General features: G+C 42.3%; 2 protein-coding genes and 1 long non-coding RNA gene across 3 annotated transcripts; 1 reads left to right on the top strand and 2 right to left on the bottom strand.

The window, feature by feature from the left end:
* Window positions 1-49,246: 49,246 nt before the first annotated feature.
* On the bottom strand, window positions 49,247-64,874 carry med10 (mediator complex subunit 10). The gene is made up of 4 exons (XM_039737429.1): window positions 64,604-64,874; window positions 58,577-58,660; window positions 50,476-50,578; window positions 49,247-49,426 (listed from the first exon to the last, which is right to left on the bottom strand). The coding sequence occupies exons 1-4, from the start codon at window positions 64,723-64,725 to the stop codon at window positions 49,331-49,333; spliced, it is 405 nt and encodes a 134-aa protein (XP_039593363.1). The 5' UTR covers window positions 64,726-64,874; the 3' UTR covers window positions 49,247-49,330.
* A 9,822-nt stretch (window positions 64,875-74,696) lies between these two features.
* On the bottom strand, window positions 74,697-95,528 carry LOC120515638. Its single transcript, XR_005630676.1, has 2 exons — window positions 95,447-95,528; window positions 74,697-74,929 (listed from the first exon to the last, which is right to left on the bottom strand). It is a non-coding gene; the product is annotated as an uncharacterized LOC120515638 (long non-coding RNA).
* On the top strand, window positions 94,101-141,574 carry ube2ql1 (ubiquitin-conjugating enzyme E2Q family-like 1). The gene is made up of 2 exons (XM_039736786.1): window positions 94,101-95,582; window positions 140,649-141,574. Exons 1-2 carry the CDS (start codon window positions 94,806-94,808, stop codon window positions 140,778-140,780), a joined length of 909 nt encoding a protein of 302 aa, XP_039592720.1. The 5' UTR covers window positions 94,101-94,805; the 3' UTR covers window positions 140,781-141,574.
* The last annotated feature ends 2,605 nt before the right edge of the window (window positions 141,575-144,179 follow it).

Raw genomic sequence — 144,179 nt, 5'->3', positions numbered from 1 at the left:
GTCTTCCTCGTTTCCCACGGGCACAACACAGTCTCAAGCACACACACCATCTCAATCACAATACCTTCGTTTTTCTTTCTCCTCCACTCCTCTCCGGCAAGCTTTGTCTCCCTCCTCCCGACTCTGGCTTCTTTTATAGCCCACCCGGAAGTGCTCCAGGTGTTTGACGGCCTGGTTGGACTTCTGGGTGTGGTGGAAGAGCGGCACACATGGGCTCAGGAACAACTGCAGTGCCCCCTAGTGGATCCCAGCAGGGTTGTAGAGAACTCCATTTCCCATGGAGCACTGCGGGAATCCGAGGCGCCACTGCCACCCTGCGTCCAGAGGGAGGTACTGTTCTGACCAGGCTTGCTCCCCCGGTTCATACAGTGAACAGGCGTCCCAGCCAGACAAGGACACCAGCCGTCTGTGACAACCCAAATACTTGTATTTTGTGACCTGCTCAGCTCTCTGTCTGTTAATACAAACTGAACTACGATCGCCAACAGACCTCGGATCAAAGACCATTTCTTTAGTTTCATTAACATTTAAAATCCAATTATGATCCCCACACCACCGCACAGCCTCCTGGATGTCCACGCTGTATATTGTAATATCATCAGAAAACCTAATAATATCATTGAGTACTGACGCCTACAGTTATTTGAATAGAGTGTGAAAAGAATAGGGGGTCTCACACAACCCTGAGGGGCTCCAGTGTTTATAACTCGTATGTCGGAGAGGGTTGAGTTAATTTCACCTGTCTGCACAAAATGCAAAGTACCATCTAATTATAGAAGGGTTCACCTTCATCTCTGTTTCCCATAATCTGCAGGCAATAACATATTAAATGCCAAACTAAAATCCACAAACAAAAGTCCAGCATAAGCAATGGGATTTTCAAAACGTTTCAAAATAAGACGTGTCGTATATTACTTATAGCGCCATCAGTGTCTTCACCCTACGGTGGGCTGAGGTCCTGTCCAGTGAGTCTTCCTGCCTTGCGTCTGATGATAAACTCCAGCAGCCTGCGACCCTGCCCTGGATTAGCAGGTAGGGAAGATGAAATAATGGCGACTGGCACAGAGGCGGGCACTAGTGGTAAAGTGTTCCACTCCAGTGTCCCAAGTGTCGAGTAATTCCGAAAATCTGTTAATGTTTGTGGCTAGGGAAACCCTAAACGACCCGCCCGACCCGCCGTTAACGCTGAGCAGATCGATGATGGCAGGTTTTGCCGGCGGTACCGGCAGAGTGAAGGTTGATTTAGGTCGCCGCCTTTGTTGTTCAGAGCCGACTATGAATAACAAAACTCAGCAGCTGGCCAGCTCGGCCATGAATATTTATTACCGCTTATAGCGCTCCTGCTCTGACCTCACTCTGATTTCTCTCATTGTTACCCGGCGGTATCCATGGCGACCAAGGTGGCAGAAGGCAAAGGGGGCTTGACAGGCGTGCGGTGAAGACTCGTCGCTACGATCGAGTGAAATTAAAAAAATGTAAAATAATAAAATTAAACAAAAACTCTGTGCCTTGTGCGCTTTTAAAGGGAAAAGCCCTCATTCTGTCTAATCGGGTTTATTTTCTGTAACAGGTCACGGAAGACTGACAATTAGCATGACAAAAGGGGAGAAATTAGTCAAATTAATGAAGCTGAAAAAGACGACTTTTGTGAAATAAAGCGAGCCACGGCAGGTCCTCTTGGTACATTTCCCCGTCTGTCATCTTTTAAGAGTAACTGATGGAAACTTATTTCAAGTATTCTTCTTTCACGGTAGTGGTCTTACAGAAGCTCAAGTATGTATTATTTACACAGTCAGTCATTTTTTAACCTGCTTATCCTGAACAGAGTTGCAGGGGTTTGCTGGAGCCTAACCCAGCTAGCACAGGGTGCAGGGCAGGAACAAACCTTGGACAGGGCGACACTGGCAGTGCCATCATAACAGCATCATAGGACTCTGGGCAAAGAAGTCCACTGGGGCCCCTGTTTTGTTAGCAACAGAAAAACATACACAGTGACCAGAAACATAATGGACCCCTGTGCTCCTGGGACCCCCGGCCAATGCCCTTTGTGCCCATATGTGGGCATCAGACCAGGGCAAACACGCATCACCAGTTCACCTAACCTGCATGTGTTTGGACTGTGAGTGGAAACCAGAGTACCCCAAGGAAACCCAAACAGATACGGGGACTTTCAGGGCCATCTTAAAGTATGGGCACTGGCTGGGGGTCCCAGGAGCACAGGGGCCCACGATGCTTCTGATGCCTATGTATGTTTCTGTTAGGACAGCCCAATGGGGAGAACATGCAAACTCCACGGAGGAAGACTAGGGATGCAAACCCTGGTCTCCTCCAATAGTACTTTCTTTCTCTTTAATTCATGATTGAGACCCTTGACATTCCAGCTGAGAAAGTTCACTATCTGGCCATGGCAATATTTCTTCTGAACTTTTGTTGACATTTTGTAATCTTAGTTTGAGGTAGTACATTGTACAGATGATAACTTTAACAAAGATTTCATATTATTGCCAACAGGAGAAAAGAAAGTAGGGTGAAATGACACCTTTTATTGGCTAACTAAGTAGATTACAAATGCAAGCTTTCGAGGCAGCAACGGCCCCTTCATCAGGCGAGGTGTAACAAAGGAACTGAAATATTATTGCCAAGTGATACAGCTAGGAAGCGTATTGTTATGTTGTCACTAACGGTTATTGGGCTATAAGGGATAAAATAGAAATGGCATTGTTCTTTTTTTCTCCACCCCCAAGCAGCAGGGTCTCCTTATTGCAAGGCAGCAATGCCCCCCACTGCATCACCCCTAGTTTCACAGTATGCTTTACTATTTGATATTTGAGGGGTGAAGCATCACTGGCAAATCATATCTTCAAGTAGATACGTGATGCACACTTTTCAGTTTTGAAATCTGAAGTCACCCTAGTCATCACCGGACTACCAAAGGAATTACAATATACGTCAAAAGTGTAAAGAATTGGCACAGCAGTTAGCTAACCAGGGATGTGGGTTCAATCCATGGCAGCAGGTACAGTCTATGCAGAATTGTGTTCAGACGCGTTTCCTCTGGACAATCTGGGTTAAGCCTACACCCCACAATTAACCTTCTAACTTTCTGCACTCTTTACTGTGTTGTACATTTAATCTGAAATGCATAACTTTGTCGTGGGTGGCACGGTGGCGCAATGGGTAGTGCTGCTGCCTCGCAGTTAGGAGATCCAGGTTCGCTTCCCGGGTCCTCCCTGAGTGGAGTTTGCATGTTCTCCCCATGTCTGCGTGGGTTTCCTCCCAAAGACATGCAGGTTAGGTGCGTTGGCAGTCCTAAATTGGGTGTGTGTGTGCCCTGTGGTGGGCTGGCGCCCTACCTTGGGTTTGTTTCCTGCCTTGCGCCCTGTGGTGGCTGGGATTGGCTCCTGTGACCCTGTAGTTCAGATATTGCAGGTTGGATAACTTTGTCATTTGTATTATTATTACACGATTCTATTCAACTTGCCCTCTCTGTTTGTATGGGTCAGATTTTGCAACCAATTTTTTCCACATTTACCAAACCGATTTTCTTCAAACTTTTCATGCATGCTAATCTCCGGTGACAATGAAATATTTCATCAGTTTTGACCCAGGACCTGAATGTTAATTATGTCAAATTTAAATTGTTCACTTCCTTATATTTATACTTTTAATGATTACACAGGGTGGCACGGTGGCACAGTGGTAGCGCTGCTGCCTCGCAGTTAGGAGACCCGGGTTCGCTTCCTGGGTCCTCACTGCATGGGGTTTGCATGTTCTCCCCGTGTCTGCATGGGCTTCCTCCCACAGTCCAAAGACATGCAGGTTAGGTGCACTGGCGATCCTAAATTGGGTTGTGTGTGTGCCCTGCGGTGGGCTGGTGCCCTACCCGAGGTTTGTTTCCTGCCTTGTGCCCTGTGGTGGCTGAGATTGGCTCCTGTAGTTCAGATATAGCAGGATGGATAACTTTGTCATTTGTATTATTATTACACGATTCTATTCAACTTGCCCTCTCTGTCTGTATGGGTCAGATTTTGCAACCGATTTTTTCCACATTTACCAAACCGATTTTCTTCAAACTTTTCATGCATGCTGATCTCCGGTGACAATGAAATATTTCATCAGTTTTGACCCAGGACCTGAATGTTAATTATGTCAAATTTTGTCGTGGGCGGCACGGTGGCACAGTAGTAGTGCTGCTGCCTCGCAGTTAGGAGACCCGGGTTCGCTTCCCGGGTCCTCCCTGCGTGGGTTTCCTCCCACAATCCAAAGACATGCAGGTTAGGTGGATTGGCGATTCTAAATTGGCCTGGGTGTGTTTGTGCGTGTCCTGTGGTGGGTTGGCACCCTGCCCAGAATTGGTTCCTGCCTTGTGCCCTGGGATTGGCTCCAGCAGACCCCCGTGACCCTGTATACGGATTCAGCGGGTTAGAGGATGGATGGATGATTATGCATATACATACTGCATAGTGGTTTTAGCCTACACACATATTGTAAATGCCACAGGGGTTGGACGGGCATCCTGACCAGAGAAGAGGATGGTTTCTTATTTGAATGAGAGGCTCCAAGCAGACAGATGGCAGAAAGGAAGGAGCCAGACTCTGAAGTGATGGCTGGAGTGGATGAACAGACAACCCACCAGAAGACGCTGCAAGGGGTGTGTTATTCCCCCAGAATGCTAGATGGCAGCAGCCCTCTATATTGGTGCCCATTTGGGAACCACCAAGGAATGCTGGGAGATGTAGTCCTAGTAGCACAGCTCTGCTGGGGACGATGGGTGCCTCAAGGGGGTGCTGCAGGGAGATCAGCTCCCTAATAACTGAGACTTCCCTTTGACCCGGAAGCATTTCCATCAAGCAATCACCCTGGCACTGGAATTCATCCCAGGTTCATACTTAAAAGGGAACACACTCCTCTATCCAGGTGAGTTGGAGCTGGGAAGACATAGAGCAACCCTCGACTGGAAGAGGGCAGTGCGGTGGCGAGAGGAATTGGGAAGAGGTATTGTGTTATGTGGAGAGAGATGACCTGTGTTTGTGCTTATGTTACTTTGTGGAGGAATCGGTGAATAAACCATCCTTTATTTGAACCCGGGACCTGGTTTTGGGGCTCACTGACGCTCGGTTTCCATCACAATATATATGATAAATTAGTAGTGTTTGTCAAGTTAGCATGCTGGACTTTTCAATCAAACAGTCGAAGGTTCGAGACCAATGTACACAAACTAATAATTTTCTTTGCGCCATCCCTCACCATAACCTATCGTCTGTGGGGGAGGGGTGTTAAGCTTTAGACGCATCAAAAATTTCACGGGAGGTTTTCGAGGGATTTTGACGTTTTGGGGTCTCCTGACACTGAAAACATTGATACCTTGATGAAGGGTGTCTTCATCTCTGATGGAGGAGCACTGGAATTGTTGGGTAGAAGGGTCCTTTCATCTGATTGGCCGGCCCAGCACTGACTCAGCTGTGGAATGGCCAATAGGGAGAGTCTTGATGGCCGAGGTCTCCAGGACTCTCAACAAATCTGAATCTTATTATGTGATATCATCTGCTGTTGAATTCTGCTCTGCTATTGTACTATTGTATTGTTTTGAGGATTACTTGTGTTCTTTTATGTATTGTGTTGTATTGACTCTTTTTTTTGACACCCACTGCACGGCCAATATTTCCTGGAAAGGGGTCTCTCTTTGAATTGCCCTTCCCAAGATTTCTTCCTTTTTTTTTTTCCTTACTAGGGTTTTGTTTTAGGGGGTTTCTTGTCTTCTTTGAGAGTCAAGGATGTGGGGGGGCTGTCAAAAGACAGACTTTCTTGCCCCAAGCAGAAAGCGAGCGGCAACATTCTGGACCAACTGTAACCTGCGTATCAGAGATTTGCTAATCCCACAATACAGCGAGTTGCAGTAATGGAGGCGAGAGAAGATGACATCATGAGTAGCTTTCTCAAGATCCCTAGAAGATAACAAAGGCTTGATCTTACCTAATAGACGAAGCTGGAAAAAGCAACTCTAGACTACAGAATTTACTTGTTTCTCAAAAGAGAGGTTACTGTCAAAAATAACACCAAGATTGTGGACTTGAGGTTTGCAAAAGACAGAGAAAGAGCCGAGAAATCCAAGACCAATTTGGGCTTTAGCTGATGGACCCGCTATAAGCACCTCCGTTTTATTTTGATTCAGAGCCATCCAGGATCTTAGTTCAGACAGTTAGTTGTGCAGTTGATTTATTGCTGAGTTGCAGAAGAGAATATAAACTTGAGTATCATCAGCATAGCAGTGAAAAGAAATGTTAAATTTCCTAAAAAGAGCTCCAATAGGGTGAAGATATATAGAGAATAAAATAGGACCCAAAATGGATCCCTGAGGAACACCACATTTAAGAGGAGCAGTAGATGAAAAGGAGGAATTTAAAGTCACTGAAACGTGTCTACCAGTTAGATATGACCTGAACCAGTTAAGAGCAGCCCCTTTAAGCCCAACAAGATGTTCAAGCTGCATCAGCAATATCTCATGGTCAATGGTGTCAAAGGCAGTGGACAGGTCAAGGAGGACAAGGACTGCAGCGTCACCTGAGCCAGTAATAATAGAGATGTCATTGAATACTTTCAGAAGGGCCGTCTCAACACCATGAAAACACCTAAAACCAGATTGGTAGATCTCAAATAAATTATTGGAGTTAAGGTGATCGACCAATTGATTATAAATAATTCTTTCTAGAATTTTGGCCAGAAATTGGGCAAAAATGTTTCTAGAACTTGACTGAAGACCACCTGGGGATAACCAAGTTGATTGCACTTTGTTTAGAAAGGCACATGTGTGTCCCAGTGTTATAGAAGGTCCCACCATCCACACTGCATGTCAGAATGAAAGCCAAGTCGTGAAGTCCAAGGAACTCGCCGAAGACCTCCATGATCAAAATCGCGGAGAGGCAGAGATCAGGAAAAGGAGATAAAGCCATTTCTAAAGCTTTGGGTGTCCCCAGGAGCACAGCGGCCTCAGATATTGAGAACCCTATAGGACCCTTCCTAGAGTTGTGTGTCCAACCAAACAGAGCCTTGGTCAGGGAGGTCCCAGGATGGTATTGCTTACCTCCTCAGAGCCAGGAAGGTGGTTGTCAGACGCACACGTGTGGTAATATATATTTGTCATAAATTCATCTTTAACTATCCTTATGTTATAAATAAATTGTATCATGTTGTTTGTTTCGACAAGAGCATCTGAAAGTGGAGTCGTGGGTCACCTCTGAACCAGAATGGAGAAAGTGAAAGGGTTCACGTAGACTTTCGCCGATTTATGAGCCTCATTCGTAAACCAGCATTGAATTATACGCCCCATCGCCCCATCCTACATTTGTGTTTCACTGAAGGTCAGTTAGTGCCATGTGCCCGCTGCTCTCAGGATAAGCTCCTCCACCTCCATGCCATTCTCTTGCCATAAAATCAGGTTAAGAAATGAGGAGGATGTTTCAGGATGGCACAGTGAATAGCACTTTGGCCTTACATTCTGGGCCGGCGCCACCATTAAGGCAAATTAGGGATTCGCCCTAATAAGGGGGGCAGAAAACCCAGCCATGTGGGTTAGCTACCAAACAGATGGTTGGCCCACTAATAAGCTTGGCCTAACCTGGCACTGCCACTGCTTACGTCACAAGCATACTGGGCTCAGATTCAGGGTTTGCATGTTCACCTCTGTTCTGTGTGAGGTTTTCCTCCTCCTGATGGGCAACACTAAACTATGGGTGAGTCCATCCATGGGTTGACCCTTCCTAACACCCACTAATGCTGGTGTGTTCTCCTAAACTGAATTAAGTGGGTCTGAAAATGGAGGAAGCAATGCACTTTTCTGTGTTTTTCATGCCCTTTTCAGTGTAGTGCCACGGGCATCCTGACTGAATGCCAATGGAAGTGGGCAGAAGAGAAGGACGAACAACGGACACAGAAGTATTTACTGCATACCAAGCTGCCAAATGATTTTTGTGAGCCATTTTGTTGTTTACTGAGAATAAAAAAAGTAAAACATGTTCTGCTCTCAAGGGACAAAGGCAACAAAAAAAGTCAATTATACAAAATTAAATAAATGCTCTGAGTGTATCTTAAATACGCAAAGTGTTTCAGATGTGATATTCATGTATGTGACGGCTTTCTTCCTTAAGTCGTTACCAGAGTGGGAGTTGAGAGTGCAGCGGCAGCTTAAGGTACATCCGCAAGAAAAATCTCATGGGGATTCACTCTGTCAGCCGTCCATGAATGAAAGCCCTTTGGAAATAACAAAATTAAGAAGACTTGGTGCTAAGATAATTATTTCATTATACCCTGATATCCATATCCGGAGCGGTGTGATCTCCGAATATTCAGAGCAGAATAACTCAAACGTTATTAGGAGAATTTCAATCAGATAAGCAAGGACAAAGTGCCCATCTATATATATATATATATATATATATATATATATATACTCAGCAAAAAAAGAAACGTCCTCTGACTTTCAACTGTTTTTACTTTCAGTAAACTTAATGTGTAAATATTTGTATGAACACTAAAAGAGTCAACACCATAAGACATAAACTAAAAATGTTTCACAATGTGTCCCTGAATGAAGGGAGGCTCAAAATCAGAAGTTCCAGTCAGTATGTGGTGTGGCCACCAGCTGCTTGAAGTACTGCAGTGCATCTCCTCCTCATGGACTGGACCAGATTTGTCAGTTCTTGCTGTGAGATGTTACCCCACTCTTCCACCAAGGCACCTGCAAGTTCCTGGACATTTCTGGGGAATGGCCCTAGCCCTCACCCTGCGATCCAACAGGTCCCAGACGTGCTCAATTCCTTTGACGATAAACACGAATCCGTCCATCACCCCTGGTGAGACAAAACCGTGACTAATCAGTGAAGAGCACTTTTTGCCACTCCTGTCTGGTCCAGCGAAGGTGGGTTTGTGCCCATAGGCGTTGTTGCTGGTGATGTCTGGTAAGGACCTGCCTTACAACAGGCCTACAAGCCCTCAGTCCAGCCTCTCTCAGCCTATTGCGGACAGTCTGAGCACTGATGGAGGGATTGTGTGTTCCTGGTGTGACTCGGGCAGTTGTTGTGGCCATCCTGTACCTGTCACGCAGGTGTGATATTCGGATGTACCGATCCTGTGCAGGTGTTGTTACACGTGGTCTTCCACTGCGAGGATGATCAGCTGTCCTTCCTGTCTCCCTGTAGCGCTGTCTTAGGCGTCTCACAGTGCGGACATGGCAATTTATTGCCCTAGCCACATCAGCAGTCCTCATGCCTCCCTGCAGCATGCCTAATGCACGTTCACGCAGATGAGCAGGGACCCTGGGCATCTTTCACAGTCGGTAGACGAGTCTCTTCAGTGTCCTGCGTTTTTAGAACTGTGACCTTAAATGTCTACTTTCTGTAAGCTGTTAAGGTCTTAACGACCATTCCACAGGTGCATGTTAATTCATTGATTAGGGTTAATTGAACATGCATGGAAAACATTGTTTAAACCCTTTACAATGAAGATCTGTAAAGTTATTTGGATTTTTAAAACATTATTGTTGAAATACACAGTCCTGAAAAAGGGACGTTTCTTTTTTTGCTGAGTTTATAAAATTCAACATCTGTCTGCCTGTCTGCACTTAGATCAGGTTTTTTTCTATAATTTGTTTCAATATTTGGCAACCTGTCTTATTTATTTGTGCAAATCCAAGAGAGATGCAGCGGTCCGAGGTGGAGGGGCAGGACCCTCATCACCCACGCGCCAGCCTCTGGGTATATCTTACATCTGCTTAGCCTGCGTGTGACGATGTGGGTTCTGGCTCCACACTCCCATTGCTGTTGGAAGCACTTGAACCCAACACCGTCGATAATGTAACCGAGTGAGCTAGTCAATGGAGGCAAATTACTGAGCAAGGGGAAGGTAGAAAGTGCAACAGTGCTTTTATTAAAAACCAACAAAAACAGTGTTCCATAAATAGTGCAGTTTTTCAATAAATAAATCCATAAAATAAAAAAAACGTGGAGGTTAAAACAATAGAAAAAAACAATCCTTTAAAACGAGAGGTTAAATCTTCTTATGGAAGCAGTCTTAAAACACTAACAAATCCGGTGCTTTTCTGTTAGCGTCTCACCTGCTAATCCCGTTTGGGCCAAGCAGCAGGCAAGACGCTCTCTGCAGCTGCCCTCCTCTACACACACACACACACGAGACTGGAGATCTCCCGATCCCTGGCTCCGGTATGGCACTCATCCCAGTCCCGGAGAACTTGGTTTCCACCAACGGCCAGGTCGCTCACGTTGGGGATTCCCACCACCAAGTCTCCCGACTTCCGCTGCCTTTCAATGGCCTCTCTGCGGCCAGTCGCCTTCCCTGGTCACTCCCGCTACCTGATCGCTCAGCGGGAGCGACATCAACACAAACACCTGGGTGTCGGCCTAACACCCAGCTTCCACGCAGCTGTCCACGAGCGCTCGATCGCGCGCTCACCACACTCACGCACCGCCTGCATCCTCGCTCCCTGTAACCTCCGTCCTCTTTCCTCATCTCCTTTTTCTTTACACCTCACCATTTTTTTTTCCCTTTAAAACCGACTCGCGCTTCTTTTTAAAATGACGAGGGCCACAGCAGCTGCAGCATTAGCCACGGGACAATCATGAATGTGGGCAGTTCCTCACCTGTGCACTAGGTGAGAAACGCCCACACCCTACGGATCGTCCCGCGGCCCACTATGGCCCAACGTCCCCTCACTAAGCCGCGAGCACATCGATTACTTATTTAAAAATGGCCTTTACTCAACGAGCTGTGGACCCATAACACCACACTGCGAACGAGAGAACTACGTAATGGATTTAGATCGGGTTATTTCTAGAATTTGCTTGAACATTCCGGTTGATTTTGCAACTTCTCTCACTGAGTTAAGAATCAGCGTTCACTTGCAGGAGTGATTTATTCGCGCTAATCCAAGACAGAGGCTGCGGGCCGAGGGGAGGGGGAGCCGGGCAGGGCCCTCCTCACTCACATGCCAGCCACCGTTCGAGTCGGTCTGCCTCTCACCACGTATTGGGGCATACCTTGCTTCTATTTAGCTAGCAATACCGTTTTATTGATTGATTTTTAAAGTTTGGCCTGTTTCACTACTACACAGGGACAGCTAGTATCCCCATATAGTGTGGGAACCAGGCCGGGCACAGACAGGCAGGTGTCCTTTGTCACCCAACACACGTTTATTTACAATTATATTTACAGTGAGAACACACACAACCCAGTGCCACAGCACCAATCAACCTCAAAGTCCAGGCCTTCTCTCTCAATGCCATTACACTTCTGGCCACCTCCACTCTAGGGAATTCATTCATGGGCTCTTGATTACTGGGAGCCCGGGATTCCCGGACATTTTTCATTCCCGTATTCCCGGGAATGAAACTGCTGTAATTCCCTGGAAACCGGGAACAGCCAAGCTCGCATATATGGCATGTAAAAGTGTACAAATCGATCAAGAAATAACAGAGTTATAGTTGAAAATAATTAAGTGGCACGGTTTTTTGGCTCACGGTGAAACAGTGTTGCAATTTCTGATGCGAGTGAATCCCCCTCAACATCTTCCCTAAATGGATAGCACTTGAATGTAGCGATTGGCTCAAGTAAAGCTGAGTCTTGAAACCGTCTGTCAAAGTCTGACAGACGATTTTCAATCAGCTCCGTGTAGCGAATGTTGTCAAGTTGCGCACACGCCATCCATTGCGTCTCCAGCTCTGACGCCAGGTTTTGGATGTTCCCCAAATCAAGGCGCTGCAGCTTTGAGGACAGATGTTGCATTTTTCGTTTGAAAGCATTAACTGAGCTAATCATATTGACCATATTGGTTTTCTCTTTTCCTTGCAGCTGTAAATTAAGCTCATTCAACATGTAGGTCAGATCGGAAAAAAATGCCAAGTCTAGCGGCCATTGATTGTCATTAAGTTGTTTGTATTCTGCATGTTTAATGACAACGAGAAACTCCTTTTTCTCCGGCCAGGGCTCTTGAAATCTCAGCAGGAATTTCTCCCTAGCCATCTGTCTCAGTGAAGGCATCTTTTACCATCTCTCCATCTTGGAAGGACTTCTTATGCTTAATGATCGAGTGACTCAGCCAGAACGATGCTTCAGTGTGTCTGCCTTTGCTTTTGAATTCAGCCGAGTGAAAAATGACGGCTGTCCGACTAACTGCTATTTGAGTTCCCTCTCCTTTCTGTTTCTCAGATCGCTGTGTGTGCGTGACTCGTGCGCGCCTGTGTGTGTGCGTGACTCGCGCGCGCCTGTGTGTGTGCGTGTGAGACTCGCGCGGGCATGTGTGTGTGTGTGTGTGTGTGTGTGTGAGACTCGCGCGGGCATGTGTGTGTGTGTGACGTGCACGCGCTTGTGTGTGTGCGTGACTCGTGCGCGCCTGCGTGTGTGCGTGACTCGCGCGCGCCTGTGTGTGTGCGTGTGTGACTCGCGCGCGTCTGTGTGTGTATCTGTCTCTCTCTCTCTGCACAGGGAATGCACAGGAAGAGACTGAACACGTGCTGTGTGGCCCCGCGCATGCGCACTTCACCAGAAGACACACGGACACTGGGCGCACACAAGGGTTTTATTAAAGAGGATGATTATCTTTATACCTTATTATTATAACGGAGCACATTACAAATATTGTCCAGAGGCACTGCCTCTGCCTATCCCAGTGAGCATATAGTAAAATGCAGAATTGTGACAACCTGAAGAATGAAGTTGTTTTATTGAAACCTGCAGGTCAAATGCAAATTCAATTTCCTAAGCATATACACGCATCAAAAATAATCTCTGAGTATGCGTCCGTGTTCAATTTGGATGGCCTGAAATTGTCAAGGCGGCTCTTAACACCACTAGAGCTGCACGGCCTTGGGCTCCTGTCGACCGCTGACGTCTTCAATATGTTGGATTTCTGAGCAGTTAGTGTCGCTCCCTCCATAATCCAGACACCCCAAGATTTAAACCCTGGACTGCAGTGCGTTCAGAAAGTATTCAGACCATATTACTTTCTACACACCTTACTGTGTTGTAGATTTTGTTTTAAATTGTTAAATTTGCCAGTCTTTATACTCAATAAGCCATAATGACAAAGTGAAAATACAGCTTTGGAAAGGTTTGCAAATTGATTTAAAATCGAAAACTGAAATCTCTCATTCTTAGAAGTAGTCAGACTCCACATGGTGCTCAGGGGCCTCCTTCTTCTTCTTCTTTCAGCTGCTCCTGTTAGGGGTCACCACAGCGGATCGTCTTCTTCCATATCTTTCTGTCCTCGTCGTCTTGCTCTGTCACACCCGTCACCTCCATGTCCTCTCTCATCACATCCATAAACCTTCTCTTAGACCTTCCTCTTCTCCTCTTACCTGTCAGCTCTATCCTTAGTATCCTTCTCCCAGTATACCCAGCATCTCTCCTCTGCACATGTCCAAACCAACGCAATCTCGCCTCTCTGACTTTGTCTCCCAACCGTCCAGCCTGAGCTGACCTTCTGATATTATTATTTACACTGTTATACAAGCTGTACACTGAGTACGTTACATTGTATCAAAGTGTCATATCTTCAGTGTTGTCCCATGAAAAGATATAATAAAATATTTACAAAAATGTGAGGGGTGGACTCACTTTTGTGAGATACTGTATATCTCTGTGGAAGCTCCATTGTTAAAGTGGGACGTCTTTACTCGGGATGTTGCTAACTGAGTCACCACTGTGAATAAAAAATGTGAAATGCTCCAACTTTTAAATCAGTTAAGTAAAGTCGCTGAGCGCACCTGAATGTTATGCCATGAGTATACATTTTCTAACTTGGTGATATTTAGGAGCGGCATATAGTTTGACAGGTGAAGAGGATGGAAGACTTTCAGAATCCAAGCAAAATGCGTCACATCTTTAATCTCATTCAAGGCTGTGGGGAGGGCGGAGTCTATCCTGGCAACACCGGGCACAAGGCTGGAAAAAAACTCTGGAGTGCCAGTGCCACCAGAGGGGGTCCCCTCACGCACACACAGACTGCTTCATTCAAGCCAGTACTCCAGTTCAGAACTGCTGTGTGCCAGATACTGGAAGCACTGGGCGCATGGCAGGAACCATTTCTGGACTGGATGCAGGTCCATGACAAAGCCTAACTTTGGGGAATAAATATGCTCTGAAATGTGTCCAGTAAGAACACAGAAGGTTCGAGGCAAGGCTGTTACACTCATAGTGGCAACGTATTGCACGTCATCTAGTAGATGTGACAATAATGACACTGTAATGGCGGGGGAAAACTGCAGCAACTGTAAGAAATCCCACATGGGCACGAATAGAACATGCAAGCTCCATGGGGGCATCATTAAGCACTACATCCCATTTTTAATTTGAGTTAATATTTTATAAAAATTGCTACTTTGGGGGTCTCAGAACTAATCCTCTGGCCATCAGTGTTATGGCCTCACCTGGCATTCTCTTCCTGTTGTTACCACCACAGATCCCCTTGAGGACTCCACGTCAAGAAAATGACTGATTCAAGGAATGTTTCAGCTTTATGAAGTACAAGATTAATTTGGCCTCACTAATTCATTTTGGGCTAAACATAGACGCATTAAGGGATTTGCCCGCTCTTTTAATTAGCCCTCTCAGTTCTCATTTCAGTTTGTTTGTCCCCAAGCGCAAACTCCGTTTTTCTTTTTGTTATGGAATTTTAGAGTTAATTTTATTGAAACAGAAACGTGCTTTGTGTTATCTCCAAAGGGCAGAAAGATAAGCGACTTGATCGGGTAAATAATGAAATTCACAATCTGAATAAAGGATGTTAAGTTTCAATTAGAATGTCATATAATACATGTGAAAAAGTAAGTGCACCCCATGGCGTGTTTGGCTTTTCTTTTTTAACCTGCGGTGCCCTGCAAAATGTTTGGACAAAGACATGATTTTGGTTTTTCTATTTGCCCTTCTGTTCTGCGATTTAAGATTATAAATCAAACCATTCAGACATTTTGATTAAAGTGCACTTCATATATATATATATATATATATATATATATATACTGCTAAAAAATTAAAGGAACACTTTTAATCAGAGTATAGCATAAAGTCAATGAAACTTCTGGGATATTAATCTGCTCAGTTAAGTAGCAGAGGGGTTGTTAATCAGTTTCAGCTGCTGTGGTGTTAATGAAATTAACAACAGATGCACTAGAGGGGCAACAATGAGATGACCCCCAAAACAGGAATGGTTTAACAGGTGGAGGCCACTGACATTTTTCCCTCCTCATCTTTTCTGACTGTTTCTTCACTAGTTTTGCATTTGGCTACAGTCAGTGTCACTACTGGTAGCATGAGGCGATACCTGGACCCTACAGAGGTTGCACAGGTAGTCCAACTTCTCCAGGATGGCACATCAATATGTGTCATTGCCAGAAGGTTTGCTGTGTCTCCCTGCACAGTCTCAAGGGCATGGAGGAGATTCTAGGAGACAAGCAGTTACTCTAGGAGAGCTGGAGAGGGCCATAGAAGGTCCATAACCCATCAGCAGGACCAGTATCTGCCCTTTGGGCAAGGAGGAACAGGATGAGCACTGCCAGAGCCCTACAAAATGACCTCCAGCAGGCCACTGGTGTGAATGTCTCTGACCAAACAACCAGAAAGACTTCATGAGGGTGACCCAAGGGCCCCATGTCCTCTAATGGGCCCTGAGCTCACTGCCCAGCAGCATGCAGCTCGATTGGCATTCGCCATAGAATACCAGAATTGGCAGATGCACCACTGGTGCCCTGTGCTTTTACAGATGAGAGCAGGTTCACCCTGAGCACGTGACAGAAGTGAAAGGGTCTGGAGAAGCCATGGAGAACATTATGCTGCCTGTAACATCATTCAGCATGAGCAGTTTGGTGGTGGGTTAATGATTGTCTGGGGAGGCATATCCATGGAGGGTCACACAGACCGCTACAGGCTTGACAAAGGCACCTTGGCTGCCATTAGGTATCAGGATGAAATCCTTGGACCCATTGTCAGACCCTATGCTGGTACAGTGGCTCCTGGTGCACGACAATTCCTGGCCTCATGTGGTGAGAGTATGCAGGCAGTTCCTGGAGGATGAAGGAATTGATACCATTGACTGGCCACCACACTTTTCTGACCTAAATCCAATAGAACACCTCTGGGACATTATGTTTTGGTCCATCCAATGCCACCAGGTTGCACCTCAGACTGTCCAGGAGCTCAGTGATGCCCTGGTCCAGATCTGGGAGGAGATCCCCCACAACACCATCTGTCATCTCATTAGAAGCATGCACCGATGTTGTCAGGCATGTATACGAGAACACAGGGGCCATACAAAGTGCTGCGTATAATTTGAGTTGCTGCAATTAAATTTTGGCAAAATGGACTAGCCTGCCACATCATTTTTTCACTCTGATTTTTGGGGCGTCTTTGAATTCAGGGCTCTGTAGGTTGATCATTTTCATTTCCATCAAACGATGTGGCATCCTTTCGTTCCTAACACATTACCCAGTCTATATCAGTATAGATATCCAGGAGGATTTCTTTTTCCCATTGAGATCTGATGTGTTTTCAAAGTGTTCCTTATATATATATATATATATACTGCTCAAAAAATTAAAGGCTCACTTTTAAATCCGAGTATAGCATCAAGTCAATGAACCTTCTGGGCTGTTGATCTGGTCAGTGAAGTAGCAGAGGGGCTTGTTCTTCAGTTTCAGCTACTTTGGTGCACTAGAGGGGCAACAATGAGACGACCCCCCAAAACAGGAATGAATGGTTTAACAGGTGGAGGGAGGCCACTGACATTTTCTCTTCCTCATCTGTTTTGTCACTCGTTTTGCATTTGTCTACAGTCAGCGTCACTACTGGTAGCATGAGGCCATACCTGGACCCTACAGAGGTGGCACAAGTAGTCCAACTTCTCCAGGATGGCCCATCAATACGTGCCTCCCATTGCCAGAAGGTTTGCTGTGTCTCCCAGCACAGTCTCAAGGGCATGGAGGAGATTCCAGGAGACAGACAGGCAGTTACTCCAGGAGAGCTGGACAGGGCCCCTCGTAGAAGGTCCTTAACCCATCAGCAGGACCCACCGGTATCTGCTCCTTTGGGGTAAGGAGGAACAGGATGAGCCTACAAAATGTCATCCAGCAGGCAGGCCACTGGTGTGAATGTCTCTGACCAAACAATCAGAAACAGACTTCATGAGGGTGGCCTGAGGGCTTGATGTCCTCTAGTGAACACTGTGCTCACTGCCTGCCCGGCATTGTGGAGCTCGATTGGCATTTGCCATAGAATACCAGAATTGGCATGTCCACCACTGGCGGGCGCCCTGTGCTTTTCACAGATGAGAGCAGGTTCACCCTGAGCACATGTGACAGACGTGGAAGAGTCTGGAGAAGCCGTGGAGAACATTATGTTGCCAGTAACATCGTTTGGTGGTGGCTCAGTGATGGTATATCTGGGGTGGCATATCCATGGAGGGACGCACAGACCTCTACAGGCTAGACAATGACATCTTGACTGGAATCGGGATGAAACCCTTGGACCCACTGTCAGACCCTATGCTGGTGCAGTAGGCCCTGGGTTCCTCCTGGTGCATGACAATGCCCGGCCTCATGTGGCGAGAGTATGCAGGCAGTTCCTGGAGGATGAAGGGATTGATACCATTGACTGGCCCCTACGCTCACTCGCCTGACCTCAATCTGATAGAACACCTCTGGGTGGGACATTAGGTTTCAGTCCATCCGACACCTCAGACTGTCCAGGAGCTCAGTGATGTCCTGGGGCCTCATGTATAAACGGTGCGTACGCACAGAAATGTTGTGTAAGAACGTTTCTATGTTCAAATCGCGATGTATAAAACCTAAACTTGGTATAAAGCCACGCACATTTCCACGGTACCTCATACCCTGTCGTATGCAAGTTCTCCGCTCGGTTTTGCAGACTGGCAGCACCCAGCGTCAAGCAGTGCTACTGTTCCTGTGTGGCTATCCTTTTTTTTTTCCTGACGCTGCTTTATAAATACACTGAAATTAACCACGTATTGTTTATTAGTGTAATGCATCTGATTGTAATTAACCTGTAACAATATAATGGTCCACGGAATGGCCAAACTATTCTAAATACCATAGCTGCTTTAGCGTTGTTACTCTCACTGCACCTTCTTCTTCTTTCAGCTGCTCCCGTTAGGGGTTGCCACAGCGGATCATCTTTTTCCATATTACTCTCACTGCACCACTCGGAGCAGCTGATCAGAAAGAGAATTATCGGTATACAGCATCAAGCACACACTGTCTCAGCCATGCTGTCTATTTGAACTGCTTCTCATACGGCAAACACTTCAGAGCCTTTCCTGTACGGACCTCGTGGTTCAGAAAGAGTTTCATCCCAAGAGCTCTAAACGCACTCCATCAGTCCATCAAGTGCTCCTTGTAGAACTGTCTGGACTTAGAAGTACTTGTGATAGAGTTATAATATTACACAACCTGCGGCACTTTATAAAGCGTGTATTTATATATGATGACGATATCATTTTTAAGATGAAATGCAGCAAAATATGTTTATTATATTATACAGATAAAACTTTAACTTAATTTAAATAATCTATATTGTTAATAATTAAAGGATACGGTGTTGCTACGCTAGCAAGGATCTGGCGCTCCGCTCACGGATTGTTCCTGCCTCGCACTGTATGCTTCACTGGGACTGGCATGAAGGACAGAATAATTAAACACGTACTACGAAGATATTTCAATGTTCCTTAAAAGTTTTGAAGAATCGGCGTTCTAAGCTTACAGATGGCTTAACGTCCATTACAGAGCTGATTGTGTGGCGATTGGTTACTTGGAGAAAGAAAAGGAAGGACAGGAATTGGAAGTTAGTACGTTTGAAAGAGACAGTACTGCAGGGGCGGCCTTAGGCATGTGCAAACTGTGCACCTGCACCGGGACACCAAATCCCAGGGGCCGCCACGCCAATATATATTGAATATAAAACAGAAAGAGAAAATAACGACACAGCTAAAAACGCAGCGGCAAATTTCGGCAAAAGTTAAACGCTTGTGTCATGAGCACGAGGCGGCAATGCAGTGTTCTCAACGGACGTGGCCATCCACCGTGCATAAGCTGCCTTACTGACATTGGCGGGCGAAGGGGCCACCGATTCTTCCTCTGCCCAGTGCCACCACAAGCCTAGAGCCGCCCCTGAGTACTGCTGCAATAAATTATTTCATCGAAGGTCGCGCACAATCACTGCGCCGTGAAACCCATGTTTAATAACGTGCTTTAACTCCTATCATCATGAAAATGATATCACGTATACATCTCAGTATTTTAGTTATTCAGAGAGCTGTAATATCACGAATGTCATGGACTCTGTGTCCTGTCGGAGGAAGAGAGCCGGTTTAAGAAGCAAGTAGTGATTCACACACATAGGCACATAGAAGATCACATACAAAACAAAGCATTTAATGTGCTACTTTAATTACGATGTCATTTGAGAAACTGGTTAATTAAACGATTTTAAGATGAAGTTTATAATGTTCTACATTAATGACAAAATAAACTAAGTAATTCAAGTGGAAATTCCGAGATTAAAGTTGACATTTTGTGCTTTTCCCCACTATGTGCCTATTTTTTTTTCTTTGTACCCTAATAAGCTTTCATATGACACTCAGAGGGCGGCACGGTGGCGCAGTGGTAGCGCTGCTGCCTCGCAGTTAAGAGACCCTGGTTCGCTTTCTGCGTGGAGTTTGCATGTTCTCCCCGTGTCTGCGTGGGTTTCCTCCCACAATCCAAAGACGTGCTGGTTAGGTGGATTGGCGATTCTAAATTGGCCCTAGTGTGTGCTTGGTGTGTGGGTGTGTTTGTGTGTATCCTGCGGTGGGTTGGCACCCTGCCCAGGATTGGTTCATGCCTTGTGCCCTGTGTTGGCTGGGATTGGCTCCGGCAGACCCCCGTGACCCTGAATTTGGAATCAGCGGGTTAGAAAATGGATGGATGGATGGATGACATTCAGACGGTGGGCTACGACTCGCCTTTTCACGGCGACTTTGATATCTGACAACTTCTTTTTCATTTCAGGCACTGTGCGACTTTGTGAACTTGAGTTTTCGAGTTTCTCCGACACGCTATGTCACTCGATCAGCTTCCTTTTGTTGATTATTTCACTGTTTAAACCAACAAATAGTACGTTTTCCTTTGCCTCCACTTGGTATTCGCTGAAATTCTTCCATTTTCCTCCATGCTTTTCCCATTGTCTTTTCACAGAAGGCTACGCTTAAGGGCTATTTATATTGATTTGCATATTCAAAGAGGCGTAATTCTGGGAGGAGACGGGGCGGGACAGCAGGCGCGTACACGTGTGTTACTTTTCACGCGGCCCGGGATTTATGTAGCGGAAGAACGTGGAAGTTGGCGAACGCACAGATTCCTGCATCTGGATTTTTCTGTGCGTAAGCACATTTCAGCCTTTGTACTTACGTCATGTTATAGTGCGAGTTCTACGCACGGCGTTATGCATGAGGCCCCTGGTCCAGATCTGGGAGGAGATCCCCCAGGACACCATCCGTCGTCTCATTAGGACGTTGTCAGGTATGCATACAAGCACGTGGTGGTGGGGGGGGCCATACAAACGACTGAGTACGATTTGGAGTTGCTGCAATGAGATTTCGGCCAAATGGACACGCCTGCCTGCCACTGCATCATTTTTTCCCTTTGATTTTCGGGGTGTCTTTGAAGTCAGTAGGTTGATCATTTTTCATTTCCGTCAAACGATGCGCCATCCTTTCGTTCCTAACACATTACCATACCAGTCCATATCAGTAGAGATATCCAGCAGGATTTTGTTTCCCATTGAGATCTGATGTGTTTTCAAAGTGTTCCTTTAATTTTTTTTTTGAGCAGTGTATATCGCGTGAGCCTGGGGACCCCCTTTCTGGTCTCTGATGAGGTAAGTGATGCCACTTTGGGACTAGAGGAGGCGCTGGTGCTAACTGTATCTTCTGTTTTCCCCTGTGGCTCTGAGAAGACACCCTATATGGAAGCCTAGCCCCGCCCACAGTGCCCTCAGATGACTCCACCCCATACAAAGATGAAGACCCATTTTGACTGAGCAGTCATCGAGGACAGAGCAGCCACCGCTACTACATTGTGTCTGAGGCTGACTTTTATTCTGTGTGACAAGCACACTTCTTTGTTAATTTTGTTTGTGCCTTTAAAATGGGGTATCTTGGCTGGCACCCCAACACTTCTACTGCCATTCCTTGTTCCACTCACCCGATCACAATATAGAAATAATCAGAAATATTATTTTTTTTAAATATTTTATTTTTTTAAAGGCTATACAGCCAGTCTCTAGTGGTCTTGATCTGGGAGTCCCAAAGCACATAAATCCCAATAATCTACAAAAAAATGTCAAAATGGCCACTAGAGGGGGCTATCACCATGAAACCCCAGCCAGTAATAAGGGCAAATGCAGGATCTTTATAAAGTAAATGAAATATTCTTAACACAGCACTCTGTAGCAAATGCAAGCTCTGTGGAGCACAAAAGGCAAAATGGAATTGGCTGAAACAAAGGCAATCAAAGTCGGGCAAAGTCCCAATACGGAATGCCAAGGTAAGGTCAAAAGCAAAGCAAAGAGGTCAAAAATGTATAAACAACCACATCAAAAAAAATAATAATAGTTAGGTGCATTGGCGATCCTAAATTGTCCATAGTGTGTGCTTGGTGTGTAGGTGTGGGTTTGTTTCCTGCCTTGTGTCCTTTGCTGGCTGGGACCCCATGTCCCTGTGTTAGGATACGGCGGGTTAGAGAATGGTATGGTGTGGTATGTAAAATTTGTTATAAAAAATTTTTAGTGGTAAAAAACTGCATCGTCAGAATATAACCAGTAGGGGTGTTTTAGTGTATCAACCTTGCTGTTTTAGATGTAGACTGGCAGTATTGTTCCCAAATATTAAAATTATTTACTTAGATTCAGAATTGAAATACAAAAATATCAGTAGGTTTCTCTAATAACTATGATGGAGGATGGTAATTGGCTTCACAAAATAAGCGTTTATGGAAGGGATCAGCTGCACCAGAGCATTGCCTTAAGGCACATCTCCCCTCCCCTACCCTACCCATAACCCCAACCTAATTTGGACTTTGTGAGGGACCCCCTGACCCTTACTAGTTTGATGTTATCTCTACATGATGGGGAAACACTTTATTCCTTTAACACTAGAATACCTGAAAGCTATGAAAAAAATTGTAATGCCAGGCCACCTTAATGCAATGTAGATTTCAAGGAAGACCAACCTTCCCCTAATTTATTCAATGAGATATGGACTTGATGATGTATTCCCCCCTTGCTTTAATGCAATTTAGACTTCGAGGGGACCCGTCCCCCTTTCTTGGTTTGATAAAAGCTGGACTTGACGGGGAATTCCCTCCTTATTCCCTTCATGGCTGGACCATATCCTAGCAGCGCTTATTGGTTCGATGAGGTTTGGACTTTATAGGGAATTCGCCTCTTATTGCTTTAATGCAATTTGGACTTCACGGGGATTCCACCCCTACTCTCACCGTATTGGTTTGATGAGATCTGGATTTTACAGGGAATTCCCCTTTATTGCTTTGACCCAATCTGGACTTCACCCCTTTATTGGTTCATTGGGATCAGGACTACACGCCAATCATGAACGAAGCGGTGCACATGGAGTGTGGCATGATGGCACAGCGCACCAAGGAGGCTCACGTAAGGCGAGAGGTTTTGGAGTTATTTGTTATTCACTTCGGGACAATTCTGGTACAAGTACTGAGGTCCAACAGTTGGTTTCAATAGTGAAGTCAAAATTTCAGTACCAATCCAGCTCTGGTCACAGGGAAGCTGGAGCCTATGCCAACAAGCACCGGGCACAAAGAATCTTCCATCAAAGTAATGCAGCATGCTGTCTGAATAACCTGGGAAATGAAAGAAGGCCCTGAAATCCAAGGAAAACAGAACTGCACGACGGTGGGCACCCAGCCATGAAGCTGAACCCAAAACAGCCAAGGCGTGGGCTGCTTGACTGTCGCACTCCCTCCACTAAATTGAAAGAATGAAGAGAGGATGGAAAAAATAAGAAGAAAATCTTTGTAATTATGCGGCGATCCTAATTAGTATTATGATAATCTTTGTAATTATTTCAGCCCCCGGCTCCCTGACACTCTCATCCCAGTCAAGTCGTCGTTCCCGACGCGTTTTGCACCCATCAGTTAACACCGCACGAGCAGCGTCACTTGCCGTGTGGGTGTTTGTGTCTTTCGGTGACATAAACTCACTCCTCTCCGCTTGTGGAGAGACAGATAAATAATGGATTATGTTGCCAACTGTGCTGAAACATGAACGCCTCATTTATAATAAAAGCTTTTTAGGTCTCTGCGTATTTAAAAAAAAAAAGCATTTTTAACACTACGCCTCTTTAAATCCTTTCACAAACAACCCGAAGGCTTTAACTAACAGGACATACTAATATGGTGCTGCAGATCCACCCAGTTGGTTTTGTTCCTCTTAAATAAGGATAAGGCAGTGGACTGGACTGTAATGGACGCTCAGCCTGCCTTACTCGAGGTGTGACCCCCAAGTGACGTACCTGGGGTCCAGCTGTACAAGATACGAAATGTGACCAGCTATTCTCCATGTCCCATAGTGCTTTGAGAAGGCGTCTGGTAACAGAGCAGGGAGTTCAGAAGGTCTGAGGACTTCTTCACATTTTGTTAGGTCGCAGCCTTGTCCTCACATCATTTCGATTCATTATTTTTTCCCCTCATCCACCAACAGAATGACATAGTGAAAACAGGAAGTTTCAGGTACGTTTGCAAATTTATTACTGTAACTATAAAAAATGGAAATATTCATTTATGTGTCTGGGTTCCAGTCCACCCAGGCCTCTGCCTCTAACTGGCGCCCAGGTCACACTGCCCCCGGCCCGTACCTTCACCTATGGCCATGAGCTTTGGGTAATAGCCGAAAGAATGAGATTGCGGGTACAAGTAGCCGAAGAGTGGCTGGGCTCTCCATTAGAGGTAGGGTGAGAAACGGCGACATCAGGGAGAGGCTCCGTATCGAGAGGAGCCAATTGAGGTGGTTTGGACATCTGATGCTGATGCCTCCCTGACGCTTCCTTGCGGTGGTTTTGTGGGCACAACCAGCTAGGAGGAGAACGCCAGGGAAGACCCAAGGCTCGATGGGAGGATTATATAATGATGGCCTGGGAACACCTTGGGAATCCCACAGTATGAGTTGGCTGAGAGTATAGCTGGGGAAAGGGACATTTGGGCCTCACTGCTAAGACTTTTGCCCCCCAATAGAAAACAAATGAACTAACAAACAAATGAATGAGTAAATAAATCCCATTGACACAAGTATGTAGACCCTTTACTCAGTACTTAGTTGAAGACTTTTTGGCAGCCATTCCAGCACTGGACTCTTCTTCTCTGTCAGACGCAACAAGCTTTACACTCCTAGATTTTTGGAAGTTCTTCCATTCTTCTCTGCAGATCCTCTCAAGCTCTGGCATGTTGGATGGAGACCACCAATGGATGACTGTTTGTAGGTCTCTCCAGAGATGTTCGATTGGGTTCAAGCACGGGTTATGCCTGGACCACTCAACGACATTACCAGAGTTGTCCAAAAACGACTCCTATGTTGTTGTTGCTTTGTGCGTAAAGTCACTGTCCTATTAGATGGTGAACCATTGGCCTGGTCTGAGGTCCTGAGTGCTCTACAGCAGATCTTCATTAGGGATACCTCTGTGTTTTGCTCCTTTCGCTGCTCCATCCATGACTGCAATGAGGTGCACGGTAAGATGTGTCATTGTGGACTTAGAGAAAGTGTATGACAGGGCGCCAAGAGAGGAGTTATGGTCCTGTATGAGGTATGAAGTTGGGAGTAGCAGAAAAGTATGTGAGGGTGGTACAAGATTTGTATGAGGACAGTATGACTGTGGTGAGGCGTGTGGTAGGAATGACAGCCTCATTCAAGGTGAGAGTGGGATTATATCGAGGATTGGCTCCGAGTCCTTTCCTGTTTGCAATGGTGATGGACAGGTTGACAGAGGAGGTCAGACAGCAGGCTCTGTGGACTGTGATGTTTATGGGTGACATTGTGATCTGAAGTGCGAGCAGACAGCAGGTTGAAGAAAACCTGGAGAGGTGTAGGTACTCACTGGAGAGGAAGGGAATTAACACTAGTAGAAGTAAGATGGAGGACATGTGTGAGAATGAGGGAGTGTGACTGCAAGGAGCAGTGGTGGTGAAGGTAGACAAATTTATATACTTGGGTTCAACAATCCAAAGGAACGGAGAGAGTGAAGAAGAGAGTGCAGGCAGGTTGAACTGGGTGGAGAAGAGTGGCAGAAGTGATTTGTGATAGAAGAGTAACTGCAAGAGGGTAAAGGAAGGTCTATAAAATGGGAGTGAGACCAGTTATGGTGTATGGTTTGGAGACAAAAAGACAGGAGACAGAGTTGGGGGTAGCAGAGTTAAAGATGCTAAGATTTGCATTGGGTGTGACGAGGATGGACAGGATTAGAAATGAGGACATTAGAGGGTCACCTCAGGTTGGACGGTTGGGAGACAAAGTCAGAGAGGCGAGATTGTGTTGGTTTGGACATGTGCAGAGGAGAGATGCTGGGTATATTGGGAGAAGGATGCTAAGGATAGAGCTGCCGGGCAAGAGGAGAAGAGGAAGGCCTAAGAGGAGGTTTATGGATGTGCTGAGAGAGGACATGCAGGTGACGGGCATAACAGAACAAGATGATGTGGACAGAAAGACATGGAACAAGATGATCTGCCGTCGAGACCCTAAGAGCAGCATTCGAAAGATCACTGAAAAAAGTATAACGTTGATGTTGTTCATTCCACGTAAATTTTCTCTTTCAAGCAACTTAAGATTAGTCATTTAGTGTTACAGCTTGAAATATTTGGTTTCAGATCTCAATCAAAGTAAAAAAAAAATCTGTTTGTACCAAATTAAGTTATGGTGGAGGGAATAAACATAAAAATCCTATTTCATTTAACTTAATATTTTAGGTTGTTCATGTGCTGTGTTTGAGGGGCCGTTTGTATATTCTTTCGGTCGAACCTTCCAGTTTGATGGCTTTCCAACTGCCAAAAAAGAAGAACAACTTCAAAAATAGATTTACTTCAGTAAAAACAAACACTTGAATTGCACCCAATCACTCTAAATGATTTGCCTCAACTTAAAAATTGTGGGATCAATAAGCTAAAAAGAATTATATTGGTTCAGATTGAAAATATTAAGTGTGAATCATCACATTTTTTTTTCCGTGAAGAAGAACATGCTTTAAACATTGGGGGATGTTCATATGCTGGTGTCTTGTGTTAATAATTTAGTTGGAGGTAAATAAACTGTTCTTATTGGTATTATCTGCATATCAGCCACACCATGGAAATATGGGAAAGAGTGATGATTGCTAGGCTGAGAGAAGAAGTGGCAATCAGTGAGTGGCAATATAGTTTCATGCCAGGAAAGAGTACTACAGACGTGATGTTTGCTTTAAGAGTGTTGCTGGTGAAGTACAGAGAAAGTCAGAAGGTACTGCATTGTGTGTCATTGTGGACTTAGAGAAAGCGTATGACAGGACGCCAAGAGAGGAGTTATGGTCCTGTATGAGGAACTCGGGAGTGGCAGAAAAGTATGTGAGGATGGTGCAAGATCTGTATGAGGACAGTGTGACTGTGGTGAGGTGTGCAGTAGGAATAACAGCCTGGTCCAAGATGAGAGTGGGATTACATCAGGGATCGGCTCTGAACCCTTTCTTGTTGTCAATGGTGATGGACAGGTTGACAGATGAGGTCAGAGAGGAGTCCTTTGGACTACGATGTTCGTGGATGACATTGTGATCTGTACTGAGAGTAGATAGCAGGGAGAGGTGAACCTGGAGAGGTGGAGGTACCCACTGGAGAGAAGGAGAATGAAAGCCAGTAGAAGTAAAACTGAGTACATGCGCATGAATGAGGGGTGTGACTGCAAGGAGCAGAGGTGGTGAGGGTAGCCACATTTAAACACTCAGGCTTAACAATCCAAAGCAATGGTGAGAGTGGCCGAGAGGTGAAGAAGAGAGTGCAGGTAGGGTGGGCTGAGTGGAGAAAAGTGACAAGAGTGATTTGTGATAGAAGAGTAACTGCAAGAGTGAAAGGGAAGGTCTATACAATGGGAGTGAGACCAGTTATGGTGTACGGGTTGGAAACGGTGGCACTGAGTAAAAGACAAGAGGCTGAGCTGGAACTGGCGGAGTTGAAGATGCTACAATTTTCGTTTGGAGTAATGAGGGTAGACAGGGTTAGGAATGAGTGTATTAGAAGGACAACACAGATATGACAGCTTGGTGACCAAGTGACAGAGGCTCGATTGAGATGGTTTGGGCACAGGCAGAGGAGAGATGAGGGATACATCAGGAAAACAATGTTGAGGATGGAACTGCCAGGCAAGACGAAAAGAGGAGGGCCAAAGAGGAGGTTTATGGATTCGGTGAGGGAAGACATGAAGGTAGTCGGTGTGCCAGAAAATGATTTAAAGGAGAGGGATAGATGGAGACGGATGATCTGCTGTGGTGAACTCTAAGTGGGAGCAGCCGAAAAAAGAAGAAGAAGAAGAGGCAGCTTTCCGTCAACTCTGTCCAGTCTTGGCCTCAGTTCTAAGCGTTGTGTCTGGAGAAAACCAAGAATTGCTCATCACCTGTACAACACCATTCCAAAAGGAGAAACAGGTTGGTGGAAACATCATGCTGTGGTGTTTAGAGACTGGGAAACTAGACAGGAACAAAGCAATCACAGGACAACACACTAACAAATCTGTAGGCAAGCATCAAGGATTTGAACTGTGAAAGGCGTTATATCAGCGGCGACCCAACACAATCTGGCACTGGAGGCACACGTATAATAAAACACAAAGATTTATTTTTCTTCAGCCATGGGGCACGTCTTCCCCGTGTCCCACAGGCCCAACACAGTTCCCATAACACACAAAAGAAATTCTAATTCTTCTTCTTCTTCTTCTTCTTCTTCTTCGTCCTCGTCCTCATCCTCGTCCTCGTCCTCGTCCTCATCCTCCTCCTCCTGACTCTGGCGCCTTGAGTTGTGGCTGCAGGCTCTTCTTAAAGCCCACCCGGAGGTGCTTCAGGTGGTAATTAGCCTAATTAGGCTGCACTTCTGGGTGTGGCTGCATCACGGCCCAGACAGGCTCATTAAGTCCTTGCAGCTTTCCGCTGGCGGTGGCCACGGAACCCAACAGGGATGAGCTCCGAAGTCCCATGACTGTGGCCCCGATGCAACCCAGGGCGGCTGCCACCAAGTGTTCCGGGAGACGTAGCGTGGCTGCTCCCCCGAATCTAGTGTCAAAGGGGCGTCCCAGCCGGGCATGGGTCCCGGCTGTCCGCCACAATCGCACTCTTACAAGAAGCCAATGTAGTGGTCTAAAAAGAGGAGTGACGTGTGCCCGCCTTGACTGGTTGGACACCAGACATGACACTGCATTTTGAATCCTCAGCAGCAGCGTGGTGACACAAGCCAGTAGCCCTGCCAGCAGAGCTGCAGTAGTCCAGATGTGACGGACGAGACCAAAGCCTGGACCAGGAGTTGTGATGCATACGCCGTCAGAGATGGTCTGATCTTGTAGATGTTGTATGGACTGAAACTGTAAGAGCAAGAGACTGTTGCATCATGGTCACTGAAAAACGGCTGCTCGATCCTTTAGGAGGCCACCTAAGGTGCTGTCATCTGAGGGGCAACATTTAAGAAACTTAATGGCCGCACACTCCTTAAAGTCCATGGTATATACACAAAGCGGCGTTGTTTGTGCTACTGAAGGAGCGGACACTCTCTGGACAGCGAGGGGGGCACAATGTTGTCGTACTCTGAGGATATTCAATGGACATTATTATCCACTGGGCACCGAGGGGGAAACTTACATCACCACAGGTTGTTAAAATCTACCAACTACCTGATATGGACAACGAGGGGCGATGTCTGTCCATTCCACCTAGGGCTCCAAATGGGCTTTGACCAGCACTGATCAGACCTTGGGGTGGGATGTGAAATGACTTGTCAGGTATTAGAGATAATGAGCCGAGCTGAACAAAGATGGGATGCTGATGGTTACAAGCTGGAATATCAACATCAGTCTTTGCCAGGCCAAGCTGAAGATGGTGCTGCTTCATCACAGTTGCAATATCAATGAGACATGAAGAGATCATAACGAACACCATGTGGTCCTCTGGAGGGAATGACAGACAAGGCTGAGCATCATCAGCACATCACTGATAAGATAAACCATGAGACTGGATGATGAGAGGAGGTGTAAAGAGAGAAAAGAACTAGCACTGATCCCTGAGGCACCCGCATGCTTATCTGGTGCTCCCTTGACATCTCTCCTCGCCAGGGCATCTGCCCAGGAGGCGGAACTCAAACCACCTGAGGCCAGTCCCAGGGATGCCAAGGTCGAAGAGGATGGCAAGATGGATCTGATAGTTGACCGTGTCGAAGGCAGAGGAGAGATCTAGCAGAATGTGGACAGATGACATGTTGGTAGCTCTGGTCAGCTGTAACGTGTCGACAACAGTGAGTAGATTTGTCTCGGCGGATATTTGTTTCCTAAGCAACCTTGCCAAATAGTAAAACAAAGAAATAACCAAAAGCATAAACAAAAAAAGCCAAATCTCCCCCAGCATGGACAATACGACCTGCCAACTCTGCAGCCCAACCGGCGTCATAAAAGAGCAAGGCATCGGTTAGCTGTCATTAACGTCACAGTTACAATAAATGACAGCCCAGTGCAGCTCTCCGCGTGAGACAGTCTATAACTAGAATTACTGCAGAGCTTCCAAAGATTAGTCAATTTTTAATGATGGTCTTTTATTTTCAAAGCCAGAGTTTATGAAGTTTCTTCTTGGCTGGTTTGGCACAGAAAGAATTATGAAGAAAAAACAGCAGTTTGAAAAATCAATGCAGAAATATGAAAACGGGATTTCGTGGGTCACTGTCCCTCTGTGGTTGATTGCTGTGGTTCAATAGACACCATGGTGTCCTGGTCCTTCCTTCAATGTACTCTGTTAATGAATTAAAGGCGCACAGATAACCCTGGGGGGCTCGGCCTAAAGCTCCATAAATGATTTGGCTGGGCGCTGCTTGATATCTTGTGCAAAAATGAAATAGATGACGATAAATGATCATTTCTACTGTTAACCCCCCGAGACAAAACAGAATGTACCAGCCGACACCAGACTTGCTAGCTACAAGGTCACCATAGGAATGATTGGCACTACCCATCATACTTAGCATGCCACCTGAGACCTAGCATCTGCAGCCCTCCCTTCATTAACACGTATCGTCAACTAAAATGAGCATTCTTCTCACATTGTGCTCATGTTCCACAGACTTGTATGTCATGTTAAGTGGCGGCTCTACATTGGCCCAAAGTAGACGTGACTAGAACTGTGACCATGTACACCGATCGGCCACAACATTAAAAACAACCGTCTAATATTTTGTAAGTCCCAATCATGCAGCCAAACCAGTTCTTTAACCATCAAGATAAGGAAACCACAAGACCTCTGAAAGAGTCCTGTGGTATCTGGTACCAAGACATTAGCCTCAGATCCTTGTGAGGTGGGACCTCCATGCATTGGACTTGTTTAAACAGCACATCCCACAGATGCTCAATTAGGACAGACTTCTGAGGACTCTGGAGGCCAAGTCAACACCATGAGCTCTTTGTCCTGTTCCTCGAAGCATTCCTGATCAATTTTTGCAGCGTGAAGAGGCCACTGCCATCAAGGGATACCGTTGCCATGAACAGGTGTACGTGGTTTGCAACAATCTTTAGGTAGGTGGTACATGTCAAAGTAACATCCACATGAATGTCAGGACCCAAGATTTCCCAGCAGAACATTGCTTAGAACATCCCACCACTTCCGCCGGCTTGCCTTCTTCCCATAGTGCATCCTGCTACCATCTCATCCCCAAGAAAATGACACACATGCATCCGGCTGTCCATATGAACTAAAAGAAGCCGTAATGCATCAGAGCAGGCGACCTTCTTCTATTGGTCCATGGTCCAGTTATGACACTCATGTGCCTGCTTGTAAACATTTTGGTGTCAGCATTTGCACTCTGACGGGTTTCTACACAATGCACTGTATATCCATCCATCCATCCATCCATCGTCTTCCGCTTATCCGAGGTCGGGGCGCGGGGGCAGCAGCTTCCCTCACCCTGGCCACTTCTTCTAGCTCAATGCACTGTATATTCTGACATTCTTCTCTCATGGCCGGCATTACATTTGCAATATGTGCTACAGTAGGTCTTCTGTGGAATTGGACCTGATGGGACAACCTTCGCTATTCACCTGCATCAGTGATCCTTGGGCACCCATGACCCTGTCGCTGGCTCACTAGTTGTCTTTCCCTAGACCATTTTTGGTAGGTATACTGGGGACACCCCATGAGACCTTCCATTTTAGAGAAGCTTTGACCCAGTTGTCTAGCCATCACAATTTGGTCCTCGTCAAAAGTTGCTCAGATCCTCAGGCTTGACCATTTTTCCTATTTCCAGCACATCACCTTCAAGAACTGACTGTTCACTTTCTGTCTCATATATCCCACCACTTGGCAGGTGCCATGACAATGAGATAATAAAGGTGGCCTATCAATGGTTTGAATGTTGGGGCTGATTGGTGTAGAACAAACTGTGGACTCTCCAGAAGTTCATTTTGTCCAGGGTTGTGGCCAACTGGAGTTTTGTTTGTCGCTCCTCCACCGTCAACCAGACATACAGTATCTGGTGTGGAAGATCAGCCCGACTACAGACAGATACCAGTAGACACAAGTCCAAAAACACACACTTTTCATTTCTTTTCTTTAGCACACACAATACAGTGCACAAATCACCCCATTTAGGCTCAGTCCTGTCTTTCCTTCTCTTTTCTTGATTCTTCTGCCGCCTCCACTCCTCTCCTCGCAAGTCCTCCGTCTTCTGCCTCCCAACCCCAGCTCCCTGAATGGAGTGAGGCGGCCTCTTTTATACTGCATCCGGAAGTGCTTCAGGTGCTCCCCGATCCTCTTCTGGCAGCACTTCCGGAGCAGTCCAGGCGCTCCCCTAACACTGGCCATGGGTCCCACCAAGGTTGAGCTTCTAAGCTCCAAGTCCATGGCCCTGATGCAAACCAGAGGGGCTGCCCTCTCATGTCTCCTTAGAATGGCATCCAGACCGGGTAAGACCCACGGCTTTCTGCCACGTTGGGTTATACAGTAACATTAAAAGATGTACAGAGCTTTCATAAAAAAAAAATCAGACCGCTTCACTTTTTTTCACGCATGGCAGTCTTATGCGAAAATCTTTTCAATAAATTTTTTTCCCTTGTCAAATAACACTCAATGCCCCACGTAATAAATAAAAAAAGAATTCTTTCTGATAAATGTACAGTAGGTGCTGCATCTCCTGGCAACACCCAGTGCCCTCCATAATGTTTGAGACAAAGAATCATTACTCCTTGATTTCAAATTCTGCTCCACAGTTTAAAATTACCAATCAAAAAATTCAGACATCGTCATTAAAATGCACATTGCAATCTAGCTGCAGGGGATGCACAAACCAGTGTGTTTCTTCGTGCCAGTCCCAAGCCCGGATAAATGGGGTGGGTTATGTCAGGAAGGGCATCCATCCATCCATCCATCCATTATATCCTAACTACAGGGTCACGGGGATCTGCTGGAGCCAATCCCAACCAACACAGGGTGCAAGGCAGGAAACAAGGCAGGGTGCCAACCCACCGCAGGGCACGCACACACCCACACACCAAGCACACACTAGGGATAATTTAGAATTGCCAATGCACCTAACCTGCATGTCTTTGGACTGTGGGAGGAAACCGGAGCACCCGGAGGAAACCCATGCAGACACGGGGAGAACGTGCAAACTCCACACAGGGAGGATCCAGGAAGCGAACCTAGATCTCCTAACTGCAAGGCAGCACCGATACCCATCGCGCCACTGTGCCACCACGAAGGGCAAAATTTTGCCAAATCAATATGCGGACAACAATTTTAGATGATCTGCTGTGGCAACCCCTAATGGGAGCAGCCGAAAGAAGAAGAAGATCAAAGTGCACATTGCAGACTTTAATTTAAGAACAACAACAAACAACAACATTTATTTCTATAGCACATTTTCATACAAACAGTAGCTCAAAGTGCTTTACATAATAAAGAATAGAAAAATAAAAGACACAGTAAGAAAACAAAATAAATCAACATTAATTAACATCGAATAAGAGTAAGGTCCAATGGCCAGGGGGGACAGAAAAAACAAAAAAACTCCAGACGGCTGGAGAAAAAAATAAAATCTGTAGGGATTCCAGACCATGAGACCACCCAGTCCCCTCTGGGCATTCTACCTCACATAAATGAAACAGTCCTCTTTGGATTTAGGGTTCTCACGGAAGGGCTTGATGATGATGGTCACGTAGACTTCTGCCTTTTAGTCCATCCATCATTGTTGGAGCATCATGAAGCTTTGAGTAGGTGGAGGTGGCGCAGGCCACCACCACAAAGAAACCGGAAAAAGAAACTGAAAAAGGGGTGTAGGGGTCAGTACGGATTTTAGAGCCACAATAAGTAATTATTATGAGGAAATTGAACATACAAAGTATCAGGATTATGTTAAATTAAGTTAAATTGAAGTTATAAAAAGGCCATGTTAAAGTAATGTGTTTTTAGCAGTCCACCGTATCAGTCTGGTGAATTCCTATTGGCAGGCTATTCCAGATTTTAGGTGCATAGCAGCAGAAGGCCGCCTCACCACTTCTTTTAAGTTTTGTTCTTGGAATTCTAAGGAGACACTCATTTGAGGATCTGAGGTTACGATTTGGAATATAAGGTGTCAGACATTCCGATATATAAGATGGGGCGAGATTATTTAAGGCTTTATAAACCATAAGCAGAATTTTAAAGTCATTTGCAGACATTTTGGTCACACAACACTTTTTCTACAGGCCACTCCCAAATCATATCAAAGCACCAAAATGCTCTGGACACAGCAGTGGCAGGTGTGTTAAAGCCTTTGACATATTTAGGAAACATTTTGGACAATTTAAAACGAGACAGATGTGCTCGACATATAGAATTTTAAGTTGAATAATTGTATGCTTTGCACGTATGGAGCGCGAGTGAATTCTGTGCATTGAAGCTTTCTACTCGTTTTCTGAACTGTTGAGTGAGAGATCCTTTTCCCACTGCACTCTGGGTTCTTTAAAAGGAAGGGACTTTGAAATGTTTTTATATATTATAGAAATGCTGCCTGAGTCCTCGAGACTGATCGATATCTCTTCTGGAACAGAAATATGTGAGAGGAAAATTGGGCGGGCGGCACTGTGGCGCAGTGGTAGCGCTACTGCCTCGCAGTTAGGAGGCCCAGGTTCACTTCCCAGGTCCTCCCTGCGTGGAGTTTGCATGTTCTCCCCGTGTCTGCGTGGGTTTCCTACCACAGTCCAAAGACATGCAGGTTGGGTGGATTGGTGACTCTAAATTGGCCCTAGTGTGTGTTTGTGTGTGTCCTGTGGTGGGTTGGCACCCTGCCCAGGATTGGTTCCTGCCTTGTGCCCTGTGTTGGCTGGGATTGGCTCCAGCAGACCCCTGTGACCCTGTATTCGGATTCAGCGGGTTAGAAAATGGATGGATGGAAAATTGGGCAGATTTCATTTAGCAAAGTTTCTAATTTGGAGATAGTGGAAAAATTGTGCTAAATTTAGAGTGTAATTATCTATGTACAAATCTCAAAATGATTTAATCTCATTCGATTTTCAAACATTAAAAAACTGTGGTGGTTATCATGTAGAGGTTCCACAGATAACATATTCAATAACTTGAAGTGCTTCCTACATAAGTTCCATATTCTGAGTGAATGAAGGACAATTGGGTTGTTAGTTGATTGACGAGAACTCGTATTTACTTTGGTACAAAGCAAGGAATACAAAGAAATGCTGCAGGATTTCATTTCTATTGTGGACCAAGCCTGTGTGTGTTCATCTATTTGTGTCCATGTCCAGGTTTTTATACCTTGTATCTTTGCCGCCCAGTAATAAAACTGATACTTTAGGCAGTGCCATGCCACCTTCTGATTTAGGTCGTTATAGGGTCACCTTTTGAATGTGTGGGTTTTTCTAATTCCAAATAAACGAGATTACGATTGAATCTAATTTCTTAAAAAAAATTGTTAATGTATATGGCGATGTTTTGAAATAGAAACAGAAGCTTAGGGAGGATATCGATCTTGATAATGTTAATTCTCCCTGTTAAAGTGAGATGGAGAGTGGACCATCTATGCACGTCTTGTTTAAGTTTTTCCATTCAGACAGCAAAATTGTGTTGAAAAAGAGCTTTATGTTTAGTTGTGATGTTGATTCAGGAATTTAAACTGAGCTGCAATGATAAAAGGGAAGGCGTCCAATCTAATGTTGTTTACTAGAGAATTCACTAGAAAAAGCACACTTTTGTTCAAATTAATTTGAAGTCCAGATATCTTTTGAAATTCTGCTAGTGCTGTTAGGGCTGTAGGCACAGAATATTGTGGGTCTGATATATACAGTACCACATCATCTGCATAGGGCGGCACGGTGGCACAGTGGGTAGCGCTGCTGCCATGCAATTAGGAGACCCGGATTCGCTTCCCGGGTCCTCCCTTCGTGGAGTTTGCATGTTCTCCCCGTGTCTGCATGGGTTTCCTCCCACAGTCCAAAGACATGCAGGTTAGGTGCATCGGCGATTCTAAATTGTCTCTAGTGTGTGTGTGTGTGTGTGTGTGTGTGTGTGTGTGTGTGCCCAGGGTTTGTTTCCTTCCTTGTGCACTGTGTTGGTTTGGATTGGCTCCAGCAGACCCCCATGACCCGGTAGTTAGGATATGGCGGGTTGGAAAATAGATGAATGGATGGATCATCTGCATATAATGATATTTTCTGTTCAGATCCTTCTCTGAAAATCCCCTTTATCTCAACAGTGAACTGCCAGTGGCTCAATGGCAATTGCAAATAGCAGTGGTGGCAATCTTATCTAGTACCGCATTCTAGTTTGAAGTGTTCTGAGATCTTCTTCTTTCGGCTGCTCCCGTTAGGGGTTGCCACAGCAGATCATCTGCCCGCATATGGATTTGGCAAAATTTTACACCAGATGCCCTTCCTGACGTAACCCTCCCCATTTATCCGGGCTTGGGACGAGCGCATAATGTTGTTAATACAAACTGAAGCTTCTGGACTGGTATACAGTAGTCTGATCCACGTACATATGTCCAGACCAAACCAGCACCCAATCGTTTCAAATGTACTAGTTGATGCACGACCAGTTGTCACCGCTGAGGTGCCGGTATGCCGTACTGGCACATACTGTCCCCCTCTAAAAAGCCCAGAACCTCACTGGCTCTGCCATATCAGAATAATTCTGGTGTGTATGAGTTCAGACCATAATGTGTGAGCATATTTATCTGTTTATTTTAAAGAGCTTCTGTAAAAAGCCAAATGTCCCCCTGGGGACAAATAAAGCGCTGTCTAAATTGCTTGGGTGTTATTTGCACAGTCATGTTGTGTTTGTCTATTCTTGTGACTCAGATGAAGTTCAGATCAGATCACATTTTATGACCAATTAATCCAAGCCATTCCAGGTTTCACCTACTGTACTTGCTCTTGCCCCTATACCTGGACAATCAGGACCCCCTGAGGCCATGCCCGCTGTGCCATGGCATGCCCCCCAACCCACTATCTCCTTTAGCACTGATGCAGAAGATCAAGCGGGACAAGGCTGCCTTTAATTATGAGATATCTTCCTCCTGTAGCTTTACAGCAAGGAGTGCGTTCTCATTGATAACACACATTCCACAGCTCAATCCATCAGGCTCATTTCTTAAATTAGATGTATAAAGCGAGCTGCAATAACAGAGGCAGGAGAAGCAAGACAGAGTGCCATTTAAGCACTTTCACAGCAGCACTTTTTAATGCATACAGCGTGTTTCATGACTGTCGCAGTAGTCAGCAGAAACCAGAATTACAGGCCGGCAATAAAAGGCTCGATATTACATTCAGTTACGGCGACATTTCATTATCCTCCGTGCTCCAAGTCATTTGATTAGAATTGCCAGAAGAACACCTTCGAAGGTAGATAAACTCACCGAGACATGTCTTTTCCAGACAATGCGTATCACATATATAACGTATTAAACTTGAAACTCAAAACGGTGAAAACAAAGAAATGACGGCCCGGCAGCTTCCTTATCATTTCAGTATTTGACTATTAAAGCTGCCGGTCGCGGATCATTTCCTCGTGGAGGAATCTCTACTAGACATCTAGCCGTCTGTCTGTAATTTGTCATCCGCTCTCCACTTCAGCTGTAAGGGACACAGCCCCCTTTCAGAAATCTGTTATTCATGAGGCTGACTGGGAGTCTTCTCATCTCAGGTTCCTGATACAGGAGTGAGATACTACTGTACAGCCATTCTCCACGGCCGACTCCCTCGAGGTAAAAACGGCAGAGTAAGTAGACGGCAAAAAAAAAAAAAAATGAATATACTGGAAAGCATAAACGGTATACCTGCACGGCAAAATGAATTTGAATTCAGGGAAACAAAAAGTCTGAATTAACATAATAGGGAAACCAGGGGTGGGTTTGCTGCCCCAAACCTGACACAGACTGGCAGAGACATGAGTTCCCACACAGCATACGTTTATTTACAAGTAGGAAACGTGTTTGTCTCGCTCCCCACAGCAGCACCAAATACACAGTTCCTTTCCACCATTCCGCCTCCACTCCTTGCTTCGTCCCTCTTCCTCCCAACTCTGACTCTCCGAATGGAGAAAGGCGGCACCTGCTTTGCAACTCCTGGGAGTGTTCCAGATGGCTCATTAATCGGATCTGGAATCAGTCCCAGGTGGTGCGGAAGTCCACTGTAGGGCTCTGCAGCTCCCCCAGCGGCCCCCATGGAACCCAACAGGGCTCTACCAAACTCCCAACTCCGAGCATGCCCTGCGGGGATCTGTGGCGCCACCCACCTACTGTCCCGGGGAAGGTGGTGCCATGTGGATGTTCTCTCAACCTGGTCCCTCTAACCAGCTGGCGTCCCGACCAGGTAATGGCTGTGGCCATCCGTCACAATAAGCCATGCTAATTTTGGGTTGTTCATTAGAATTTGTACAGTGACCCCGTGAAGATCCTCCAAGAGTGGGGAAATTTGTTGAAAATCCTTGGGAGGCCCTCTAATTGTGGTGGGATATTTTTGTGCTTTCATTTATTATTATTTTTTTTTTCTAGCTTTCCCCACTTGTTAACACTCCCCTTAATGAGTTAACTGCCGTTTATCGTCGTGGTGAGTGGAAGGCGTCAGTTGAGGTTGCTCACATTGATAAAGAAGGAAACAAAAGAAATTGGGAGAAAGGAAATCGAGAAGTGAATCGCATTGAAATCTGCGGCAATGACCCGGTTACTGCGTTCACCAGACATCAACACAATTTCTATCTGCTCCTCATGTGTTAACCTCTGCGACATGTCAATGGCTGTAAACAAAGAGAAACTTGTAAATAACTCATGAAAGAATAAAGTTACGTTAAAACCAAGCACACCATTGTTTTTCTTGTGAAATTCCCAATAAGTTTGATGTGTCACATGACCCTCTTCCTATTGATAAAACAAAAGTTGGATCCAAAATGGCCGACTTCCAAATGGCCACCATGGTCACCACCCATCTTGAAAAGTTTCCCCCTCACATATACTAATGTGCCACAAACAGGAAGTTAATATCGCCAACCATTCCCATTTTATTAAGGTGTATCCATAGAAATGGCCCACCCTGTACAGTATATACCTTTGAAGCCTATTATAACCGGATCTTATATTATTGGTCATTCATTATTTTAAAATACTGTACATAGGATCATATGGGAAAAGAATGTTGGTCAAATTTTTTTAGAACTACATTCGGTGGCCTTATTTTTTTTTTCCCAATTATTTAACTAAAATAAGTAGTTTGTTTCTTAAAGCCAGAAACAGCCTTTTTTATTGCTCCACTTTTCTCATCAGAGTTTTTAAACTTGAACTAATGTTTAGTTTGTTAATGTCTTTGTACACTTGACGTAAGACACACGAAACTTTCACAGCATGATTCAAACACAGCACGTTCCTTTTGTTGTACAAATCCATATTCATTCGTCCAAGAGTCTTGAAAAGAGCAAACATCAAGTTTTTGTCTTTTGAGTCACTTTAGTGCAGTATATTACTTAATAATAAGAGGATTGTTTTAAAATACCACAGTCTGCACTGAACACATGGTTTCCCTTTACATTTGAGTCGCATGCGCAAAACATCGGTGGGGACGTGGAGCGCGAATGCATGCGCTGTAATTAAAATATAATAAGAAGTTTGCTTTAATGTACCACAGCCTGCACTGAACACATGGTTTCCATTTACACGTAAGTCGAAAATGTAGGTGAGGGCATGAGAGCGTGCACTGTAATTATAATACAGTAGACCCACGCAAAGTCATGGTTCAGAGTTCGCGGCCTCAGTCGCTCGTGGATTTTTCCTTAGAACCTAACTAATAATTGTTAGCGGAAACCGCAAATATCCTCTGCAATTTTTTGATGGCTTTTTTCGTGGCAATACTGTACTGTAGAGAGAACACAAAGTAACCGTACAGGAAAATGTGGCTTGGGATGGTGAAAGTAGCCAATCCAAAAGCATTATTCATTTCTCCTTGTTGATGATTGGCTGCTGCCCTGTGACGCATCTCCAGCAGAAACAGCCCAGCATTGCCGTATCATAACAGTTTACCACGTGTAGCTCTCTCTCGAGTGTTTCGCTGAGCGTTCTCAAGTTTTTCGTTTCGTTCTTCTTAAAGCCTTAAGATGTCAGCCCTGCCCTGCACCTTCTGTGGCTTCTTTATGTTGTGTGTCGTGGATTCTTCATTGTCCTGTGTTCTATGTAGCACCATGGTCCTGGAGGAATGTTGTTTGGTTTCACTGTATGCTGCACTACTGTATATGGATGAAATGACAATAAATACTCTTGAATTGGGTCAAGAGAGCTAAAATAAGGAGAGACCACAAAGAGCTTGACATCTTACATAACTAGTGTCAGAAGTGTGCATTAGGTAGACAGCTCAACTCAGGGGTCTCAAACTCAGGTCCTGGAGGGCCCCAGGGGCTGCAGGTTTCCATTTTAACCCTTTTTTTAATTAGTGACCTGTTTTTGCTGCTAATCAACTTCTTTTGAATTCATTTTAATTGACTTGTTATTTAAGATTTGTTCCACTGAAGTTCTTCATCGTTCCTCTGATTTGCTTAATTTCTTTCCTTAAATGGCACCCAAACAGAAATGAAATGTGAAGTGAGTGAGCCAGCAGAAGACCAACTAAGTCAGGGCCTCAAACTCCAACCAGTTGTTTAATTAGGTGACGAGTCTTGTGGTTAATTAAACCCGTTCTTTAATTCCATGGCTTGTCTTGTCATTGCACAATGAGAGCAGCAACATTTCTAAAAAAGAAAATGTGTTGCGGATCTGAGCACGTCAACATTCCTGAGACCTTCATCTTTCTTTATTTTCAGATATTGTATGATGGACACAGTTTGTTGGTCCTGTTTTGGCTCATTTTGTATCTTGTTTGGCAGCTAATTAAGGAAAAAAAAATTAAGAGGCCTAAATCTTCAAGAGCAAGTCAATTATAAATTAATTCAAAAGAAGTTCCTTAGCAGCAAAAACAGGTCACTAATTCAGAAAAGGGTTAGAATGAAAACCTACAGCCACTGAGGCCTTCTAGGACCGGAGTTTGAGAAGCCTGGCTTAAGTGCTCAGTAATTACCTGCCAAACTAGGGGATGTCGCTGTGTACTGATGCCTTCAGTTTGTCTGACTCACTACAGACTGGAGTACTGACAGCCCTGCAATCTCTGGCATCATTTCCAGTGTCTGGCCCCTTGGACCCACTCCATCGTGCCAGAAGCATATAATACCGGAGGTTGAACAATACACAGGCACGGCTTGCCCAAGCCTTTTTAGGTGTCCCTTCTCTTTCTTATACTAGATATTAAGATGGTTTGCATTGTATGTCATATATGGAGGTTTTCTCATACCGGTGAGTCAGGAGATGCTGCACAAAAAAAAGATGATTTCAAAGCATTCAGAAGTCATTTGGTTATACTTTAGTTTAGATACTTCAAAAATCTATTACTCCTTTACTCTTCTGCAATGTAACACCACTTTGATAATGGCTTATTTTGGTGTGAATTACGCTTATAAAACATCATTAAGGTGGTTATTCATCAATTATTAAGATACACTCGTAAAATGTCTTATAAATATGAAGGATTCACATGTCCTAAATTAAAGTATGCAATACCAAGGGATGTCCTTCTCACTTCAGCTACTTCTGACCGTTCCAAAGTGAGGTCATTTCTGTTGACCCCATTGCACAGATGATGAACACTTTACTGTATATGTGATTAACACCAAAAGAAGCCTGCATTCATATCTTGCTACTAACAGTATATGAGTAATTTCATTCATTTTCAAATTCATTTTTGCGGTACCTAAACTTAAGTGTTACAGTAATTCTTATGAACACAGAAAATTCTTCACAATCACATCACAGAAATGACAAGTTTTACTTGTATAGCTGCCCTGACATCTGTCTGCATGAAGTTTTCATGTGCCAAAGAAAAAAATATCTGCTAAATAAACAGAATACCAAATAATTACGGTGCCTATAACAAGGACTCCCCCTAACCCTTGGAGGTTTTCATGTTTTCTTGTTATACAACATTGAATCACAGGGGACTAAATTTGGCTTTTTAGACAGCAGAAAGACTCTTCAATATCAAAGTAAAGAGAGACCTTTGTAAAGTGGATTCAATTAATTACAAATATAAAAACACAAAATAACTGATCATGTTAATTGTTCACCCCCTTAAATCCTTACTGGCTTTAGAAAAAACAGAATGAGTTCAATGGGTCTAGGGTTTCACTTGATTGTCGTAAAAATTCACCTGAATGCGAGTCAATATGGGGGACTAACCTACACAATGAACATAAAAGAACACACCAAGCAACTCCACAAATTAAAGGGATGGAGAGAAGAAAATCCCAAAAGCCACTGAATAGCCAATTAAATCAGTCATTATGAAATGGAAAGGGTACGTGACAGGTGGAAATCTGAGCACGGCATACACAAAAACTGAGGACAACGAGGGAGGGAGGCCACCAAGAGACCTCTGAGAACTCTTAAGAGTTACAAGCTACAAAAGGCACACAGCAGACTCTGAAGTCAGCTGGAAAAAAGGGTCTGTGGTCTGATGAGACCAAATTGAGCCATCAGACTAAACATCCCGAGTGTCTGAGCACTGCACATCATCACAAACACACCATACCCACCGTAAAGCGTGGTGGTGGTGGTAACATCAGGCCATGGGGATGCTTTTCCGTAGCAGGCTTGTGAGGGTAAAATGAATGTAGTAAAATACAGGTAAGTATGGGAGGAAAAACCTAAAGGAGTCTGCAAGAAACCTGTACCTTTAGAGAATATTTGCTTTCCAACAGGACAACGACCTCAAGCATAAAGCCAAAGCTTCAAAACAGCATTGTAAATGCCCTGGGGACTCGTGTATAACTCCGTGCGTAGAAGTCACACTATAACATGGAGTACGGACAAAAGCGGAAACGTGCTTACGCACAAAAAAATCCAGATGCATAAATCTGTGCGTACGCCAACTTCCACGTTCTTCCACTACATAAATCCCGATCAGTGTGGAAAGTAATGCACGTCCGCCCCAACCCTTCTCAGAATTACACCTCTTTGAATATGCAAATCAATATAAATAACCCTTAAGCTCAGCCTTCTGTGAAAAGGCAATGGCAAAAGCAAGAGGGAAAACAGAAGAATTTCAGCAAATACCAAGTGGAGGCAAAGAAAAACGTACTATTTGTTGGTTTAAACAGTGGTATAAACAACAAAAGGAAGTTGATCTAGTGACATAGCATGTCAGAGAAACTCGAAAGCTCACGTTCACAAAGTCGCACAGTGCCCAAAATAAAAAAAGAAGTTGTCAGATAACAAAGTTGCCATGAAAAGGCGAGTCGTAGCCCTCCATCTGAGTGTCATATGAAAGCTTATTAGAGCAAAAAAAGGGCACACAGTGGGGGGAAAAGCATGAAATGTCAATTTTAATCTCTAAATTTCCACTTTAATCACAGTTTATTTTGTCATTAAAGTAGAACATAATAAACTTAATCTTAAAATCATTTAATTTACTAGTTTCTCAATCCCATCGTAACTAAAGTAGCACGTTAAATGTTTTGTTTTGTATTTGATCTTCTATGTGCTCTGTGTGTGTTAATCACTACGTGCTTCTTAAACCGGCTTTCTCTTCCTCCGACAGGACACAGAATCCATTACATTCATGATATTACAGCTCTCTGAATAATTAAAATACTGAGAAGTATACACAATATCATTTTCATGATGATAGGAGTTAAAGCATGTTATTAAACATGGGAACACGGTGGCGGAGTGATTGTTCATGTCTCGCGCAAAATGCTTGCTGCGCCATGTGCTACCTTCAATGAAATACTTTATTGTAGCAGTACAGTCTCTTTCAAACATACTAACCCCCAATTCCTGTCCTTACTTTTCTCCAAATACCAAATCGCCACACAATCAGCTCTGTAATAGACGTTAAGCCATCTGTAAGCTTAGAACGCCGATTCTTCAAAACTTTTAAGGAACTTCGAAATATCTTCGTAGTATGTGTTTAATTATTCTATCCATCTATCATTCCAGTGTCGCGTCAGCACCAGCAAGAATACAGCGCGAGGCAGCAACAATCTGTGAACGGAGTGCCAGCGGCTCGCTAGCGCTGTTGCACCGTGTAGTTAAAGTTTTATCTGTATCTCTGGGCCTGCACCAAATTAACATTATTCTTGACAAAAATTTTTAATTACCTCTCAGACAGCCTTGGACTCACAATCCCTCCTAACCCATTAACAGCTGTGTTTGGGGTTCTTCCAGAGGGTCTTAAAGTGGAGAAAGACAAACAAATTGTGATTGCATTCACTACACTGTTGGCACGCAGACTTATTCTGATAAACTGGAAGAACCCAAACTCTCCTCTTTAAGTCAGTGGGAAACTGATGTGTTATATTATTTAAAATTGGAAAAAATCAAATACTCAGTTAGAGGATCTGTGCAGGCTTTTTTCAAAACATGGCAGGATCTAATCAGTAATATTTTGAAATTAGTTTATAAAGCTCAGAGAATTTGTTGATTTAGGTATTTTTACAAGCCTTAAATTTTACACCGTTTGGCTTGCTCTCTCTCTCTCAAGGGTGGGGATCGATCTGTTCTTAGCATAATTCTTTTTTTTGTAAAAACTTGATTGCTATGTATTGATTGTAATAAAATTAATAAATAAAAAAAAAAGTTTTATCTGTATAACATATTTTGATCCATTCCATCTTAAAATGATATCATCGTATGTAAATACACGCTTTATAAAGTGGCTCAGGTTGTGCAATATTATAACTAGTGCAAGTTTACAGTGAGGTGATTGTACTAATAAGTAATATGGAAAAAGATGATCCGATGTGGGATCCGAGGTGCAGTGAGAGTAACAACGCTAAAGCAGTTATGGCATTTGGAATAGTTTGGTCATTCTGTGGACCATTATATTGTTACAGGTTAATTACAATCAGATGCATTAAACTAATAAACAATATGCAGTTAATTTCAGTGTATTTATAAAGCCTCGTCAGGGATGTGGATCTAAAAAAGAAAGGATAACCACACAGTATCAGTAGCACTTCTTTGACACTGGGTGCCACCAGTCTGCAAAACCGAGCAGAGAACTTGCGTACAACAGGGTATGAGCTATCGTGAAAATATACGTGGTTTTACAACAGGTTTAGGTTTTATACATCGCGATTTAAACGTGGAAACGTTCTTACACAAAATTTTTGTGCGTACGTATCGTTTATACATGAGGCTCCTGGACTGGCTGAGTCAGGGTCGAGATCTCAGAACAATCGAGAATTTGTTGATGAAACTGAAAAGGGCTGTTTACTCACGATCACCATGATACCTGACGGGGCTTGAGCAGGTTGAAGAAGAAAAAGAACACGAAAAATAAGAAAAAAAGGGGATGAATACCACTTATAGGCACTGAAACAGAACAAACACATTAATACAGTAAATACATTAGGAAACAGATGTGCAACAACAAAATGTCCACCTATATTTAAAATCCTTTGTTTCACACAGATCAAACCCAAACGTTCAGAGTAAATGGCAGCCATTTCATAACGTTGTCCTTGACGAACACACTTCTGAACTTAAGAAACTGGTAATCATTCTGAAGCACTAAAATCCTCTAGCCTGCTTTATTTACTAGCTATGTTTTTTTCCGCCATTAGCCAGGTTTTGTTTTATTGCCATTAATTTTGCTTTACACTCATCTGAGCGAGCCAACTACAGTCCAGTCCCGCTTACTGCCATGTGTACTCAGTACAAAGAAATTCTCACATGCATGTCTCGTCAGAACAGTTGACAAAAATACAATATGAAAAATAAATAGCATACACGTCATGCAACATATACAGTACACACTCACTGGACACTTTATTAGGTACACCTGTTCAACTGCTTAACAACGCAAATATCTCATTAGCCAATCACCTAGCAGCAACTCCATGCATTTCGGCCAGTAGACATCGTTAAGACAACCTGCTGAAGTTCAAACCAAGGATCAGAATGAAGAAAAGTGATGGAAGCAACTCTGAACATGGCATGGTTGTTGGTGCCAGACGGGCTGGTCCAAGTATTCGGAAACTGCTGATCTACTGGGATTGTCACACACAACCCATCTTTAGGGTTTACAGAGAATGGTTTGAAAAAAGGGAAAATATCAGTGAACGGTAGTTCTCTGCCTTGTTGATGCCAGAGGTCAGAGGAGAATGGCCACACTGGTTTGAGCTCATAGAAAGGCAACGGGAACTCAAATAAGCACTCGTTACACCCGAGGTATGCAGAACAGCATCTATGAACACACAACACATCACAACCGTGAAGCAGGTGGGCTACAGCAGCAAGAGACCCCACAGGGTGACACTCCTGTCAGCTAAGAACAGGCAACTGAGGCTACAATTCACACAGGCTCACCAAAATTGGACAACAGAAGATTGGAAAAATGTTGCCTGGTCTGATGAGTCAACTTCTGCTGCAACATTCGGATAGTAGGGTCAGAATTTGGTTTCAACAACATGAAAGCATGGATCCACCCTGTCTTGTATCAATGGTTCAGGCTGCTGCTGGTAGTGGTGTAATGGTGTGGGGGATATTTTCTTGGCCCACTTTGGACCCCTAAGTACCAACTGTGCATCATTTAAATGCCACAGCCTACCTAAGTATTGTTGCTGACCATGTCTATCCCTTTTTGACTGCAGTGTACCCATCTGTGTGATATTTTACCCAGAATAACGTGCCATGTCACAAAGCTCAGATCATCTCAAACTGGTTTCTTGAACATGACAATGTGTTCACTGGAATCAAATGGCTTCCATAGTCAACAGATCTCAATGCAACAGAGCACATTTGGGATGTGGTGGAACGGGAGATTCACATCATGGATGTACAGCCGACAATTCGGCAGCAATTACAGTATGCTATCATGTCAAATATGGACCAACATCCCTGAAGAATATTTCCAGTATGAATGATTCCAGTTGAATCGATGCCACGACAAATTACAACAGTTCTGTAGGCAAAAGAGGGTCCAACCTGGTACCAGCGAGGTGTACCTAATAAAGTGGCTGGTGTATATGCAATATTTGAAATATTTTTGACTGCCTGTTCAGTAACCTTACAACCTGTGGACAGAAACAATTGCCTATGGGTGAAGCAGTTTGAATGGAGATGTCTGGCTGCAAGACAAACTTATAGGAAACTGCATGTATTTAAAATGGAAAAGGCATTTCAACAGCAGGAGACCAATTTTCTGTTTAAACATTAAGTTTTTCTTTACCACATCCTGTTAAAACTGTGGCCACTTGTTCTGCCCTAAGCCTCCCTGAGTAGGATGGTCATTCCCCTTCACCTATTCAGCTTTAAAGGTAGCCACCAAAATTATAAATGGAGGATTTAATATGCAACAACAGAAACCAGACGGTGTCAGACAGACTCTATTCGGTCATCCACCAGCACTGAATCAAGATGCCACTCAGCCCATATTCTAAATTGGATTGTCCTCAAGTCATCTTCCAGTTTTATTCAAAATACATCCAAGTCATTTTTAAGTGATGCCAGAACAAACATGCATAAATGCCAGGTCAGCTTTATTGACGGTCATATGGCTGCGTTTCTTAGCTGTGCCTGGGCATATTTCAAAAGACTGCTGAAAATGTAAAGTGGGGAGAAATGACAGTGTTTAGACTAAATATGATCAGTGACCCTATTTTTGTTATGTGATTTGACTTGGTGTGGTATAGTAATGTTACAATTCATTAAATGTGTGCTGAGAAGTACCTGTGTGTTAAACTACAAGTCTGTATCTTGAAAACCAACAAGAAGATGTGCTTTATGGGAAAGTACATAAACATCTCCGGCCAAAATGCACATTTTGTTGGCAATTGAAGGGAAAAAAGTAAATGAAAAGATCAGCAGCAACCAAACTAAAATAAGAGAATTTAAAAAGAACATTTAGTGTATAGCCACCATTTCTTTGATGAACTGAAACAATGTAAATAAGTAAATAAATAAATGAAAGTAAATATGGCATCAAGGTCGGGCACTCCTTCAGCTGTAAGGTCTCAGAACATGTTAGGTTGCTAGCCAGGTCAAGAAACATCATTAGGAATTGTCAACTAGATGAGCCTAATATATCTGTTGACTCTTCGAACATCGTGCAGCATGGAAGAAGTGAGTGTACGGCGTCTGAGGTAATGGTCTGGCGAGTGTACGGCTTGTTGGAGGTGGGTACATATAAGATGCACTGGTGTGAAGGGTTGTCTATTGAGGACAAGTGCTTCTCCGTTTGTAAAAAGTGTGTGAGAGGGGTGCAGAATGCTGATGTAGCAAGCATAAATTTTAGATATGGACAGAAAGTTGGATACTTACTTTATATGTTGAGTGCAGAAAGAGGTTTCTCTTGATGCCACAATGATGCGAGTTACATTAAAAAAATAAAACAAAAGCACTCTACTAACCACCAGCACCAATAAATATTTGTATTTTTGTTGTCAATTATCACCAGTGCCATAAAGAAGAAACAAAGCACAGGTGATGGCTGTGTTGTACAATAGCCATAAATAATTCTATTGATTCTTGTTAATCATTATCCAGAAACTGTACAATTGTATTCCAACAAGAAGCAGCAGCATCCTGACATGTTTAGTTCTGACAGAGATAAAGACATTTCTTTCGATGCATAGTTTAATTATAGCACATCTCAGACAGAACAACTTCACTATGGAATGTTATTCTGTATTTTCAGTTAATCTTTTCTAAATATGTTTACCCTTAAAGATGCCGTGAAATGAGTGCCACATTGTAACTACGTGGGCCCAGAAATTTAGAAAACTGTAAAAAGCTGAACATATTTGCAAGGATCCAAAAAGCGACACACAACTACCACACACATGGAGCTTTAGGACAGAAGGATAAGAAAGTTCAACGAGCTGTAAGCTCTTAAATGCTTCCAGGTTACTTGTATCAAAATCACAACTGGTGACTCTGCTCTCCAACAACCCTTTAAAGTGAAGAAACAACTTCCATCTACATTATGGGCAAAAGAGAGATGGAAACGGAAGTACAAGGGAAAGGGAAGTGGATGGATAAAGTAAAAGAGGATCGGAAAAAAAGAGTCTAACTAGGGAAGAGGTGCCACGACTGAGCTATATGGAGAAGGCACACGGACCCCACATACAAGTGGGAAAAACTGAACAAGAAGAAGCTGAAAGATGTTTGTTGAAACAAGAAAAAACTATTTTTTACCCTCAAACTGAATAAAATGTAACAATTTTGAGATTTATTTTACCATTATTTGATTTAGATTAAATATCCAAATGATGTAGAGCGAATATATCTTTTTTTGGGTAAACTGCACAAACAGAACGGATTGCAAACAGTGCAAAAAATGTTCTGGTTGGCATACACATGATGGTCACAAAATCTATTTAGGATAAAATAAAGAGATGAAAAGAAAGAAATTGGAAAAAACACAAAAAAAACAACATTTTATTTACAAAACATGATATCAAACACATTTACCAAACTCTTGGGAACTATAAAGACTATGAAGGGGAGTCCTCGCCACGTAAAGCTTTGTATTTGGACATCTCTTCTGGAAATACTTTGCCAAGTTCCAGGATAAGAAGACTTTTGAATTTCTGAAATTGAAAAAGTAAATTAAATCGTTACAAAACCTGTGGTACTCATGTGTCCACTACAAATGGTAAATACTAAATCAACAGATCAATCATCATAAAATATTATACTCTTATATCCCAATTTTCATATACTTTTCTGATTACAAAAATTTGGATCACAAAAAAAATAAATATTGTTCTTCTGCACAAAAAAAAAATGGACAAACAATTTATCATTATATTGCTTGTGAATACTCACTTCAAAAGTCAATGTTCTTAACTTAGCTTAATTCAAGTCGCGGTCACAGAAGCTCAGTGCCTATCCCTGGAACATCAGGTGCAAGGCAGGGACTAACCCCACATGGCGCCAACTCACAGCCACAACCGCACCCGCATTCAGTCGAATGCAAAGATTTTAAGCAATATGGAAGAAAACCAGAGGACCAGGAGGAATGCGCAAAGAGATTCAAGCCCATTATGGTGAATGAGGCTGCAGTGCTAACCTCCATGCTGTATTATAGTAAATTAAAAATGAAACCCATCTAATTCCAATGCATGATCAATCAGCAATCAGTTGGAACATCTTCAGATGGTAAAAGGAGCTGCCACTGCTAAAAATGCAGCAAAAAAACGATTTAAAGATTCATATACAGATTTAAGTAGCACAAAACAAAATAAAAAGATCTTAGTCCCTGCTAGGTGTAGACAGCATTAATGAACGGCATGCCATATACTTATAGAATTTGAACTGTTCCTTGTAAGGTGAATTTAATTTTCTCCAGTCACAAGTAATATGGGTTATCACATTGCCATTTTTTATGGATACATATTTTTGATTAGTTTTATTGTTTTTAAATGATGAATCCAATATTAACTTATGACTTATTAATTGCACTTCAATACTTACAATTATAATTTCTACATGCATAGCAAGGAAGAATGAGCTTAAGGAGACGCTATGACACAAGCTCTAATAAATAGAATATCCAATCTAGTTACATTACATGAAATGTTACATTTTATATCAGAATATAGTGAAAATCTAAATAGTTTAACATGGAACATCTTACCCTTATAGTATCAATTTTTCCTTTGACCTGTTCGTTCTTTGCTAAGGCTCTTTCCAAACATTCTTTTGTATATAGTTGTGGATTGCGGCCCTGGTCAATATATCTAAAAATAAAACAAGGACACGACCACAGTAATATTAACATTTTTGTGCATCCAATTAATTTCCAGTTGCCACGCCATAGAGCAGCCTTGTTTACAGAAATTCATTATTTTGTGCTTAAATAATTTAGTCAATCCAGTCTTAACAATGTGAAAATGAATTATGTAACAGTTTACAATAGGAAGCGGACCACATTAAGCTGTGCACTTATGAAAAGGCACAGTGACCTGGGGGAAAGAGTATGGTGTTTAATGGGATCTGTTAAAGTACACAACATTCTTTTTTGTTTTGCTACAAAAGAAAGAGTTTTGTTTATGGTACTACTAGGACGTATTTTAAAATGGTAAATATACCCTGGTCTAAAAATGACAGTTTAAAAAAAAATGAAAATTACATATTTGGAGAAACATTACATACACACACATTTTTATTTATATATATGTGGGCTGCATCAGGAGTGGGCAGGAGGAGGAGTATAGGAACCTAATCAAGGACTTTGTTAAATGGTGCGACTCAAACCACTTACACCTGAACACCAGGCAAGACCAAGGAGCTGGTGGTGGATTTTAGGAGGCCCAGGCCCCTCATGGACCCCGTGATCATCAGAGGTGACTGTGTGCAGAGGGTGCAGACCTATAAATATCGGGGAGTGCAGCTGGATGATAAACTGGACTGCCAATACTGATGCTCTGTGCAAGAGAGGACAGAGCCGACTATACTTCCTTAGAAGGCTGGTGTCCTTCAACATCTGCAATAAGATGCTGCAGATGTTCTACCAGACGGTTGTGGCGCCCTCTTCTACGCGGTGGTGTGCTGGGGAGGCAGCATAAAGAAGGATGCCTCACACCTGGACAAACTTGTTAGGAAGACAGGCTCTATTGTAGGAATGAAGCTGGACAGCTTAACATCTGTAGCAGAGCGACGGGCGCTGAGCAGGCTCGTCTCAATCATGAAGAATCCACTGCATCCACTGAACAGGATCATCTCCAGACAGAGGACCAGCTTCAGGGACAGTGCTGTCACTGTCCTGCTCCACTGACACACTGAGGAGACCCCACACTATGTGACTCTTCAATTCCACCCGGGGGGGTAAACGTTAACATTATACAAAGTTTTGTCTGTTATACCTGCATTTTTATCGATATTTAATTTAATATTGTTTTTTGTATCAGTATACTGCTGCTGGATTATGTGAATTTCCCCTTGGGATTAATAAAGTATTTATCTATTCCTAACACTTCTGAATATTCATTTTTCATTTCAGCTCTACCTAATCATTGTCAAGATCAAAGCTGCTGCCAGATCCTACTTTATAAATCCAATAATCAACCTTCATCCTTTAATGCATGCTTTCAGTATTTGTATAAAATTAGTATAATAATTTAAAATATTTATACTAATTTTTACTATACTTTGTATACAGTACCACCTCAGTAAACAAAACAGATGCATTCAAGGACTTGCATTATTAAAAATTGTCATTACAATAGTCAGACTTAGCACAGAAGGAATATGGACAAGTATTTCTAATGCCTCTGGGGTTCCTTGGCCACCCTACAATGCTAATGTCATAAACTGGTATTTTGCATGACCCTTTACATGAAACCCCACACACTCTTATCTACCTTATGCACTGCCTGCTCATTCACGCCACCAACTCCATCTCTCACCTCACTTGGTGGTCACAGACAACACCATCTGCCTCAATTTCCAGAATTCTATGAGCTGATCCAAGCCAGGATCTTTAGACCGGCCTACTCGTGGGCAAAAATGCAGCCTAATATACAGTATCTCACAAAAGTGAGTACACCCCTCACATTTTTGTAAATATTTTATTATATCTTTTCATTGGACAGCACTGAAGATATGACACTTTGATACAATGTAAAATAGTCAGTGTACAGTTTGTATAACTGTGTAAAATTTGCTGTCCCCTCAAAATAACTCAACACACAGCCATTAACGTCTCAACCACTGGCAACAAAACTGAGTAGACCCCTAAGTGAAAAATGCCCAAATTGTGCCCAATTAGCCATTTTCCCTCCCCAGTGTCATGTGACTTGTTAGTGTTACAAGGTCTCAGGTGTGTTAAATCTGGTGTTGTCACTGGAAGTTCAACATGGCACCTCATGGCAAAGAACTCTCTGAGGATCTGAAAAAAAGAATTATTGCACTACATAAACATGGCCGAGGCTATAAGATGATTGCCAACACCCTGAAACTGAGCTGCAGCGTGGTGGCCAAGACCATACAGCAGTTTAACAGGACAGGTTCCACTCAGAACAGGCCTCGCCATGGTCAACCAAAGAAGTTGAGTGCACGTGCTCAGCATCATATCCAGAGGTTGTCTTTTGAAAACAGACGTATGAGTGCTGCCAGCATTGCTGCAGAGGTTGAAGGGGTGGGAGGTCAGCCTGTCAGTGCTCAGACCATACGCTCGCCGCACACTGCATCAAATTGCTCTGCATGGCTGTCATCCCAGAAGGAAGCCTCTTCTAAAGATGATGCACAAAAAAGCCCGCAAACAGTTTGCTGAAGACAAGCAGACAAAGGACATGGATTACTGGAACCATGTCCTGTGGTCTGATGAGACCAAGATAAACTTCAGATGGTGTCAAGCGTGTGTGGCGGCAACCAGGTGAGGAGTACACAGACAAGTGTGTCTTGCCTACAGTCAAGCATGGTGGTGGGAGTGTCATGATTTGGGGCTGCATGAGTGCTGCCAGCACTGGGGAGCTGCAGTTCACTGAGGGAACCACGTACTGTGACATACTGAAATAGAGCATGATCACCTCCCGTTCGGAAACTGGGTCGCAGGGCAGTAATCCAACATGATTATGACTCCAAACACACCTCCAAGACAACCACTGCCTTGCTAAAGAAACTGAGGGTAAAAGGTGCTGGACTGGCCAAGCATGTCTCCAGACCTAAACCCTATTGAAAATCTGTGGGGCATCCTCAGGTGGAGGAGTGCAAGGTCTCTAACATCCAACAGCTCTGTGATGGAGGAGTGAAAGAGGATTCCAGTGGCAACCTGTGAAGCTCTAGTGAAGGGCTCTAGCCCAAGAGAGTTAAGGCAGTGCTGGAAAATAATGGTGGCCACACAAAATACTGATACTTTGGGCACAATTTGGACATTTTTCACTTAGGGGTTGTTGTGATGTGAGATTTTGCATATAACTTGATAAATGTTTTGTACTGTATGTCTTTATTTGTAATTTAGGCAATGTAATTTAGTGCTACTTTGGTGAGAGGTATTCGTGTTTGACCCCCCCTCCCCTTTTTACGACTGCCTCTTTGTAATTTTATGACAGGATTTGGGGGTTGTCTTAAATCAGTTTGATGAGTATTTCTCTGCTAAAGTCTTTCAACCCCCCTGCAAGGAAGCCAGGATGTTTAACATATGGTTTTGGGGCAGGAGATAAGATGTTCTATTTCACCCATTGGTCTGAGAAATGGCTGGCTGGATTGGCTTAAGAGGTTGGACAGAAAACCTATAAATTTGTTTGCTCAACCTCACATTCTTTCTCTCTTACCAACATATGATGAAAGAAGCATCTCTCTTGCTAACCTGTGATGATGCAGAAGTATCTTTCTCTTGTTAACAACTGATGAAGACCATCACACCATGAACTGAAGACAACACAACGAACAGCACAGCTTCAGTCATTTTGAACAGACATGTGGCTAAAAGCTGAGCACCAATGATGCCTTAACTAGAGACATTAACTAACAAGTCTGTGTGCCACCTGAATTACACATCACCATTTTATCAGGTCGTATGGTTGCCAATATTCAAATGTACTTTGCATTTTGTTATTATTTATGAATATTATCAGTAATACATTATTTTATGTGTAACTTAACTCCTGCTTGTCTTTTTACTACATCTAATTGCCTGAGGTTATAGATATAGAAGGGAAGGTGGGGTTAAGTTATATATAATAATATTTGAGAAGTGAAATGAAGTTTATTGGATTTACAGAAAGTGTGCAATAATTGTTCAAACACAATTAGGCAGGTGCATAAATTTGGGCACCGTTGTCATTTTATTGATTCCAAAACTTTTAGAACTAATTATTGGAACTCCAATTGGCTTGGTAAGCTCAGTGACCCCTGACCTACATACACAGGTGAATCCTATAATGAGAAAGAGTATTTACGGGGGTCAATTGTAAGTTTCCCTCCTCCTTTAATTTTCTCTGAAGAGTAGCAACATGGGGGTCACAAAACAACTCTCAAATGACCTGAAGACAAAGATTGTTCACCATCATGGTTTAGGGGAAGGATACAGAAAGCTGTCCCAGAGATTTAAGCTGTCTATTTCCACAGTTAGGAACATATTGAGGAAATGGAAGACCACAGGCTCAGTTCAAGTTAAGGCTCGAAGTGGCAGACCAAGAAAGATTTCGGATAGACAGAAGCGACGAATGGTGAGAACAGTCAGAGTCAACCCACAGACCAGCACCAAAGACCTACAACATCATCTTGCAGCAGATGGAGTCACTGTGCATCGTTCAACCATTCGGCACACTTTACACAAGGACATGCTGTATGCGAGAGTGATGCAGAGGAAGCACAAACAGAGCCGCTTGAGGTCTGCTCAAGCACATTTGGACAAGCCAGCTTCATTTTGGAATAAGGTGCTGTGGACTGATGAAACTAAAATGGAGTTATTTGGGCATAACAAGGGCGTTATGCATGGAGGAAAAAGAACACAGCATTCCAAGAAAAACACCTGCTACCTACAGTAAAATATGGTGGTGGTTCCATCATGCTGTGGGGCTGTGTGGCCAGTGCAGGGACTGGGAATCTTGTCAAAGTTGAGGGGCGCATGGATTCCACTCAGTATCAGCAGATTCTGGAGACCAATGTCCAGGAATCAGTGACAAAGCTGAAGCTGTGCCGGGGCTGGATCTTTCAACAAGACAACGACCCAAAACTGCTCAAAATCCACTAAGGCATTCATGCAGAGGAACAAGTACAACGTTCTGGAATGGCCATCTCAGTCCCCAGACCTGAATAGAATTGAAAATCTGTGGTGTGAGTTAAAGAGAGCTGTCCATGCTCGGAAGCCATCAAACCTGAATGAACTAGAGATGTTTTGTAAAGAGGAATGGTCCAAAATACCTTCAACCACAATCCAGACTCTCATTGGAACCTACAGGAAGCGTTTAGAGGCTGTAATTTCTGCAAAAGGCGGATCTACTAAATATTGATTTCATTTCTTTGTTGTGGTGCCCAAATTTATGCACCTGCCTGATTTTGTTTGAACAATTATTGCACACTTTCTGTAAATCCAATAAACTTCATTTCACTTCTCAAATATCACTGTGTGTCTCCCCTATATGATATATTTAACTGACATTTTTTATCGTAACAAACAACGATTTATACAGGAAAATAATGACTATTAACAAGGTTGCCCAAACTTTTGCATCCCACTGTACATCATTTCGAAGGTAGAACAGGCTCAAGCAGCAACACTATACTCCAAGAACCTGGTATTACACAGCATTAGAATGGCTTCCAAAATTACAAATGTGTAATGAAAGTCTCCTTGCTCTTTCGTGAATCCTCCCAGAGACTTATCAAAGGATGTGCTTCCCTACCCTTTCCTTCCAGATAAACTCCTGCCTCTCGGGTATCTAGCTCTGGCCAGCTTGTGAAGAGCCATCTGCAACAGTTAATTTCTTGCAAACCCTGTAATGGATACAGGCTAACTCATTGGGCGTTTCTGAAATTTTTTATTTAGGAGCCCCCTCACAACTGGTATGGTCAGGCTTTCGAGGGACAAAAAGCTAATTGGGGAGTCCCTATCTCTTCAAGACACTGTATCCTATGCTTTAAATGGAGCCAGTAAGTTGATTGTTCCACTATATGTGGTGCTTATACCCAAACATTCCTGATGGTGAGTGCACAGATCCGCTAAAAGCAATTATTTTTAAATTAAGGAGCCCACTTTTGTGCTCCATTCTCACTTTGTAACCAAGTAGCTACAAATATGGCGCAGACAAAACCAGGTGCAGTTAGGACAGTTTTAGGCCTCGGACAGATTCAGCAACCCGAGACATTTTGAGGCCCGTAAGATGAGACCCCTGTTTAGATGCATCTCTTTTGACTCCACCCACTTTCCACGCCCCCAACCCAGTGTTAGCGGTACACTTTTGTGCCAAATCTACTATTATAGTAATAGTGGCAAACTGAACGCGAGTGCAAAAAATACTTCTTATAAATAAAAAAGCTTCACCAGGATAAACTGTCATGCTAATGTAACAAACGTCTCTTCGTAGTTGCTGCGAGGTCGTGAGCCATCATCATCATTAATGGGTACGCAAAGCTGCTCGGCTAACAGAGAAGGTCTTAGGTGGGCGACTCAAACAATTACTTTATGCCTCTTCATGCTTCTGAGGGCGAGTGCGTCATTTCTCTAGAGCATAAACTCCACCACAATTAATGCATCGTTAATATAAATATTAACATTTTGTACACCTGTAATAATACAATACTAATGAAATAACACATAGAGGACCACTACGACAGTACTCTAAAAAGCTCCTAAATGTCCAACGCGTAGTATTTCATATTTTGACTGTTTACACATATTATATGATTTATTCAATTCAGAGTCCATAAGAATATGTAGTGTTAATCATAGCCGAGTTCAGCATATAATTTATTCTTCTTCGTCGTCGTCTTTCTTAGCATTTCCCATTTTTATATGGGGTCAACCTTCCGATTACCAGTATAGATCCTTAGCCACAGAGCCACTACTCCGTTGAGTGCAGCATATAACTAATGTATTAATAAGTGCAGTCTCATGAATGAGACATGGAAAAGGCAGATATAAAACGTATACTATAAAATACAAAATATTAACAATTTTTTGTTCGTTTCTAATATATGACACCAAAACAACTGCTTCAGATAAAGAACTGAGAGACCTCGATAGTTTAGAATTGAATAAATGCTGAATCCACATTTCAGTGCAGGAACTAAAGGGAACTAAAATTGTGGTGAGGGGCGTGTAATATAGGCGTCAGTTCACCAAACAAAAAAGGGGCGGGGCTCCAGAAGGGGGCGTCAACTTATGGACCTCAGTGTCTGAAGTGCATGGATCTGTCCGAGGCCTAAAACTGTCCTGACTGCAGCTGGACACCGAGACAACTGCAAAGTACAAAATAGTATTTTGACCTTGTGGTAACTCAAAGGAAGACACCCCTACATATTGTTATGTCACGCATGATACTTCCGTAATGTGCAACATTAGAACACACTAGAGAAGAAGAGGCCATTCAGCCCAATAAAGCTCGCCAGTCCTATTCACTTAAATTGTTTCAAAAATAACATCAGTCGAGTTTTGAAAGTCCCTAAAGTCCTACTGTCTACCACACTACTTGGTAAAAACAACTTTTATTCATCTGTTAGTAGCAATTACCAAACAAAACAAAAACATTTCTGTCCTATTATAGCAAAAGCTATGCACTGGTAATTTGTAATGGCTCTGGTGAAAAGCTAAAGCAAACACAGGCAGTCAACCTTTTCTTTATAGCAACTCAATTAAATAGACATCTTTTTTAGTAACCAAATAAAATATGCAGTTGCTATCAACTAGCACGCAAACAAAGCAAATGCAAAAGGCAACATTAGTATTTTAATACTTAAAAACTAGTAACCTTATAGTTTCCAATTATTCACTACTTCATTACATGTTCCCAATCTTACTTTAAACATAAGAAAAATAAAAAGACCATTTTGCAGAAACAATTTTCAATATTAGTTACAGCACACTCATTCTGTCCATCACAGATATAATTTAAGTTTAGTTACATTATGACCATTGAAATAATCAGAAACCTGTGAAGAGAAGGATTAACTCCAATGGAACTAATTTTCACCCATTAAGCATAACGCTAAATTGAAACCTCCAAAACATTTCCCCCAAAATGTTACACATTTACTAACAGCATGCAAACTTTTAAACCCAAGATGTCACTTACTCAAACACTTCCAGGGGCACATTAATATCATGTAGCTGCTGTCGACATTTGTCAATATCCTGTAATCCAGTAATCATAAAATTCCTGCAAAATAAAATGTTAACTGCAGTCAAGATAAATGGAATTGGACTTTCTCAAGACACAGAAGATGTCAAAAGACAATCTAAAATTATTTAATACACTTTAGACTGTCACAAATAAAAATACAGAAAAGAACCTGCAAATTTTACATTTTAAAAACATGCTCTTAATTGCAGTCATAGTTTTTTGTGTTTGACGAAGGCTGGTTTGAGTGAGTGATTCTGTAATTATTGTAGAGCTCCCTGGTGAAGAACTAAGCAGTACCAGCATGTGTGAAACGTGCATGCGAAAGTAAATTTGTTTTTAACTCCCCAACAGCATTCAAGAACATTTTATGGCAACAATAAGAAAAATTCTAGTTAAAAAAAAGCACAGTGCAGCGAAAATGTTTTTGCACCCTTCTGGAATTTTCCTGTGTTTGCTTATTCATAACACTTGTTTCTGATCTCTAAAAAAATCTCTCTATTATATAAAAAAAAATCCTGTGACACGACAAGACTTTTTGGAAGATTTTTTCAAGTCCCGGGAGTTGAGAAAGAAAACGCATTATGTCCAAATCTTATTGAAGAATTTCATCACAAAGGGTTATTAGCAGAAAAAATGAGTACACGGGCAATCCTAGCACTGAGAAATGCTGAAGTCAAACGAATTAATGCCAAAAATGTTGATCGGTTACACAGCAAATTGGTTAAATGCGTATTAATAGACAATGCTGAAACAGTTGGTGGTGACTGTGCTGAAGATGAAAACATCAACTTACAATATCACGAAAAACATCTACAACTGTTAACACCGTCCAGTCTTCCACCGGCCGAATTACTGTAGAAAGAAGGATGTATCCAAGAAAGGTAATGTAGAACATCTCCCGCGGATGACATTAGACAACAAAGGAGATCTCGGTATACCATTCATATTAAAATGTTAACAGTTTCCCGTTAGAATGGCTTTTGCAATGACAATTAACAAACCTCAGAGCCAAACATTTGAAAAAGTCGTTTTATTTAACAGAGAGAAAAAAATGTAATTCAATCACTGGCAGTTATACGTTGCATTGTGACGGTGAAAGTCCAAACGCAGAATTAAAATTCAATGCGATATTGATGAAAATTTAATTAAAAAAATTATTTTTTTATAGTAAAAGTGTAAGTTGAAAAAGTATTTGCGTGTTACATTCAAAGCCAAACAGAACAAAACGTATTAAGCAACGAATAACTAATGCAACATGAAACAATTTACTTTCAAATTATTGCGTTTTACTCTTTTTTTAATATGGTTAATTACTCGATGTAATGTAAAACAGTTCTATTATGCATATTAACAATTCCCATGAAAATAAAAACCTGCTTAAATTGTACATCCACTTCCCCATACGTGAGTGACAGAACCACAAAGAGGCTAGTGCACAGCACAGCCAGGGGTTGGCAAGCGAAGCGAGCAGGGAGCAAAGCCCCCTAGTTTAGTGTAATATACAAGACAAACCGAGTGAACACAATACACAGTATGTAAATGAGATTTTGATTTATTGAAGCAAAAAAAAAAAAAGTTCACTGTAATGGAAGGATTTTTCTAAAGAGAGGGGGAAATCAAGAGAGCAGATGGGCGCTGGTCGCTTCAGCGCGAAACCCAGCTGTATTACTAATGTTTTGGGAGAAACAGCCGGGAATTTTCTAAAGATACAGCCAAGGCTATGTAAGGAGTTGTTTTTCACTTTGAGAGGCTTTTTTCACATGTAAGCATATTACTGTGTCTTCTGGTATCAGGCACTAGTTTCAAGGCCGAGTAGAAGAAAAACATAGCGCCGTGTCCCGCGGAAGGAGGGGGTAGGCTGAAATTGATCACTTCTGCATACACTGCTTCCACGTAGGCCGCTTTTGGGCAAGGACACCTAATTCGTATATAAGGGAAGGTTCCGCCCTCAGTTTCTTTGGAAGCTCAACCGTGGGGAATGTGCACACCTGTTTGGTATTTGGGAGTAGGCTAACGAGTTGATCCTCTGACGAGACTGACATGCGGGCTCCCTCAGTCTACTGGTCTAGGATGATAGCTTTGTTTCTTTTGATATACTGTAAGCATAAGTTTGTGTCTTTTGATATACTGTAAGCATGAGTTTGTTTCTTTTGATATACTGTAAGCATAAGTTTGTTTTTATTACTGTAAGCATATATTTGTTTCTATAATCTATCGCTACTGCATTATACTGCATTATATGTATTTAAATGTTATAATTGAATAAGTAAATTTTATTGAAGTATCGGACCTCTTCTCTCTGATTTTTGCCTACTTATGTTTTAATCCCCTGAACCATTTTCCCAAATCAAAACATTCACCAATACCTATTATAACACATGCAAAACAATTAATTCCCCACCGAACTTAATACAGTCATGTGCTAACTTAGGGCACCACTTGGCTGGTATGTTGGTCACAACGTGTACAGGTTCTGCAATTGTGGCTCTGGCTTGGCTCACAAGTACTCATAACTTAACTGAGGGTACGGAGTAGCACAAACCGATAATTAAGTCTCGGTGGCCTGTTTTCAGAGTCCCGCACAGCACCTCTGAACTACTGCTTAGCTGTTATCATGCCTTTCACTCCCTTTCCAGTGCGGCTCTGCTCCCAAAACTCCACAGGGAAAAGACCTGTCATTCAGATGTCTGTGCTTTGCGGTCACCAATCCTTCGAGACACATCCCCTTCACCAGACACTTATTGTTCACATGCTGGAGCTTTGCAGTGTTTATTACATTGCAAGGAAAAGTTGTCGTTTGCTTGTTGCTGCTTCATGGCACCCCCTTCCCACTACCAGCACCATTATTGACTGTAGGATGGTCACAATACAAAAATGTCTAAGTTCAATACAAAACTAAATAATGAAATTCAGTATCATTTGATCCGCACTACAGAATGTAACGTCACTCAATAAAAAATTAATTTAAATAAACTGCAACTCTGTGTGTATTAAAATGTTAAAATTGGTGAAAACAAAAAACAGAAATGTTAGTCGTTAAATGCAAATGCTACAAGTACTGCAAACCTCTGTAAAAGTTCTGAAAAAAGAATAAATCCAGTCGGCAGCTTTCTTACATTGACGAAAACAAATACAGGGTGGTCCAGATCTAATTATGCAGATCCAGATTGTCCGGATGACTTTAATTTATGCGGGGACGATTCCTGATCGGCGCAAAGATGATTCTTCATGTCGTCAGTTTGCGCACTTCTCGATGGTCCAGGATTTTTGGGTGATTTTCTATGTAATAAACTTAATAAGTTATAGCGTAATGAAAATTGCATAATTAGATCTGGACCACCCTATACTAATTGATAGTATTCTTGACATAGTAAACTCGTCATTAAATACGAGGGTCTTCCCAGACTGTCTTAAGACTGCTGTTGTTAAACCCATGCTCAAGAAAAATAATCTTGACTCCTCTGCTTTTGAAAATTTTAGACCGCTTTCTAACCTGCCTTTCTTAAGTAAAATCCTACAGAAGGCAGTCAGTATGCAGCTAAACGACCACCTCAAAAAACCTGCTATTCCGTCAGGTTTCGGAACAAGTCACAGATCAGAAACTGCACTCGTTAGAGCGGTAAATGACTTGCGGGTAAATGCAGACAGTCGTGTGTCTGTTCTCATCTTCTTAGATCCGAGTGCCGCAATTGATATCATTGACCACAATATTCTTATAAATCGCCTTAGTCAATGGGTGGGCCTCTCTGGCAGTGTCTTAAATCGGTGTGAGTCTTACTTGACAGGTACAAAATACTTTGTTAGTTGTGGTGATTATACTTCAAAGACCCCTGATATTCTCTATGGCGTTCCACAAGGCTCTATGCTGGGTCCACTGCTCTTTTCGATTTACATGCTTCCATGAGGTCCGATTATCTCAAGGCAGAACGTGAGCTACCACAGCTATGCTGATGACACACAACTGTATTTATCAATAGCGCCTGCTGACCCTGACACTCTTGATTCACTGACCCTAATGCCATATTTGTGTTTCTGAATGGACGAGTAGTAATTTTCTCAAACTAAATAAGGAGAAAACAGAAATTTTAGTAATTGGCAAAAATTGATATAATGAGGGTATTAGAAATAAACTTGATCCATTATGATTCAAAGTCAGAGGTAAAGAATTTGAGGGTAACTATCGACTGTGACCTGAATTTTAAATCACATATTAATCAAATCATTCAAGAAATATAGCAAAAATTAGACCTCTTATAACACTGCAAGATGCTGAGAAATAAGTTCACGCTTTTGTTTTCAGTCGGCTAGATTACTGTAACGCACTCCTCTCAGGACCACCCAAAAAAGACATCAATCGATTACAACGAGTGCAGAATGGAGCTGCTAGAATCTTAACTAGGAAAAGAAAATCTGAGCACATCACCCCAGTCTTAGTGTCACTACACTGGATTACCTGTGTCATTTAGAATTGACTTTAAAATCCTGCTTCTGGTTTACAAAGCCTTCAATCATCTGCTCCATCTTATATTTTGGAGTGTCTGACACCTTACACTCCAAATCGTAACCTTAGATCTTCAAATGAGCGTCCGCTTAGAATTCCAAGAGCTAAACTTAAAAGAAGTGGTGAGGCGGGCAGCCTTCTGCTGTTATGCACCTAAAATCTGGAATAGCTTACTGATAGAAATTCGCCAGGCTAATACGGTGAAGCACTTTAAAAAAACTGCTAAAAACTCATTACTGTAACATGGATTTCTCATAGGTTCATTTTAGTGTAACCCTGATATTCTGTATATATATATATATATATATATATATATATATATATATATATATATATATATATATTTATCATTTTCATCATATCTCCATAATTTGTAGTAACCCCTACTTTCTCTGCTGTTCTTTTTCCAGTTTTCGATGGTGGCGATCTGCGCTACCACCACCTGATCAAAGCACCATGCAGTTCCTACATTGATGGATTGAAGGCCAGAGGTCCACAAGACCATCATCATCGTCAAATTCTTCCATGTGAAGCCTGAAAACCATGAGGACTGATTAAAATCAGTTATGTTAGGTAGAATGCCTAGAGGGGTTGGGTGGTCTCGTGGCTTTGAACCCTCTGAAGATTTTTTTTGTTTGTTTTGTTTTTTCTGTCCTCCCTGGCCATTGCACCTTACTTTTACTCCATGTTAATTAGTATTGCCTACTTTTATTTTTATATTTTTCCCCTCTTCCTTCATCCTGTTAAGCACTTTCAGCTACATCTTTTGTATGAAACTGTGCTATAGAAATAAATGTTATTGACAATGAAATGTCATTAAATGCTAAGTGAGTAAGTATTGCAATCTTTTGCAAACAGTACACATAAAAAAACTAAACAGTCAAGTAAAAATTCCATCAATGTGGCCATTTGCAAACAACTGTATATAAAAGCAACACACAAATCACACACACCCCACTGACATAATTAAAGGCAAAAAGCAGTACATATCGCATTAGGGGCAAAACTCGCGAATCCAGCAAGTTGTTACACACGAATAAAATTGAAGAATGTAACTGGACTGTAGATCTGAATATCGTAACGCTTCTAAAAACACACCTGAAACAGAAGTACGTGGACCCCTTCGCGTTGCGTTCGACTAACATGGGGACAAACTGCCCATTCTGTTCAATTCCGGGACGCTGGGCACAAAACGGGACGTCAGGTCAACCAAACCGGGACGCAAAGCCTTGAATCACGACTGTTCTGGTCAAAACGGGCCAGTCTGGCCTCTCTAACGTAATGCTGTTTTTTATTATTTCTGTAAGTCTATTACAGAATAGCAGATTTTAGTAAACGCAACAGCAAAACGGAATGAAAACATACAGCCAACTAATCTGCCTTTTTTGGTTACATTAAAAACAAAATTCAAGTCAGAATACGCAACAAACAACTCACTTGAGCATTCCAAACAGTAATTTGAAAAGGGAAATATTTACAGTTTTTGGTTGAGGCCGGCTTGGCTGCTAGGCTGGAAGTCACTGACGATAATCCCCAGCTGTCGGATGTTTTCTATGAATTTCTCCAAATGCTCCTCTAAGTTATCAAATTTTTCTGCCATTCTCTCGAAACTTATTGAGAAAAAAAAACAAATAAATGCAGACAGTCAACCTTTTCTTTTTCTTTATAGGAACTCAATTTAATAGACGACTTCTCGCCATTTTCCCAAACAGGTTGGAAACGATTTACGGTAAGGCTCCAGCCAATCAGAAGCAGAAGCATTCAGGTCAAAAAGGAAACGGAATTGTCGTAAAAAAAAGGGACTTTACGACGCGTACTTTCAGAGCGAGGCTTTTCGCTTTTGATTTTGTTTTGTATTTCAAATGATCGTCATTCGAACATCAGTAGTTAATGCCTAAGTACGTAACGTCAAGTGGGATTGTTTTATATGCTGTATATTGTTTTATACTACTACCACAATACGTATTATATATATATATATATATATATATATATATATATATATATATATATATATATATATATATAAATAAGGCAAAGTAAGCTACAAGCATATCCCAGAATGAAATTGACGGCAAATGCCACGGGTGTTACTGCAGATGCAGTGTAGGAAGTCCTGTGCAAGTGACTTTAATGAATCTCCTGGTTTAAATTTTCTTAGATATCCTCCCAGTGCAGGATTTACGTATCAGCTACACAAGCTATAGCTTAGGGCCCCCGCCTTCTTGGGGGCCCCCAAAACAAATTGTCAGAGTGAGCAATTGTCATATATACTCATAAAGGGCCCCATGTCTCAAATAGCTTAGGGCCTTATCAAGTCTAAATCCGGCACTGTATCCTCCAAAACAGCTACGCCATTGTATAAAAAACAGGAGCTCAAGCTGATATGAGTAATTATACACCAAGTAATCGACTTTGCTTTGCTACAATGGCAGACTGGACAGGCTTCATAACACAGACGCTATTTTATCTTAGGATACTGCGTTCTTTTAATGAAGGTAGTGACATCTTTCACATTTTCCACAGCTCTGTGATGGTCAGTGCGATTTTCTACAATGTGGTGTAGAACCCAAGATGGGAACTAACTGCGAGGTAGCAGTGCTACCACTGCACCACCATGCCACCTTATGTCTATCTATCTATCTATCTATCTATCTATCTATCTATCTATCTATCTATCTATCTATCCATTATACAGTGTTTTTCACATCTATCTATCTATCTATCTATCTATCTATCTATCTATCTATCTACAGTGGTGTGAAAAACTATTTGCCCCCTTTCTGATTTCTTATTCTTTTGCATGTTTGTCACACAAAATGTTTCTGATCATCAAACCCATTTAACCATTAGTCAAATATAACACAAGTAAACACAAAATGCAGTTTTTAAATGATGGGTTTTATTATTTAGGGAGAAAAATAATCCAAACCTACATGGCCCTGTGTGAAAAAGCAATTGCCCCCTTGTTAAAAAGTAACCTAACTGTGGTGTATCACACCTGAGTTCAATTTCCGTAGCCACCCCCAGGCCTGATTACTGCCACACCTGTTTCAATCAAGAAATCACTTCAATAGGAGCTGCCTGACACAGAGAAGTAGACCAAAAGCACCTCAAAAGCTAGACATCATGCCAAGATCCAAAGAAATTCAGGAACAAATGAGAACAGAAGTAATTGAGATCTATCAGTCTGGTAAAGGTTATAAAGCCATTTCTAAAGCTTTGGGACTCCAGCGAACCACAGTGAGAGCCATTATCCACAAATGGCAAAAACATGGAAACGTGGTGAACCTTCCCAGGAGTGGCCGGCCGACCAAAATTACCCCAAGAGGCAGAGGCGACTCATCCGAGAGGTCACAAAAGACCCCAGGACAACGTCTAAAGAACTGCAGGCCTCACTTGCCTCAATTAAGGTCAGTGTTCACGACTCCACCATAAGAAAGAGACTGGGCAAAAACGGCCTGCATGGCAGATTTCCAAGACGCAAACCACTGTTAAGCAAAAGAACATTAGGGCTCGTCTCAATTTTGCTAAGAAACATCTCAATGATTGCCAAGACTTTTGGGAAAATACCTTGTGGACTGATGAGACAAAAGTTGAACTTATTGGAAGGCAAATGTCCCGTTACATCTGGCGTAAAAGGAACACAGCATTTCAGAAAAGAACATCATACCAACAGTAAAAAATGGTGGTGGTAGTGTGATGGTCTGGGGTTGTTTTGCTGCTTCAGGACCTGGAAGGCTTGCTGTGATAGATGGAACCATGAATTCTACTGTCTACCAAAAAATCCTGAAGTAGAATGTCCGGCCATCTGTTCGTCAACTCAAGCTGAAGCGATCTTGGGTGCTGCAACAGGACAATGACCCAAAACACACCAGCAAATCCACCTCTGAATGGCTGAAGAAAAACAAAATGAAGACTTGAGTGGCCTAGTCAAAGTCCTGACCTGAATCCAATTGAGATGCTATGGCATGACCTTAAAAAGGCGGTTCATGCTAGAAAACCCTCAAATAAAGCTGAATTACAACAATTCTACAAAGATGAGTGGGCCAAAATTCCTCCAGAGCGCTGTAAAAGACTCACTGCAAGTTATATAAGCGCTTGATTGCAGTTATTGCTGCTAAGGGTGGCCCAACCAGTTATTAGGTTCAGGGGGCAATTACTTTTTCACACAGGGCCATGAAGGTTTGGATTTTTTCTCCCTAAATAATAAAAACCATCATTTAAAAACTGCATTTTGTGTTTACTTCTGTTATATTTGACTAATGGTTAAATGTGTTTGATGATCAGAAACATTTTGTGTGACAAACATGCAAAAGAATAAGAAATCAGGAAGGGGGCAAATAGTTTTTCATACCACTGTATCTATCTATCTATCTATCTATCTATCTATCTATCTATCTATCTATCTATCTATCTATCTATCTATCTATCTATCTCTGGAATTCAAACTCCATTTTACTGACACAAGGGTATTGAGCAATTTAAGTGATGTAATCATTGAGCTGGGGGGTTACTGGGGGTTTGATCAGTTCCTCTTGTAGTTTTTTGTTCCGTGACCAGGGGCCTGGAAATCAACACAGCAGAAAGGATAACCACAATAAGAGCCACTGCACATCTTAGAGTGCCAGAAGTTAACAGCTAAAAACAGCACTTCCTTAGCTTTGAGCTTTGCATCTTCCTTGGTCTTTTCTGAATGGTCTCTTTTCATATTACAACGTGATCATATCTCTTTTTTTCCTCTGTCTAGGACACCGGCCCATTTTCAGTTGTCAGTTGTCCGTCCACCCTATTTATTAGTGGTGATATTGGTGTGGATCATCAGCCTCTTCTGTTGCATGTTTCTTTTGCATAAAACCCCCTGTCAACACAGCACAGAGCATCCATTTTAACATAATTGTATTAACAAATAACAGCCATAAAAAAATAGTGTCGGCTAATTTTCTTTTTTATATTTTATCTATATTGTCACAAAATTTCAAAGAAATCAAAGTGTTCTTGAAATATAAGGTTGTTTAGTTTTTCTGTTGTACGGGGGTTTTTACCACTAAATATTAATATATCAAAATTTCCTTTTTTTAGCTGACACCTAGATATACCATACTGACACATTTCAGATTTTTAACTGAATGGGAAATAGTGAGTCTATCTTTGCATTTTATTTATTCAAGCCTAATAAGAAGAACCTGCAAATAATGAGATTGTGATTCAGAACAAAGAATGTTAAATATACAGTATGTACTATACAGTATACACTAGGGGGCTTTGCCCCCTGTTCGTTTCACTCACCCACCGGTTTACCGGATATACAATTTAAAGAGATTGTTATTTTCACTTTTACTTTAAAACTTTTGTAAAAAGAATACTTGTCCTTTATTTCCAGTCCCGGGCATGGTTAAATCTCTTTCTCGCAGGACATATAACGCTGCTCACGTTGTAAAGGGGTGGGGGCGGCTGAAGGCACGCTAAGGAGATGCGGTTGGATCATCTGCTGGCTTGCTGCTGCTGCTGCCAGTGAGCTGCGTGTCTTCTGTTTGTCACGCTGTGCATCGATCATTTAAAAGCCTGTACAGCAGCTGTCCTTTTCTCACTTTGCGCCTCTGCCACTCACATTGTGAGGGCTGGGGGGGTTGTGGGAGTGTTGAACGCACACTAAGGAGAAGTGGTCAGATCATCTGCTGGCTTCCTGCTGCTAGCGAGCTGCGTGTTCTAATTGTCGCTTGTCATTGTTTTAAGAGCTGGGACCACATGAAGCATGTTTGCCAAACGCAATCCAACAACTGCTTGGTTAGATGTCCGTGAACCTGTTTTAAATGTTGTCTCACTAGGCCTTGTCTCACAAGACGTTAAAGTGTCTCTCACGGGACGTCAAATTGTCTTCTGAGAAGATCACATCTCGTCTCCCTAGTCTATCTCCACAGATTTTTTTATGATAGAGAGATATATATGGGGGGAGGGGGGTCAAGTTAAAGTTAGAAAATAGGATTTATTAGAAAAAGGAATGAACCTTAACAAAACTGATGCTGTCATTTCTTAATGTCGTCTCCCCCTTCTCAATGCACTTGTGCCACCTGCCTAGAATCGCCTGGATTCTAGCAGAATAAAAGGTTTTTTACTTGTCCACGCAACCTGCCTATCCCTCTCCCAGCAAACTTCACAGTTGGCACAATACAGTCAGGCAGGTAATGTTGTCCTGACATCCGCCAAACCCAGACCTGCCCATCTGACTGCGAAACAGAGAAGCATGATTTGTCACTCCATAGAACCCATTTCCACTACTCCACAGTCCAGTGGTGGTGTGCTTTATACTGCTCCATCCAACGCTTGCCATTAGACTTGGTGATGCGAGGCTTGCATGTAGCTGCTCGGCCATGGAACCCCTTTCATGATGCTCCCGCCACACAGGTAATGCCAGTGGAAGTTTGAAACTCTTCAGCTATGGAATCACCAGAACATTGGTGACTTTTACACACCATGCACCTTAGATGCCACTCTGACTTTATGTGTTCTTCTGCTTCGTGGCTGAGTTGCTGTTGTTCCTAAATGCTTCCACTTTCCAATAATAACACTTACAGCTGACCGTTTTATATCCAGCAAGGATGAAATTTCACAAGCGGTCTTACTGCAAAGGTGGTATCCTATCACAGTACCAGGCCTGAATTCACTAAGCTTTTCAGAATGACCCATTTTTGCTTGATTTTATATCCCTGTGGCAATGGGTCTGATTGAAACACCTGAATTCAGTAACAGAAGGTGTGTCCCAATACTTTTGTCCATATAGTGTATATACTGTATATACAGTATCTCACAAGAGTGAGTACACTCCTCACATTTTTGTAAATATTTTATTATATCTTTTCATGGGACAACACTGAAGATATGACACCTTGATACAATGTAAAGTAGTCAGTGTACAGCTTGTATAACAGTACAAATTTGCTGTCCCCTCAAAATAACTCAACACACAGCCATTAATGTCTAAACCGCTGGCAGCAAAAGTGAGTACAACCCTAAGTGAAAAATGTCCAAATTGTGCCCAATTAGCCAACCCTCTGGTGTCATGTGACTCGTTAGTGTTACAAGGTCTCAGGTGTGAATGGGGAGCAGGTGCATTAAATTTGCTGTTATTGCTCTCATACTCTCTCATACTGGTCACTGGAAGTTCAACATGGCACCTCATGGCAGTTAACGTCCAGGCACCCCCTGGTGGTGGCCACGTGCCCCAGCAAGGCTGAGCTCCTATGCTCCAAACCCATGGCCCAGCTGTCCTGTCCTGAAAAAGCTCTTCCTCTCGGTCCTTCCATTGTTGGCCACAGCCATCCACCACAAGGGAAACAAATGTTATTACTAATTCTGCATACTTATCTCTGATTTAATGCACCTTGAGAGGTGTCTGGGTAAGAGGTGGACAAAATGTTTATTTTTTGTCCAAAAAGAAAACCAATTTTATTGCTAACTAGCAAAATACCCGCGCTTCGCAGCAGAGAAGTAGTGTGTTAAAGAAGTAAAGAAGCAATGAAAAAGAAAAGGAAAAATTTTTAAAATAACGTAACATGATTGTTAATGTAATTGTTTTGTCATTGATATGAGTGTTGTTCTCATATCTATATATATATATATATCCATCCATCCATTGTCTAACCCGCTGAATCCGAATACAGGGTCACGGGGGTCTGCTGGAGCCAATCCCAGCCAACACAGGGCACAAGGCAGGAACCAATCCTGGGCAGGGTGCCAACCCATCGCAGGACACACACAAACACACCCACACACCAAGCACACACTAGGGCCAATTTAGAATTGCCAATCCACCTAACCTGCATGTCTTTGGATTGTGGGAGGAAACCGGAGCGCCCGGAGGAAACCCACGAACACGGGAGAACATGCAAACTCCACGCAGGGAGGACCCGGGAAGCGAACCCAGGTCTCCTAACTGTGAGGCAGCAGCACTACCACTGCGCCACCATGCTGCCGCATATATATATAATGGGCGGCACGGTGGCGCAGTGGTAGGTTAGGTGGATTGGCGATTCTAAATTGGCCTTGGTGAGTGGGTGTGTTTGTGTGTGTCCTGCGGTGGGTTGGCACCCTGCCCAGGATTGGTTCCTGCCTTGTGCCCTGTGTTGGCTGGGATTGGCTCCAGCAGAACCCTGTGTTCGGATTCAGCAGGTTGGAAAATGGATGGATATATATATATATATATATATATATATATATATATATATATATATATATATAGCAAAATTCAGCTTGGCAGCGGAAAAGTAAAAAGAAAAGGAAACATTTTAATAATAACGTAACATGATTGACAATGTAATTGTTTTGTCATTGTCATGAGTGTTGCTGGCATATATATATATATATATATATATATATATATATATATATATATACAGTACATACATGTGTACATATATACACACACACATATACTATGGGGTGCCAAACAGGCAAATGCATTGATTTTGTGAATATATAAAGTCGGCGTCAGAATATATAAAGTCAAAACTTGAATATATAAACTCATTCCCGAATATATAAAGTCAAAACCTGAATATATAAAGTCAGCGTCGGAATTTATAAAGTCATTCCTGATTATATAAAGTCAACATCGGAGTATATAAACTCATTCCTGAATATATAAAGTGAAAGTCAAAATCTATTGATTGAAACGACTCTGAACTGAACTAAGTGAACAAAAACGTATTCAGAAAAATAAATTAAAAAAACACTGTTTGGTTAATGTTTTGAAAATGATGCATGTGCCCTGCCCAGGATTGGTTCCTGCCTTGCGCCCAGTATTAGCTGGGATTGGCTCCAGCAGACCCCCGTGACCCTGTGGTCGGATTCAACGGGTTGGGAAATGGACGGATATTCCAGCGCTGACTTTGTATATTCCGACGCTGACTTTATATATTGAAGTTTTGACTTTATATATTCCAGCGCTTACTTTATATATTCAAGTTTTGACTTTATATATTCAGAAACAAGTTTTGACTTTATATATACCGACGCTGACTTTATATATTCAAGTTTTGACTTTATTTATTCCGATAGTGACTTTATATGATCAAGATTTGACTTTATATATTCGGGAATGACTTTATATAGTTAAATTTATTAATCATTGCATAACTTTTTCTTTACCATAGAAATTTAAAGACTAAATTCAACTTCCATTCCTAACAAAGATATTTCTGGCGACTAAATAGAACCTACTTATACCCAAATTTCAGGTATTGAGCTGTCGCCTGCCTGCCTGAATATGTCACCCTCGTTTCGCTCTTACTTTTTTACCGTTCATTTAATCATGGCTAGTGGCAGAAAAATTATAAAATGGAAGGAGGATTACACTGAGTATGGCGTTACCAAAACAATTATTGATGGCGAATCGATTATTCATAAAGCTTCAATTGGTGATCTGTTTTTCTGTGTTAACCTCATATTTTTTCATACTTTTTCTCAAACCAAGGTGGTGCGAGGGAAAAATGAATCGGGAAGCGCTGATCAATATAATCGGTGTACCAGGAAATCATGCATTGACAGAAGTTCCCCTTTGCTTGGAATGCAAAGTGTGATTAAATGCATTATTTTTTAACGTGTTATGGAGCACATGCATCGAAGCTTCTGAGCTGTGTTTGTGCTAAGAAAAGGAAACATTTTAAAAATAACGTAACACGATTGTCAAAATAACCTTTTGTAAGTAGTGCCTGGAGGATTCAGAGTGTGGAGAAACTCTAGAGACAGCGTGTGTATTAACTTGTGGATTTTTCTGTGAGTATTTGGTGGCAGCGTCACAAACTCACTTCCGTAACACTGCGTTAGCCGCGGAGCTCAGCTCAGAGCGAAATGAGGTAAACGGGAGGGGAGATGATGACGTGACTCCCCCACCCGCCTTAACTGACAATCCCCAACAAACACAGTCTCTCGGAATTTGCATAAGTACACCCCTTCACCTGCAATTTTAACTTAGTTACAAAGTGATCAAAACTCTTGTTTATATCCTGCGTCCTCTCATTAAACTTGTATCCCGCATTAGCCGTGGGCATGAGAAACGCCAGCGGCAGCCTGTCTATGAACTTAATTTAAACTTTAGGTTTACACCTTGCTTTGTTTCCGAAGTAGCACCACTCATGAATATGGTTGTATATGTCACTCGCTCACTTCTTATTGTTTCGCTGCCTTCTCAATTATATAATGCATGTTTTCTTCAGTGCTTTTTGGAGCTCTTCGTGGTTTTCTACGCACTGCGTTGACAGTCAGTTCACGTGATTACGTGAGAGGCGTGATGATGTCACACAAAACTCCGCCCCCACGGCTTTCGAGCTCAACTCCATTACAGTAAATGGAGAAAAATAGCTTCCAGCTATGACCATTATGCATAGAATTTTGAAATGAAACCTGCCCAACTTTTGTAGGTAAGCTGTAAGGAATGAGCCTGCCAAATTTCAGCCTTCTACCTACACGGGAAGTTGGAGAATTAGTGATGAGTCAGTGAGTCAGTCAGTCAGTGAGTCAGTCAGTGAGGGCTTTGCCTTTTATTAGTATAGATACTGTGCACTATTTTGTTTTATGTACATTGTGATGTGCCTGGGTCAGATATGACCAAAATGTTAATTCTTTTATTTCAAAAGTGGAAAAAAAGTATTGCTACTTCCTCAGATTCTGTTCAGTTATAGCATTTTTATTGTTTTTTTTTTAGTTTGCTTTTTGATGTGCCTGTGTCCAGTGTTGCATAAATTACCTGAAATCCACACTTGAGTAAAAGTACAAGTCTCTTACCAGAAAATTAAATTTAGTAAAAGTTAGTTTCCTATTAGTATACAACTTGAGTAAAAGTCTTAAAAGTATTTCATATTTTCTGTACTTAAGTTGTGGTCTATGGCCGGCTTGTCATCCCGGCCAATACCCCCAGGCCGCCAGATGGAGCCCTCCCTGCAGCATGGAGGTGCCCCGAAGACCAGCAGGGAATCCTGGACAATTGAGTTTTCATCCACAGCCCTGCTGGATACCACAGGGGCCACTAGATGGAGCTGCAGGAAGGAGCAAAAATTATCATTTGCCCTACGCCCCGGAAGTACGTCCGAGTCACATGGACAAGGGGAATTACGTGCTTCCGGAGTGAAGAAAAAGAAGAGTTTTGATCTGACCCAGAAGTGCTAAGAAGTCACATGAACTGAGGGTTCAGAAGCACTTCCGGGTCACAGACTTTAAAAGGATTGTGGGAACTCCCAGACAATGAGCTGAGCTGGGTGGAAGGGTGGCAACACATCTGGGAGTGGAGGATTGTATTGATTAGTTATTGTGCATTGTTTAATGAGAATTGTGGAGAGGAGGGTGCTTTGTGCACTGTGCTGTATTAATAAAGTCGATTATTGGACTTTTACCTGGTGTCTGACGTCTTGGACAAGGGTTCAAGGGAGCGATAGCGACCCTTATCTGTCCAAGTATCAAAAGTATTTTTCCGACATTAAATGTACTTAAGTAAATGTTAATTAAAAGGTAAGCAAATTTTGTAGAATTAAGTTTATTCTTCTAAGCATGTTGTAAGAAAACAAAGGAAACAAGATAAAGGTTTGGGGGGATCCGCCCCGTATATTGTCAGGTTCGCTGCAAGGCAAAATAACGATGGGTTAGGAACGAGAGTAATCTCTTCGAATCAAGTTAAATAACAGACTGCAGAGCAGAAGGATCATCGGATTTATATAGCGAAGAGGGAGGAAGAGACGGGTCGTCAAGGGGAAGTAACGTCATCCCGGGGCAGTCTTTATGCTCAAAACAGGAAGTGAAGTTCTCAAGTGTTCCTGCAAGGAATGAGAGAAGGTATTAGTGCACATAATCAGTCCCTTGCGGTGCTTCAACAATAACTACACCCTGCTGCTGACTCTCATGTGTGCGTGTGTGACAGTGTACACTACTTTAAAATGAAGCCTATTTTACAGATGCAGGAAACGTGGTCTTTACAACTTCCTACTTCCATTCATTAAAACCGTTCTCTCCCTCCCTGCCTCCCTTCATCTATCCCTCAGGACACAGTTACAGGATTTAAAAGCTACTTGATAACACACAGTGACATATTACTTTTTACCCCATCTGCAACTGTAATAAGTTAATTATGTGCATCAGCTAGCCCTAATTTGTGCCCCTGATAATAATATCATTTTAATTTTTTTTTATTTATTAACTGAATTTTGAATGCTCTTCTTTAAGTTGCCATCCCCAGTGTAACTAATCATTACTTGAAGAAAGATCTGAACGGCAGGTAATGACTTATAATTATAATGATTTATAAGTTATATATTCAGTTACTCTGCTAACCCAGCCACAGGGGATGCACAAACCAGCATGTTTCTTCGTGCCGGTCCAAAGCCTGGATAAATGGGGAGGGTTACGTCAGGAAGGGCATCCGGTGTAAAATTTTGCCAAATCAATATGCGGACAACACTACAAATTTCCATACCAGATCGGTCGAGCTCTGGGTTAACAATGACCGACACCAGTACTGGTAGCCAACAGGGTGCTGGCGGAAATTGGGCTACTGTTGGCTGAAGAAGATGCAGAGGACAGAAAGATATGGAAGAAGATGATCTGCTGTGGCAACCCCTAACTGGAACTGCCAAAAGAAGAAGAAGAAGAACATATTCAGTTGCTCTGCTCCCCAGCTCTGGAACTCACTACCATCTGAAATATTGAATCATTTTCACTTTTCAAATCTAAACTTAAAACTCATTTGTTTAAGACTGCTTTTTCTCTTTGATTACAATTGCTCTGTCTGATTTAAATTTTTGTATTTTAGTTTATAATGTGTGTTTTATCTATTGTTCGGTGTCCTTGAGTGTTTAGAAAGGCCAATCATCATCAGTCAGTCATTTTCCAACCTGCTATATCCTAACACAGGGTCACGGGAGTCTGCTGGAGCCAATCCCAGCCAACACAGGGCACAAGGCAGGAACAAACCCCGGGTGCCAACCCACCACACACACACCAAGGACAATTTAGGATTGCCAATGCACTTAACCTGCATGTCTTTGGACTGTGGGAAGAAACCGGAGCACCCGGAGAGAACATGCAAACTCCACACAAGGGAGGACCCGGGAAGCGAACCCAGGTCACCTTACTGTGAGGCAGCAGCGCTACCACTGCGCCACCGTACCGCCCATACATGAGATAACAAATCTGAAATAAACTGATTACACTATATAGCAATGCAGTGCCTTACATTTATTTAAAATAGCCAGTGCCATTGTCCTCCTGCATGCACATCGCAAGCTTGCAATACCAATTAATACTTAGATTTATGTGCTATTTCTGGACCTTGCGGCTTGTCACTTGCACACACAAGAAAAGGGAAAATATGTGCTATAGCTAAGCTACGAATGAACACAACGAAGTACAATATTTTTCTATAGCGCATGCCAAGTACTTTTATTGTTTAGAAGATGGGAGAAAGAACAACTGAGGTTGTCATGTTTGAGTGAGTAAAATTAAATTACGAGGTGCTGTTTGTGACATCATTCATTGTCAACTCTGCATACACTATACTGAAATGCTTACATTGCATATTGCAACATTTACACTATATACTGAACCACATACATGGCATGCTGAAATACATACACTATATACTGAAACAGATACATTATACACTGAAACACATACATGGTGTACTAAAACACATCCACTATATACTGAAATGCTCTCATATTTACTGAAAGACACCTACGAATAAATAAAATGTATTATTATAACAGTGTTTCACAATAATGGACAGTTTTGCATTGAATTAATTCTGCAGAATTCAGTGGTGTTATATTTGCGATTCAGCTGTTATCAGCAACATTAGCTGGATATCGTGACAGGTATAATGTTAATTACGATAACTAAATGAAATTAACGTACCTCAGTGCTCTCATTTACACCAGTGCATTATCGTGATTACCTGACGTGCTTGTAAACCGGGATCTCTGATTCGCCACTTGCTTGTTTTCTGTGTTCCAATCAGAATATTTTTTTGTAGCAAAGAAGCTTATGGGAAATGTTTTAGAGTAAAAGTATACTTTTTGCTTAGGGAATGTCAGTCACTGTCCAACCCGCTATATCCTAACACAAGGCCACGGGGATTCTGCTGGAGCCAATCCCAGCCAACACAGGGCACGAACAAATCCCGGGCAGGGCACCAGCCCACCGCAGGGCACACACACACAGGACAATTTAGGATCGCCAATGCACCTAACCTACATGTCTTTGGACTGTGGGAGGAAACCCACGCAGACACGGGGAGAACATGCAAACTCCACGCAGGGAGGACCTGAGAAACGAACCCAGATCTCCTAACTGCGAGGCAGCAGCGCTACCCACTGCACCACCATGCCGCCCGCTTAGGGAATGTAGTGAATTATAAGTGAAAGTTGTCAGAAATATAAAAACTCAGGTAACGTACAGATACTCCCAAAAAGTACTGTAATGAAGTATTATTATTTCAGTACATTACAACACTGCTCATGTCAGATTATTAAATATTATTTATTTTTCAATCCATTCGTTTTATGTGGATTTAAAATGTGTTATTACCTGCTGCTTACTAGCCTTTGGAAATGTCTGGCTCATCTACATTTCTTGGTTTGAAAGTCTGGCCCAACTGAAAACTCCTGGCCTACGTGAAGTCAGATGAGCCACTGCTGGACAGACCAGGTAGGATTCTGGCCTGCATCTCAGCTTGTTTTTGGAGGCCTCACGCATTTTGCCTTTCATAACACTCCTCTCCTTTTTATCACTGTCATACCTACAGAGCCCAGGAGCCTTATTTTGTACTGGAAGAAAATTTTGTGAGTCTTGTGACAGGGGCTTGGCGTCCTTACCCAGCCGGGACGCCCCTGCACACTATATTCAGGGGGAGCAGCCGTGGACATTGCAATACCTCCCCCTGAACGCTAGTTGGCCATCTCCCTGGGGTGGAACAGTGCCTCGGGTTCATCCTGGGAATTGGAGTTGGGTGCAGCCCTGTTGGGTCCCACAAGTTCTGCCAGGGGGCGCTGTATTTGGGACTCCTGAACCCGTGTGGGCAACCAATTCGTCCCACCCGGAAGTGTAGCTGGAAATCAGGGATCAAGCACCTGGAGCACTTCCAGGTGAACTATAAAGGGAGCCAGTGACCACCACTCAGTGGCCAGAGTCGGGTGAGAGGAGGACGAAGCTTGGTGAGGAGTGGTGGAGAAGTAAGACGGGATTTGTGTTTATTGTGTGCTTGGGACTGTGTTGTGTCTGTGGGTACGGGGAACGGCGTAGCCCACAGACAAAGAAAATAAAAGTTTATTTTATTTTATACGTGCCTCCCGTGTCTAATCTGTGTTGGGTCAGGCGCTATACGGCGTCATTCTTACAGTCCAATTCAGCTAGTAAACAGGTTAGCGGCACAGCAGACAATGAGGACAAAAGAAATGGGAGATTATTGATTAAAATGGTAAAGAAACTCAAGATCGTTGGATTGGAAGAAAAGTCAACAGCAACTGAAGAAAGTGGATTAAAAGAAACATAAAATCAAGAGCTGGCTTATCGGCCCCAGTCCTCATTATACTGGTAGATGATGCATGCCACACATGCTTAAAAAAAAACAAAGAGGTCTATAAAGCAAATTAGAAAAGTAGAAAATGGAAGCTTAATTGCGACACTTGGTGCAGGGAGCAATTAGCCAACAAAAAGCAATCAAAGCTTTGATCGAGGAAAGCCTGAGTGCAAGAAGGACAGTAAAAGAAACTAATCAGATGCTTTTAGATTCTCAGAAATTCATTAGAGAGATTGGAGAAAAGACGCAAACTCACAAGCTCCTGCAGCTGCAGAGGCCCCTCTAACATAATGTTAATCCCTCCCTGAAAACACACTTGAAAGGATGGCCGAAGGGGAAATCTAGGTGTGGCATAAAGGGTTTCGGATGTGTGGCGCATTTTTCTAATGTGGAAAAATTCAGAAAGCATCTTATAAGTTGGAACTCAACGATGGATGAGATGTATAGTAAATGTTATGGGTTTGGTATTGTTGACTTATTATCTTGTATTACTATATTACGTTAATCATAGTTCTCTGTTTTATGTACCTTATCCTCTTTATGCTGAGGCCAAGGGAGGGGAGACCACCTGACACAGCGGCTGTGAATCCTGACATTGTCTGGCACTTCAGTTTGTCAGGTTTTGGCCAGCATTTCCCCCACAGTTGTGCTTTCTGTCTGTACTGTCTAAGTTTATGCCATTTATTTGTATTTCTGTTTCTTTTGTTTATTATATACTGTACATTTTTCTTGTGTTCAGTTGTAAGCGGTAATTCTGGTTTTTGAGTCGCGGACTCCTTTAAGAATCTAATGAAAGCTATGGACCACCTTCCCCAGAACTATTCACATAAACACAACTTTGCATGCAGAGACTATAATGTACTATGGCGGACGGCTAGGGATCCTGCCCAGCCAGGACGCCTGGGAGGACCGGGAGAGGTTCCAGCCAAAATTACACTAATGGATTATTTTTATCTCAACCACACCATTCCAGGTCGATGGATAGGTCATGATGGACCATTGCCATGGCCTCCACACTCCCCTGATTTTGACCCCCTGTGATTTCTGGTTATGTGGTAAGGTAAAGCAGTGTGTGTTGTGAACGCTGGCCCGGGCACAGACAGACGGACAACATATTTCACCCAAAACACTCTTTATTTACACTAATTATGTACAATATTTAACGTGCACCACAAACCCCAGTGCCTTCAGCACCAATTCCCCCAAGTCCAGGCCACACAGTCCTGTGCCTTTTCTCCTGGCCGCCTCCAGTCCTTCCTCTCGCTCCGTCCTCTTCCACCCGACTTCCGCTGCTGCGCCGGGCCGCTCACAGACATTTTTGTTATTAACACAGGTCCCCGCCTTGCACCAGATGGAGCATCCTGCCGACTACGCCACTGTGAACGATAGGGGGCACTCTCGCTCCCTTGAACCCCTGTCCACGACTCCAGACACCAGGTAAAACTCCAAATGTTGACTTTATTTTTCTTCCACAGTGCACAAAGCACACTCTCCACCACAATACTCACATAAATCACAATAATAACAAATAACCAATCCTCCAGCTCCCAGACGCGTTGCCACCCTTCCACCCAGCTCAGCTCATTGTCTGGGAGTTCCCATAGTCCTTTTATACTCCCTGACCAGGAGGTGTTTCTGCCCAACAGTCCACAAGTCCTTATTCCTTCCGGGTCAGGGTAAATAGTCCTTTTCTTCAACCCGGAAGTCCGTCGCTCTTCCTATGACAAACCTCCGGGTCACAGGGCACGAAGAAGCCCTCGGTCCTCCCTGCAGCTCCCTCCTGTGGCCCCCACGGCATCCAGCAGGGCTTTGCATAAAAACTCCATTGTCCATGATGCCCTGCTGGTCTTCTGGGGACCTAAATGCTGCAAGGAGGGCTCCACCTGGCGGCTTGGGGGTATTGGCCGGGATAAATGGCCGGCCATCCTTCACATTGTATAGTGTGAAAGTTCATGATATCAGAGACCTGAAGGACAGAATAAGGACTGTGGTATCATCTATTCCCTGCGAAATGTGTGTCCAGGCTTTAAATGGTACTGTCGCTCGTTGGTTTTTGTGTGTTGAACACGATGGCAAACAGGTTGAGACATTCCTGTAAATCACCTTGTACATATGAAGTATGTTTTGTGAATAAATTGTTTCTGCCATTCAAATGTTAACATAATTTTGACTCACCCTGTACTTGCGAGAAAAATAATATGCGAGAAAAATAACAGCGAGAGACTTAATGCTCGAGAAAAATCACGTGAGAAAGTTCATGTGACAAAAATCAACAGTACTGGGCTGTATAGTGAATATAAATGTTCATTTTTATCTGACCTTCACAGACCCTCTGAAACCCATCCATGGACACCCTAGAGGTCCACGGACCTCAGGTTAAGAACCCCTGACCTAGTGTTTCTCAAAGGGGATCCCCTGTGGCTGCAGGTTTTTTGTTCCAACCAACTTCCATTTTTCATTGGACTCCTAGCCTAATTAAGTGAGTCATTATTTCCCAGTTTCTGTGTTTTGGGGTCAATGTAGAAATTACAAAAATAAGTTTAGTCATTTTTTTATTACAATAAAATGTACTAAGCAGTTATATGGGAAATATGTAGTAACCTGTTAATAGGATTTTCATCCTGATTTTCATTCCATTTTTCCAGGTGTTCTGTACAAAAAAAGAGAGTTAAGCATTTAAAGCTTTACAAAAAAATAGAAATACGTGTATTTCTAAATGTCTCTGTATTATAAAAGGAAATCCTGGGACGAGACTTTCTCAGAGATAATTTCAAGTCCCGCGAGACAAGACATTTTGCCAAGAGATTTTGACAAGTCCTGCCCTCCTCTCAAACATTTACAACCACGTCCACGGTCCACTCACTACTCATTCGTGTGAATGCTATTTGTCAGACACAGTTCTTGCACTCTCAGCTCCAAGAGGGGTCGGAAATAAAAGTCAAAGAGTAAAAGACAAAGCAGAACGTCGTAAAGAGGAGATACACATGCAGTTGAGGTTATAGATTATGAAAATACTAAATTTGAAAGTCTCAAAAACTGATAGTAAAGATCACATTAGCACTAACATACGGAAATTATTACTCGGTGAAATAACAGAACAGCAAAATGAGATCAAATATCTTGACATAGGTGATATGACAGAAGTATGTAGATATTGTTCGGCTTTAGTTTAAGTCGGAGACTTGTAGATCGTCTAATTTGTGTTGCCATCAGCGGAAAGTAGTGTTTCTTCCCAATGAAGAAGAGTATCCACGAGAATTAAAAGAGTTGTTTGGTGAAAGTGAAATTCACATACGCGAGTGGCAGGGAAACGCAGCGGCTGGCACGTAGTGCAGGCCCTGGGTAGGGGTTGGCAAGCAAAGCAAGCAGGGGGCAAAGCCCCCTAGTGATTTAAAATTTCAGTCAATAATTACCCCTAAATTCTTTACCTCTGTCTTGACTTTTAAGCCTACTGGATCAAGTTTATTTCTAACACCTCATCATATCCATTTTTGCCAATCACTAAGATTTCTGCTTTCTCCTTTTTTAGTTTGAAAGCAGCTGGTTGGAGTTTGAGGCCCTGACTTACAGTGGTGTGAAAAACTATTTGCCCCCTTCCTGATTTCTTATTCTTTTGCATGTTTGTCGCACAAAATGTTTCTGATCATCAAACACATTTAACCATTAGTCAAATATAACACAAATAAACACAAAATGCAGTTTTTAAATGATGGTTTTTATTATTTAGGGAGAAAAAATCCAAACCTACATGGCCCTGTGTGAAAAAGTAATTGCCCCCTTGTTCAAAAATAACCTAACTGTGGTGTATCACACCGGAGTTCAATTTCATAGCCACCCCAGGCCTGATTACTACCACACCTGTTTCAATCAAGAAATCACTTAAATAGGAGCTGCCTGACACAGAGAAGTGGACCAAAAGCACCTCAAAAGCTAGACATCATGCCAAGATCCAAAGAAATTCAGGAACAAATGAGAACAGAAGTAATTGAGATCTATCAGTCTGGTAAAGGTTATAAAGCCATTTCTAAAGCTTTGGGACTCCAGCGAACCACAGTGAGAGCCATTATCCACAAATGGCAAAAACATGAAACAGTGGTGAACCTTCCCAGGAGTGGCCAGCCGACCAAAATTACCCCAAGAGCGCAGAGACGACTCATCCGAGAGGTCACCAAAGACCCCAGGACAACTTCTAAAGAACTGCAGGCCTCACTTGCCTCAATTAAGGTCAGTGTTCACGACTCCACCATAAGAAAGAGACTGGGCAAAAACGGCCTGCATGGCAGATTTCCAAGACGCAAACCACTGTTAAGCAAAAAGAACATTAGGGATTGTCTCAATTTTGCTGAGAAACATCTCAATGATTGCCAAGACTTTTGGGAAAATACCTTGTGGACTGATGAGACAAAAGTTGAACTTTTTGGAAGGCAAATGTCCCGTTACATCTGGCGTAAAAGGAACACAGCATTTCAGAAAAAGAACATCATACCAACAGTAAAATATGGTGGTGGTGGTAGTGTGATGGTCTGGGGTTGTTTTGCTGCTTCAGGACCTGGAAGGCTTGTTGTGATAGATGGAACCATGAATTCTACTGTCTACCAAAAAATCCTGAAGGAGAATGTCCGGCCATCTGTTCGTCAACTCAAGCTGAAGCGATCTTGGGTGCTGCAACAGGACAATGACCCAAAACACACCAGCAAATCCACTTGTGAATGGCTGAAGAAAAACAAAATGAAGACTTTGGAGTGGCCTAGTCAAAGTCCTGACCTGAATCCAATTGAGATGCTATGGCATGACCTTAAAAGGCGGTTCATGCTAGAAAACCCTCAAATAAAGCTGAATTACAACAATTCTGCAAAGATGAGTGGGCCAAAATTCCTCCAGAGCGCTGGAAAAGACTCATTGCAAGTTATCGCAAACGCTTGATTGCAGTTATTGCTGCTAAGGGTGGCCCAACCAGTTATTAGATTCAGGGGGCAATTACTTTTTCACACAGGGTCATGTAGGTTTGGATTTTTTTTCTCCCTAAATAATAAAAACCATAATTTAAAAACTGCATTTTGTGTTTACTTGTGTTATATTTGACTAATGGTTAAATGTGTTTGATGATCAGAAACATTTTGTGTGACAAACATGCAAAAGAATAAGAAATCAGGAAGGGGGCAAATAGTTTTTCACACCACTGTAGTTGTTCTGTTGGCTCACTCGCTTCACATTTCATTTCTGTTTGGGTGCCATTGAAGGAAAGACATGAAGCAATTCAGAACAATGAAGAAAATCAGGGGAACAAATCTTTAAAAAAGCAGTTCAGTTAAAATGAATTCACAAGAAGTTAATTAGCAGCACAAACAGGGCACTCTATAAATAAAGGCTTAGAATAAAAACTTGCAGCCATGGTGGTCCTCCAGGACTGGAGTTGGTGACCTCTGCTCCAGATGACCTGTGTGGAAATGGAAGAAACCTCCAGAAGAACAACCACCACTAAAACACTCCACTAATCTGGGTTTGATGGCAGAAAGATACAACACATGACCACGCAAATGGAGTTTGCAACAAGGCACCTAAAGGACACTCAGACTATAAGAAAAACAAAATTTCCTGGTGTGATGAAAGTAAACTTAAAGTCATGTATGGAAGAAACCAAGACTTCCGGTTTGGACTAACTGACAGCTCTCTGTTGGTTGTGGAGTGAGTGAGTGAGTGAATGAGTGAGTGAATGTGCTCTTCTGTGGATGGACATCTGTCCAGGTATGGCTTTGGTTTTATCCCAAATACTGTGGTATAAAATCTAACCATCTGCCACCCTGAATTGGATAGGCTGGTTAGAAACAGGGTGGATGAAACATATACATTTCCTAATGGTATGATGATATGCCATTGTTGACTCTCAGATTTTGTTTTCAGCCAGAGACACAAATTTTACCAAAAAAATGCAAGAAGCCATCTTTCAAAATGATATTACCTCCTCAAGCCCAACTAACCTGATTTGCAGTATGCTTGAAGGAGACCAAAGCTTATCACAGCAGCACTGGGTGCAAGGCAGAAATCAGCCTTGTAGGGGATGCCAGACCATCTCAGGGCCCACTTACAAATGTACAACACCCATGGAGGGCCGGTCTGGAAATGGCCGAAAATTAAACATGCTTATCTTTGGGAATGTTGGAGGAAACCCAAGCAAATTTGAGGAGCGCTCAACACAGGGTGCAAGGCAGGAATTGGCCTTGTAGAGTATCGCAGTGCCCACTCACACATATTCTCACCTGTGAAGGGCCAAGCTGGAAATGGCAGTAAACTTAACATGTTAGTCTTTGGGAAAGTCGGAGGAAGCCCAAGCAAACTTGAGGAGCACTCAACACAAGGAACAAGGCAGGAATTGGCCTTGTAGAGGATGCCAGACCGTATCAGCAAGAGTGAAAGGGAAGGTCTACAGGACGGTAGTGAGACCAGCAATGTTTTATGGACTGGAGATGGTGGCACTGACCAAAAAACAGGAGACAAAGCTGGAGGTGACAGAGTTAAAGATGCTAAGATTTGCATTGAGTGTGACGAGGATGGACAGGATTAGAAATGAGGACATTAGAGGGTCAGCTCAAGTTGGATGGTTGGGAAAAAAAGTCAGAGAGGTGAGATTGTGTTGGTTTAGACATGTGCAGAGGAGAGATGCTGGGCATAATGAGAGAAGGGTGCTAAGGATAGAGCTGCCAGGCAAGAGGAGAAGAGGAAGGCCTAAGAGAAGGTTTATGGATGTGGTGAGAGAGGACATGCAGGTGGTGGGTGTGACAGAACAAGATGAAGTAGACAGGACGGTATGGAAGATGATCCGCTGTGGCGACCCCTAATGGGAGCAGCTGAAAGAAGAAGAAGAAAGGATGCCAGACCATCATAGGGCCCATTCACACATATACACACACTCATGGAGGGCCGGTCTGGAAAAAGCAGTAAACTTAACATGTTAGTCTCTGGGAATGCTGGCGGAAACCCAAGCAAACTTGAGGACAACGTGTCAACACCACAAAGACAACAGCTGAGAATATCAGTCAAACCCAGCGTGCCGACTCCATGGAGCAGCAGGTCTAACTGCTATGCTGCCATGCTGCTACCACCCCTTTAAAAATGGCTGCTAGAAAAATACAGTAGTTTAAATATAAAGATATTCACAAGAATAAACAGTAAATTGATTGTTTTATCTAACTACTATGTCTCGCATTTATATAAAAAAAGAGTCTCCATGAATCCCCCAGAATGCAAGAGCCTATTTACTACATTGGCTAAGCTTAGCACTGCTGATCATTGGGATGTATTTGAGTGCCTGGAAACAGCGCCCTCTTGTGGATTCATGTGTTATTGAGGAGCTGTCTACAGTGAAAATTTCATAACATTTTGTAAAATGGACAAATACTAATTAGTGCATTGTAGCATGACATTCTCCAGCCTACTTAATCCGGTTCACAGGTTCGCTAAAATGTAACTCATTTATGTCTTTCTTTAGCAGATTTCCACACAAGGCTGGATTTCTTTGAAATACTAAGAAAAAAAAATGACATGACAATGGCAACTCAGCTCTCAGTTGACCCGACGTAAGTGAGTGAGGCTGTGTGCGAGGGGATGACCTTCAATAAGCTGACACCAAATCCAGGGCTGAATCCTGTCGTGAGACGCATTGCTGCTACACTGAAAAAAGTATAACATTGATGTTGTTCATTCAACGTAAATTTTCTCTGTCAAGCAACTTAAGATTATTCATTGTTGTGTTGTAGCTTGAAATATTTGGTTTCAGATCTCAATCAAAGTAAAAAAAAATTGTTTGTTCCAAAGTAAGTTATGGTGGAGGGAATAAACATAAAAATGCTATTTCAGTTAACCTAATATTTTAGGTTGTTCGTGTGCTGTGTGGGAGAGGCCCTTTGTATATTCTTCTGGTCGAACTTTCCAGCGTGCTGGCTTTCCAACTGCCAAGAAAGAAGAACAAGTGGAGTGGACGTGGCTATACTGGTCTGGTCATTTTCAGCAGCAGACTTTTATAACGGAGGATTTCTGGTAAGTAACCCTGTTTGTCAACTGTTAATTTAACTCATAATAAAACATACTTTCAAGAAAGCTGTAGAAACATTTAATAATTTTTAGTTGTATATTTACAGTTTACACTGCAAAATGCTTGTGTATTTGCACTAGATTTTTAAATGGATGTAAAAAGTACAGCATTGGAATGTGTCATGTTCATAATATTTCTAATAGCATAAAAACAGGTTATGACCAATACAACATTTTAAATTGTAACAACTTAAAAAATAGATTTACTTCAGTATAAAACAAGTGAATGATTTGCCTCAAATTAAAAATTGTGGGTTCAATAAGATAAAAAGAATTATATTGGTTCAGATTGAAAATATTAAGTGTGAATCATTACCTTAATTATTTTAAGTTGAATGGATGTTATACTTTTTTCAGTGTAAGTTTAAGGAGGTTTGACAATGTTGTTACTCCTAAGTATACGTCTTCAACCCAGACAGGGCCACATCTTATCTATGTGTCTGCAAAGCTGTATTCATCATGTGAAAAGGTAACTACGTTCCACGAGATGTTTTTATCGTTTTTAACATGGGTGGACATATCAAGATATGATCTTCATTTGAACGGTGGAGCACTGGGTAGCGCTGCTGCCTCGCAGTTAGGAGACTCGGGTTCGCTTACCAGGTCCTGCCTGCATGGAGTTTGCATGTTCTCCCCGTGTCAACGTGGGTTTCATCCGGGTACTCCTGTTTCCTCCCACCGACCAAAGACATGCAGGTTAGGTGCATTGGCGATTCTAGATTGTCCCGTGTGTGTGTGTGTGTGTGTGTGTGCCCTGCAGTGGGCTGGCGCCCGTTTGTTTCCTGCCTTGCGCGCTGGGATTGGCTCCAGCGGACCCCCGTGACCCTGTAGTTAGGATATAGCGGGTTGGATAATGGATATTACGCTCTTAATAAAACACTCTGTAAGCTCATTGATGTAAGTGATGCTTGTGTATTCTGTAAAGGGGCTACAGAGTCTATTGAAGGTTTATTTTTTCATTGTATATTTATTAAAAAGAAATCGGTAGGCAAATACCCCTTGAAAGTTCAGACATACTTATATGTTTTAATAATTCCTCCTTTAACTCAGACGAACACTATATAATTAACTTAATTATTTTACTCGCTAAATGTTACAGTATATGCATCTCCGGAAGGATACCATCATTTATAGCTTTTGTACGCACAATGACTTACTGATTTATTCCACGATTTTAATGAGTTTGCGATCGCGGCAAAACAGACACTTAAATAAAGCTATAGTTTTGTTAAGGCTTTTAAATCCCATTTAATTTAAAGATTTTATTGCAGGCGCTCCGGTTTCCTCCCACAATCCAAATACATGCAGGTTGGGTGGATTGGCAATCCTAAATTGGCCCTAGTGTGTGCTTGGTGTGTGGGTGTGTTTGTATGTGTCCTGCGGTAGGTTGGCACCCTGCCCAGGATTGGTCCCTGCCTTGTGCCCTGTGTTGGCTGGGATTGGCTCCAGCAGACCCCCGTGACCCTGTATTCGGATTCAGCGGGTTAGAAAATGGATGGATTTTATTGCAATATTTATTTCCTTATGTTTCTTTATTCCGTGTTTTAGAATGTTACAATATCCATGTTTTACTTTTTTGAACTTAATAAACTTTATTTTTGGGAAAGGAAAAAAAAAACACAGAAGACATGTAAAAGCAAAATGAAAATCATAATAATGATGAGGAAGTCTGCCGGAAGTCGATGCTGTCTAATTTTTCCCGCTTACTCGGCGCCAAGGACGCTGTCTCGCAATGCGGCAAGCAACCAACTGATGCGTTTCTGCTTTGTTTCTTTTTATGTGTGCGTAAACACAACGTAAGTGCATCTCTTCAAGTTACTGGAAAATATCCTGTTCTAGGATGGTTCTGGGGTTATTTGTGCTGCATATGAATGACCCGTTACCTTGAGGTCTGCTTCTGTGTTAGACGGCGACAAACTTGCAACTGTTTAAGAGCAAATGGTAAATAGTATTTATGTATGCAGATATGATTTTTGTCAATGCTCTCATCATGATGATAATTGTTATAAAGACCATTTTTCCAATTCATTTAACAAAATCGAAAATAAAAGAGAGCACAGCAGTCGATGTTGAGTATTTCCCGCAATACGGCGAGCAAGAAACTAATGCGTTTCTAGTTTGTTTCTTTTGATGTGTGCGTAAAGTATGATACTTCAAGTTATCAGAGGGTACCATATTCTGGGATGGCATCGGTGGGACAATGTTTATTTTAAGGTTAATGGTGCTGTATGAAGACCTGTTACGCCGATTGTGTTGATGCTAAGACGGCGACAAGCTGGTAATTGTTTAAGAGCAAATAGTAAGTCTTATTTACGTACCGTATTAGCATTGTTAAAGTTATTGTCTCATTTGAACATCATGATGATGATGATGATGATGATGATTTAAACGGCTAGATCGTTAGAAAAAGGCGCGCAGCACCACCCTTCCTCTCTCGGAAGTCAATTCACTTTAATTTCTCCCGCTTCTGAGATGGCAGGGACGCTGTATCGCAACACAGCGATTAAGAATCCCATGTATTTCTAGTCTTGTTTCTTTTGAAGTGTGCTATAAAGTAAGTGATTTCACTTCAAGGTTTTTGAAGATATCGTGTTCTGGGATATAGAGTCGGTGTGAAAATATTTATTATAAGGTTAGTTGTGTTTTATGAAGACCCGTTATATTGAATGCTGCTGGTTTGTTGATGCTAAGACGGCGACACGTTAGTTACTGCATGTTTAAGGGCAAATAATGACTCTTATTTATGTGTGCAACGTATAACCTTTGTTAATGTAATTATCTCATTTGAACATGATGATGGTGAATGCTAAGAAGGCTAGATTTCCAGTTCAATTAAAGGTGCGCATGCATCACCCTTCCTCTATCGGAAGTCGATGCAGTCTAATATCTCCCGCTGAGGTCACAAGGCGATGTCTCAAAATACTGCGAGCAAGAAACTGATGCGTTTATAGTTTATTATCTGAAGTGTGCCTAAATATAACATAAGTTATTTCACTTCAAGTTATTAGAGGATACAATGATCTGGGATGGTATCATGGTTGCGATATAAATTGTATGAAGACCCGTTACGCCGAAGGCTGTTTGTATGTTGATGGTAAGACGGCGACACGCTGACTATAGTTTAAGAGCAACTAGTAAATGTTATTTATGTGTGCAACATATGACCTATGTGAATGATTTTATTTCATTCCAACGTGATCATGATGATTGTAAAATGTTCGTTTTCGATTCATTAAAGTGACGCGCAGTATCACTCTTCCTCTCCCGGAAGTTGATGCAGTCTAATTTCCCCCGCTTATGATGTCACAAGGACGCTGTCTCGCGACACAGCAAAAAAGAAATGAATGTGTTTCTCGTTTTGTTTCTTTTGAAGTGTGCGTAAATATAAAGTAAGTGATTCCACTTCAGGTTATTAGAGGACACCATATTCTGGGAAGATATCGGTGTTGACGCGTATATTTAAGGTTAATTGTGTTGTATTGTGTTGTATGGAGACCCGTTACGCTGAAGGCTGCTTGTGTGTTGATGCTAAGACTGTGCTAGTTCTTCCAAGTAATTGTACACACTATCGATCTATTGCTGTCATATGCTGCCAAAACACATTCATACTTGTGGTGACCAATCGGCATGTTGATTGTCTCCTAGTCAGTGGGTGACAGTTTCTAGTCAATTTCCCATACGTCACAGCAGAGGTTGTGAGACTTGATTAATGGAAGAAGAGTTGTGCTTGTTATTGACAAAAAGAGAGGATGGAGTGATTGAATGCGATAAAGTAAGGGTGAGTATAATATTCTTGAGAGTGGGGGATCTACCATGAACAGTTTCAACTGAAATATTTTTGCAGATCTATCTTGCATTTTTGATGATCTGTTTCATCATATTAGACCCTTTGTTCATCATCATTCTGGCAACCACATAACCAACCTCACCTGGATATTCACCACTTCAGATATAAGGCGCCACGTCCACATCACGCGTAGTTAGGCCGCACACAGGGTCAAGCAGCCTTACGACCAGGCAGACTTCCCACGTCTGCTGATGTTTCATTAATTTGTACTGGGGATCTGTTTGCCATGAGTAGCGACTATCTGAGGTTTACAAAGAGGATAATATACAAAATATACATGTTAGTGTAACCATTGCCAACGTAAATAGAAACAGTAAGCTGAACTTGAACAGAATGTTTCTTCGAACATCTCTACATCTAAAGATAGATAAGCTTGTGCTTCACCAGTGCTTTTCAATGGAAGATTTGGGAATTTTAAAACTGTGTACAGCCCTATCTGTTTGACATACTGTATCTCAACAAAAGTTGAACTGTCTCAACATATTTCCTTGAACAATAAGTGTGACACATTTTAACAACGGTGTTCTACAGGGGTGGCCGAGTTCTTTCATTTTGACAGACATATACACACACAGACATGGCTATCACAAAAGATGTTTTGTGATTTTTATTTGAATGCACCTAAAAATGAGAGTTATGTATGAACAGCCTTGCAGCACATAGATCTTCCAAAAATCAAAACAGTGCATGTGCATTGTGAACATACATGATGGTGCATGATATTCACATTAGTGTTCCTGATTTTCAAGTATTATATAGAGTATAGTACATAGTTTAAGCATAACCTGCCTTCCCTTACATTCTATACATTGGGGATGCTATAACCTAAATTTTAATTAGCCTTCTTGATCGCTTCTGTCCACTTTGTGGATGTAACGTATGATGATTCCACTATAATTCCCAGGCACTTCACATTAGATCTATTTTCAAATTTCAGACCTCCAGCTGTGTATTCAAACCTAAAATTTCTTCTCTCCACATGTAATTCTTTACATTTACTTATATTAAATTTCATTTGCCACAAATCTGGCCAAACCTGCAGGTGTCCAAGTCCCTCTAAAATGATTCAGGTGATTAGGATTTTTGTTGATAAAATTTGACAGGTAGTTGCTTTCCGTCAATCCATCCATGTACTAAGAACCACTTAAATGAGTTTTGAAGTGTGGGGAGATGGATCCTACCCTGGCAACACTGGACACAATGCATATAATTTGTAGCATAGCTACTGTAATTATGGATACCAGAATTTCTTATATTATTTTAAAAGTCTGCAATTTTTGGCAAATCACCTCCATTATCTAATTCACACCAACTGTATTTTCTTATGGCCATTTTCTATACTGTAGTCTTTCCAACTTCATACACACACAGAAAAGCTGTTTTTAAAGCAAAGGCAGTTTACATGACTTGACTGGAGTAACACAGTCAAACGAGGAGGCTGAATCAGCAGCCTGGTGGTTTACAGCACAGGACTTTATCCACTACGCCACACAGCCTTCCTTGTGTTTTAATGCAAAGTGCTTTAGCCTTTTCAGTTGTGTCCTTGTATGCTGTCTTAGTTTAGTATCCTATCTAAATGATCTGTCCATGTAAGGTGTTATATAAAAACAAAGGGTGAAAGATTCTGAACAAAATGAAGAGCACAATAATTCTTCAATGCTTTCATAGTTTTCATATGCTAAATCAATAAACTATCCATGTAAGGTGCAATAAATAATAAGGATTGAATTACTCAACAAAATGAAGACTACAAAAGGTCAATTCATGATAATGTTTTAGTCGTTTTTAGTTGTATCCATGTGTGCTATCTCAGTTTTTCATCTTTCTAAATGATCTGTTCTCGTAAGGTCATGTCATTTTCTAACCCACCTAATCCAGATCAGGGTTTTGGGGGGCCCTGGAACCTATCCAAATTAACACAGCACAAGACAGGAACAAATGCTGAACAAGGGCACCAGTCAGTCTACGGGGCAAAAACACACCAGAGCCAATTTAGCATTGTCAGTCCAGCTAACCTCCATGCACAGTGGTAGGAAACCCATGCAGACGCAAGAGAACATGCAAATTCCACATAGGGAGGGCCCAGGAGGCGAACCCTGGTCTTCTTACTATACCAGACGGTAGCACTCGGCCATGTCCATGTAAAGTGTTATATAAAAATAAAGATTAAATGCCTCTGAGCCCAATGAAGAACCCAGTAAGTCAGTTTGATTATTTTATGCTGTCTTAGTTTTCATGTGGGGCGGCAGGGTGACGCAGTGGGTAGTTCTGTCAAGTCTCGCTTTCCGGGTCCTCCCCGTGTCTGTGTGAGTTTCCTCCGGGTACTCCGGTTTCCTCCCACAGTTCAAAGACATGCTGGTTAGGTGCATTGGCGATCTTAAATTGTCCCTAGTGTGTGCTTGATGTGTGGGGGTGTGTGTGTGCCCGTGCCTGCCCTGCGGTGGGCTTTGGGGTTTGTTTCCTGCCTTGCACCCTGTGTTGGCTGGGATTGGCTCCAGCACACCCCCGTGACCCTGCAGTTAGGATATAGCGGGTTGGATAATGGATGGATGGACGGATAGTTTTCATGTGCCATCTAAATTAAATGTCCGTGTAAGGCGCTACAACATGAACAGACAAGGTCTACTCGTAATGATGTTTTAGTCTTTTTAGGGTGTGTTCATAAAAGCTGTCTCAGTGTTTGTATGCAGATTCAAGAAGCTAATAATGTAAAATATTATTATAAATATATACAAAATGAACATTGAGTGACTAACAGCAAAATAAAGAATAGAATAAAGGTCAACTCGTAAATATGTGTTAGTCTTTCTTTGTTTTACCCGTGTAAGCTGTCTCTGTGTTTGTATGCTTTCTTAACGCACTGTCCATATAAAGTGCCATATAAAATACAGAATGAATGACTCACAACAAAGTGAAGAATAGAAAAGGTCTGTTTTTATTGTGCCCGTGGTATTTTTTCCATGTCTCCATGCGCTCAGATCTCAATGATCTGTGCATTATGTAAGGTTATATATCAATTAAAGATTGAGTGATTCTCAAAAAATGAATACAGTAGGCCAGTCTGTAACCTTAACTTATCTTCATCACGTTACTCACAACACCAGAACGACGGAACGGAGCAATCGGTGTTTCCTAAAATTCAAATCGCTTTCCAACAGTCATATTTCTCAAAGGTCATGTTTAGTGGCCGCCGCGTTCTTCTGAAATGGAACCCAGTAAACTCGCTATTCTTGATCACTGTCCAGCAATTGAAACATAAGCTATGCCCACTGAAATAAACGCGCTTTCCTCCTGAACTAGCTGGACAGCGACAGCCGCGTGCAAAGCGTGATTTTTTTCAATTGGTTTATTTAATTTTTTTTCTGGCAAATGTAATTGCGTGTGTAGTGCCTCGAGGACTGCCTGGGGAGGGAGTGTGCGCGTGCGTGCGTGCGTGTGTGTGGGTGTGTGTGGCTCCTAGGCTGTGACTTTAATAGCCGCAGATACATCTTGCCTCTGCAGAGACTACCCGTTGGTTGCGGCGAGTGATCGCCCTGCTTATTCATTCCGTCCAGGTAGCGCAGCAGTGGCCGCTGACGCGCTACGTATCTGACGCGACGCCGCCGCCGCCGCTGCCGCTCTCCAGTCGTGCAGCTCTCTCACTCCTCCAGTCTCGGGTGAGCCGCAGTTTCATTCAGTTCGAGCAAGCAGCGCCACTAGACCTTCTTGCAGCTGCGGTTTCATCCCTGCAATGTCATTCTGGATTAAAGAAAATCATTTTCAACTCGATTCACAATAAGGGATAAAATTTACTACGCTTGTTGTTTTTGTTTTTATAGAATTATTTTTATCTGGATGATGACGGCGAATGAATAAAGGCGCATACCTCTACTGTTGCCTAGCTGCAGATAATTTTCTATAAGAACTGAGGTGGTCGTTTTCCGTGGAGGAAAAAAAAAAGAGGGCAGGAAAGCACGGAATTGGACACGCGCATCTCCACCAGCTTTCTTCTGTTTGCTGATCGGCGAGGAACATGGTGCTCGGCGGCACACATCTGAGGATCTCCTCTCCTTAAAGGGAGGCTGAATGAAAATCCCCCTCGCGAGGTCGGCTCCACCGTCTGCGGTAGATCTGCACGCACAAGGGCGCCTGGCTCATTGACTCCTGTTTCCCGCCCGTCCGCCCGCCAACCTACAGGATTATTATGGCCACACTTTTGCGAAAAATAGGTCTCATTCGTCTTCACGACCGCGACACGGAGGATCCTAAGCACCATCAAGGCTCTTTCAAAGGCACCAAAAGCAACCAGAAAAACAGCAGCAAACACTGCAGCACGGGCAGCGACAGCAACATCCTTGCCCCCGCCGACATGAAAAGCAAGAAGACGGAGCAGCTGAATAAGGACAAGCCATCTGGCAAGGACAAGCAGCTGAGCAAAGACAGCAAGGAGAAGCAACAACAACAGCAGCAGCAACAACAACAGCAGCAGCAGCAGCAACAACAGCAGCAGCAGCAACAACAGCAACAACAGCAGCAGCAAGTCGGGGGCAGTAAGTCTCCCGGAGCCTCATTACAACCCCTCGTTCCGCATAGGCAGCACTGCACCCAGGTCCGGACGAGAAGGCTCATGAAGGAACTGCAGGAGATCAAGCGCCTGGCCGACAACTTTATTTCCGTGGAGCTGGCCGACGACAACCTTTTCGAGTGGAATGTCAAGTTGCACCAGGTGGATAAGGACTCTGCTCTGTGGCAGGACATGAAGGAGACCAACACCGAGTATATTCTGCTCAACATCACTTTCCCCGATAATTTTCCCTTCTCCCCGCCCTTTATGCGGGTGCTTACCCCGCGGCTGGAGAACGGCTATGTCCTGGATGGAGGAGCGATCTGCATGGAGCTGCTGACCCCCCGTGGATGGTCGAGCGCCTACACGGTGGAGGCGGTCATGAGGCAGTTCGCGGCCAGTCTGGTTAAAGGACAGGTAAGAAGACACCCTCGCCATCAGCCGTACGCGCACACGCTCATCTTCCCCCCTACCCCTCTTCATGTAGCACGGTACTCTCTCTCTCTCTCTCTCTCTCTCTATATATATATATATATATATATATATATATATATATATATATATATAGTTTTAATTTATTTTTATGCCCTCAGGGCACAATGCCAAACTCGCACTGACTTGAAAACGGGCGTGTTGACGAACGGTTTGCAAACGCCTACGGGTGAAGGCTGAGTTAGGGGGTTACTGAAAGAAGCATCTGCTTGTGCTATTAATCAGAATTAAACGACGGACCCTTCTACCCGTGACCACCCCTAGCCCCCGTTGTCCGTGTATCTATCGTCAGATACCGTCTTTGCTGGAGAGTCGCCTTAATCTAATGATCTTGGTGCCTTTAGTTTGATAGCCAATAAAATGTCCACTGACAAGTTTCATTTGCTACTTTATCAAAAATGTAAAGTGTCTAGTAGATCCGCAATATGTGTATTTGTTATGAGACCGATTATCTAAATATGCACATTTGATACTTTATCAAATAATTATTATCTCTAGTATCTGGTAGATCCGCAGATTGTGTATTTGTTATGAGAGATGTATGGTGCATCAGTTTGTAGATTTGTCATGAGACACATTATCTGAACAAGCTAATTACATACTTTAACATATAATTATAGTAAGAATCTAGTACATCTGCGTTTTTTATATTCATTATGAGACTGATTATCTATACAAACCCATTGGATACTTTATCATATAATTATGATCATAATAAGCATCTAGTAAAACCGCACTTTGTATATTTTTTTATTAATGATTCATTGTGTATCCGTTTGTATATTTATTATGAGACAGATTATCTAAACAAGTTCATTTGATACTTCTTATTATACTCTTGCCTTTGTCCAAGATGACTTACAACATTTGGGATACAACTGGTTACATTTCTTTTGTTTTTCCAATTGGGGCACAGGCAAGTGAAGTGACTTGCTTGGGGTCGCACAGCATGAGGAGCAGCATTTGAACACACAAACTCTGGGTTGGGTTTGCAGTCTAAAGCCTTAACTACTACACCACATTTTATCAAATAATGTGCATCATAATAAGCATCTAGTAGATCTGTAGTTTGTTTGCTACGAGAGATGCATTGTGCATTACTTTGTATTTTTATTATGAGACAACATTTGAGATGTAATTCATTACGTTTCTTTTCGTTTCTAAGGAATGGAGCTCAGGCAGGTGCAGTGACAAGCTTGTGATCACACCGTGCTGGTAGCAGGATTTGAACCCACAGCCTTAGGGTTTGAGTTCCAAGCCTTAACCAGTGTGCCACACTTTATCAAACAGTGTCATCATAATAAGTATCTAGCAGATCTTTAGTTTGTATTTTTATTATAAGACAGATTATTTAAATGAGCTCATTTGATCTTTTATCATGTCATTCTCATCGTAATTATCTGGTGGATCCACAGTTTGTATATTTGTTGTGAGAGATGTATTATGTTTCAGTTCTTATGTTTATTATGAGGCTGATTATCTAAACAAGCTGATCTGATACTTTATCAAATACTTGGATTAAGCAGGCATAGAAAATGGTAAGGTTAGGGTATGGTATGGTACTATCGTCATAGGGGTTATTGAGCTGCAGTTTGTATATTTTATTATCTAAACGTGCCGATTTGAATTGCTATCATACTAATTATCTAGTAGACCCACAGTTTGAGCATTTGTTATGATACAGATTATCTAAACATGTTCATTTAATACTTTATTATATAATTGTCATCATAATAAGTATGTAGGTTTGCCAGTCAGACTGACACAGATTTCTAATGAGACATGCATTGGGCATCAGCTGGAATATTTTATATGAGAGATGCATTTGGCATCAGTTTTAATATTTATAATGAGACAGATTACCTAAGCTTGCTATTTGATTATTTTTATATACATATGATCATAATAAATATCTAGTTGGTACACAGTTTGTATATTTGCAATGAGAGAGTGAACATTTATTATGAAACCAATTATCTAAACATGCCTGATTTAATATGTTATCAAATAATTGGCATCATACTAATTATCTAGCACTCCCACAGTTTGAGTATTTGTTATGATACAGATTATCTAAACATGCTTATTTAATACTTTATTATATAATTGTCATCATAATAAGTATGTAGGTTTGCCGGTCAGACTGACACAGATTTCTAATGAGAGATACATTGGGCATCAGCTGGAATATTTTTTATGAGTGATGCATTTTGCATCAGTTTTAATATTTATGATGAGACAGATTATCTAAACATGCTCATTTGATTATTTGTATATACATATCGTCATAATAAACATTTAGTTGGTATACAGTTTGTATATTTGTAATGAGAGAGTGAACATATATTATGAAACTGATTATCTAAACATGCTTATTTGATATGTTATCAAATAACTGGCCTCATACTAATTGTCTAGCAGACCCACAGTTTGAGTATTTGTAATGATACAGATTATCTAAACATGCTCATTTAATACTTTATTCTATAACTGTCATTATAATAAGTATGTAGGTTTGCCGGTCAGACTAACACACAGTCTGAAGATTTTAAATGAGACATGCATAGTGGGCATCAGCTGGAATATTTTTTATGAGCGATGCATTGCGCATCTGTTTTAATATTTATAATGACGCTGATTATCTAAACCTGCTCATTTGAAACTTCATTATGTAATTAGGATCTAGTAGTTTATTTGTAATGAGAGATGCATCATCCGTCAGTTTGTATATTTGTTATAAGTTACAAATTATAATTAATCATATAATTGTAGTAAGAATCTACACTCTTAAAAATAAAGGCACCAACGTGGTTCCTTCAAAGCAATGTCATAGGGGAGCCATTTTTGGTTGCCAGAAGAACCGTCCTTATCAAGAGTTCCACAATAACCCAGGCTGAGTTCAGGATTATTTCTTCTTCTTCTTCTTCTTCTTCTTCTTCTTCTTCTTCTTCTTCTTCTTCTTCTTCTTCTTCTTCTTCTTCTTCTTCTTCTTCTTCTTCTTCTTCTTCTTCTTCTTCTTCTTCTTCTTCTTCTTCTTCTTCTTCTTCTTCTTCTTCTTCTTCTTCTTCTTCTTCTTCTTCTTCTTCTTCTTCTTCTTCTTCTTCTTCTTCTTCTTCTTCTTCTTCTGCTGTTAGGGGGCTAGGCAGTCTATCAGTCATTAAATATTTCTGTCCACACATTAGGAACCTTCCCAAGGCCAAAGAACCCTTCTCAGAACAAAGTGGCTCTTTGTCAAGCAAAGGCTCTGCAAGGAACCACACGAGTTGGTAGGACCGTTATTTTCAATAGTGCCGTAGATCCACAGTTTCTATATTTGTTATCAGGCAAATTATCTGAACAGACTCATTTCGTGCTCTTATCAAGTAAAGATCATCCTAAAGGTTATCTAGAAGATCTGTAATTTGTATATTTGTTATGAGAGATGGATGATGCATTGTCCGCTATTTTTGTGTACTAGTAATAGGGCCATCAGCCATGGCAGCTTGAATGTGGCCAGATAATGACTAATTTAATAGTTTACACAGTGACAGCTCATCTCCCATTCTGCACAGCTTTGTCTCGAGGAGGGTCGCCATGGCGATGACAGCTGACCCTTACACATGTGATAATCCACACCTCCAGCCCCAACACATGCTCACCATTACCTCTGTTTATTTCCTGCTTTTTTTTTCCAAATATTATTTTATTATTTTTCATACCCTTACATATTTTTGACCTCTATGAAATTCCAATTGATCTCAAGCAGACAGTTGCCTGTTTGCATCTGACTGTCCATTATCTGTGCCTGCTTTGTTCTACGTACTCCATTCCAAATTAGGAAACACAGCACCACGTTCTCAAGCTTGCTTAATCCAATTCAGGGTCTCAAGGGGGTCTAAGTCTAGCCCGGAAGGTCAGGGTGCACGGTGGGAGTCAACCCTAACCTGATGACCTAGTCACACAGCTTGGGTTAGGGACGTGGAAGGAATACGCAGACACATGGAGAACCTGCAAAAAAAAAAGGCAGGATTTGACCCCAAGACCAAAATGTTGTGTAAGCAAACATTGATTGATGCTTAAACAGGCATGTCACCCTGTCAATAGTTAACCAGAATCACAACATTTCTTAGTTTAGACATTTCATTTTGCTGCTGTCTTAAAGTAAATTATAACAGCAGCAATAATTCTGATTCTATTGTGCTATCAATTGCTTCATTTTAGGTTTTTATGCTGATCACCTCATGCTACCACGTTGGGTTTCAGTCCATACTACACCTTTATATTGAAATAATGGGCCCTGAGAGAAGTGCTGATCTTGAGTACCATGAGTCAGGAGACCCCCCGATCCTGTATTAGGTCACTGTGTGTGTATGTGAGTGTGTTCACCTAGTGATGGATTGGCACGCTGTCCAGTGTGTATGTGAGTGTGTTCACCCGGTGATGGATTGGCACGCTGTCCAGTGTGTATGTGAGTGTGTTCACCCGGTGATGGATTGGCACCCTGTCCAGTTCTGCATGTGAGTGTGTTCACCCGGTGATGGACTGGGCACCCTGTCCAGTGTGTATGTGAGTGTGTTCACCCGGTGATGGATTGGCACTCTGTCTAGGCTTTACTCCTGCCTGAACCTGATGCTTGCTGGAATGGGTTACAGCTACTCTGTGGCCCTGCTCAGGATAAGCGGATTTGAAAAATGGATGGATGGTTGATTGTGTTCAGAAAATGGAGGGATGGCTTAATGCGAGTGTCTTTGTTTTTGTTTTGGTTTTTTTTTTCACTTTTGGACTATCACAAATAACATTCACAAAAATGTTGAGTCCAGTTCAGTTCTTGAGGGGAATTGTATATTATACTAAACCGGGACAAAGCTTCCAGTTTACCTGTTAGTCAACTTCTCCATCCTCACCAAGAGGTTTGGTTGGTGGCCTAAAGAATGAGAGTATAAGCAGGTGAATGGAGGTTTCTGTGCAGGGTTGCTGGCCACACTCTTAGTAACAACTTGTGGGGATCACCAGTGTGGGAGGACGTCAGTGTAGATCTGTCACACTCCGGATCGAGAGCAGTCAATGAAGTTTGTTTTTTTTTTTCCGGGAATGTACTTAGGATATCCATTTGGTGCTTTCTTGCATAAGAGGAGCAGAAGACACGTCAGATCCCAGACATGCTTGGGGGGATTATCTCTCTCTCTCTCTCTCTCTCTCTCTCTCTTTCTCTCTCTCTCTCTCTCTCTCTCTCTCTCTCTCTCTTCTCTCTCTCTCTCTCTCCCTTGATTGGCCTGGGAGAGTCGGGGAATTCCCGGGAGGCAATGGAGGACGTTGCCAGGGTTAGGGAGGGCTGATCAGCCGACTGAGCTTGTTTGGTTCTGCGGCCCTCATGAAGATAAGCAGAGTAAAAGTGCGATTGTGGCGGCTCAGGGCATGAGGCAAAATACAACTGTAGAATGTGCGTCTGTCTACTGCAGTCATTTCTAAAGATGCAGCATTAATAATAACAATTGTTACCTGGAGAAATAAATATTTTGTGTATTATATTACCACGGTGGCACAGTGGTAGTGCTGTTCCCTCGAAGTTAGGAGACCTGGGTTCGCTTTTCGGGTCCTCCTTGCATGGAGTTTGCATGTTCTCCCCATGTCTGCGGGTGCTCTGGTTTCCTCCCACAGTCCAAAATCATGCAGGCTAGGTGCATTGGCAATCCTAAATTGTCCTTTGTGTGTGCCCTGTGGTGGGCTGGTGCCCTGCCCGAAATTTGTTCCTGCCTTGCACCCTATGCAGTAGACCCCCGTGACCCTGTGTTGGGATATAGCGGGTTGGATAATGACTGACTGACTTCCTTCCTCACTGGTATAAGAAAACCCCTACACGTGATACACCTCATCTTGATATCTAGTAATGCAAGACATTAAGATTTTTGGGGTATGCCCCTGTAATTTTTGGACCTCTAGACCCACAAAGCCTCTGATTTTAGGCCATTTATGGACCACATATTGTGCTGGAAATTATAGTCTTATGATAAAGAGTAAACTAATAGGGGTCTTCAGCAAATATGATCAGAAGGACTCAAAGTTGTGCAGGCCCTAATGAGATAAAACGGGTCAAAGTTATGCCATTTCGCGAAACTTTGAAAAAATGGGGATTGATAACATACAACACAATACAGTTTATTTTTGTATATTCCAAAATCACACAAGAAGTGCCGCAATGGGCTTTAACAGGCCCTGCCTTTTGACAGCCCCTCAGGCTTGACTTTCTAAGACAGGGGAGTCGAACTCCAGGCCTGGAGGGCCGCAGTGGCTGCAAGTTTTCATTCTGACCTTTTTCCTAATCAGTGACCAATTTTCACTGCTAATTAACTTCTGTTTCCCTTTATTTTAATAGCCCTGTTTTTAAGGATTCAGCCCTGTGAATTGATTCTTTTCTTCATTAAATGGCAGCCAAACAGAAATGAGGCGTGAAACGAGCCAACAGATGACCAGCTAAACTGGGGCCAGTTTAAACTCCAACCAATTTCACTCCAACCAGTTTCTTAATGAGAAGCCAATTATTCTTGCTGTTAATTAAAGCCGTTATTTAATTCCGTGGCTTATTGCTGCTCTCATTCTGCCACAGCAGACATTTCCAGAACTGTTGATTTTTCTGGGTTTTTTTTTTCTAAGAACAGCCACAAAATGTTTTGGTGATCTGAACAGATCAGCCCTACTGTGACCTTCACCTTTCCTTATTTTCAGATACTGTGTGGGTACAGGTTAGCTGGTCATGTGGCAGCTTGTTTTGTGTCTCAGTATTGTTTGGCTGCTAATTAATGAAAAACAAACAACTAAGGGGCCTGAGTCAAGTTACTGTATTTACACATGTACCACACGCACATTTTTTCTCGAAAATTAGCATTAGAAAATCAGGTGCGCGTCATACACGAGGAAATGTAATTCTGTAATGTTTACTTCTGCTTGGGTCGCTCACTTGCTCTCTCTCTCTCTCTCTCTCTCTCTTGCTTGCTCGCGCACTCTCTCTCTCGTTTGCTCACTTGCTCTCTCTCTCTCTTTTGATCGCACTCTGTCTCTCTCTCGCTTGCTTGTACTCTCTCTCTCTTGCTTGCTCACGCTCTCTCTCTCGCTCGCTCTCTCGCTCTCTCTCTCTTTCTTTCGCTTGCTCGTACTCTCTCTTGCTTGCTCTCTCGCTCGCTCTCTCTCTCTCTCTCTCGCTCGCTCGGCTCTCTCTCTCTCTCTCTCTCTGCTTGCTCGTGCACTCTCTCTCTCGTTTGCTCACTTGCTCTCTCTCTCTTTCTTTCGCTTGCTCGTACTCTCTCTCTTGTTTGCTCTCTCGCTCGCTCGCTTGCTCTCTCTCTCTCTAAACACTTCCCATACAATCACAGTGCGCTTCGTACACAGGGCAAAATGATTTTCGCGATTTTCTTTGTAAAAATTAGGGTGCGCATCTTGCACGAGGGCGTGGTACACGAGTAAATACAGTAATTAAAATTAAGGCAAAAGAAGTTAATTCTGAGGTGGGCTGGCATCCTGCCTGAGGTTTGTTTCCTGCCTTGCGCCCTGTGTTGGCTGGGATTTGCTCCAGCAGAGCCCTGTGACCCTGTAGTTAGGATATAGCGTGTTGGATAATGGATGGATGGATGGAAAAGATGTTAATTAGCAGCAAAAACGGGTCACTAATTAAGAAGATGGTTAGAATGAAAACCTGCAGCCACTGTGAGGCTCAATACCGGTGGCATGGTGGCATAGTTGTAGCACTGCAGCCTAACAGTGACGACGCCAAGGTTTGGGCCCTGGGTCCTCCCTGTGTGGAGTTTGTATGTTCTCACCATGTCATTGTGTGTGTGTGTGTGTGTGCCCCAGGTGCTCTGTCTGAAAACATGCAGGTCAGGTGGACTGGTGACACTAATTTGGTCTGTGTGTGTGTATGTGGAGTTTGTGTGAGTGTGTGTGTCTATGCATGTGGACTTTGTGTGTGTTCCTGCCTTGCGCCCCATGCTAGCTGGGATTGGCTTCAATTTCTCTGTGATCCTAGTCTGGGTTGAGAAAGTTATAAAAATGACATGACAGTTCTTGATGCATACATCCATTCTGTAAAGCAGTTATTTCACAACTAGCCATGCGGCCCACCTAAGATGGGTTGACATCTGAATAATCAATGCAGACCTCAGCATTAACATTTGCAGTGCACCATCTATTGGTATGTATTTTGTATTGCATCCACCTCAATAAAATGATTCTGTGCAATTGTGTGACCCTCTGGTTACGATGTCTCTGTCATTCAAACAGATGGCGCATCACAGCTTCTGTTAAACTAACACAGCTTTCCAAAATAAGAACACCAAGCCCACAGTCAAACACGGTGTGGAGATGCTTTGGTGCTGCAGGGCCTGGAGGACTTGCCATATTTAAGGGAAGAGAGAATTCAGCTTTCTACCAGAAAGTACTGAGGGAGAATGTCAGCGATTTGAAGTGATGTGAAGCTCAAGCACAGTTGGTTTATGCAGCAGGGCAGCAGTCTGACATATAAGAGCAAGTCCACCTCTCAATGGATGAAAAGTGAAATGAAGTTTTTGGAGTAGCTTCGTCAAAGTCCTGATCTGAAACCCATTGAAATGGTGAGGTGGGACCTTAACTGGGCATTTTATAGTTTAAAACCTTCCATTGGGGCTGAATTAAAGCAATTCTATTGAGGAAAGTGAGCCAACATTTCCCTGCAATGATGACAAAATACTGAACTCCTGTTGCCGGAAGCATTCGATTGCAGTTGTTACTTCATTTTTTTGTTTTTTTAAACATTTTATTGATTTTATTGAAATATAATAGCATTCCATACAAGCAAGTCAAGTTTAACAAAACTACGTTCGAAACAAATCAACCAACACCCATGAGAAAGAGAGCTGGGCCAACAAAGTAAAACTTTAATGATAGTAAAAACTAAGGGGCTTCGCTCGCCAACCCCCCTGCCTGAACTACGCGCCAGCAAATTCACGTCTCTGCCGCTCGCGGATGTGGATTTCACTTTCACCAAACAACACATTTTTTAATTCTCACAGGTACGCCTCTTCATTGGGAAGAAACACGTCTTTTCCCTGATGGCAACATGAATTAGACGATCTACAAGTCTCTGACTTAAAGTTTAAAGCCAAACAATATCTACTGTATATACTTCTGTTATATCACTTATGTCCATATATTCGATCTCTTTTCGCTTTTACCTTTTCCTCAATATCGCATTGAATTTTGATTCTGTGCTTGGAATTACATCGTGACAATGCAGCGTATAACTGCCCGTGAGTGAATATCGTTTCTTTCTCTCTACATGAACTGTGTCTGACAATAGTATTCACACAAATGAGAGATGATTGAACCACGTGCATGACTGTAAATGTCTTAGAGGTTGGCAGGACTTTTCCAAGTCTCTTTGCATAAAGTCTTGTCTCGCGGGGCTTGAAATTTTCTCTCGGGGGATTTCAGTTTCATCTAACAACAAATCTTTTAATTCTCGTGGCTACGCCTCTTCATTGGGGAAAAAACACTACTTTACCCTGATGGTAACATGAATTAGACGATCTACAAGTCTCTGAACAATATATTCGATCTCTTTTTGCTGTTCTGTTATTTCACCGAGTAATAATTTCCATTTCTTTGCGCTAATGTGATCTTCCCTATCCTTTTTTTGAGACTTTTGAATTTTCGGACTTCCATTATCTCTAACCTGCTCTGCATGTGTACCGCACCAATGTTTTTGAATTCTTTATGATGTTCTACTTTGTCATCTACTCCTTGTCTTTTATTTCCGGCCCGGGTGTGGTTAAATCTCTTGGTACAAAGTCTCATCTCGTGGGACGTGAAAGTGTCTCTCTGAGAAAATCGCGTCTCGTCTCTCTTCCCAAGAGTTTTTCATTATAATAGAGAGATAAGTAAATAAACAGATAAATGCAGTTGTTAATTCTAAAGGTAGCACAACCAATTATCAAGTATCATCACCAGACAGAAGAGCAACTTCAACGACAGACTGCTGTCATCATCCTGCTCCACTGAAAGACTGAGAAGATCATTCCTCCCTCACACTATGCGACTCTGCAGTTCCACCCTGGGGGGGTAAACATCTATCTATCTATCTATCTATCTATCTATCTATCTATCTATCTATCTATCTATCTATCTATCTATCTATCTATCTATCTATCTATCTATCTATCTATCTATCTATCTGTTATATAGTGCCTTTCCTATCTATCTATCTATCTATCTATCTATCTATCTATCTATCTATCTATCTATCTATCTATCTGTCTATCTATCTATCTATCTATCTATCTGTTATATAGTGCCTTTCATATCTATCTATCTATCTATCTATCTATCTATCTATCTATCTATCTATCTATCTATCTATCTATCTATCTATCTATCTATTAAATTGAGGGGGCAGTTACTTTTTTTACATGGTTTACACAGGTGTTGGTAAACTTGATTGTCATATTATATAACACTTTTCTGGAGATCAGAAGTGTTATGGAATAGGTAAAAAACAGGTAATCAGGAGGTGCAAATTGAGATGCAGCTAAGCATGCTCAGGCCCGGCCAGTACTTGGATGGGAGACCATCAAGGAAAAGCTTGGCTGGAAGAGGTGTTGGTGAGGATGGCAGGAGGTGCTTACCCTGTGATCTGAATTTGGAGCCCAATGCCCCCCAGACACAGTTGATGTAAAAATTGATGCCATCCTTCAAATGAGACATCAAACTGAGGTCTTGACTCTGTCTGGCCATAAAAGATTCCTGAGCGTCCTTCATAAACAGTAGTTATTGCTAAACGTCCCACCATGACCTTGTCATTTTGCCATTCTTCTTTGCAGATTCTGTTAGGCTCTGTCAGGTTGGATGGAGACCATCAGTGGGCAGCTATTTTCAGGCCTCTCCAGAGATGTCCAAGCTCTGGCTGGGCCACTCAAGGATATTCCCAGAGCAGACCCTTAACCACTCATTATGTTGCCTTTGCTTTGTGCTTAGGCTTGTTGTCCTGTTGGAAGGTGAACCTTTGGCCCAGTCTGAGGCCCAGAGCAGTCTTGAACAACTTTTCATTAAGGACATCTCTGTACTTTGCTCTGTTCATCTTTCCCTCAACCCTGACTAGTCTCCCAAGTTGTTGCATCGCTCAAAGTATGATGTTGGAAAGGCGTTGCACAGGTAGTGACTGGTGTGTGATGTCCGCCAGATGTGACACTTAGAATTGGGGCCATCCTGTTTAATATTGGTTTCATCAGAGCAGATTGACAAGCAGATCTGGTCGGTTGTAGTGAAGATCTTGATTTACCAGTTGATCTACATCCCTGTCCTCATCTATGGCAATGAACTTTGCATCATGGTGGAAAGAACTAGATTACCAATACAAGCAGCAGAAATGAACTTCCTTTGCGTGGTGTCTGGTCTCAGCCTTAGAGACTGGGTGAGGAAGACAGACATTTGAGGAGAGCTCAAAGTAGAGCCTCCTCATTGAAAGGAGCCATTTGAGGAGTTTCAGGCATCTAGTTAGGATGCCTCTTGGAGAGATTATATCTCTCAGTTGGCCTGGGAATGCCTCTGTATCCTCCAAGGTGTGCTGGAGAAGGTGGCAGGGAGAAGGGACATCTGGACAGCTTTGCTTAGACTGCTGTCCCTGTGAACCAGACTTGGATGAGTGGCAGAAAATGATGGATGGATAAACTCAAGTTGAGCATCAATATGAATTTAACGATACCACATTCTGAAACTAATTTAATTCAATTAAGGGCCAGGATGCTGGCGTCAATTCTAGTAGCACTTGGCACAAGGCAGGAAGCAAACCCTGTTCAGGGTGCCTGTCAAACCCACTTAAACACACCCACACCAGGCCAGTTTAGAGCTAGCAGTTAATGTAACCTGCAATTGATTGGGATCCACCTGCAGCTAAGCATGCACAGGCCCGGGCCAGTACTTGAATGGGAGACCATCTAGGAAAAGCTTGGATGGATGCTGGAAGAGGTGTTGGTGAGGATGGCAGGGGGCGCTAACCCTGTGCTCTGAATTTGCAGCCCAATGGACAAATGAGACATCAAACTGATGTCTTGACACTCTGTGGTCATAAAAGATCCCTGGGGATCCTTCGTAAACTTCCCACTATGGCCTGGTCGTTTTGGCCCCCCAATCATCCCCATCTCTAAATGACTAATTATCATGATACCCCTTGGACACGCTGGAGACATTATGTCTCTCAGTTGGCCTGGGAATGCCTCTGTATCCTCCCAGGGGTGTTGGAGAAGGGACATTTGGACATCTTTGCTTAGACTGCTGTCCCTGTGAACCAGACCTGGATGAGTGACAGAAAACGATGAATGGATAAACTCACATTGAGCATCAATATGCATTTAATGATACCACATTCAGAAAATCTTGTCTCTCATAGTCAGAGACTCCTTTAGAGGTCCAAGTAGTCTTTCATGTGCCATCTGGCATCTCTGCCATAAAGCTCAGATCAGTGGAGTGTTTCCACTGATGGTTGTCCTTCTGAAGGTTTGTCCCATCTCCAAACTGGTTCTCTGGCACAGGGTAACTATTGGGTTCATGAATGCCTCTCTTACCGTGGCCCTTCTCCCACAATTGCTCAGTTTGGGAGGGAGGCCATCTTGGCTGTTGGGCACTTTATTTTGTAGCCTTCTCCCAGATCTCTGCCTCGACACAATCCTGTCTCCAAGATCTGCAGGCCATTCCTTAACCACATGACTTGGTCTTTGCTCAGCTGTGGGACCTTCTACAGATGTTTGCCTTTCCTAATCAATTGACTTGACCACAAGTGGACTCCAAACAAGGTGTAGAAACATTTCAGTGATGATCAATAGAATGGGACGTACCAGAGCCAAATTTGAACAACAACAACAACAACATTTATTTATATAGCACATTTTCATACAAACAGTAGCTCAAAGTGCTTTACATATTAAAGAATAGAAAAATGAAAGACATAATTATAAAAAATAAATCAACATTAACATCGAATAAGAGTAAGGTTCAATGGCCAGGGGGGACAGAAAAAACAAAAAACTCCAGACGGCTGGAGAAAAAATAAAATCTGTAGGGATTCCAGACCATGAGACCGCCCAGTCCCCTCTGGGCATTCTACCTAACATAAATGAAACAGTCCTCTTTGGATTTAGGATTCTCACGGAAGGGCTTGATGATGATGATGGTCACGTAGACTTCTGCCTTTTAATCCGTCCATCATTGTTGGAGCATCATGAAGCTTTGAGTAGGTGGAGGTGGCGCAGGCCACCACCACAAAAAACGGAAAAAGAAACAGAAAGAGAGTAGGGGTCAGTACCGATTTTAGAGCCACCATGAATAGTTGTTATGATGAATTGAACATACAGAGTATCAGGATTAAGTTAAATTACGATTAAAATGAAGTTATAAAAAGGCCATGTTAAAGTAATGTGTTTTCAGCAGTGTTTTAAAGTGCTCTACTGTATCAGCCTGGCGAATTCCTATTGGCAGGCTATTCCAGATTTTAGGTGCATAACAGCAGAAGGCCGCCTCACCACTTCTTTTAAGTTTTGTTCTTGGAATTCTAAGGAGACACTCATTTGAGGATCTGAGGTTACGATTTGGAATATAAGGTGTCAGACATTCCGATATATAAGATGGGGCGAGATTATTTAAGGCTTTATAAACCATAAGCAGAATTTTAAAGTCAATTCTGAATGACACAGGTAACCAGTGTAGTGACATCAAAACTGGAGTAATATGTTCTGATTTTCTTTTCCTAGTTAGGATTCTAGCAGCTGCATTCTGCACTAGTTGCAAACGATTTATATCTTTTTTGGGTAGTCCTGAGAGGAGTGCGTTACAGTAATCTAGTCGACTGAAAACAAGCGCGTGAACTAATTTCTCAGCATCTTTCAGTGATAAAGAGGTCTAACTTTACTTATGTTTCTTAAGTGAAAAAATGCTGTCCTAATGATCTGATTAATATGTGATTTAAAATTCAGATTACAGTCAACAATCACCCTAAGCTTTTTACCTCCGTCTTGACTTTTAATCCTAATGTATCCAGTTTATTTCTAATAGCCTCATTGTATCCATTATTGCTGATCACTAAAATTTCAGTTTTCTCTTTATTTAACTTGAGAAAATTACTATTCATCCATTCTGAGATACTAGTCAGACATTGTGTTAGTGAATCAATAGAATCGGGTCATCAGGTGCTATTGATAAGTACAGCTGTGTGTCATCAGCATAGCTGTGGTAGCTCACGTTGTGCCCTGAGATAATCTGACCTAACGGAAGCATGTAGATTGAGAATAACAGCGGACCCAGGATAGAGCCTTGTGGAACACCATATTGGATATCATGTGTCTTGAGTTGTAATTCCCACAACTAACAAAATATTTTCTCCCTGTCAGGTAGGATTCAAACCAATTTAAGACACTGCCAGAGAGGCCCACCCATTGACTAAGGCGATTTCTAAGAATGTTGTGATCAATGGTGTCAAATGCAGCACTCAGATCTAAGAGGATGAGAACAGATAAATGGCCTCTGTCTGCATTTACCCATAAGTCATTTACTACTTTAACGAGTGCAGTTTCTGTGCTGTGATTTGTTCTAAAACCTGACTGAAATTTATCAAGAATAGCATGTTTATTTAGGTGGTCATTTAACTGCATAATGACTGCCTTCTCTAGAACTTTACTTAAGAAGGGCAAGTTAGAGATGGGTCTAAAATTTTCAAGAGCCGAGGGTCAAGATTATGTTTCTTAAGTAGGGGTTTAACTACAGCAGTCTTAAGACAGTCTGGGAAGACCCCAGTATCTAGTGACGAATTTACTATGTCAAGAACATTATCAATTAGCACGCCTGATACTTCTTTGAAAAACCTTGTTGGTATGGGTCAAGGACGCAGGTGGAGGGTTTTAATTGAGATATTATTTTTTGTAAATCAGGTAAATCTATCCTAGTGAAAGAGTTTAATTTGTTTATAACAGGATGTTGGGGTTTAGGGGATCCTTAGTGTTGGGGAGATATACTATGTTATTTCTAATATCATTAATTTTTTGATTGAAAAATACAGCGACAGCCTCACAGGTTTCACTGGAAGCACTTAGGAGGCATTCCTTTGAGCTACCTGGGTTTAGTAGGCGATCAATTGTTGAAAATAAGACTCTAGGATTACTAGCATTGTTATTTATAATCTTGGAGAAATAGCAGCGTCTCTCAAGACGGACAGTGTTATTGTATTCTGTTATTTTGACTTTTAATATTTCGTGGTGGATAGTAAGTTTAGTCTTCCTCCATTGACGCTCAGCTCTACGGCATGTTCTCTTTAAATCAGACACTCTTTGGGTCTTCCATGGTATAACAATGCTAGAAGATTTTTTCACTGTCTTTTCAGGTGCCACTATGTCAACAGCAGCTCTCACTTTAGAATTAAATCTTTCCACCTTACTATTTACATTGTCCTCGCTATTATAGCTGGCACTATAAACGGACTGATTGCTTAAAATGTTTGTAAGTTTTAAAGCTGCTGCCGAATCAAAGAAGCGTTTTTTAACAATATGCTTCTCATGAGTGTTTTTTATCATTATTTCTATATTAAAAAGTAGATGAAAATGGTCTGATAGACCAATATAAGTAGTATATTGAAGTATAATAGGAAAGGGTCTGATTACTTGTATCAGTGAGATATTACAGTTTTTTACTTTTAATAAACTTGCAAAAATTCATAAAATCCTGTTTTTGCATTATCATTGTGGGGTAATGAGTGTTGCTTGATGAGAGAAAAAAAAAATGAATTGATATCATTTTTGCTCAAGACTACAACCAAAATGTGAAAGAAGTGAAGGGGTCTAAATACTTTCTAAAAGCACTATAAGTGAGCATGCAACTCCCAAATGTGATCAATAAGTTGTGACCCCAGGGGGGCGCCAGTGAGCCCCAAGCCTCAGACGCAATAGTACTCCTCACACTCCCAGGTTCAAATAAAGTATTTTATTATAAATGCATCACCAAATGTACAGTAATGACCAACCACAACCATAATCAAAGCAAGCGTCTCTCTTTTCTCTCCTGCTCCTCCTTTGAGTGTCGCCCCCTGCCTCCCAACTCTGACTCTCTCAGTGAGATGAGATGGCTCCAGGAGTACTTCCAATGTCACTACATAGCATGACAGAAGAACTTCCAGGTACAGTTGGAAGCTCCCCAAAATTAGGTGACCTTGTCCCAACAGTGCCCTCTGGCAGCATCTAGGGATTCTGCAGGGTTGCCTTTAAGAACTACAGGTCCCATGAAACCCTGTGGGAGTCCAAACCAGGGTTATGCCAGAGTAACACTGGCACCTTTCACCTTGACGAATAAACTGTCCCTGATAGCCACATCTGCCCCTGTCCATCCATTATATGATTGTCTCAACTGCGATAGCTGGCTGGGTTGCACCTCCACTTACTGTAGTACTCCATCTACTATGTCCGCCAGTCAGGATGCAACTCCACCCATTCATAGTGTATGTCCATCCATCCATCCACTTTCTAACCCACTGAATCCGAATACAGGGTCACGGGGGTCTGCTGGAGCCAATCCTAGCCAACACAGGGCACAAGGCATGAACCAATCCTGGGCAGGGTGCCAACCCACCGCAGGACACACACAAACACACCCACACACCAAGCACACACTAGGGCCAATTTAGAATCGCCAATCCACCTAACCTGCATGTCTTTGGATTGTGGGAGGAAACCGGAGTGCCCGGAGGAAACGCACGCAGACACAGGGAGAACATGCAAACTCCACGCAGGGAGGACCCGGGAAGCGAACCCAGGTCTCCTAACGGCGAGGCAGCAGCGCTACCACTGCGCCACCGTGCCGCCCTCATAGTGTATGTATATAAGTTAACTAGCCATTCCACGTGGATCCGCCTGCATGGTAGTGAAACAGGCCAAACTTTAAAAATCAATAAACAAAAAGTTATTGTTAGCTAAGCGGAGGCAAGGGTACACTCCAAAACACAGAGGTAGACCAACTTCCCACCCACTCCTGACGTCACATGCTTCCCCCTCCTCTCGGTCCGTAGCCTCTGTATCGGATTAGCATGAATAAATCACTTCTACAAGTGAACTATGACTCTTAGCGCGATGAGAAAAGTCGCAAAATCAACTGGAATGCTCAAGCAAATTCTAGAAAAAACCCGATCTAAATCCGCTACGTAGTTGTCTCACTCGCTGGCTAAGCGGATGTAAGATACGCCCAGAGATTAGCGTGTGAGTTAGGAGGGCCCCGCCCCCCTGAGCGGATGTAAGATACGCCCAGAGACTAGCATGTGAGTGAGGAGGGCCCCGCCCTCCTCCCCTCAGCCTGCTGTCTCTCTCTTCGATTCGCGCGAATAAATCGGTACCGCAAGCGAACTATGATACTTGGTGTGATGATAAAAGTCGCAAAATCAACCAGAATGCTCAAGCAAATTCTAGAAAAAACCCGATCTAAATCCGCTACGTAGTTGTCTCACTCGCTGGCTAAGCGGATGTAAGATACGCCCAGAGACTAGCGTGTGAGTGAGGAGGGCCCCGCCCACTAAGCGGATATAAGATACGCCCAGAGACTAGTGTGTGAGTGAGGAGGGCCCCGCCCACTAAGCGGATATAAGATACGCCCAGAGACTAGTGTGTGAGTGAGGAGGGCCCCGCCCACTAAGCGGATATAAGATACGCCCAGAGACTAGTGTGTGAGTGAGGAGGGCCTCGGCCCGCTGTCTCTCTCTTCGATTCACACAAATAAATTGGTACCACAAGCAAACTATGATACTTAGCGTGATGAGATAAGTCACAAAATCAAACGGAATGTTCAAGCAAATTCTAGAAAAAAACCCAATCTAAATCCGTTAAGTAGCTCTCTCGTGAAAAGCGGACAGACAGACATTGGATTTTATATAGAGAGATAAGTTAAACAATAAACTGAAATATAAAGCCCAGTGTTATTTGTAAAGTTCCACTAGCAGGGAAATGTGCAGCATTTATTGGTTTTGCAAGTCAGTATTGTCATTACAAGGTCATAAGGGAGTCAGAGCTCATCTCTGTAGAACGGGGCTCCAGTTCACTCACTCATTCCAAGGACATTGTGACTTTTCGGTTGATTATTAAAACACAAGCATGTTTAGACGTAGAAAGAATACACAAGCACCAGAGAGAATCACGAGCCAGGGTTCAAACCCAGGACACTGAATCTGTAAGGCAGCAGAGCTCCGCTGTGTTCAGTAGCAGAGTATTCCTAATTTGCCGTTCTTCTCATACAATTGAGATGATGTGCCCCCCTAGTGGTGACAGTTTTTTTCTTTAATACTACTAATATGGCATTATCACAGTTTCAGTTGTATTTGCACCTTTGGGAGTCTCATTTTTCTGGTTTAACCCCCCACACGTCAGTCAGGCTGTGCAAACGGCAGATTAGCATCTCCATTAATGATTCACCGGAAAAGAGAAAGCTGCCGTGAACTGAGCTCGTCGGGTAAAGCGGTCTCGTGCCCACTGCAAGTCATGCAGGATAACATGATAAATGAGAGTCTGGAAACCGGGCGTTTCGAGACTTCTCCGTGCATCCTTCTAATCAGCATTCCCGTCATTGTCTTCCATTGTCAGCTTCAGTCATTGATTTATTGAGGCAAACACTTAACGGCTTCTTTAAGGGGCCATTTTGCATGATCAACGTGAAGAGGCTGAAGGGAAAAGGAATGAATGGCATCCAAATAGACAAAGGTTTTAATGAGAAGGACGTTTAATAAGTTTAAATTGTAGACTGCCCTGTGACCCCTGGCCACATGACTGGACTGAGAGACTAATGGTTAGGTTTAAGGAATAGTTAATTATTTACACATGCAAATATTACATTAAAATACAGCTTAAATTGTACAGAACTGTGTAAAAATACTGAATCTAGTCTGTTATGTAGTGTCTTTCATATCTATTATATAGTGCCTTTCCATGTTTCTAGCTATTATATTGTGCCTTTGCAATCTATCTATGGTGCATTTCATATCTTTGTGTTTATTTTTCATATAGTACCTTTTATGTATGTCTGCCTCTCATATAGTGCCTTTTATGTCAGTTATATAGTGCATGTCATCTCTTTCTGTCTGTCTATCATCGCCAGGAAATTATAAATAAAATTTATATTAAGCAATATGAAATACGAAATATCAAATCATATAGTGTCTTTCATATCTATTTTATACAGAGAATTTCACCTTGGGTGGCACGGTGGCGCAGTGGTAGCGCTGCTGCCTCGCAGTTAGGAGACCGTTCGCTTCCCAGGTCCTCCCTGCGTGGAGTTTGCATGTTCTCCCTGTGTCTGCGTGGGTTTTCTCCGGGCACTCCGGTTTCCTCCCACAATCCAAAGACATGCAGGTTAGGTGGATTGGCGATTCTAAATTGGCCCTAGTGTGTGCTTGGTGTGTGGGTGTGTTTGTGTGTGTCCTGCGTTGGGTTGGCACCCTGCCGAGGATTGGTTCCTGCCTTGTTGGCTGGGATTGGCTCCAGCAGACCCCCGTGACCCTGTATTCGGATTCAGCGGGTTAGAAAATGGATGGATGGAATTTCACATTTCTTGCTATTATATAGTGCCTTTGATATCCATCTATCCATCCATTCACCCATTTTCCAAAGCCAATTATCTTGAGCAAACTCATGGAGAAGCTGCAGCACGTCCCAGCAAGCATAGGAGGCAGGGCAGGAACCATCCCTGGAGGGGGCACCAGTCTATCTATCTAACTAACTATCTGTCTATCTAGTGCCTTTCACATCTATCTATCAATATATCTGTCTATCTATCTATCTATCTATCTATCTATCTATCTATCTATCAATCTATCTGTTATAAAGTGCCATTCACATCTATCTATCTATCTAGTGCCATTCACATCTATCTATCTATCTATCTATCTATCTATCTATCTGTTATAAAGTGCATTTCACATCCATCTATCTAGTGCCATTCACATCTATCCATCCATCCATCCATCCGTCCATCTATCCAGCCCATAACTCCAAAGAGTTTTCTTATCCAAGCTCTTATCCTGGGCACAATGTATGTGTCGCCATGACATTCATGTCTTCCTCTCCTCCTCCTCCTCACACTTTCCCTTGACATGACACATTCCACTGAGTATGTGCTGGGGGTAGGGAGCCATCACTTGGCTGACTGATGGGTGCCCCGACTCGGGTCATTCCAAGAATGCTTTCTCCAGGGCTGATCATAAGGTTGCCACGAGTGACAGTTCGAATGAAGGAGGAATGAATGATTTTGAGGAGTTTGAAATAAGGCTTTTTTTTTTTTTGGTGGCTGGCGGTTTAGAATGTGCCTAACAATACATGTTAAAAAATGCTGTGAGGAGATATTTTTCAAAAATAAGCATTAACTTTATTTCATACATAAAAGTCACATTTTTATGTAAATGCCACACGAACCGATGATTCATAACATGACATTCTCAGGCACAGCATTGCATACAAGATAGGAACCAACCCTGGAGGGGACACCAGTCCATGGAGGAGTCCACTCATGCGTAGACCCAATTAGCAATCGCATTTTAACTCTTTTATGGCTGATTTTTTTTTTTTATTTTAACCCAGGGCTTATGCCAAACGTCGCTCTGTTTTATGTCCCATGAGCCCCTACAGTGTGTAAAGTCACATGCTTATTATCTACCTGTTTGTCTCATCACTCATAAGCTGAAAGGTACTTTCTAGAAAGAAGAAAAAACCCTTGAAACAGTCGAGTGGCTGGTAATCCTTCGTGTCCACTTGCACATCTTGTCGTTTGATGAAGTCCAGTTGCCTCCCATTGCTGTGTGTCTGTGTAGTCCTCCCAGGGTAATCATTGCTGTAGGTGCGTCAGCTACATGAACGTGTTCAGCACTATGATCAGCTAGGGGCCGATCAGCTGATGCAGGTACCTGTCTTTCATTTTTCAATCTCCAGATCACTTGTATCAAAATCAGAGTTCAATAAGTTAGAGTCCGATTCAGTAATAATACTCAAGAACAAAAAGATAATACGCATGGAGTATTTTGATTTGCACATTCGCTTCGCTCTCTTGCCCGATGTCAATGCCATTCTAGACGTTGTTTACTCTACGTTACTCACGCATGCACAACAAAAGAGGGTCTACCTATAACAAAACGGTGAGTTTTATCAATGTTTACAGTTTTTTTCGCCCTCTGCTCCGAATGGTCGGCATCTGCCCTCAACCCCTTTAGTCAACAAAAGCCGGCATCTGCCCAGAAAAGAGTTAACTTATAGGAACACTCCACTCCTTAATGACAATTTTTTTTAAAATCAGTTACTTAACCCTTTTTTTAAACTTTGCCGTGTGATTCCTGCACACAGTCCACAATAAAAAGCATATGCCCCGTGGGCGATGATACTTGTGGTGGCCGTTCAATTGGCACGTGAATATCCTCATAGTCAATAGGTGGCGGTGTTTGGTTAATGTCACATACCTTACAATTTCACTGCAGAGCAAGTGAATTGTTTACGTGATTGTTTGGTGAACAATGTACATGATAGCAGACAGGTAGTGCAGATTGGGTAGTGACAGTGCCCATTATTACTGGCTTTTTGGGGAAAAAAAAAGAAGAGAAGGTGGAGTGTCGGAACTCATTAGCCAAAAACAGCACAGGGAGAGCAAATGTGATATTCGTAAGAGTGGGTGGTGTACAAGATGAATATTTTTGCATGTCTTTGTTACACGTTCCGTCATATTCATCATTCTACCACCCACTTAAGCCGTGTGCGATCACATCTGCTGCCAGTCTCTCCTCAAAATTTGCTATTTTTGGATACATGGTGCCGTGTCCGCATCAGTGCAGCACACAGCGAAAACCTAGCGTGCAATGCCTACGTCACCGCTCTCCGTTGCACAGATTAGTAAATATAAAGAGACCTTACCTTGAAAACTTTTGCAAAATGCATACAATATAAATTACATGTTAATTATTAGAAGGAGAAAGGATGCTTGTAATGCCGATGTATAAGTTGAAGTGCCATGTGGGTATTACATTTCTCCTGAAATGACTATCCAGCTCAATAGCTACATTAACAGAGTCATAGTAATGACATTTGCATCAGCCAATAGGCACTGCGCCTTGAAACGCTCAAATATTTTGCTATACAGTACAATCCCTCTTAACCGGCCACCTCAGGACTTGACCCATGGCTGGTTGTCGTTTTGGCCAGTTAATCTGACGCATACCTATTTTCATGTAGAAATACATTTCTTAAGTATGTACTGTACCTCTTCGACATTCCTGAATAAACCATATCCACAAGGCTTCATCCACGAATTCGCACACGGGTTTTTTTCTCGTACAATGACTGGACAGATTTTTATCAGACTCCATTTTCAAAAAGAAATCCTCTATGGAACGCCCATCTCTTCACCAGTCGTTTACCGTGCTTTTCCCAACACCAAGTTCTGCACACATTTTCGCCACCGATTCACTGTTATCCAACCGCTTTAGCGTCTTAAGATGCGTATCCATTGAAACTACAATTCGTTTACGTTTTGTACTCAGCGTAAAGGGAAACGGTTCGGTAAAAAATCAGAAAATACTCACCCCCCTTCTCGACTTTAAATTCCGAGAATGTTTGTTTCAGTCATACAAAAGTCGCGTTCTTTTATTCGTTCCACGTACTCCGATGTACTCTTTTTAACTCGTTGTTTTGTTACTCCCTCCACTTGTACTTGTCTTATAGCTTAAATGTAGCCTGGGTGCGTTCAACAACAATTTGGCACTCCACCCTACTCCTAGAACGAATAAAAGAACTCGGCTATACTCGTCGCAAGCTAGCCAAATCGATTCGTGGAAAATTCATAAAGGAATATCCATCCATCCATTATCCAACCCACTATATCCTAACTACAGGGTCACGGGGGTCTGCTGGAGCCAATCCCAGCCAGCACAGGGCGCAAGGCAGGAAACAAACCCCAGGCAGGGCGCCAGCCCACCACAACATAAAGGAGTATGTAAACAGAAATCACTCTGAGCATAGGAGCCCTCTCACCTTCCAGGAAAGAAGGAAGTGCATACATATAATATAAAGAAGAACTCAGGATTAAAAAAAATATATATTTTATTTTATTTTAACAGGCCGGTTAATGCGAGGCCAGTTAAGAGGGATTGTACTGTATTTATTTTCTAAAGCTTTCACAACCTTATACTGGTGGAGGCATTTAAAGGTCAGTATAGGAAGTGATGTCAAAGGGGCCGAGACCAGAAGGGTCTTCAATCATAGGCTCAGGCCTGGACATGACATCAAAGGGGCCGGAACCGGAAAGGTCTTCTTTCATTGGTTCTGACCTGGAAGTGACGTCAACAGGGCCAGGCGGAATTTCCTGTGAATGGTCTGCAGGAAAGCAAGAAAAAGAATCAGTGCACTCTGCCACATCCCAGTCTGATTTGGAGGTGCCCTGATTCAAGCCCCTTAGCTGCCTCCCATGCGCACGTGTGACAACATATTTATAACATTATCTGAAAGTGCTAGTGTGGAAGTGAGACTTTTTAAAAAAAAAATGACATTTTCAAATATATCTATTGTGGGAAGAAAAAGCAGACACAGGCTCAAGTGTTGGGTCACCTTCTTGGTGCACCCATCTATTTATAGCAGATAGGAAAAATTCCAATGAACATGAAACACATCAGTGGTCATAGTAATAATTCTGGTTGCTTCTGGTTATGGTGAAGTATCCTAGTGCTGTGGGCATCAGTGTGGCCAGAACATTTGTCTTCTTGCCTGGAAGTGGCAGGGCAACCAGAGCAGAGTGGAAGTTGGTCTGCCTGTCCTCTGAACTGAGTCCCTCTGTATTGTACTTGGTGTTATTTGTTACATTTCCTTGTGTTTATCTTGTTTTTTGTGACTCCTTGTTGGGTATCTTGGGCATTCTGAGGTCGAGGAATATGAATCAAACATTTAGTATTGTCCTGTCACGGTTCCTAAGACGTACATCTTGTAGCTGCGCCATTTCAAATATTGATGGGCAGTGCCATCTTGGTGATATTTGCATTGAATCTTACTGAGTCCACCTGCCAAAATTTTCCAGGAGCATGCACACGTGACATGACATCATATTATGGGCATTCTGAGTTTGAGGAATATAAACCAAACATTTATTTTGTCCTGTCATGGTTCCTAATATGTATGTCTTGTAGCTGCACTATTTTGAATATTAATGGGTGATGTCATTTTGGCGATTTTTGCGTTGACTCTTGCTGAGGCCACCTCCCAGAAGTTTCCAGGAGCATGCATGTGTGACATCATATCTTAGGCATTCTGAGGTTGAGGAATACAAATCAAACATTTATTTTGTCCTGTTATGGATCCTAAGACGTACGTCTTGTAGCTGCACCATTTCAGATATTGATGGGCAGTGCCATCTTGTTGATATTTGCATTGAGTCTTACTGAGTCCACCTCACAAAATTTCCCAGGAGCATGCACACGTGACATGACATCATATTATGGGTGTTTTGAGGTCGAGGAATATGAATCAAACATTTCTCACATTTCTGGCTTGGTCAAAAGACTGGCTTGTCTCATTGATTTTGACCGTGCCGCATAATCTATTTTGTTCTCGTTTGATCTTCTGATCTTGATATAGAAATCATCATTCTGCTTTGGCAGAACCCTGTGGACTACGGGAAAAAAGAAGTGGTAGCTAGCTAGTGCCCACTCTGTCCCTAATATGGTATCACTCACCATGACAGAGTCCCCAAAGCAAGCATGAGCAACACCATATTAGTGTGCACTGTGCCTTAGACCAAAGGTATTGAACTCTGGTCCCGGAGGGCCGCAGTGGCTACAGGTTTTCATTCTAACCATCTTCTTCATTTGTGACCAGTTTTTGCTGCTAATTAACTTCTTTTGCCTTAGTTTTAATTAACTTCACTCAGGCCCCTTAGTTGTCTCTTTTCCCTTAATTATCAGCCAAACTATACTGAGACACAAAACGAGCCGCCACATAACCAGCTCACCTCTGCCCATCACACAATATCTGAAAATAAAGAAAGGTGAAGGTCTCAGTAAGGTTGATCTCTCAGGTCACCCAAACATTTTGACTGAGTTCTTAGGAAAAACAGAAAATCAACAGTTTTGGAAATACCTGCTGTGGCAGAATGAGAGCTGCAACAAGCCATGGAATTAAATAACGGCTTTAATTTACGGCAAGAATCTGCTTCTCATTAAGAGATTGGTTGGAATGAAACTGGTTGGAGTTTGAAATCTGCTCATCTGTAGGCTCGTCTCATTTCTTTTTGGCTGTCATTTAATGAAGAAAAGAATCGATTCAGAGGACTGAATCTTTAAAAACAGGGCTAATAAAATGAAGGGGAAAAAAGCTAATTAACAGTGAAAACGGGTCTCTGATTAGGAAAAGGGTTAGAATGAGGACTTAAGAAAACTGGAAACTGTGAACCAGTTTTCCACCCAGCCACAGACTAGCATTGCAGCTCTAGGTAACTAAAAGGATATGGCCTGGCATTGCAAAGGTAAAGCTTTGTTCCCCAATATGAACACTTTGTATTAACAACCTCCTGCCATCCGTCATCACGCTCTTCAGCACCACTGAGACCGAGGCAAACACTAACAGCACCAAATAATAATTTGTCTCACAGAGTTTCTGCCCTCTTTCTCATGCCAATGGGTGCCCTTCTTTTCCCTGATGGATGGGTTGCTGCTGTGCAGGCCTCTAACTCTGCCCAGTCTATGACAGCAGTCTGCCAGCTACTGCAATACTTTCTCAGAAACGCATAGGCGCTTAGTGATTTATAAAACAGAACCACATGCCCCCATAAACACCCTTACCCCAAACCAATGTTAATCTTTGCATGAGTTATGCTTTCAACATCCAGATGAAATGGTCTCCATCTTTCTGACCTACCTCGGTTTCTGATGCTGCTTTCTTCTGTCCTTGCTTTTTGGTTCTTCAGATAAGCCATATTTATGTTAAAAATCATGCGTGACATTACACACATATGATCGGATAGACAGATGGCTCAGCCCAAAGGCTTTGATCCTGTTTGTATTACCGGTACCAAAGGTCAGGTTGGGGGGCATGCACTGGTACAGCGTGTTGCCACACCCACCACACAACGGCACAAGTCAGCAACCCCTTGGCCTGGTCCAGCCGCTCGAGTCCTCAACAATGAGGGCCCTGTGAGCGTGATCACCCTCGGGGAAATCGCACCATATTGCCATATTGGCGTAACTGACACTCTCTCAGAATGTAGGCAACACGCCCCATTCAGGACTCCCTGAGCAACACAAAGTCAAACCAGCAGTACCCAAGGATTCTCTGAAGAGACACTGAAAGAGTCCAGTCTTCATCTCAGGTCACTGGATAGCGTCCATGTCTTGCAACCGTATAGCAAGACAACAAGCACCAGGACTCTAAAGACTTGAATCTTCATCCTTTTGCTGATATCGGGAGCACCACACACCCCTTTCCAGCGACCTCATGAATCCCTATCCTCTCCCAATCCATCTACTGACATCGCTCTGTGTTGCCCGGTGGTTTGGTGATCTGCTTATGCTAACTGAAGTTGCATTTTCGTCGGGCGCTGCCACGCACCACTACACAGAGGATTTGTCATTTTCCTCTTTTTCGTCAGCCACCACCTTTAATGCCAATCTTTTAAAAAAAATCTACTTCCTGGCATCATTGCCTGCCAGAGTCATTTATAAGAGCAAGTAGGCAATGTGTTTTACACCCCCGTGCCACAGCTGCCTTTTTTTCCAAGCTTCCTGGGCTGTCGCCCCACTTCCTTCAGCGTTTTCTTTTTCCACCGTCCTCCATGGCCTGCAGTTCTGTCTCATTCAGCCATTATGGCATCTTTTGTCCCTCCTCTGGGATGAAGCTGTACCTCATTCAGTCGTCACAGAATCTTTTCTTTGTTCTAAAAATAAATGACTTGCAGTACATTTCTTCCACAAGGACTTTAGGGAAGGGGATGGGGAGGGAAAAAGTGACGTCCAGTAGGTGAAGCGCGAGAGGCTTAGCAGTCCGGCTAATCGGCTTTAAGGAGAACATTACCGGACTGCTGGGATACAGCGAGCTACTGAGATACTCTAGCTGGTTTTTCAAGTGCTGGGAACTCATTTCATGAAATTCAGTTTATCAGACGTGGCTTTCTGTTGTCTTGGTGGGGGTGCCTCCTCACAAAGCCAGTGGGCTGGCAACAAATTCCTTTCCTGATTGTTGTCTATGAGGAGCTTGTGTGTTATTTTTGTGGATTTTCCTTTGGATCCCCCCCAAACGTTTTCTTCCCACGTCTCAAATATTTCTAAAAGTGAAATGTGTAGGCCCTGTTTGCATGAAGATTCTACCGTTTGCCTGTTCAGATATGTTGAAAAAGTCAGCCGTTTTCCATCGGGTGTTCTTACTTTTTTCACACGACTGTACCTGGTATCAAAGGTCGGGGTTATGGGGCCACTCATTGCACATGGCAGCCGTCCATTGCAGGGGACACTCACTATCTATGTGGTGTGATGGAAACCAGGGGCGTCAGCGAGCCCCGAACCCTATTGACAGGGCAGCTATTGTTACAGTAAATGCCTGATTTCAAAATACTTACAATGGCAGCCTGAATGTTAAAATGTCCCCTTTTTCCTTGTGTTTTAGTGCAATTTATAACCCTAATTTAATAGTGTTATAGTCCCTCAGGCTAAACATTTAATCCTGTTGGACTTTGAATTATGGACTATTTTTTTTATTTATTTATTTATTTAGAAATACCTTTTAAATAATAGTTTAAACCTCCTTTTACCCCTTATAAAAATTTTTTTTAAAGGTCTTGTAAGGTTTAGGAAGGGGTGGGTTATTAGGTCTAGTTTAAGGGGTGGGTATATTATAATACATTATAACCTGCTTTTAGACCTATTTATTTATCATTTTTTAGATTTTTTTATAAATCTATTTATAATTTTAGTGTAAGGATAACTTTATAGGGGAGTATTTACAGTATAATGGGGGGTAATTGGAATAGTCGTGACTTGTATTTAATTAAAATTGTTTTTTTTACGGGAGGAGTGTGCCAGTGCCTTTGTCCTGCGGGACAATCATTCTCCACTAACCCCAACATGAGTCCCAGGTTTAAATAAAGGATGGTTTATTCACCAAATCCTCCACAAGTAGCACAAACACACAAGTGATCTCTCTTCTCCACAATACTCTCACCACCATTCTGCCCTTCTCCAGTTGAGTGTTGCCTTCCTTCCTTCCATCTCTAATTCGCCTGGCTAAGGGAGTGCAGTCCCTTTTATTATGGACCAGGGAGTACTTCTGGTGCCAGGGCAACTGCCTGACAGAAGCACTTCTGGGTCACACGGAAGTCCATTATAACAGGGAGCTTGTCACCCTGCAGCGCCCTCTTGTGGCATCCAGTGACCCCAATAGGGTTGCTCTGCAGGACTACATTTCCCAGCATGCCCTGCTAAAAACTGATATATGTGATTGCTGCCATCTAGCATGTGGGAGGAGTAAAAAGCCCCCAGTGACGTATTTCCTTTCCAGTAGGCTGTCACTCCATCCCTTCTGGACCTTCCTTCTCCTCCCTGGCTGGGATGCCTTTCTGCCTGTTAGGAGGCCCCCCTGTCCGGGTAAGGAACCATTTTCTCTTCTGGCCAGGATTCCCATCCAGTCCATGTGGCATCTACAGTGGATAATTAAAACTAACCTGCATGTTTTTGGGGAAATGGGAGGAAAACCAGAGAAGTAAAAAGAAAACAGTAGGAACAACAAAACAAGAACAAGGAGACACAGAAAAATGTTCAAACTCCTCTCAGATAGGACCCAGGCAGAGGCTTAAACCTGGGACTCGGGAGATGTGAGTTAGAAGTGACACTTACTGTGACAACAGAAGGACCAGGAAAAAAAAAAATTACCCATGGAGTCACATGAAAATCATGCAGACCAGGTACTGGTAATACCAAGGCGGGGCATTTGAACCCAGGACTCTGGAGATATTAGACAGAAGTGATAATCATTGTGACAGTCAGAGCCACTGGAAAAAGAAAAAAGATGCCCATATAGACACATGAAAATTGTTCAAACTTTATAAAGTTCTGGTGTTTGAACCCAGGGCCCTGGGGCTTTGAAACTTTTATGAAACCCTCTGCCAACACTTACAATTCTTATAAGAATGATTCACCCCCTTGGAAGTTCTCACATTTTATTATCATACAACACTGAATCACTGTGGCTTGAATTTGGCTTTTCTGACACTTATCAGGATCGGCACGGGTGCTGCAATGGTAGCGCTTGCTGTCTCACAGTAAGGAGAACAGAGCTTGTGTCCCGTGTCCTCCCTGCGTGGAGTTTGCATGTTCTCCCTGTGTCTGTGTGGGTTTCCTCCCACAGTTCAAAGACATTCGGTGCTGGTCTATGTAGTTTTGAGCTGATGGAAGATTTTGAAAGCTCAAGAATCAACTATACCTCGCTTGGCCACCTCATCCCTGGCATTCCTGAGACTCCAGTTCAAGTCTCTTATTCTTAACCCGTCCACTTGTCTTTATATAAAATGGCTTTATCATTTCACACAACAATCTATTCAAAATACCCTCATGAAAGAGAACGTTTTACTATTAAAAAGACAGAAAAATACAAAAGTTTCCATTTATATTTTGATATTTGGAGCTGAAGCAGATAAAGTGGTGTGCCAAGGGTCATGCTGGTGGATTACAGGTTAGAACTGAACCCACAGCCTCATGTCTGTTAGGTCAAAGTGCCACACAGCCTCCTTATTTGGTGGTGTCCCAATGTGGCTTTGTGTGAGAAATGTCCAAAATGGACTGGCAGGCCCCAGGTAATCATTCACTTCACAAGTCAGGGTTGCTTGCTGTTTTGCCATACAGTTGTTGATTGGATTAAGTGGGTTTGAAATTGCTAGTGTGTGTGTGTGTTGATTCTGCAATGGCCTGGCACCCTGTCTCGGGACTGTTCCTGCCTTGCACCCCATGCTTGCTGCGATGGGCTCCTGCTTCCCTGCAACCCTGCTCTACATATGCGGTTTTGAAGGACGGATAGATGGATGGATGGATGTGAGATTGCTGCATGTTAAACAGCTTAGATAAAATGAAATCAAATAAAAGGCATCATTAATTATTTGGCCCGTTCGCCACTCTGCATTTATTAGCGACGTTATTTGCCGTTTTATTTCACCCGTAGCAAGCAGATGACTGCATTGTAGGCTGACTGTTGACAAGTCAATGATTTCTTCCAGCAGCCCACTCAAGAGTGGCACTTCGAACTGACGTGTCAAAATATGCCTAGCAGAGAGAGGTGGCATGCAGCATTGTCTAATCTTTTATGTATAAAATTAAAAAAAAAAAAAAGAAGCTGCTGAAGTCGTGAAAGAAAAGAACGATTGACATCTTTGTGAATATTTTGAATGCGGAAGATTTTTGTATTTTAAATCTGGTTTCTACAGCTAGTGCCAGTACAGATAGAAGCAATCTCTGGATAAACGTTGTCCCTCAGCCTGATGCCAGTCCGTTGCAGGCTGAACACTTTGCCAACACCTTAATGTCATGTCCTTGGATGAATGGCAGATGGAAATCAGGGTCGTCCAAGTGTGTCCTTATTAGCCTAATCATTCAGATGTCGCTGCTTTATATTTGCCATAACACATCCCCGCCCACTTACGCAAGAATTCTTTCCAAACAAGCTGCAGGCTGACATCTCAGATAATGGACCTGTGTCATTGTGGTGATCATGCTGGAGTGCCCAGTATTATTGTGAGCACTAAAATTCCCAAAGATGATAAACGAAAATAGAGATGGGTCTGGCACAGCAAATGGTCAACAACCACAAGATCAAACAAAACCTGGCAACCGGGAATGAAAAGGACAAGATGTAACTCGAGTCAAAGTCAGATCAAAGTCCAAACCAACATACACAATCCTACCACTAAGCTCTACTGATAGTCACTTCCATTCATTTTACTGATTCGATTCTTTCAAACTACTCCTTTAAGTGAATCTTTGATTTGATTGGTTCATCAGCAGGATTAAAGGTTGGGAAGTCCAATAGGGGCGGCTTCCCCTATGATTGCACTACAAATCTAATAATTTATACATTATTATATACTATAAGTTATATGTTTATTAACATGCTGATAATTCATACGACATAAGACATGACAACACAGTCAAAATACATAATTAAAAACAGATGAAATGTCAGTGAATCATAAGTGAAGGAGAATTGTGCAATTTGTTCTCAAGTAATGATTCAGTTGAAAAATCAAATGAATGATCCTCGTTCTCAGGTAATGATTCACTTCACAAGTCAAGTAAATGAAAATCATGCGTCTCATTCTCGGATAATGATTCAGTTGACGAATCAAATGAATGAGAATCATGTGTCTCATTCTCAGGCAATGATTCAGTTGACAAATCAAAGAAATAAGAAGCATGCATCTCATTATCAGGTAGTGATTCACTTCACAAGTCAAATGAATGAGAATCATGCATCTCATTCTCAGGTAATGCTTAATTTCACAAGTCAAGTGAATGAGAATAATGCATCTCATTGTCAGGTAATGATTCACTTCACAAGTCAAATGAATGAAAAGCATGCCTCTCATTCTCAGGTAATGATTCATTTCACAAGTCAAGTAAATGAAAATCATGCATCTCATTCTCAGGTAATGATTCACTTCACAAGTCAAATGAATGACTCATGAAGAATGAGAAGCTCAGTCATCAGGGAGGGACTCAGAGTAGAGCCGCTGCTCTTCCGCATCGAGAGGAGTCAGATGAGGTGGCTCGGGCATCTGATCAGGATGCCTCCTGGACGCCTCCCTGGTGAGGTGTTCCGGGCACGTCCAAACGGGAGGAGGCCCCGGGGAAGACCCAGGACACGCTGGAGAGACTATGTCTCCCGGCTGGTCTGGGAACGCCATGGGATTCTCCTGGAAGAGCTTGAAGAAGTGGCCAGGGAGAGGGAAGTCAGGGCCTCTCTGCTCAAGCTGCTGCCCCCACGACCCAACCTCGGATAAGTGGAAGAGGATGGATGGATGGATGGATGGATGCCCCTATTTTCCTCATCTTGCACCCTCGTCCATGCTGGAAAAAATGTTGCTCAATTTCAAGGACTCCGACACCATCTCTGCAATATATAAAATTATTTTACGGTCCCTCCCTTTCAAAGGTCCAAGAAGATCTCAATCAATATATCAGAAAAGGAGTGGAAAATAGCAATGCAGAGAATTCACTCGAGCTCCATATGCACAAAGCATACAATTATTCAACTCAAAATTATATATCAAGCACATCTGTCTTGCCTAAAACTCTCCAAAATGTTCCCAGGTCAAGATCCAACCTGCGAACACTGCAATCAAGTCCCAGCCTCACTGGGTCACATGTTCTGGGCCTGCACCAAATTAACATCATTCTGGACCAAAATTTTTAACTACCTTTCAGACAGCCTTGGTCTCACAATCCCTCCTAACCCATTAACAGCTGTGTTTGGGGTTCTTCCAGATGGGTTTAAAGTGGAGAAGGACAAACAAACTGTGATTGCATTCACGACACTCTTGGCACACAGACTTATTTTGCTAAACTGGAAGAATCATAATTCTCCTCTTTTAAGTCAGTGAGAAACCGATGTTTTATATTATTTGAAATTGTAAAAAATCAAATACTCAGTTTGAGGATCTGTACAGATGTTTTTCAAAACACGGCAGGATCTAATCAGTAATATTTTAGAATAAGCTCTTAAAGCACAGAGGAAGCAATTGTTTCTGCATTTCTTTTTCTTCTCCATTCATCTCTATTGGTTTATCAGACTCATCAATTCAGGTGTGTTTACAAGCCTTAAGTTTTACTCCGTTGGCCATGCTCTCTCTCAGGGGTGGGGGTCGACTTGTTCTCAATCCAACTTTTTGTAAAAATTGATTGATTTGTATGGAATGATTACAATAAAATTAATTTAAAAAAAGAATAGCTTTTGCTATGACAATTAACACATCAGAGGGATAAACATTAAAAAATTTGGTTTATTTATTACAGAGAAGGAAACGATATTCAGTCACGGGCAGTTATACATTGCATTATCATGATGTAACTCCAAACACGGAATCAAAATTCAATGCGATATTGACGAAAAATTAATTCCAAATATTGTTTTTACTGAAGTTTTACAGTAAACGTGTAAGTTTAAAAAGTATTTGCGTGTTAATTTCAAAGCCAAACAGAACAAAATCGTATTATGCAACGAATAACTCTTAACGCAACATGAAACATCATTTTCTTTCAATTTATTATGTGTTTTAATATTTTTACTATGGTTAATTACTTGCTGTAATGTAAAATAGTTCATTTTATTATGCATATGTAACAATTCCCATGAAAATAACAATCTGTTTAAATTGTACATCTGTTTCCCCATACGGGAGCGACAGAGCCACAAAGTGGCTAGTGTGTAGCGCCCCCTGTGGTTTGGCGAGCGAATCGAGCAGGGGCAGAGCCCCCCAGTATTAGATTAATATTATGTATGAAAACAATTCCAATAAAAATTGTACGAAAAAGCACAATTGATGCATTCTAATATATGTTGCTGCTCTGTTATACTCGTAAGGTGAATGAGAGAATCATCAGTGAGAGTTCTCATTTACGGGTCCTGACTCGGTTTGACGTTGAAAGAATCACAAGTGAACGAGAATCATGAATCAGACAGGAGATACTGGCACGTGCACCTCAAACATCTGACTACGTGCGAAACAACATGACACTCCGCTGGATCGATAAGTTTGTGCTCGCTAATTGTTTCACTCGATTCAAGGAAAAGAATCATTTAAAAAAGAACAGCTAATTTACGGAAAGCCCATCACTACTAAGGACTACTTGAGAAAAAGCTAACTAACACTCACCAACCCCGCTGCCCGCTGCCTGCACTACACGCTAAAAGTTCTTTGCAGTTCTGCCTCTCGCATATAGGGATGCGGATGTACAATTTAAACAGATTTTTATTTTTATGGGAAATGTTACATATGCATAATAGACCTATCTATTTTACATTACCGTGAATATTAACCATATTAAAATTAGTAAAACGTAATAATATGAAAGTAAATTATGTATCATGTTGCCTTAGTGTTATTAGTTGCATAATACGATTTTGTTCTGTTTGGCTTTGAAATTAACACGTGAATACTTTTTAAACTTACACTTTTACTGTAAAACTTCAGCAAATACAATTTTTTTAATTCAATTTTCGTCAATATTACATTTAATTTTGATTCTGTGTTTGGACTTTCATTGTGACAACGCAACGTATAACTGCCTGTGATTGAATTTCGTTTCTTTCTCTCTGTTAAATTGTAACGGCCGACCCCTTACCCAGCTGGCAGCTACACTACAAAGACCTGTGGCCTGGGAGGCGAACTTACATATACTAAGCCATACCTCTAACAAATAATACTTTCCCCTCAATCGGCGGTTTAAACACAAGCACACAAAAGCAGACATGTAAAATAGGTGTATAAATATTAAATGAAACACAATAACAAAAAAATGCAAATTCCACATGTAGAATATATATATATATATATATATATAGATAGATATGTATATCCCTCCACCAAAGCAGCAACGTGAAAACACCATATAACAATACAATAACAAACCCTCCCTTGCTCCTGTAACGTATAACAAACAGAAAACACAAATAACAATAATGAAAGAATACTGAAATGACAATAATCATTAACTTGAGTCCGGGTATATCACTGTCCTGAATACGAATGACTGATCAACAAAGAATGGATGCGTTTGAATCTCCCTGAAAAATGGAAAAATCTCACCATGTTTCCTCGGCGTATGGTGGATAATGAAGTCCAACCGCGGGGTTTCTGGCAATGATTGAGCTGTCGTGAATCCAGCAGAATGAGAAACAAACTGGTTACAATGCACGATGTGAAAAATAGCAGGAATTGATGATCTGTTGTCGTTAAATGAAATCTCTGTCTTTCTCCTTCCTCCTCTCTCATCTCCTTTCCCTCCTGAACGTTTAAATAGTAAAGAGCTGGATGTAACTGAATATGAACAGATTGCTTTCCATCCTGTTGCTGCGGTCTCTCAACCTCATCCGTCCCCTCTGCACTTACGGGGACAACATTCACTGACGTACACATAATGAACAGTAAACGGGACGATAAAAATAACATGCACTCAGCACACACATCGAATACATTATTACTATGTAGCCCAGCTACAAAATGAAACAACTTTTTCAAATGTTTAGCTCTGAGATTTGTTAATTGTTTTTGCAAACGTTATTATAATGGGAAACTGTAAACATTTTAATACAAATGGCATATCAAGATCTCCTTTGTTGTCTAATGTTATCCTCTGAAGATGTACTACATTTCCTTTCTTGGATACATCCTTCTTTCTACAGTAATTTGTACACTGGAAGACCAGACAGTCCTGGTTAATGGTTGTAGATATTCTTCAAGATCTTGTAAGTTGATGTTTTCATCTTCCGCACCATCACCACCAACTGCTTCAGTGTATTCTATTGATACTCATTTAACCAATTTGCCGTGTAACCGATTGACAATTTTCGCATAAACTTGTTGGACTTCATCGTTTCCCTGTGCTAGGATTGCCCGCGTACTCATTTCTTTTGTTGATCACCCTTCATGATGAAATTCTTCAATAAGATTTGGACATAATGCGTCTTCTTTAATTGGGAACTTAAAGTAAGGAAAACGTTAAAATTTATAAGAGCTGAGAGAACAACTACTATGTCTGTCAAAAGCATTCACACGAATGAGAGGTGAGTGGTTGAATATGGTTGAGAGGAGGGCGGGACTTGAAAAAATCTCATGGCCAAAGGTCTCAACTCCCAGGACTTAAAAAAATCTCTAGAAAAAATTCTTTGTCTCGTCCCAGGATTTTTTTTATATAATAGAGAGAGATGAGATAACACATCGAGTCATCAACATTATATTTGTATGTTCGATGATTGTGGTCATGTGACACTCAAGACAAAATGCACCAGTCTGAGACTCTCTGCACGTCGATTTAATTAAATCAAGGGCTGCTACACAAAGGAATGACATACTCGTATATCATCTAACTGACCTTGGAGTGGAAGGAAGGTGGTTAGGCTTTGTTGGTGTTCCCCCTTCGTGTTTCAGTTCTGTTAATCAACAACCGAGCATAAGTTGCTTGTAAGCTACCATGTATGTCCGGTAACAAAATTAGCTTAATGCTGGTACTTTCACTTTTTTAAAAAATTGTTTGTTACTTTTTCAGTACCAGTATAACTCACAACACTACCCACAAGTGCTTGGCTGGTGGACAATACAATACAATTTATTTTTTGTAAAGCCCAAAATCACACAAAAAGTGCCGCAATGGGCTTTACAGGCCCTGCCTCTTGACAGCCCCCCAGCCTTGACTCTCTAAGAAGACAAGAAAAAACTCCCAAAAAACACCATTGTAGGGAAAAAAATAGAAGAAACCTCAGGAAAGGCAGTTCAAAGAGAGACAGACCCCTTACCAGGTAGGTTGGGCGTGCAGTGGGTGTCAAAAAGAAGGGGGTCAATACAATATAATACACAGAACAGAACAAATCCTCAATACAGTTTAAAAATAAACATTTTATAAGTACGGAGCAGAATTTAACAGTAGATGATATCACATAATATGATTTGGATTTGTTTAGAGTACTGGAGACCTCAGCCATCAAGCTGCCTCATTTGGCCAGTCCACAGCTGAAATAGCGCTAATCCGATGAAAGGACCCCTCTACCCCATGATTCCTGCGATCCTCCATCAGGGATGACTTTACCTTAGGCAGGCAGAACAGGTGGGCAGTGGCACCAAGTGCCACATTTGAGTACCGAGAAGAGAAACAGAATAGGTGAGTGTTAGTAATAAATTATAACTATCATGTTACTTATGTTTTAGTGTTAATGACTAACAACAGAGATGCAGTCTGTACAGTTAATCAGCAGCTCTAGTCAGGGTGCTCTAAACTGAAGTAGTGAGTCTTCAGCCGGGATTTGAAAGCTGAGACTGAAGGGGCATCTCTTATAGTAGCATGCAGACAGTTTAGGGGCCCTGTAACTAAAAGCTCGACCTCCCACTGTTATTTTATTAATTCTTGGAATCTTAAGCAGACCAGCACAGTCCTGAGTCGAACTGAGTTGATTAGAAAAGATGGCGGCTTTACAAGCTGAAAGACGGAAGTGACGTCATTCTGGGCGCTAGAAACCGGAAGTGATGTCATTGGTGGGGGTGTCTGGAAGGTTTTTTTTCCTGTATCTGGCCTGCAGGGATGACAGAAGTGGGATTAGTGCCCCCTGCCACACCCTGGCCTGGCGGGTAATTACCTTGGCTTGGTCCACTCAGCTTCCTCTTATTCCCACATGTGTGACATTATGTATTTTATTCCTCTGGAGCATTGTTGGTTTCTTTGTTTATAAACTGCCCTTGTTTTGTGGGTGGTTCTTTAAGAGGTAGGACCACCTGGCCATCATCGCCAGGGACTGCCCCCCAGCCCTATAAAGACGAGGGACTCCCACAGTTCTTGGCGGTTTATTAGAATGCGCTAGAGAGCGGTGAGTTTGCTTTTGCTTTTTTGCCGTGTTTATTACTAATTGTGATTTTTCTGGATTTTTGCCTTCTGCTCTGTTTTTTGGTCCTTGCCTTGGATTACTGTTTTGGAACTTTGTTCACATAGCGTTGTCTTTGATGGCAACTCCTTTATGCCTTTTGTGCTCCTTGGTGCTTCACATTGTAATGGAGCATTTTGTGAGGATAACCTTTTTTTATTACCGTAGATCCTGTTATATAAGCCGAGAATTTCGTCCTAGATTTTTGGCTTGGAGTTTGGGGGTCGGTTTATACAACGAGTATCATTTCAGATTCAAGATTTCCAGCGCAATGCCGGTTTTAAAGGAAGTAAATAATGACGAAACCACAGAGCCATCTTTCAGGTGAAGAAGTAACTTTGCATGCCGGTACTTTAAATTAAATAAAGAATTTATTCAAAAAAGTGTTTTAGTTGTTGATTTTATTAATAAAAGTTATAATAAATTATCGGGAAATTTAAAATGAAATTTTTTGTTTTGATTTACGATCAACATCTTGCGTTACGAAACGGATGCGGTCACGTGTATACGCTTTGCGATTGTAAACAAACAACCGAGAGCGTTAATAGCGTCAGTCGGAGCCCAGATACATGTGTTTGTGGATGTAATTTCCGTCATTGAAGTGATTTACCTATATACATATATATAATTCATTAAGACCATGCAAGCAAGACACATAATTGCTAAGGAAGGAAGAGAAGGTAAAAGAAAGCGATCGCAATCGAAACGAAGATGGACATTGTGTGGAAATATCTCCTCCCTTCCTGCAGCCCAAAGATGTCAAATTAAATGGTGAGTACAGTATGAAATTGTTTCTAGAATAGAATGCCTTTTATTGTCACTATACGCATCTACAATGAGATTAAAAGCAGCTCCTTCAGTGCAGAAAAAAGTTCTGTATAGGGCTTGTATGGTTGTTTTTTAGCTTTAGCATAACGCCGGATCTGCGGCCCGCTTCTGCTTTCTTTCCCTCCTCCGTCTGTGTCGTCTCCTAGACCCGACAACAATCCACGGAGAGCCCGCTGGTCTCGCTATGTTGTCTGGGATGTTGTGCGTGTGATGAAAACCACTCGAAACAGATGTCTGGCTCTGGACACCGATGTCTATAAGGTTCTGAATGGTGTAGCGGATGTTCGCCGAACCGATCGTGCACAAACAAGGACAAAAAAGTACAAAAACAACAAAAAAGTGCACTGAAAAGGAGAGCCCTGAGCCGCTGCGACCATGCATGCCGCCATGCTCCTAGCTTAATCGAAGTAGGCTAGGCACTTTTTATAACTTTTTGGTTAGTACATTAGAAAAATTATTGTTTTGGTAAATTATGCACATTATATTATATATCAAAAATGCCGGCAGTCTCAAATTCTCGCCGATAAACATTATAAATATACCCGAAGAGACACTTTTAAGAAAATTTAGAAAATTTTGCTTGGAGAAGGGGGTCAGCTTAAATACCGGTCATCGGCAAATACATGTAATTTAGTAGGTAGAGAAGGGGTTCGGCTAATATACCGGGTCGGCCTGTATTCCGGGATCTACGGTAATAGAGATCCTGCATTTTTACTTACAGTATATCTAGCCAGGGTTTGACGGGAAGTCCCCCACTAATAGGCATTTTTGGAAGTGTTTTTGAGACTTCTAGTCATAACAATAACTGCAAACAATATGGAGTGAGTAACATAATAAAATGTCGAATTTTTGGGTGGAGTATTCCTTTAAACCTGCGCCATGTAGAGCTCAGTGTCTGAATGTGAGGATACGAAACAAAATAATCTGGCCATGTGTTTTCGTAAAGGATCCTTCGGCATTTTGACTTTTTTGCTAGGCTGTTTTTGATTTCTAGGTTTAGTTGCACAATTGTTCTCTCTTTCAGATTTCGATCCTCACCTTTGTCCTGACTTACATTTCATCTCTTGGCTCTGCTCTGTTGCCTGCCAACTTCTCCCATGCGGTGGCGTAGCTCGAGTTCATGCCATTCGGGGCAGGGTGGTGCTTCCATTTGCCACCCTCCAACATATCTGAATATGTTAAGCTATTTAAATAGAAAATTAAAATGATGTATAGAGAAAAGTTAAGATCAGTTTTGCATAGATTTATTCATACTGTATATAGAGAAAAATCAATAATTTTTCACATACAGTATAATTACACTGGTCTACAAAAAAAAATATATTTTTGTTTGCTACTGGGAACATCGGAGCAGCTTTATATTAAGTTTTTTACACTGATTTCAAATATGAAATCAGAATTAAGGTAGCGCGTCAGGTTTTTGAAATACCCATCATTGATGTCTTTACACTTTTGAATATCAATCTAATATATCAACACGATATCTGGAGTTTGGACTCTTGTCTTGAAAATTGTTTTGATGTGTTTATTCTGAAAACAAACCAGAAGTCGATACCAGAGACACGTTATAGTATATTTACGCTCGTATGTCAATTTACCCCAATATAAAAGTGAGGTCAGCGTGCCCAAAGATGTTGGAGGCACTGGCTTTTGCACTTGTACTGCACATCCGTCTCTCTTTGCAAGAACCAACAGTAGTCACCCATCATGCTCGGAAAGAATTTTCCCCGATATCGTTTTTTCCATCACCTTTATATCTTGATGAAATCTTTCCCTATACTCATCGCTGACAATGCTTAGGTTTGGTGGAAAAAAGTCAAGAAGAGAATGTAAAAGATGTGTCTTCAGTGACATTATGGTTCCCGTAAGCTGATATACTTTCAGCAGGTTCTCCACAAGTTCGGTATTATTCTCTGCTCTGTGACTGTCAAGAAAATTCTGGACACCCCGCACGAATGAGGGTGCTGATTCAGTGGGCTTCAGTTACCTTTTAAGCTCATCGTCAAGCATCAGTTCACGGATTTCAGGGCCAACAAAAACGCCTTCCTTAATTTTGGCTTCAGACCAAACCTATTTCTTAAATGCTGAAACGTATCCCCTTTATTGTCCAGTCACCCTAGCTGTCCAAGACCTGGAACATCATAACTAAAAAAAGAGACGTGCTGGACGAAAACGGTTTTCAGATTTGGAATCAACAAGTGAAATTTGTTAAAGTACAGGTGAAAGAATCCCAGTAGCAAAATGCTTGTTGACCAGTGAATTAGTTTTAAGCATCAACTAGACAAGATTATAGTATAGACGCACTGATAAGCCGCGTTCTAATTATTAGTTTAACTAGGGGGATTCACCCCTGCTCTCTTCGCTCACCAAACCCCTTTCCTCCCCTACCAGCGCTATGCACCGTTGTGAAGAGAGGGGCTGATTGCACCCCAAGGAGACACGTCCACTCCTCCGAAACCCCCTCTTAAACGGAGATACAACGGGAAACAAATAACAGGTTTTTTTTACCTCCTCCTTGCTCGATCAGCTGCTGAATTGCTGCTGTTGCCGTGTCGCGTGATCTGCATCTCGTGCGGCGATTTGAATGTTTAAAAGCCTGTACAGCAGCTGGCCTTTTGTCTCACTAACTTGTCTCTCTTCTCCCCCAGACATCCTTAAACACTGTGCGATCTCTTTTTGCGGTTCCATTATTTCACCATGTAATATTTTCCGTTTGTTTGCGCTAATGTGATCTTTACTCTTATTTTTTTGAGACTTTCGAATTTCCCTACCCTATCCCTATCTCTAACCTGCTCTGCATGTGTATCACAGGACTTGCTTCCAAAGGTTGTAAGTATGACTTAACTTGTCGGGCTCCCGGGACGTGAACGTGTCTCTCTATCTCCATTCCAAAGATCTCATCTCTTTGCCAGATTTTTTTTTATAATAGAGAGATATAATTACACTGCGAAAACCAAAACCAGTGTAGTGTACGAGTGATAGGTGGGGATGTTTTCTGTGCAAAGCAAGAATGCATTCAGATTGATAATGAAATGAAATTATAAATTGTACATTAGTTGTTTATCTTCCTAGAAATTATTATCAGTGTAATGTTTATTTTTGTTATTGCCTCATAAATTTCAACTGCTGTGTCAGATGTCGTCACAGAAGGACAGTCTGAAAATTAGTTTTGAACCATTTGTGGATAAAAATCTGAGAATTTGACTTTTTTCATTTATGAACCCTGCTGCTTACACACAAATTGTACTGCGCCTTTTGGCCAATAATGCCAAACCCCAAAAACGTGCCGCCCGAGGCGGACTGCCCCCTCTGCCCGCCCCTAGCTACACCACTGCCCCCATGGCAGAACATCACTTACTGTACACTGAGGCGATTTACAGTTGCTTGTCAACCTGACGCACGTCTAAGGAGTAGGGGAGGAAAACCAGAACAGAGTACCTGAAGGAGAAGTCCCAGAGACGTGGAGAGGATCCACACAGACAGATGGAGTAAAAATGGTAAATGGCCTGTATTTGATATAGCACCTAACTAGAGTTCAAGAACCCCCCTAGGCGCTTTACAACACAACAGTCATTCACCCATTCACACACACATTCATACGCTGGTGATGATAAGCTACTATGTAGCCACAGCTGCCCTGGGGCACACTGACAGAAGTGAGGCTGCCGAACACTGGCGCCACCAATCCTTCCGACCACCACCAGCAGGCAAGGTAGGTTAAGTGTCTTGCCCAAGGACACAACAGCTGCATTCTCATGCCGGGAGCCAGGATCGACTCTCCGATTGCTGGACCACCCGCTCTACCGACTGAGCTACTGCTGCCCTAACATAATAAGTTAACATTATAAGTTGAACGTCACTGTGCTCTGTACAAAAATTATATTTTAAATCCACTCACATGTACAGGCCAGGCCAAAGTTAGCACACAGGGGCTCTCCACATTTAGAACTGCTAGGAAAGCATTTGAAGAGAGAAGGTACAACTACGAAAATGGGCATTGAACTATTTCTGTATGTTAGAGATGAAATGAAATCCTCTCCTTCCCTTGTTTGGAACCTAAGTAAGGGCCTGCATGCGGAGAAGACAGTACAAAAAGACTTGGACAGCAGCCAGACACTTTGAAGCCGACGGACAGATGGGTGATATCGTCCTCCGTCCTGAAAAGCCTTCCCGCGCAGCAACAAAAAATGGCAGACTGTATAGATCAAGATCCCACCTTGGTATTGTCTTACTATCTGTAATGCTGCGTAAATCGTCAGTAAAGAAAGCTATTTTCTCTTATGTGGTTTTTACCACCTTTTCACTATGGGAGGGATACCGCCTTTTAATATCATATCTATATAGTTTTCGGTTACTTAAAACGCCGCAATTACAAAAGAACTTATTCCAACTAGGGAGCTATATCGCCCCCTATCGGAAACAGATGGTGTTCCCACTTTTTTTTTTTTAAGATAAAAAATATACCAGCTAACTAAAGGAGATCAGTGTTACCAGGTGTTGTCACTGATTATGAATCTGGTTGGAACAAAAACCTGCAGCCATAGGGGGTCCCCAGGACCAAGTTTAGAAAGCACTGATCTAGAGCTAAAATGGCAGGACGGAAAAATACCAAACTCGAAATTTCAGCCTGTTATGAGATGGCGATGTGCTGATTAGTTTCTTGAGTCAAATAGTGTAAAAGAAAGAGGCACTCGAGAGGAACCTTTAGATGAATTTTTGATAATATCTCTATAATTATGGCAAATACTGTAATTCTGCAATTCATTAGGAATTCTTCTCGTCCACTGCTATCATAATCACCTGTTCTGTGATTCAGAAAGATCAGCATCAGAGCGGTAAATGAATACTGAAATGTTAGAGGACAGTTCAGGTAACTTGGTTCCTAGGGGGTGTAAGACGCTACGGGTCGCTGTTGCCCCTTTAAACCCAACAGACAGGCCCTCAGGACACAAAGTAAAAGCAATAAGAAGCGTTTAAATCGTTTCCTTCCTATTAATGGTACCCAAAGCACCACAGCCACAATAGAAACGACTCTCTTTCTCTTCTCCTCCGTTCCTTCCAGCAAGCTTTGTCCACCTCCACCCGACTCTGGCTCGTTTGCTGGATCTTCAGCAATCCTTTAAATAATGCTTCTGTCCTTCCTCCCACGTGACTTGCCAGCTCTTCTGGGTCAGATGGAGAATTCAAGTTCTTTAATCAGCCCAGAAGTACTTCGGGGCTTCTGTCCGTGTGATCCATTAGTACTTCTGGCTATAGGGAAAGCGTGACGCCCCCTGGTGGCACTCATGGCACCAAACAGGGCTGAGAAACTAAACTCCAGGTCCCGGGATGCCCCATGGGAGTCTTGGGGAACCATTACACTCCAGGGAAGCTGCCATCTAGCGTTTTTGGGGAGGCAGTGTCGACAAGTAGCTGCCTTCCCCCATCCTTCCATTTTAGGGGCGTCCCGGCTGGTTTGAGCTGCCAGCCTTCTCTCACAAGTGCAAAGCTTACTGACGCTCACATCCACATTTTTTTCTAATATCCTCATCTGTATCTGTTACCTCCTTGATAGTGTAAATGGATGGATGCTAGGGGTCGCTGTTGCCCCTTAAACCCAACAGACAGACACGCAGGACACAGGGTGAAAGCACCAATAAGATATCTTTGTGCCTCCAAAGCACCACAGCCACAATAAAAACAATACTCTTTCTCCTCCACACCTCCCAGCAAGCATTGTCCACCTCCTCCCGACTTCGGTTCGCCTGCTGGGTCTTCAGCAGTCCTTTATATAGTGCCTGACCCGGAAGTGCTTCTGTTCTTCCTCCCACGTGACTTGCCAGCACTTGCGGGTCAATTTGAGAACTCAGATTCTTTAGTCAGCCCAGAAGTACTTCAGGGCTCCTGTCCACATGATCCATTAGTACTTCTGGGCTATAGGGAAAGTAAGAGCTCCCCCTGGCTGTGAAACCGAACACCAAATCCCAGGATGCCCTGCTGGAATCCGGGGCACCACTATACTGCCATCTAGTGTCTTGCGGGAGGCAGTGTCCAAAAGTTGCTGCCTTCCCCCATCTTTTTCTTTTCAGGGTGTCCCGGCTGGGTCCATCACAATAGGAACCAAAATCATTCAGTCACTTGCCCTGCTTTAAACTTTATTCATTGTTAATTGTCAAAAAAAGTGAATTAGGATGAAACTGGTAAAAGAGAGTTAAGAACTTACTGTGGCAAAAATATGAATATTACTTGTCAATGTAAATCTAGCACTATTTATTTTTTCCGAATGCAGAATAAGCCATCTAAATACACCCTGAGATGAGTTATCAATTCAAAGCTGATTGTAAAACTGCTCGGACCAAAAACCTGCAGCCACAGACCTTTACCTGGAGTGGCCCTGAATGCCACTGCCCCAGTGTATATATGCCTATACTGCCCATGCCAAGGTCTGCCACTGGGGTGTGCCTGCCCTTAAGAAATCCCTGCTTGACTTGATGAACTGGCGCTGAAATACTTTTTTGTTTTGTTTTTTTTTGTTTTTTTACCACAGGGCCGGATCTGCCGGAAAGCTGGGAAATCCAAGAAAGCCTTCAGTCGCAAAGAAGCAGAGGCCACTTTTAAGAGCCTGGTGAAGACCCACGAGAAGTACGGCTGGGTGTCCCCACCAGTGTCCGATGGCTGACGGGAGACCCTCACACTTTTCCCCAAAGACTGTGAAACCTACCATCACGTCCTCAATGCTGCACATCTCCCATCCTTTCTACTTTTTAGTACTTTCATGTAGGCGTGGCGGCCTTTAACTTCTCCATGAGCAGATGTGTTTACAGCTAAATATCAATTTTAGTGGATTGTGTTTCAAAACTGGATATGGCTCTTTTTTGGAATTGATTTCCCTGCTACTTTTTTTTTTTTTTCTTCTTCTTCTTCTTTTTTGGTTCTAAGACCGGTGGCACCATTCCTTGCACCCGTTCCACTTCATCTTGCGTGCTGCACTGTCCCATGCGCCTCAAAGGCAGCAACGTACTGCACTGAATCGCATCACAGTTTCCATTCACTGCTGCTCCTTTTCATTTAAATGCAAATGAATCTGTTAATATTTAATAGACAGGCAGTGCATTTGAGGATCACTTTCTGCTGTGCTGTTTTCACAGGTCAATGCAACTTGAAGATTGTAATTTATGTGGAGCTACGCTCTCGCTCTCTCTGTTTTGCTCTTTATCTTGTGGCTAAACTTAGACCTCACTGTATTGTGTAAATGGCCGTTGATTTTTGATGACCCAACAAATCATCCAAATTTGGAGAGGTGCTGTAAAGGTAAAAAAGAAAAACAAGGCATATTAACTCTGATTTATTTATTGATAGCATAATGTGATTCACTAAGACGCCTGATGGTTCCATTGCTTGTAGATGCCCACCGTCAGGACTTGAAAGCATTCAAATGCAAGCGTTAGAAATAAAAATGGAATGTGGGGTGTGTGTGTGGGGGTGGTTTGGGGGGGTTCAGCAATTAAAGGATGTAAATCACACATTGATATATTGTGAATTCATATGTGGCAAATGTGTATTATGTTACCTGTTTTACATAACTGGGCACCAGTGGGTGGCGTCTTCTCCTTGACCTCTTTGTCTGTAAACCGGGCTCCTTCCCTGCTGTTCTTGTGGGTGGCATTGTAGACTCATATGGCTCTTCATTTTGGAGTTTCTAAGTTGTATAGACTCAAAAGACCCCGGGAGTGTCCCAGTTTTGTAGACTCAAACGCCCCTCCTATTAAGGAGTTTCTCAGTTTTACACAAGGCTCCCTATGGTGACATTTCTCAGTTATGGAGACTTACAGCACCTCCAGTTGTAGAGTTCTTCAGATTGGTAGCTTCAGCCATCAGTGGGTGGCATCTTCTCCTTGAGCTCTTTGTCTGTTCTTCTGGGTGGCATTGTAGACTCACATAACCCTTTATTTTGGAGTTTCTAAGTTGTATAGACTCAAAAGACCCCGGGAGCGTCCCAGTTTTGTAGACTCACACGCCCCTCCTATTATGGAGTTTCTCAGTTATGGATACACAAGGCTCCCTATGGTGAAGTTTCTCAGTTTTGGAGACTCACACCACCTCCAATTATAGAGTTCTTCAGATTGGTAGCTTCAGCCATCAGTGGGTGGCATCTTCTCCTTAGCTCTTTGTCTGTAACTGGGGTCCTTCCCTGCTGTTACTGTGAGATGACCCTATTACAGAGTTTCTCAGATTTGTAGATTCACAAAGTCCCCTATTATGGTGTTTCACAGTTTTGTAGATTCGGTTATCAGTGGGTGGCATCTTCTCTTTGATGTCTTTGTCTATAACTGGGCTCCTTTGCTGTTATAAGACTTCTGGAGTTTCTCAGTTTTGTAGACTCATAAGGCCCCCTACTGTAGAGCTTCTTAGATTTGTAGATTCTCAAAACCACCTATATTGGAGTTTCTCAGTTTTGTAGACTTACAAAGCCTCCTACTGTAGAGTTTCTTATATTTGTAGACTCACAAGGTCCCATATTATGGTGTTTCGCAGTTTTATGGATACACAAGGCTCCCTAATGTGAAGTTTCTCAGTTATGTAGACTCACCTCCTATTCTAGAGTTCTTCAGTTTGGTAGCTTCAGTCATCAGTGGGTGGCATCTTCTCCTTGAGTTCTTTGTCTCTAACTCAGGTCCTTCCCTGCTGTTACTGTGGGATGACCCTATTACAGAATTTCTCAGATTTGTAGATTCACAAAGTCTCTTATTTATGGCGTTTTCTCCTTGAGCTCTTTGTCTATAACTGGGCACCTTCACTCATATAAGACTTCTGGAGTTTCTCAGTTTTGTAGACTCATAAGGCCCCCCTAGTTGTAGAGTTTCTTAGATATGTAGACTTACAAAGCCCCAATGTTGGAGTTTCTCAGTTTTGTAGACTCCCAAAGCCCCCAATATTGGAGTTTCTCAGTTTTGTAGACTCCCAAAGCCCCCAATGTTGGAGTTTCTCAGTTTTGTAGACTCATAAAACCCCCTGTTGTAGAGTTTCTTATATTTTCTGACTCACAAGGTCCCCTATTATGGTGTTTCTCAGTTTTAAAGATACATAAGGATCCCTAATGTGAAGTTTCTCAGTTATGTAGACGCACCTTCTATTGCGGAGTTCTTCAGGTTGGTAGCTTCACTCATCAGTGGGTGGCATCTTCTCCTTGAGCACTTTGTCTTTATCTGGGGTCCTACCCTGCTGGCACATTAGGCATCCGACTATTGCTGCATAGAACAAGTACTACTAAGGAAGTGATGGTCAGTCCTGCCAGCTGTGCCACTCTTTAGCCAAAGTGATTAGGTGCATTGAAAACAAGAAAAGTAATGTGGGTTGGCACAGAGCTTGGATGCTAAGTACAAATACCATTGAGGAAACTTAAGTTAAGTGATACAGTTGCCCAATAAACCCACCATGATGACATATTTTATAGAGTATAAGGAGGGTAGTGTGAGTGGCTTAATAACTAAGGATCCATATTGGCAGTAAAGGTAAGGAAGGTTACGTTGGGTGGATGCTGCCAACTGTGCCACCTTCAATTAGATTTTAATCCAAGTGATCCGGTGCCTGAGAAATGAGAGCAGTACAGGACATTCACTACGATACTGTGGTATATTGCCCTTCTCTAAGATTTGATTTAACAGGATCAAGAAGGACATTCTGCATTAACTGTATTTACATTTGACTAAATTTATGTCTGGGGCAATGATGCCCAGTGTGCCTCCATCATGTTGCCCTATAGTTTTTACTCAAGGAGATTAAGTGCATTCAAAATAGCATTACATATTGTGGATTGGCTACAGACTATTAAATTATTAAATGCAAGTACAGGCAAGGACCCTTTAAACAGAGAGTACTGCTACCAGCTGTGCCACCATGCCACTCTCAATTACATTTTAATCAAAGTGACCAAGAAGGGTTTTTTACATTGGCTATATTTACATTTGGCTAAATTTAAGTTGAGGACAGCGATGCCCCTTGTGCCACCCCCTCAGGTTTTACTACAAGAAATGAAGTGCATTCAAACTAGGACGGAGATTATGTATAGGCTACAGAC

Source organism: Polypterus senegalus, chromosome 15, assembly GCF_016835505.1.
Source record: "Polypterus senegalus isolate Bchr_013 chromosome 15, ASM1683550v1, whole genome shotgun sequence".
In the NCBI taxonomy this organism is placed as follows: Eukaryota; Metazoa; Chordata; class Cladistia; order Polypteriformes; family Polypteridae; genus Polypterus; species Polypterus senegalus.
This window is presented reverse-complemented; position numbering and strand designations above follow the sequence as displayed.

What these genes read in the sequence shown, in the direction of transcription:
- ube2ql1 (XM_039736786.1), top strand. Translation starts at nt 94,806, where the DNA reads ATGGCCACACTTTTGCGAAAAATAGGTCTCATTCGTCTTCACGACCGC. An exon ending in CCAGTCTGGTTAAAGGACAG is followed by an intron (nt 95,583 to 140,648) that starts GTAAGAAGACAC and finishes TTTTTACCACAG; the next exon opens with GGCCGGATCTGCCGGAAAGC.
- med10 (XM_039737429.1), bottom strand. Translation starts at nt 64,725, where the DNA reads ATGGCAGAAAAATTTGATAACTTAGAGGAGCATTTGGAGAAATTCATA. An exon ending in GCCGGCCTCAACCAAAAACT is followed by an intron (nt 58,661 to 64,603) that starts GTAAATATTTCC and finishes TTTATTTTGCAG; the next exon opens with GAATTTTATGATTACTGGAT. An exon ending in GTGCCCCTGGAAGTGTTTGA is followed by an intron (nt 50,579 to 58,576) that starts GTAAGTGACATC and finishes TTTTATTTTTAG; the next exon opens with ATATATTGACCAGGGCCGCA.